This window comes from Stegostoma tigrinum, chromosome 19, assembly GCF_030684315.1.
Source record: "Stegostoma tigrinum isolate sSteTig4 chromosome 19, sSteTig4.hap1, whole genome shotgun sequence".
Classification (NCBI taxonomy): Eukaryota; Metazoa; Chordata; class Chondrichthyes; order Orectolobiformes; family Stegostomatidae; genus Stegostoma; species Stegostoma tigrinum.
Genome location: NC_081372.1, coordinates 58,688,446 through 58,832,624, shown reverse-complemented (window position 1 = coordinate 58,832,624; position 144,179 = coordinate 58,688,446). Strand labels below are relative to the sequence as shown.

The following is a 144,179-nucleotide window of genomic DNA, read 5'->3' as shown; positions in this document are numbered from 1 at the left end:
TTAAACTTTGGTTAGGCCACAGATGGAAAGCTGGGTGCAGTTCTGGTCACCACACTTCGGAAGGATGTGGTTGCACTGGGGAGGGAGCAGAGGAGATTCACCGGGATGTTGCCTGGAATAGAAACTCTCAGCTGTCAGAGGAATTGAGGTGGCCAATGTCATGTTGACAGTTCTTGGTGTGGCCAAGTGCAGGTACCTGGCCAGAGAGAGGGCTCCAGGAAAAGGGAGAGTGTTGGACATGGGTGAAGGGGTCTGTGGGACAGGCAGAGGACTCTGCTCCAAAGAAATGGGCACAGAACCAAAGGAAATGGAAGAAGAGTCCTAGGTATAAAGGCCAGCATTCCATTAGCCTTCTTGTAAATGCATATATTTTTATTAATGCTGTTCAGATAAAATATGGCAAATCCCTAGAGTGGCTGGGATGTAAATGCAGACCTTCTGGTTCAGAGATAGGGACACTCTCAATGCATCACAAGATTCCAGCCATTGGTCCACTGAGTCGGAGTCAGAGAGAAGGCGTGTTTTCAGGCTGACTGAGCTGGGCTGAGACTATTCCTGTACCTGTTCTTATTTAATTTGTACAGCTGGCTGTCAATTTTCTGGCTGTTGGATTTTACATTCCTCCAGTATTCAGGTTGTTTTTTATTTGGTAGATCCTTGTCATAAAACGCTGTCTTTTCTTTTTAACAGCTCAGATTTCCCCAACTCCATGAAAGCTAAAATGTAGGAGCAAACCTTAACCTGGATTAACGGTAGGGCTGAACACAGAGTGAACACCTCCACTCACCTCACAATCTTGGAATGCATCATCTATTCCCTTTAGATAACTGAGCACTGAAGCGAAGTTTAGATGTGAGTTGACCATCTATGACCGCACGTCTTTATGTAACAGTGTGGCTTTGAGAACCTTGGATGTGGGACATAGCTCTCCCTATGGTGGCTCAGTGGCCAGTGACCCGGGTTTGATTCCCATTCTTGGATAACTGTCTGTGTGGAGTTTGCACATTCTCCCCGTGTCTGCGTGGCTTTTCTCCGGGTGCTCTGGTTTCCTCCCACAGTCCAAAGATGTGCAGGTCAGGGTGGAGTGGCCCTGCTAAATTGTCCATAGTGCCCAGGGATGTGTAGGCTGGTTGGATTAACCGTAGAAAATGCAGGGTTGTAGGATACATGGATGGGTCTGGGTGAGATGCTCTTCGAAGGATCGGTGTGGATTTGATGGGCTGAGTGGCCTACTTCCAGGTTGTCAGGATTCTATGATTCCTTGAGCCTGCATTGTACCATCTGTGCAAATGAGACAAGCAATCAGACATCTGAGGTCCTGTTCCCTCCTGGCCGAACCATCAATGTCCTTAGTATCAGCTGTACTGCCCTGACTGCAAATATCCAACTCAAAGGCATGTGGCTCTCACCCAGCGGGAGTGATCTTGCTGATTCTCAGGGAGGTACTTCGGCGTAATGATTGAAACATTTTGCATCCCGAATGGAGCAGTCAGACTAACAGCAGTACGCGTGAAGACATACTACAAACCTACAATGACTGAACACAACAAACCCCAAAGCACTGTACTTGCTGGAAAACTGAAACACAAACAGAAATTGCTGGAGAATCTCAGCAGGTCTGGCTGCAATGATTGAACAGCCTTCCTCCCAAAGTGGCCTCAGGGTGGTCTTGTTTCCCACTTCCGCCTCCCAGTGTAGACCTCAGTGTAGTCCTGGCTCTGCTGCTGAAGTGGATGGGGGCCACTACTGACCTGTACACCCTGCTGAGGTTGTTAACTTCAGCAGAATTCCCATGGGGATTTTTTTCCAATAGGGTCATGCCAATCTCGTGTCTCTTCCATGGGTACTGTCTCACCTCCTTCAGTGTGACTGGTTAAAAGCACTGGGATCACAGCAGCAGCTCGGTGCTGGCCACCCATGCACTGAGGAGAACCTGCCCAGGGGCCTGTCTGACATTCTTCCTCCACTTGGGCACTGGCTGGTACCACTCTGCCTCCTCAAAGGAGACCTGGAAGGTAGTCACAGGCTTAGATACAGCATAAAGCTCACTCTACTCTTCTAAACTGGAGGTAAATCTTCTTCGGCCCTGTCACTATCAAACACTCCTGGGGCAAGAACAGCATGGGTTAGATGCAGAGTAAAGCACCTACTACAGTGCCCTAATCAAACACTCCAAGGACACATACTGCATGGGGTTAGATACTGTGTTAAACTCCCTGTACACCTTCAAACTAAGGGTAAATCTCCCTTGAGAAAATAGGAACTGCAGATGCTGGAGAATCTAAGATAACAAAGTGTGAAGCTGGATGAACACAACAGGCCAAGCGGCATTTTAGGAGCACAAAAGCTGACGTTTCGGGCCTAGACCCTTCATCAGAAAAGGGGGTTGGGGAGAGGGTTCTGAAATAAATAGGGAGAGAGGGGGAGGCGGATTGAAGATGGATAGAGGAGAAGATAGGTGGAGTGAAGACAGACAAGTTGAAGAGGCGGGGATGGAGCCAGTAGAGGTGAGTGTAGGTGGGGAGGTAGGGAGGGGATAGGTCAGTACAGGGAGGATGGACAGGTAAGGGGGCGGGATGAGGTTAGTAGGTAGGAAATTGGGGTGCGGCTTGAGGTGGGAAAAGGGCATAGGTGAGAGGAAGAACAGGTTAGGGAGGCAGGGACGAGCTGGGCTGGTTTTGGGATGCAGTAGGGGGAGGGGAGACAAGCCCACCGACTCCCACAGCTACCTAGAATACACCTCTTCTCACCCACCTCCTGAAAAAATTCCATCCCCTATTCCCAATTGCTTTGCCTCTGCTGCATCTGCTCCCAGGATGAGGCATTCCACTCCCTACATCTCAGATGTCCTCGTTTTTCAAGGACCACAATTTCCCCCCTGCAGTGGTCGAGAACACCCTCGACCGTGTCTACCGCATTTCCTGCACCTCATCCTTCACACCCCACCCCCGCAATAACAACCAAAACAGAACCCCATCGTCCTCACATACCACCCCACCCACCTTCGGATACAACGCATCATCCTCCGACATTCCCGCCATCTGCAATCTGACCCCAACACCAAAGATATTTTTCCAACCCCAACCTTGTGTGCTTTCTGGAGGGACGACTCTCTCCATGACTCCCTTGTCCGCCCCACACTCCCCTCCAACCCCACCACACCCGGCACTTTCCCCTGCAACCACAGGAAGTGCTACACTTGCCCCCACACGTCCTCCTTCACTCCCATCCCAGGCCCCAAGATGATTTTCCATATCAAGCAGATGTTCACCTGCACATCTGCTAATGTGGTATACTGCATCCGCTGTACCCATTGTGGCTTCCTCTACATTGGGGAAACCAAGTGGAGGCTTGGGGACTGCTTTGCAGAAAACCTACGCTCGGTTCGCAATAAACAACTGCACCTCCCAGTCGTGAACCATTTCAACTCCCCCTCCCATTCCTTGGACGACATGTCCATCCTGGGCCTCCTACACTACCACGACGATGCCACCTGAAGGTTGCAGGAACAGCAACTCATATTCCGCTTGGAAACCCTGCAGCCCAATGGTATCAATATGGGGATTTCACCAGCTTCAAAATCTTCCTCCCCCCCTACTGCATCCCAAAACCAGCCCAGCTCGTTCCCGCCTTCCTGACCTGTTCTTTCTCTTACCTATCCCCTCCTCCTATCTTAAGCCACACCTCTACTGTCTCCCTCCTAACCTCATCCCACCCCTTTGACCTGTCCGTCCTCCCTGGACTGACCTATCCCCTCGCTACCTCCCCACCTACACACTCCTTTACTGGCTCCACCCCCGCCCCTTTGACCTCTCCGTCTCCTCTCCACCTATCTTCTCCTCTATCCATCTTCTATCTGCCTCTCCCTCTCTCCCTATTTATTTCAGAGCCTCCTCCCCCTCCCCCATTTCTGATGAAGGGTCTCGGCCCAAAACACCAGCTTTCCTGCTCCTCTGATGCTGCTTGGCCTGGTGCGTTCATCCAGCTTCACACCGTGTTATCTCAGATTCTCCAGCATCGGCAGTTCCTACTATCTCTGAATCAATGTAAACCAGGTTGGGATTGAAGTCCCTCTCTATCATATCTGAAGTTTGCTGCTTTAGGAGGACACCTGGTGAGACAGGTTCCTCAGATTAAGCTGGTTTTCTGGATCTTGAGGCCAATAAAGTCAGTGATAACTTCACTATTGAATCCGTTAGTACAAATTGCCCAACTATCACAGGCCCTTTGGGCTGCGCTGCTGTGGCCTGGAGGATTTCATTAAAACTTCATTATTTTCCTGCCTTAAAGTATCTCCTGACACATTTCCCTTTGCTGTTTTCTGTTGCATTTTTGTGTTTCCCTCAACTCCTATTGCTTCCACAGACCTGCAGACAGCTGCTACCTTGTTTGCAGGCACCACAGGAGCTGCTCCCAGCATTCCCACACCAAAGTGGGGATTAGGAAGAGGGAAAAACAATGCCCACAGAGGGAGAAAAGGCAGGTGCAAACGCTCCTCCAACATCTGGCCGAGGAGCAGCAAGCTCAGACTCACCTGCGTCAGCGTGTAAAGCTTCTTCATTATTGGCATTATGCAAAGGAGGAGACTGCTAAGTTATGGCATTGCTCTGAAAGTGAGCTGTGGGTGCCTCTCTTCACAATGCCAACTCTGACCTTGTTGTTACAATGACCAGGGCGTCGTGCCATCAGATCCTTCACTGAGAAAACTTGTCAAATCAGTGACATGCTTGATCCAAGATCTGGTTTGTCACTTTGAGAACTTTCTATTTGCAGGTGAATTCCTTCATTATAACAGACGATGTGAACGCTGTAGGGGATTTGATCAATAAAACCCTCCTAGGCCCCCCTCTAGTGTCCAGATGAACACATTACCAGCCACACATTGATTGACCACCACTGTGTTAAACCAAAAACAGTCTAACTGATGTTTCTCATCCATGTCAAATTTTTAACCATTTTTCACATTTATTGGTTAATGAAAAGATCAAGAGCAGAGTGTCTCTGTATCACTCCATCTCTCTGTGTCATTAACTCTGTATCAGTCCATCCCTCTGTGTCTCTAACTCTGTATCAGTCCATCTCTCTGTGTCTCTAACTCTGTGTCACTCTGTCTCTCTGTGTCTCTAACTCTGTGTCACTCCATCCCTCTGTGTCTCTAACTCTGTATCAGTCCATCTCTCTGTGTCTCTAACTCTGTTTCACTCTGTCTCTCTGTGTCTCTAACTCTGTGTCACTCCATCCCTCTGTGTCTCTAACTCTGTGTCACTTTGTCTCTCTCTCTCTGTCCCAACTGTGTCTCTCTAACTCTTGTACTGCCTGTGTCTGTCTTTCCCTCTATGTGTCTCTAACTCTGTACTGCCTCCATGTCTCTCCCTCTCTGTGTATGCTTCTGGTGTTGTCTGTCTATCCGTACTTATGTATATCTTTTTTTCTTTCCTCTTTTTTCTGATTGCTCTGTCACCCGTTTTCTGTCTTGCTTACCCTTCATTAGTGCATGTGTGTCTTTTAATTTCCCTGACTTTGTCTCTTTTTCTGTCTCTTTCATATTTTCCACCCACTTCTATGTCTGTCTCTTTTTAATCCATGTGTCTGTGTGTGTGTGTGCGTGTGTGTGTTTGTGTGTGCATGTGTGTCTGTACATGCATGTGAGTGTGAGTATGTGTGTGTATATATGTGTCTATGTGTGTGTGTGTGTATCTGAGTGTGTGTGTGTGTGTGGCGGTGTGTGTGTGTGTGTGTGTGTGTGTGTGAGTGTGTGTGTGGCGGTGTGTGTGTGTCTGTGTGTGTGTGTGGCAGTGTGTGTGTGTGTGTGTGTGAGGCGGTGTGTGTGTATGTGTGTGTGTGTGTGTGTGTGTGTGGGGCGGTGTGTGTGTATGTGTGTGTGTGTGTGTGTGTGGGGCGGTGTGTGTGTGTGTGTGTGTGTGTGTGTGTGTGTGTGTGTGTGTGTGTGTGTGTGTGTGTGTGTGTGTGTCACTATGAGTTTCTGTCATGGTCTCTGTCTATACTGTGTGTGCATCTGTCCTTCTCTGGTGTTGCTTGTTTCTGCATCTTCCTCAACCTCACTGTCTCTCTCTCTCCCCGTCTTATCTTTCTTTGCATTTGGTGTGCTTCTATCATTGTCTCTTTCTGCTCGTGTGAGTGCCTCACTCTTACTCTTTTTCTCTCGTATTTCTGGCTGTGTCCTACTTGTGTCAGATTTTCTCTTTGACTCCCTTTGTCTTTCTCTCTTTGTCCCTTTCCTGTCACTCTGTCTGCCCACTATGTTTGCTAAGCATCCCTTACATTGCCCACTGTCTGCTTGTGGTATAACATAATTGGTATTCCCTGTTTTTCTACTTCTCTCCACATGTTTGCCAAATTAGCCATGCTGGAAATTGTGCACATTGACAGTGATTCCTGCCAAGTGGATTTTCTGGCCAAGAATGCTTGATGCCTGCAGTGATAAGACTGCTTGTTTCCTTTGCTCCAAATATCCGTCATCAGAGCTGGGAATTCCCAGCGATGGCTAAAAATGGAGTGAGAACCCCCAGGCTGATTAAAGCTGCTGCTCCAATGCTGTGTCGTTGAGGAGGTTCAATCCTGGATGCAACTTTCCCTACCATCAGTGTCACCCTCAGAGAGCCTGCAGCCTGAGCCAAGGCTGGCCAGAGCAGAATGAAGGTATTGTGTCAGCGTTCAGTGGGAGAAATGTTGACCAGCAAATCTGTAGGACCTCAGGAGTGTGGGGCACAGTCTAATCCCGTCTGATTCCCACTGGGTAGCCCATAAGAGCTAAGTTACAACAGCTACAATACATCATGGGTCAAGAAGTGAAAATGCTGATTGGATTGTCAATTCTGCCAACATCTTCCTCCTTAAGGCTGTAGTAAGAAAATATAAAATAAGCAACAATTGATAAAGCGATGGTATGTCCCACTATGGGAAATACAAAGGTTGGATAGGTCCTGAACAAGCATGTGGACCACATGAAAACTGCAAACTTGCAAATGGCGCAGGAGCAAAATAAACTGGGCCCCCTCAGAACATCTGGAGAGGCTGTGGGACCCATGGGTGCTGCCGAGTATCGTAGATGTCTGACTCTTTCTCAGTGTGAGTTGTTGGAGTCTGAGGTGGACAGAGCGGACAGAGCAGGCTCGATACCTTGGTCACCTGAAGAAGAGGATGAATTTCTCAAACTCAGTACGCACTGCCCATATCCGAGGCTGAGTCAGAGGGGCGAAAATTCCCCAGGAGAGGCTACAGGAGAAAGAACAGGCCTGCATTCCCAGACTCAGAGGGGAAGGGATATATTGATTATAATAATGTCAGCCAAGTGGACCTCATAAAGTTTGAATTCCCAGTGGGGACTGGAGAGGTACTGAGATTCAAATGCATTTTGGTGGAGAAAACCTCCTTTTGCTTTTGAGCCTGCAAAAAGATAACTTATCCCCGCAGGTAGACAAGTCTGCACTCTATATGGATGATGACAGAATAGTGTAGGTGAGATGAGCTTTAGATTGGTTTCATGGGTCGGCGCAACATCGAGGGCCAAAGGGCCTGTACCGCGCTGTAATGTTCTATGTTCTATGTTCTGTGCTCCCTTTACTCAGCACAGGGAAAAATCCACACAAAATGACACTCCAAGTGCCAGGTGATTATTGGAAATATTTGGTGCGTCAGGGCTGTAAACAGGAGCTGGGATCACTTGCACTTGTTCTGAAAGTAAGTTGTGAATGTTAATGATTCTTTTCATGACCCAAAGCCTGGGCCAAATGACTGTACAACAACTGGGCCACTTTTAGAAGCATTGCTATGTGATGGGGGCTGACAGTTTGGAATTTGAATTAGCTTCATCGTCACACGTGCTCACACAAATACAGTGAAAAATCTACAAGTTGTCACTTATGGTGCCATTTTAGGTACAAAAGTACAGAATCTTGAGTACAAATTCTTGGGGAAAAAGACAGAAAAGTAAAGAAATAAAAAGGTGCAGACTGATAAAATCATTATAATAAATTAGATAAATGATGAAGTAAAAATTTCGACACTAGAGCTTTGTAGCTTGGGAGTTCCACTGTGACCCACCTTCGACCTGACAATTTGCCATCGAAGGGTGCAGCAAAAATATGACCTTCCTCCACCCTAGAATGGTAGAGAGATTTCAGTAGGGAGTTAAAAATCGATGAACAAAAGTGAATTAAAGCACAGGGCACATTTTCACCCTGAGGGCAGTGACCTGCCCACTGTAGATCCTGTTGGTTCTCTGAGAGGCTTGTCCTGTTAGCTCTGAAAATTACCCCTTTGTGATTTTGTTTGCCGAGCCAACTGGAATGACATAGACAAGAACAGGCAGAGTCTGGATAGATGGGAGAGGACTGGATTAAACCTGCCTCAAACAACGGCTGTGCTTGGGTCTAACATTGAAGAGCGATGAAATTCTTCCAAAGAAATACGAAAGTACAGCTCTGTGCCAAAATGTCATCAAAGATCCTGTCAACACGACTCATTTCTTTGAGCCAGTCTTTTGAGTATTTTTGTTAAATCACTCACTGCTTCTGATTTGGTTGGAACACGCAGTTTACATATCCTTCTTCAGGAGTTAACAGCAATAATACATAGACGCAGGTCCTTCAGCCCTAACCAATCCATGTCTGTGCTCTCACCCCAATAACAAAGAAAAATCACACTTACAATCCCTTATCCCATTTATTTTCAATTATTTGTAATCGATCTGTTTGAATATGTTATGAAAGATTTGGAAGGATGTGGGTCAGGAACAGGCAGGCGGCATGGGGTGGTTGAACTGAAGGGCCTGTTTCCATACTGTATGACTCTATATTATGTCTCAGAGGTAGGTGGGACTTGGAGCGTGACCTACGGGCTCACAGGTAGGGGCACTACCACTGTGCCACATATGAGCCTCCTTCATCCAGGTATCCAGTTTCATTGCTCCCAACCAGTAGCCATCAGCTACCCAGGGTTTAAACTCGGGGTAGTCTCCCAGCATCAAACCTCTTGGCCTCTCTGCTCGTCTACATTCAAATCTTTGAATGCCAGTATGAATGTTTGCTTCTGTCATTCTTTGTCAAATTTCATTTCATTTCTTTCTCTTAGAAGCGTTACGAAATTCCTAATCGTTATTAATTTTGCTTCTACCTTGCTGACCCTAGAATTGAATTTGAAAGCCTCATAATTCTTCCAGAAGAGGCTTCTTCTGCCCTCTGTTCTAAAGCTTGAACATTTAATTTTAGAATCTCCGGCCCCTCAATCCTAACTCAAAACTATTGATCACTAAACACTGGCAGATGAAACCAGAACTAGGGGACATAGCCTCAAAATAAGGGGAGCAGATTTCGCACTGAGTTGAGGAAGAACCTCTTCACCCAAAGGGTTGTGAACCTGCGGAATTCTCTGCCCAGTGAAGCAGCTCAGGCTACCATGTTGAGTGTTTTTAAGGCCGAGGTTTTTGAACAGTGAAGGAATTAGGGGTTCTGGTGAACGGGCGGGTAAGTGGAGCTAAGCCCATGAGAGGATCAGCCATGATGTTATTAAATGGTGGAGCAGGCTCAAGGGGCCAGATGGCCTACTCCTGCTGCTATTTCTTATGTTCTTATGGGAGGGGAATTTCTATTGATCGCATTCCCTCCTTCGATAACTTTAAATAATTCTTTGGCATCACCTCATAATCTGAAATATTTTAACACAGACAGGGACCTGATAACTGAAGTCTAGGTCTGAAATGCCAGCTTTCCTGTTCCTATGATGCTGCTTGGCCTGCTGTGTTCATCCAGCTACACACCTTGTTATGCCTTTTTTTGTATTTCCTGCTTTAGGCAAAATTCCCATGATCTGCGTTTAAAAGCCTCAATGTCCTTCCGATATTGTGGAATCCAATCTTTCTCCCAGTGCTTGAATTAAAGTTTTACTGAAGTTATATACATGTGCAATGTGACTTTTCCATTCCACGTCTCTTATGGTGCAATATAGGATTTCATTAGGTTTTCTGTGGGACTTCATCTGCTTAAGGTACAGTTAAAATAAAGGTAAAACTGCCACAGTCTTGCTCGCTCATTAGAGAGAAAGAGAGAGAGAGAGAGAGGGAGATAGAGAGAGAGAGAGACAGACAGAGAGAGAAGGAGAGAGAGAAAACTGTTCGTGGATAATCTGAGGGTCATCCTGCCTCAGATGAGGTGAGAGGTTGAGAAGGAGAGATTTTCATTTTTAAAATTATTGTTTACACACTTAAAATTATTAAAGGATGGGGCGTGATCGATGGAAATTTCCCTCTCCAATAGTTTTGAGTGAGATTGAGGGGCCAGGAATACCAAAATTAAATGTACGTTCTTTAGAATAGAGGGCAGAAGAAACCTCTTCCTGATGAATGATGAGGTTTCGAAACTCAAAATCCAGGCCAGCAAGTTAGAAGCAAAATCAACAACAATTAAGAATTTCATAATGCCTTTAACGTGAGGAAAGAAAATGAAATTTCACAGAATCAAGTATTTGTACTGGTGTTCAAAGATTTGGATACAGAGAGGCTAAGAGCTTGGTGCTGAGGGAATACCCCAAATTTGAAACTTGGAAGGTGATGGCTATTGGCTGACAGCAATGCAACTGGATTCCGAGATGGACGAGGTTCATACGGCATGATGATAGTGTCCCTGCGTCTGAGCCAGTTGATCAGGATCCAGTTCCCTGAGATTCATTAGCCCTTGTACAGGAATTGAACCCACATTGTTGACATTACTCTGTATCATAAACCAGCTATCCAGCCAACTGGGCTAAACTAAGAATCTTACCTACTTCAAGAAAGGTGACCTCTCATTCTTCCACTATTCTAGTGAGTGCTGACACATGCTACCCAACTTCTCCTCAAAATGACATTCCCTCCATACTCAGGACCAGTTCAGTGAACCTCTTCTGGACTGCCTCCAATGTCAGTGCACCTTTTCTCAGGTAAGGAGCCGAAAACCATTCAGTACTCTATGTGTGGTCTAAGTAGTGCCTTGTATGGTTTTATTAAAACCTCCCTTATTTTATAATCCATTCCCTTTGAAGTAAAGGCCAACATTCCATTTGCCTTCCCTATTATCCTCAGAACTCATCCATAACTGCCTCGGCATTGACAAGTCTAAAATAAGAGTCATTTGGTCAAAGAGATGGGTTTAGCTGGGGGTGGGGGCATGTTGCTGATGCAAAGTGACAATAAGTTGACCATTCTGAGCAGACTTCATTGCTTCTCTCAGTCACTGGGCTTGCATTATTATTTATTAGAATGAAAGGGTATTTTTTTCTCTCCCGCCCCCAATGGTCGTGGATTGTTTCGTCACAAGGGAGAACATGCTGAGTTCTGCCTGAGACTAAGATAGTAAACACATTCTGTTCTAGCATCTGCAGTGACTATGTTGGAGCGATGCCTTTCTGGCAGCTGGCCAGTTCTGAATTAAGCTGTTTGCTTTTTTCTTTCGTTCCACAAACATCGCTTATTCTCCACAGGGAGAATAATAAAACAACGTGACATGCACATACGTGTGCTGCCCACCTCATCCCCCTGCAACCCCAACATAGAGACAAGGAGGAACACTCGGTGTACAGAGTGGTTTTCCTATGTGCCTTTCCATGTAGTACATTACAAAAGATTCTCAACATCTGTTGGGTTTCCTTGAAGAGAATTAGCTACACTTTGAGGTTACAGCACTCCTCCCTGCTGCTGGTGGTCCTTGTGAAATCATAAATCGAGCTTATTTTTCATAGAATGCCTACAGTGTGGAAGCAGGCTATTCTGCCCATCATGAGCACACAGGCCCTCTGACAGTATTCCACCCAGACCCACCACATTCCTGTAACCCTGCATTTCTCATGGCTAACCTACCTAGCTTGCGCATCCCTGGACACTATGGGACAGTTTAGCATGGTCTATCCACCTAACCTGCACATCTTTGGACTGTGGGAGGAAACTAGAGCACCCAGAAGAAACCCATGTGGGCAGTGGGGAAGCGTGCAAACAGACAATTGCTGGAGGGTGGAAGCGAGCGCAGACCCTTGGTCTCTGAGTCGGCAGTGCTAATCACTGCTATATTCCTTCGTGAGGGTCACAGAAATCTAGCAGGAATTTTCATGGCAACATCCATTGTCCAAAGAGTGATGAGAGAATGAAGGCTTTACAATCAGGGTTAAGGGCATCTCCTCAGGGCTGGGTGAGATCTTTGAGGGGAAGGGGCAGGATTCTGTTGTCACCATCTACATAGCTACCAAAGACATAAATAGGACTGGAAAGGAGGTTCAGATGAAAGATTTTGAACTGTCAGGAGCTAAGTTAAAAAGCAGAACTACCAAAGTGATAACTTCAGGATTGTTACCTGAGCCACAGGGAAACTGGCAATGGGGCAAATAAAAGCAAGAAGTTTATACTAGGGTCAAAGATTGGTATGTGAGGAATGGGCTTCAGTGTGTGGGATACTGACAACAAAACTGGGTTAGAGAGGAGCTGCCCTGGTGGCGTAGGCTTCATTTGCTGATTCTGTGCTGGGAACAGCATCCTGGTGAATCAGTAAGATAGGGCTGCAGGGAGGGGAGGGTTCAAGAAAGAGAAACATTGGCTTACAAATCAAGATAAGGTATTGGCGAGGTCACACTTGGAGTACTGCGTGCAGTGCTGGTCACCCTACCAGAGTAAGGATATTATTAAACTAGAAAGAGAACAGAAAAGATTTGCCAGGAGGTTACCTAGACTAGAAGTTTTGAATTATAAGGAGAGGCTAGATCAGCTGGGACTTTTTCCCTCTGGAGCGTAGGAGACTGAGGGGTGACCTTATAGAGGTGTATCGAATCATGAGAGGCATAGGTAAGGTAGATAGCCAACAGCTGGTCCCTAAAGTAGAGGGCTTCGGTTTAAGGTGAGAGGGGAAAGATACCAAAGGGCACCAAAGGGCAGTTTTTTCACACAGAAGGTGGTCAGCGTCTGGAACAGGCTTGAAGAGGTAGTGGTGGAAGCGAGTACAATTTTGTCACTTAAGAAACACTTAGACAGACACATGTATGAGATAGGTGTGGAGGGATATGGGCCATGCAGGCAAATGGGACCAGTTTAATTGTGAAAACTGGGCAGCATCGACAGGTTGGGCTGAACGGCCGGTTTCCTGCTGTAGACCTTTGTTATTCTATACGCTCTATCCTTGGGCAACTATTTGGATAATGATACTCAGAGTGGGACAGGAAGGGGCAGATGTACAAACATTAAAAAAAACGCAGCAAATGGGGCCAAAAGGGGAGTCAATAGTACAAAAAAGTAAAATGAAATTCTCTTCACTTGACTGTGTGTAATGTTTGAAGCAAAATAAATGAATGAATGGCACAAATGCAGGTTATTGGGTATAATCTTGTAGCGGTTATGGAGACATGGTTACAATCAGATCAAAGCTGGAAACTAAATCTTCAGGGGTATGTGATTTATCGAAAGGCAGGAAGGAAGGAAAGGCTGCTGGGGTTGTTGTGCAGAAAGGGATGAGCTTGATAGCAAGAAATGATTTTGGGTCGAAAGATGGAGAATCCATAAGGGCGGACGAAAGTAATAGCAAATGGAAGAAGATGCTGGTGCCAGTAGTCTTTAGACCCCCTAATAATATCTATATGTTGGGGTAAAAAACATATCAGGGGATAATGAGGGTAATTAGCAAAGACAGTGTGTTAATCATGGGGGACCTTAACATTCTTAATGATTGGGAGATTCAGATTCGCAGAGGAAACCATGGGCTAGATTTCACAGAGTGCATTCTGGACAGTTCCCTAGGAAAATGTGCTCTGGATCCAATTAGAGTTCAGGTTGTTTTGGATCTGGTGACACCAATAAGTTGAATAAATGATGTCAGAATAAAAGATCTTCTTGGAAACAGTAACCATAACGTGACAGAATTAAGCGTTTAGCTTGAGAGAGAGGAAAGAAATATTTGTGCTAAGTTTAAATAAGGACATTTACAAAGGAAGGAGGGCAAATCTAACTGGACTGGGCTGGTAAATGGGATTAACAGTAAAGATGGGTGAGGAATAATGACCAATATTTAAGAAAATGACAAAGATATTTCCCAGTGAAGATGAATAATTCTGGAAAGGTGATATGCCAATCATGACAATGCAGAGAAGTAAGTCTAACATCAAATTGAAGTACAATGTGGCAGCGATCAATGGTAAGCAAGAGATTTAGAAAAGTTTTAAAGCCAACAAAATGACATAAAAAATAATAAAGACAGAGAGCATAAACTTTGAGGGCAGACTTGCAAGTATCTTTAAGGTGTACAGTAAGAGCTTCTTTAAATATATAAAAACAAAGAGATAAGCTAAAGTAAGCATAGGCCCCTTAGAGAATGAAGCTGGGAAATAATATAGGCAAACAAGTAAATGACAAAGGATTTGACTAAATATTTTACATCAGTCTTTCAGTAGAAGACACTAATAGCATTTCAAAATGACTGAGTATTCAAGTACAGATGGAGGAGAGGAAATAAATGCAGTGATTAATTTTAGAGAAATAGTGCTATGGAAACTGAATGGATGCTAAAGACTGATAAGTCCCAGGGACCTGATGGGATGCACCCAAGAATATTGAAGGAAATAGCTATGGAGATAGTTGATAAATTGGTACAAGCTTCCACAAACCCTTCAATTCTGTAGATTTCCCAAAGGATTAAAAAAAACTGCCAATGTAACACTTTTATTTAGAAAGGCGAGAAAATTTAAAAAAAGATAACAATAATTATAAGCTTAATGTTGGCTCCAGAGAATGTTAATCCATTATAAAGGATGTGCATAAGAACATAAAGCGTAGGTCATTTGGCCCTTAGAGCCAGCGCTGCCGTTTAATAAGATCATGGCTGATCTTTATTGTAGACTCAGCTCTGCACACCTGCCTGCTCACCATTATCCTTAATTCCTTCACTGTTCAAAAATCCATCTTTGCATTAAAAATATTTAACAAGGAAGCCTCAACTGTTTCATTGAGCAGGGAATTCCACAGATTCACAGCCCTTTGGGTGAAGAGCTTATCTAGTCTTAAATCTGCTGCCCCTTATTTTGAAACTGTGCCCCCTAGTTCTAGTTTCACCCTCCAGTAGAAACTACCTCCCTTTTTCTATCTTATCTATTCCCTTCATAATTTTATATATTTCTATAAGATCCTCCCTCATTCTTCAAAATCCCAACGAGTATAGCCCCAATCTACGCAATTGCTCCACATAAGCCAATACTCTCAACTCCGGAATCAGTCTAGTGAACCTCCTCTACAGCTTCTCCAGTGCCAATACATCCTATCTCAAGTAAGGAGACCAAACTGTACATAGTACTCCAGGTATGGCCTGTAACAACAGACCATTTAGAAACACATAATATGATCAAGCAAAGTCAGCAAGATTTCATGAAGGGGAGGTCAAGATTGACAAATTTATTAAAATCCTTTGAGGAAGTAATGAGTAATATAAATAAAGGGAAAGATATATTTGGATTTTCAGAAGATTTTGGTAAGGTACCAGACATTAAGCTACTTAATAAATAACAGCCCATGGAGTTGGAAGTCGGATATTAGCACGATAGAGGATTGGCTAACCATTGGACAATAGAGATTTGGCATACAGAAGGCATTTTTCAGGATAATAACTCCTAACTTGTGGAATGCCACAGGGATCAATGCTGGGACATCAAATATTTGCAAGATATATATTCATGATATGGATAAGAAAGGGAATTGCAAAGTTTGCTGATGACACATAAATTGATGGGAAGTGGTGAGGACGGCACAGTGAGGCTGCAGAGGGATAAAGACAGGTGAAGGGAGTGGCAAAACCTTGGTAAATGGAACACAAAACGTTGGGGAAATATGAGACGGTCTACTTGTTTCAGAAAGAGTAGAGGAGTTGAACATTAGTAACATCAAGGAAGCCTTCAGAAAGCTGCAGCATGGAGTAATTTGGAACGCTTCACGCATAAATCTCAAAAGAACTAGCATCCAAGTTCAGCATGGGATAAAAAAGATCTGAATTGAATGGAATGTAAAAATCAGGAGGTTTTGCTGAAACTGTGTTAGACACTATGCCCTGAGCTGAAACATTGCAAACAGTTTTTGGCCCCTTATCTGAGGAAAGATCAACATGACATTACAGACAGCCCAGAGGAGGTTCACTAGGCTGATACCAGGAATGGAGTGTCTGTCTTATGAGGTGAGGTTGACCAGATTGGGCCTGCAATCACTGGGGTGTAAAAGGATGAGAAGTAACCTTATTGAAACATGGAAGATTCTTAAGGGACTTGGTTCTGGTCAGTACAGAAAGATTGATGCCCCTTGTGGGACATTCTAGGACTAGACAGTATTGTCCCAGAGTAAGGAGTTGCCCACTTAAGTCAGAGGTGAGGGGAAATTCCATCTCTCAGAGGGTTGTGAATTATTTACTACATCAAGTGGTGGAGACTGGACAATTATGTATATTCATGTTCATACTTAATTGCTTTGTGTGGCTCCTTCCTTGAGTACGTGGCATTGAGAGCAGGAAGTAGTCACTGAGCACTATTTTAAGTTTGGCCTCGTGAGGCTTCAGGTTTCACTGCTGGATGGGATAGCTCAGCAATCCCAAACCAAGTTGATCATTGGCAAAATGACCACCAATGGCACTGAAAACATAAGAGAGAGCTGGGTGCTGGGACTGAGATGGGAGTAGCGGGATGCTGGATGGAAACTACAGGTCATTTGTTCCAGGGAATCAATGAGGTCTAAAACTCGCTTTGGACATTCGTGTGGAAAAGGGAGCGATAGTGAACAGAGCTCATTGCACAGGATGCCTGAGTGCTCCTTTGACTGATTCCAAATGATGTTAAATGCTGATTTATTAATCCCCACTTCAATTCAAAATCATTTTCACTTCACTGCCTATTGTCTGGATACTGAATCAGTCACCTCACTTTGTTATGACTTTGATTCTTTCCCTTTCGCAGTTCTAGTTTCTCCTCCTTTACCAACACGGTGGCTCAGTGGTTAGCACTGCTGCCTCACAGCATGAGGGACCTGGGTTCAGTTTCACCTTCAGGTGACTGTCTGTGTGGAGTTTATATATTCTCCCCATGTCAGCACAAGTTTCCTCCAGGTGCTTCAGGTTCTTCCCACAATCCAAAGATTTGCAGGTTAGGTGGATTGTCCATTCTAAATTGCCTCACAGTGCACGGGGATCTGCAGGCTGAGTGGATTAGCCCTGGGAAATGCAGGGTTATAAGGTAAGGGGATGGATCTGGGTGGGATGCTCCTTGTGGGTTGATGTGGACTCGATGGGCTGAATGGCCTTCTTCCACGCTGTAGGCATTCTATGTGACCATCCAACACTCTGGGATTTTGACTATTCTGCATTCTTCAAGGTAAATGTTCCCCTGATCACCATTTGTGTCCAACTTTCACTACGATGCCTCTGCTCAATGCCCCAGTTGTTAGTTGGCAAACTGTGACAATACAAATGCTCAGTGGGTACAGGCCCATGTTAGGGCAAGTCATTGAAATTGAGGGCCTCTATGGTCATGGGATGGACACCTGATCTCAGCTGGGGTGGTAAAGATAATGCCACATCAGAGACTCAACATGCATCAGCCAGAGACAGGATCCTGGGGCAGTAAAGAATTAGACTTGACTGTGTGGAGCCCACCTATAGCCTCAGGCTGGATTCACACACGAGGCAGGCTCTTGAGCTATAGCTGTGGCATTGTACATCAGAAAATCAAAACACCTTCAGATGAGGGAAGAAGAAGCAAAAACACAGCGAAGAAACAATTCATTTGTTACTGTAGTCATTCTCGTTGTTAGGAGATTTCAGCCCAGCAGCTATGTCCTTTGGGAACTGACCTGTTCGATCAGTAGCACAGCTGCTGAGCCACTCTTGGTGGCGGATATTGAAATCCCCAACCCAGAGTACATTTTGTGCCCTTGCCATCCTCAGTGCTTCCTTTAAATGTTGTTCAACATTGAGGAGTATTGATTCATCAGCTGAGGGAGGACGGTATGTGGTAATCAGTAAGGGGTTTCCTTGCCCATGTTTAACCTGAAGCCATGAGACTTCATAAGGTCTGGAGTGAAGGTTCAGGGCTCCCGGGGCAACTCTCTTCCAACTCAATTCCACTGTGCTGTCACCTCTGCTGGGTCTGTCCTGTGAGTAGGACAGGGCATATCCAGGCTTGGTGATGGTGGTGTCTAGAATATTGCCTGTTAGATATGATTCCATAAATGTGACTATGTCAAGGCTGTTGCTTGACTAGTTTGTGACACAGTTCTCCTAATTCTGGCACTAGACCCCAAATGTTAGTAAGGATGACTTTGCAGGGTCAACAGAGCTGTTGTCTGTTCCAGTGCCAAGGTTAATGCCAGATTAACCATCTAGTTTCATTTCTTTGAGACTTTGTAGTGATTGAAACAACTGAATGGACTGCTAGGCCACCTCAGAGGTCAACTGAGAGTCAACCAGATTGCTGTGGGTCTGGAGTCCCATTTAAGCCAGACCAAGTGAGGATGGTGGATTACCTTCCATGAAAGGCATTAGTGAGCCAAATGGGTTTTTCCAATGATTAGCAATGGTTTCATGGTCATCATTAGGTTCCTAATTCCATCTTTATTTTGTTGTTGAATTCAAATGCCACCATTTGAGGAAGGGTCATCAGACCCAAAATGTTAACTCTGTTTTTTCCTTCACGGATGCTGCCAGACCTGCTGAGTTTCTCCAGCAACTTCTGTTTTTGTCCCCAGAACATTAGCTGGATTTTCTGGATTAACAGTCTATTGACCATACAACTAGGCCGTCACCTGCCTCTGGAAAGTTGGCAAGTTGACCCAAGAAAGGGCAGGTAGAGTTTAATCCAAGTACAAGTGTGAAGTGATGCATCTTGGCAGGTCAAATGTGAGAAGGAAATATCAGCAAATGGCTGGACCCTGAGGAGCATTGATGTGCAGAAGGAAGTTGGGGCTCAAGTCCACAGTTTCCTGAAAGTGGCAACACAAGTGGCTATGGTGGTCTAAAATGTGTACCACATGCTTGCCCTCATCAGTTGGGCATTGAGTATATTGGCAAGTCATAAATGCAGCTGTGTAAAACTTTAGCTGTTCCTTATTTGAAATACCACATTCAGTTCTAGTTACCACACTGTAGGAAGGAAGTGGAGGCTTTGGAGAGGGTGCAAAAGAGGTTTACCAGGATGTCACCTGGATTGGATCATATTAGCTGTAAGGAGAGGTTGAACAAACTTGAATTGTTTTTGCTAGAGCAATGGAGGCTGAGGGGGTGACTTGATAGTAGCATATAAACTTATAAGTGGTATGGATGAGGTGGATAGTCAGCATCTTCTTTCCGAGTGTTGAAGTGTCAAATACTAAGTGGCAGAGATTTAAGGTGAGAGGAGGACAGGTTAAGGGAGATACAGGAGGAAAGTTTTTCTTACACAGGAGGTGCCTGGATTACATTGCCAGGGGAGATGGTAGAAGCAGATACAATAGCAATATTTAAGAGGAATTTAGACAGACAGATGAACAGGCAGGGAATGGGGGATATGGACCATGAGCAGGCAGATGGCATTAGTTTAGAATGGCATCATGGTTGTTGTGCTGTACGGTTCTGTGTTCTGTGTTCTGTGTTCTATGTTCCATGTGCTGCGTTCTGTGCTCTATGTTCTGTGCTCTATATTCTATGATCTGTGCCCTATGTTCTGTGTTCTATGTTCTACGCTCTATGTTCTGTGTGCAATGTTCTATGTTCTGTGTTCTGTGCTCTATGTTCTGTGTTCTACAGGAACAAAGAGAGATCATAATCTGAATTAATCATTAAATGTACAGGACAGAAGGAGTAAGGCTGAATAAAGTATATGGGTAAGCTTCGTTTACATGGACATGGAGGTGATTTTAAGCTTGTAACACACTAACTCACTCAGCTGGAGTACTGCATCCTTTAGGAAGGATATGAGGGCACTGGAGAGAGTACAAGAAAAATTCATGAGTGTAGTTCAGAAAGGAAGAATTCCATGTACATAGCTGGATTGGAGAAGTTGGGACTGTTTCTTTTGGAAAAGAGATGGTTGTGTGGATCAAGATCAAAGTGATCAAGGTATTCATGAGAAGGTCCGAGCAGAGTCCAGATGGAAGAATTATTCCTATTGGTGGAATATTGGAAGTCGGAGTGGGGGAACAGGAAAATAAGCAATGCAAGATATAAGGAGAAAACGACAAGCGGACTGGACTGTGCTGCCTGAGAGACTGGGGCAAACAGGCTCATTCAACATTGGAAATTGCATTCTTATCTGTAAAGAAGAATGTGCAGGGATATGGGGAGAAGTCAGGGGTCTGACTCCTTCAAAGAGCCATCATAGACATGAGAGGCCAAATGACTTCTGTCTGAGCTGTAACAACCCTATGATTCTGTTAGATTTCATTACAGATTCTGTCTGCACTGACTGGGAGAAATGCAGCTTGAATTTGAGCATTGATAAAGAAGTTGGTGAGAATCCAGATATAGTTTCATCTGATTTCCTAACCCGGAAGGGGTGAGGCTGAATATTTCATACACATTCACTGCACTGAGATTTGCAGATTCTTGTGCAATAAAGAAACCATTGTGTGCAATCTGGACTCATCACTGAACTGCTATTTTCAGCTTTGATGTAGTGATCAGGGTTTAATATTGATATGTGACAGTGTTTGAGAATATGGCTCGCACAGCCAATGAGTAACATAGAAAGTTAGGGTCCAAAGTGATATAAAACATCTCCAGAAATGAGCTGTGATTTTCTGATAGTTTGCACGGGTAGCTTCAGCTCAGATCAGCCATCTCTCAGCTCAAGTTGAGAAATAGAAATGCAAATCAGTGATTGTTTGCAGCTCCTATGAATGCCGACTGACTAGTTATGCATTTCAATCATTTTCTGATTTAATTTGAATGACTGGCAATTTCATTGTTGGCCTTTTTTAGCTGAATGCAGTTGTTGTTTCATTGTGTTACACAACATCATACCTATAACTAAATGTAACTCTAATCCTATTGTATTCTGCATCATGGGATTATATCTATAGGATACTGACTCCACGCACAATTGCTAGCTTGTCTGAAGAGCAGGGCAAAGGTGTACCCTGGACTGCCCTGTTCGACTAAAACCCAGTGTCTTCAAAATTCTGGCACTTGGCATTGGGTAGACTGGGTACTGGCCATTGGAAATGACATGTGGGTTAATTGGATCTTTACTGTAATTGATTAGGGGGGTGTTGGGTACTTATTGCAATTGATGAGGATTTTTTTCAGTTATTTATTGTAACTAATGAAGGGATGAGTTGGGTAGTTATTGTAACTGATGACGGACATGTTGGGCAGTTACTGTAACTAATGAGAGAAGGTGTGGTAGACATTTATTGTAACAGACGAGGGATGTGTTGGGTATTTACTGTAACTGGCGAGAAATGTGTTACACAATTGATGAGAGGGTGTTGGATAGCTAATGTAATTGACACTGAAATTCAGAACCAACTGTGACAGGCTACAATACAACACATCTCACTGACCAACAGTAAGAGCAGGATTTGTTCCTAATCAGCTGTATGATGGAGCAAATCCGGACCCTCCCCAACACTATAGATAGCTCCACACTTCAACATGTGTATTGCTGTCATTGCAAATCAGATTGTTTGGGGGAGCATTGTCTGGGAAGCAGGTGTGGGTCAGGTAGTCTATTGCTGCGTGAGGTTCAATCACTATCCTGGGTGTGATACAATGAGGACCTGCCACCCTTCCCCGTCTGTGGTCAAATACAGGCTTCAACCTACATCAAGCAGAGAACTGAAAAACATATGACTGGTACTCTGACACCAGAATTATTGCAAAAGGAAAACCATTGCTCGTTTTATTTGGTTGCATCAGTAACGATATTTTAACAGTGGTTCATTGCTGTGAAGTATTTTAGAAGGTTCTCAGGATGTGGAAGGTGCAATCTCATTTCAACTCTAGGTGCATTTCTGCAAAATGGGCATCATGGGAGTGCAACTGAACCAATAACTCTGATGCCTGTGCAATGCCTGGGGAAATGGGCTCAAAACGTCCCAATGGCAAAATGAATTGAATTTCAATTAAATCAAGAAGACTTGAAATTGAAAGCTGGTCTTTGTTGACAGCAACATTAAACTATTGCCAGTTACTGTAAAAACCCTTTTTGGTTCATTGATGCCTATCAATATAACCTGGTAAAGTCTCCATGTGACCCCAGACCCACGCTTGACTTCAAAGTGGCTAAGAAAGCCGCTCACTTCTGGGCAACTAGGGATTAGCAAAACCTACAGCTTACTGAAGAAATTTGAAACTATATAAGACAAGGGAAAAGATTTTAAAGGGGCCTAAGAGGCAACATTTTCACGCAGAGGGTGGTGCATGTATGGGATGGGCTGCCAAAGAAAATAGTGGAGGCTTGTACAATTACAATATTTAAAAGGCATCTGAATGGGTAAATGAATAGGAAGGATTTAGAGGGATATGGGCCAAAGAGGAATCGATTTATTTAGGATACCTGGGTGGAATGGACGAGCTGGACTGAAAGGCCTGTTTTGGTGCTGTACAGATCTATGACTCTGTTACATGCAGGGAAAGAGGGAGGTTGTTGGGGTCATTTGTGTTTTAGCATAACTTCCCTTTGCCTCAGTTCCATAATGATTAATACCTCTGTTGAACAAAAATTGATTGGTTTTGTTTTGAAATTTTAACTTGACATCACAAGGCTCTCCTGTTGTGGGACAGACATTTTCACATTTCCATCACCCTTCGTGGGATGGAATATTTCTGAATTCAGCTCTCGACAGTCTGGCTTTATTTTGATGTTGTGCCCTATTAACTTTGTATTCTCTCCAACGTGAAAGATTTCTCTCCATCTACCTTATTAACTCCTATAGTCACCATAGGCACCTCACTTTAATTGCCAACGCTGAATGAATTAGCCTTATCTAATGGAAACTATCATCACAAGGCTACCTTTTGTTTTTGCACTTGTATTATTATGGTGAATCTGAAGTGCGCTTCTAAGGTATAGTGTCCAGACATGGAAACAGTGCTCTGAATATGCCCAAACAGATCTTTGTGCAACTGTGACATTTCTACACACATTTAAGAAGCACTAACCAAAATGGGATGTAAAGCTTTCATGGGAAAGTGAGCAGTAAGTGAGAATATGTTGGCGCAGGAAGGCAATTCATAGTTATAATGTTTGTTGGCTTCTTTCCAATGGGTGTGAACCTGGCTGAAGATCAACCAATTGTGTCAAAATGTTTTAATTTTCATATCCGATGCCAATTCTCCTGTGATTGCCAAATACTTCAAAACTCAATCATCATCACCAATATGGATACTTGCACAGAAATTGCACAATGATAATGTTAACTCTTTTATTACCTGGTTAGCATTGACATGCGAATCATCAAAACTCTTGTTGTCCTATACCAATCCCTAATAATGTCTTTTGCACCTCATGACTTGCCTGTTTCTGAATTTTGAAATGCCATGAGGATTGGATAAGGCTACCAGCTTGAGATTCACAAAACACACAGCACAGAAGGAGGCCACTTGTCCCAACTGGTCCATGAGCAAGTTAGACTCTACCTGAGCCAAAAGTGAAAGAGATAAGAGCAAAACCAGTCTTGAACGAGATTCAATATTAATACATGCCCCCACCCTCCCACTAACTAGTGAAAACGCGGACCTACTCCTATACTTAAAAAAAAGATTGGATTTACTTGTTACTATTAACCTTGGAAGAAGCTTTCAGAAAGCTTTTATCAACCTGGGCCAAAGAATTTCAGAAGTTGAATTGATCACACTATGAAGCTGCAACAAACCCAACAAGCTACAATGTCAGAGCTATTAAAACAACTCAAGATTTGTACTTACAACAGCATTGATATCATTGATATCTTTGACATCGGGGGGAGGCAATGGCCTAGTGGTATTATCACCGGACTGTTATTCCAGAGACCCAGATAATTTTCTGGGGGACCAGGTTTGAATCCAGCCACAGTAGGTGGTGGAATTTGAATTCAATTAAAAATATCTGGAATTAGGAATCTAATGGCAACCATGAACCCATTGTCAATTGTCAGGAAAAATCCATCTGGTTCACTTATGTCCTTCGGGGAAAGGAACTGCCATCTTACCTGGCCTGGCCTGCATGTGACTCCAGACCCACAGCAATGTGGTTGACCCTGGGTAATTAGGGATGGGCAATAAATGCTGCCTAGCTAGTGATGCCTTCATCCCATTAATGAATAAAATAAAAACTAGGAATTTGAATCAAAGTGTTTTATCCCTTTCTCCATCCCCCCAAGGAGTACCGTAGCTCTCAAGAACAGCAAATTGTAAGCTTCTAAAAAGGATAAAAGCTTATTACTTGGCCCATTGAATACATAAAGATTGGAGCTTTTTGGAGATGACTGATTGGGATCCAAGAAGCTTTGGCAAATCGGATCCAAAATTGGCTTTGCAGCAAAAAGCAGAGGGTAATGTTTGAGGGGTGTTTTTGTGATTGGAAGTTTATGTACAGTGGGGTTCTGCAGGGATCAGTGTTGGGGCACTTGCTGTTTGTGGCTTATACAAATTATTTAGGGTTGAATGGAAGAGGGTTAATCATCGATCAAGTAAATTCATGGATGATATGAAAATTGTTGGGGCAGCAAATGGTGAGAAAGACAGCCTCCAGCTATCGGAAGTTGTAAAGTGGGCTGGTTGGATGGGCTGGTCAATCTGGATAAATGTGAGATGATGCACTTGGGTGGGACAATCCAGGCCAGAGGATACATGACAAGCAATAGGATCCTGGGAAGCCCTGAGACCAGAGGGATCTTGAGTGTGCATGTAAAACTTGCCAGCAATGGTGATCAAATCGAATTCAACATACAGCCATGCAACTCAGCCAAGAGTAAAAGACATAAGAGCAAATTTAGTCTTGAAGAATCCTTGATTTAATAACTGCCCCAGCCTCCCACTTATTATTGGAAATGTGGGCATTCTCCCAGATGGGATAGAAGTACTGGTTACACTGTCTATGCCCCTCATATGTTTTTACATCTCAATCATGTCCCCTTTCAATCTCCTTTGCTCGAAGGAACATAACCCCGGTATGTTTAGAGGGATAAGAGCATTAAAAAGCACTCAGACAACCTAAAGATTGGTATGTTTTGAGTAAGTGTAAAAGGTGAAGATGCATAGTATCAAGAGGATTGGAGAAGCAAAGATATAGATCTCTGTGGTTTGTGTGCTGAAATACATTACAAGGATAGGGAGGTCCTAGATCATTAAGGGATTTAAATTTATCTAGGTTTGGGCTGTAAATTCTCTTCCTCAACAGACATCAGATCCAGCAGCTTTTATATGGCTATTTTTCCTGGCAGTATGGGAACAGGCCACATTGCCCATCAAACCCACACTGACCCTCCAAACAACAGCTCACCCAGAACCACCCTATCCCTGCATTTTCCATGGCTAATCCACCTAGTCTGCACATCCCTGGACACTATGGGTAATTTATAGAACATAGAATATAGAACATAGAACATAGAACGATACAGGGCAGAACAGGCCCTTTGGCCCTCGATGTTGCGCCGACCTGTGAACTCATCTAAGCCCATCACTCTACATTATCCTATCATCATCCATCTGCTTATCCAAGGACTGTTTAAATGCCCCTAATGTGGCTGAGTTAACTACATTGGCAGGCAGGCTGTTCCACGCCTTTACCACTCTCTGAGTAAAGAACCTGCCTCTGACATCTGTCCTAAATCTATCACCCCTCAATTTGTAGCTATGCCCCCTTGTACAAGCTGAAGTCATCATCCTCGGAAAAAGACTCTCACTGTCCACCCTATCTAATCCTCTGATCATCTTGTATGCCTCTATTAAATCCTCTCTTAGCCTTCTTCTCTCCAATGAGAACAGACCCAAGTTCCTCAGCCTCTGTTCATAGGGCCTTCGCTCCAGACCAGGCAACATCCTGGTAAATTTCCTCTGCACCTTTTCCAATGCTTCCACATCCTTCCTGTAATGGGGCGACTAGAACTGCACGCAATATTCCAAGTGAGGCCACACTAGCATTTTGTACAGTTGCAGCATGACATCACAGCTCCGGAACTCAATCCCTCTACCAATAACACCTAACACACCGTAAACCTTCTTAACAGTCATGGCCAATCTACCTAGCCTACACATCTTTTGGACTGGGAGGAAACCAGGGCACACACATACAGAGAATGTGCAAACTCCACACAGACAGTTGCCTGAGGGTGGAATTGAACTTGGGTACCTGGTGCTGGGAGGCAGCAGTGCTAACCGCTGAGCTAGTATGCTGCCCCAGGTTAAGCTGACAGATTTATTGCATTCAGTTTCACAACATTGAGCTCAAGGTCTCTGAGGTGTTAGATCAGTGTCATAACTGCTAAGCGAAATTTGTGAAAGGAATTACAGGGGGGATTGGAAGGATATGAAAGGAATTTTATGCCTATCTGTGCAGTAGAAACTTTTCTACATACAAAAGGCTTGAATATTAACTATATTCTATTCCAGTAATTGGAATTTGGAACTAATTAAACAACTCTTTGCATTGTTATGGAAGCAAAATATAGTCTCAAAATCCACATGGTTTGTTTAAAATCCAAAATGATATCAACAATAGAGAAATCAAGTAAAATTCAGTCTAAAACATTTTCTTCAGCCAGAATAAGGCCGTAGCCCTAAAGTAATTCAGTTTGAAATCTTGAAATTATATTATCAAGATCCACTGAACTTTATGAAGATAAAGAAGCCAGATATCAGACGTTGCAGCTAAGTGGTAAGCGGTATCAAATGAACAAATCAGTGGTGAGGATTTGGTTGTAGAGATAATCCTTGTGTGATAACAGAAGGGATTGGGTGGAATTCCACATTTGTTGCTTACATCATTTGGTGACATCGAAATAAAATGCCAGGCCTCTCACAGACTAAGACTTCACAACCTCACACAGTTAGTGCCATTACAAAGGAATCAGGGTCTGGATAATTGTTTTGAGTCACACTGTCTATGCATGAACACTTACTGATTTATTACCAAAGGTTGCCTGTAAATCAAAGCAGCCACATTCCTTTATCTTAGTCTTTCAAAAGCAGCTTAATATGATTGCTCACTTTCAGTGCAAGTCTTTAATTAAGTCCTTCCCAACTTCCCAGGTTGTGCAGATACAGTGGGTGAGCTGCACAGGTTAAAAAATTAATTTATATATGGATTCTCATTCATGGGATGTTTGCATCATTGGCAAAACCAGCATTTGTTGCTCATCCCTACTTGCCCTTGAAATGAGTAGCTTGCTAGACCAGAGGGCAGTAAGAGTTAACCACATTGCTGCGAGCATGGAGTCACATGTAGGCCAGACCAGGTGAGCATGGTAGATTTCCTTCCCTGAAGGACATTAGTGAACCTAATGGGATTTTGTGATAATTGCCAGTGTGTTACCTCAAACTGAACTCGAGTGTCACCATCCTGCATCATATTCAAGCCCACGTCCCCAGAACATTAGCCTTGGAGATCTGGAGTCCTAGTCATTACTAGACATTACCTCCACACAGCCAGGCCAACCAGGATTATCTAACTGAATGGGTGGTAGAGGCAGAAATCCTAGTAACACTTAAGAAGCACTTAGCCATATGTTTCTGATGTCAAGCCAGATAAAGCTATCAGCTAAGTGTTGGAAAATGGGATTAAGATACTGAGGTGGCTGTTTCCGACTGGCACAGACTCAATGGGCTGAAAGACTGCAGTGGAGACCTCCAAGACTCTAGGATGCTAACTGTCTTCCTTTCTCATCTGCCTGTTCTGTTCATACACTTCCTTTGGTTTTATATTGCAACTTGAAAACTTTGCACCATTTTGGAGCATCTGGAAATCCGAGAGATCAGGGAGATAGGACAAAAGATTTCTTTACTGAGCCCTCTCACTTCCAAACACAACTGGGCCCTTCACACAATCTGCCTGCTCACAAGTTTAACCTAAATTCATTAAAATGGCAACCAGTGGTTACAAATTTTTTGGACTGGGGGGGTTTGTGATTGGGATGATGCAAAATTGGAGACAGACAGCTATTTGCAAAATTTCTACAGGGCTTGGGCCTGTGATAGGATGGGACAAAGAAGGGCGGCACAGTGGCTCAGTGATTAGCACTGCAGCCTCACAGCACCAGGGACCTGGGTTCGATTCTCGCCTTGGGCGACTGTCTGTGTGGAGTTTGCACGTTCTCCCTGCGTCTGTGTGGGTTTGCTCCGGGTGCTCTGGTTTCCTCCCCCAGTCCAAAGACATGCAGGCTAGGTGGATTGGCCATGCTAAATTGTCCGTAGTGTTCAGGGGTGAGTGGGTTATAGGGGGATGGGTCTGGGTGGGATGCTTCAAGGGTCAGTGTGGGCTTGTTGGGCCGAAGGGCCTGTTTCCACACTGTAGGGAATCTAATCTAATCTAATCTAAAGAAGCAGAAATAGTTGCTGGGGCTTGGGAGAGGTGTATAAGATTAAGAGGGTGAGTAGCGTGCAGCTATTCCCATAATTCCCTTCGTACAGGGGCACGGTGGCTCAGTGGTTAGCACTACACCCTGAAAGCACCAGGGACCTGGGTTCAGTTCCAACTTCAGGTGATTGTCTGTGTGGAGTTTGCACATTCTCTCTGTGTCTGCGTGGGTTTCCTCCCACAGTTCAAAGATGCGCAGGCTAGGTGGATCGGCTGTGCTAAATTACCCGTAGTGTTCAGGGGTGTGTGGGTTACAGGGGGATGGATCTGGGTGGGATGCACCAAGGGGCGGTGTGGACTTGCTGGGTCAAAGGCCCTGTTTCCACACTGTAGGGAATCTAATCTGATCTTAAACAAAGCAGCACGCTTTTAAAGTGAAAGGCAGGAAGTTTAGAGGGGATTTGAGGAAATGATTCTTCAGTGTGTGAGAAGCCTATGGAATCCACTGCTTGGGAGGGTAATTGAGGCAAGAAACTAAACAACCTTTAAAAAGTGAGGAGCTGGATGAACACAGCAGGCCAAGCAGCATCACTGGCCCGCTGTGTTCATCCAGCTCTACACTGTGTTATCTCAGATTGCCCAGCATTGGTAGTTCCTACTATCTCTGTAACAACATTTAAAGGGTATTTGGATGAGCACTTAAAGTGAAATGTATTGGATTAGCTTTACTGCCACATGTGCTGAAATGAGTACAGTGAAGAGTTTATAATTTGCCACTTACAGTGCCATGTTAGGTAAAAATGTACCGAGTCCAGCTTCTTCAGTTACTCGTTAGTTATAGTGTAACAATGTCACCAACACATGGTGCTATCGTAGGTACAGAGTATCCGGGTACAATCCTTAGTTACAGAATAGAGACATGAGGAAGAAAGGTTACATTCAATCTATACACAGTATAGTGACTGGAACCAGGTTGACCTCATTGAGTATGAGGTCATTGATTGGTGTTATTAATCTGAGCCAATCATGAAAGCCCTGGCTGACTAATATAACCAGGAAATGAGAATCATCTCAGTTCAGGTGACTGACTCTGAGCTGGCTGGCACGAGTAAATAAAGGTAACTTAGTGATGGGATGCTGGCCTCTGTGCAATTATTTCAGTGGCAATGAGAGAATACAGGACATGCCTGACAAACATCTGTATTCTACAGTCATCGTGGAGTTGGGATAAACATTTCTGGCATTGTGCCTTTATTTGGGAAGCTTGACTCATTTGGTTCTGCCATTAAAGACTGGGCCAAGTATGTGGAAAGAATGTGATATTTTTCCTGGACAACTGACATTGGGGCAGATGAAAAGCAATGGGTAACCCTTCAGAGTGCTTGCAGATCCAGAATACTCTCAGTTGTAAGGGGCTTAACTTTCCCAGAGGTACCAGACACTAAAGTCTTTCAAGTGCTGATGGAGTTGATTGAGGAATATTATGACCCCCCCCCCCCCCCCAAACCACCTCTAATTTTGAGACTATATTGGTTTTACTTGGCTGTCTGAGAACCAGGGTAATCCTTATCAGGATTTTTCACCATGTTAAGATGACTGATAGCTTTTTTGGGTTAACACTGAATGAGATGCTGAGAGACTTTGTTTGATATGTGGGATTAATGGCAATAACCATGCAGAAGCACCTACCAACTGCCCTTCAGAAAAGACACTATAATTGGCTTTTTCATTAGAAAATGCAGCAAGTGGAGCATGGGAACTACAAGGCATCCCAATGAAGTGGATACCCTCACTCCTCTGGCTGAGCTTTGGGGAACACTACTAGTGGGCAGGCCCTCGCAGAGCTTTATGCAGGGCATATCCTGAGCAGAGGGACCCGAGGGCAGCCCACAGCAGAATCCCACAAAGCTGTGCAATGGCTAAGTGGCGAGGAGTTCTTCAGGCCTATATATGGACTGGAGACAGCAAAGGAGTCACATGACTTCACCTGACCTGAGTAAGAAAAGTCATTGGCTGGTACTCAGAAGAGTGCACACACTGAAGTTCCCCAACATGTGGGTTGGAACAATTAGATTGCTTAGCAACATCTAAATTGGAGCCAATTAAAATTAAGCTTGTTTAAATGGTTACCCAGTTCCCATGGAGGTTGATACCAATGCAGCTGTATTTGTGGTTGCACAACCTGTCTTTAACAAGATGCACGCCATCTCCAACCCTTACGTTTGTGTAAGGCCTCAGCCAGGCTGAGAATGTACACTGGGGATCCGTTGCAGATTAAGAGTATGATTTTGGTTTCAGTCTCCTATAAGAAGCAGTTGGTGCAGTTACCACCGATGATAGCAAAAGGTTTGAGCCCAAGCCTACTGAGGCAGAACTGGTTCAGAAAGATTAATCTAGACTGGTTCCACATTTTGCGATTAGAAAGTGACTGCCTCGGTGAAGTCTTATTGAAGTACCCAGGACTTTTTCAGGAAGAGCCTGAGGCTATCAAAGGGACCAAAGCCACTTTATAAATTGGCCACGAAGCAATTCTACAATTTTGCAAGGCCCACCTGGTGCCGTGTGCCTTGTGGGGAAAGTAGAGTCAGAATTCAGGAGGTTGGAGAGCGAAAGAATCATCAAACCAATGCAGTTTGCAGAATGGGCAGCACTGGTTGTAGAGATTAAGAAGCCCAACAGCTTAGTTTGCCTTTGTGGGTGTTTTAAGCAAACAGGAAATCGCTTCTCACAGCTGGATAAATACCCAATCCCTCTCAGAGGATTTGTACACAAAGTTGGCGGGCGGGGTGCTGTCCTTTTATGAAGCTGGACGTGCTACACCTACCTGTAATTGCGACTGATATGAGCAGTCCCAGCAGTACGTCACAACTAATACCCATAAAGGTGTCTATCAATATACAAGGTTGCCATTTGCGGTATCATCAGCCTGCGCCCTTCTACATTTATCATGTCCAATCCTAACTTGAATATATTTGGGCTGTTAGAGAAAACTAGAGCACACAGCAGAAACCCACACAGACACAGGGAGAGCATGCAAACTCCACTCAGACAGTTGCCTGAGGGTGGAATTGAACCTGGGTCCCTGGCATGTGAGGCAGCAGTGCTAACCACTGAGCCACCAGGCTGCACCAAGCCTTTTACAAGTGGTATAGTGAGAGTTCAGGGCCAGCGTCTTCCCTTAAGAATGAAAGGTTAGGACAGCAAGCCCATGGAATCCTGGATGTAAAAGGATGTTGTGAGTTTGATAAAGAAAAAGAAGGATGTATATGTTGAGGTACGGTGTTAAAAACAGGAGATGTCCTTTAGGAGTATAGAGAGTATGGGGGGAGGGTACATAAAAATGAAAGCAGGGGGACGGAGAAGGGCCAGGAAATATCAACCAAATAAAAACCCGAGGAAGGGTCACCAGATCCGAAACGTTCACAGATGGTGCCAGACCTGCTGAACTCTTCCAGTAACTTTGTTTTTGTTGACCAGGAACTATCATTGGCAGATAGCATTCAGGAAAACCACAAGGCATTTTGTAAGTGTATTAAGAGTTAGAAGATTACTAGAGAAAAGAGTGGGGCTATCTGAGATCAAAGGATCATCTGATACATACAGCCATTAGATGTGGACGAGGTCATCAATGAATATTTCTCTTCTATATTCATAGAGGAGGAAGGCATTGTAGCTGGGAGTGTCATTTAGAGAGGGAGATCCTGTCTGATTAATTTAATGGAATGTTTTGAAATTATGATATATATTCATAAAGGGAGTGCAGTTGATGTGGTATCCATAGACTTCTGTAAGGCTTTTGACCAGGTCCCACATGGAAGGCTGGACCAAAAGGTAAGAGCCCATGGGATCCAAGACAAGTTGTCAAACTGAATCTGAAATTGGCTTACAGACAGGAGACAAAGGGCAATGGTGGAGCGTTGTTTTTGTGATTGGAAGCCTGTGAGCAGTGGTGTATTACAGGGACTGGTGCTGGGACCCTTGCTTTTATTATGTACATTAATGACTTGGATGTAAATGTAGAAGGTTTATTGAGTAAGTTTGCAGATGACACAGAAATTGATGGTGTTGTTGACAAGGAGGAGGATGTTATCAGGCTACAGTCTGATATTGATTGTAAATTGGGCAGAGCAATGGTAGTTGAAATTTAATCCTGATAAGTGTGAGGTAGTACATTTTGCAAGGTCTAATTAAGGCAAGGATGGGTGGGGTATTGAGTACAAGAGTTGGCAGGTCATGTTGCAGTTGTATAGGACTTTGGTTCGGCCACATTTGGAGTACTGTGTGCAGTTCTGGTCATCACATTACCAAAAGGATGTGGATGCTTTGGAGATGGTGCAGAGGAGGCTCACCAGGATGTTGCCTGGTATGGAGGGTGCTAGCTATGAAGAGAGGTTGAGTAGATTAGGATTATTTTCATTAGAAAAACGGAGATTGGGGTCTACAAAATCATGAGGGGTATATACAGGGTGGATTGCAAGAAGCTTTTTCCCAGAGTGGGGGACTCAGTTACTAGGGGTCATGAGTTCAAAGTGAGAGGAGGAAAGTTTAAGGGAGATATGCGTGGAAAGTTCTTTACACAGAGGGTGTTGGGTGCCAGGAATGCGTTGCCAGCGGAGGTGGTAGACGCAGACACGTTAGTGTCTTTTAAGATGTTTTTGGACAGGTAAATGGATGGGCAGGGAGTAAATGGACACAGACCATTAGAAAATGAATGACAGGTTAGACAGAGACTTGATCGGCGCAGGCTTGGAGGGCCGAAGGGCCTGTTCCTGTGCTGTAGGTTTCTTTGTTCTTAGTTCTTGTTCTTTGTACACAATGAATGGTTGATCCCTCGACCATACTTAGGAACAAAGGGACCGTGGTGTACAAGTGCATAGATCCCTGAACGTGTCAGCACAGGCAGACAGGGTGGGGAAGATGCTTGCAGGATGCTTGCCTTCATTAGCCAGTGCATAGAATAGAGGAGCAAGGAAGTCTTGATGCAACTTAATAAAACATTGGTTAGGCATAGATGGAAAGCTGGGTGCAGTTCTGGTCACCACACTATCGGAAGGATGTGATTGTACTGGGGAGGGTGTTGAGGAGATTCATCAGGATGTTGCCTGGGATAGAAACTCTGTTATGAGGAGAGACTGGATAGACTGGGATAGTTTAGTTTGGAGCAGAGGAGGCGGAGGGGTATCTGACTGAGGCGTGCAGAATTATGACGGGCTTAGGCAGGAGATACTATCGCAACATTTATAAAGAATCTGGATAAGCACTTAAAACATTAGGGCCGAGCAGGTTATGGACCAAATGATGGCGAATGAGTCTGGTGTAGTTTGGTGTTTGTCAATTGCCATAGACACGGTGGGCTGAAGGGCCTGTTTCTGTGCTGTATGACTCTCTGTGGTGGAGGGCTTTGAAAATAAAGGTGAGAATTTTAGAAATGAGGCATTCCTTAACAGAAAGCTAATGTAACTTCATTGGGCACAGCAGTGATATGCAAACAGTGTTCAGTGCCATACGTAAAGTTCGAGAGCAATCCAGCTTGGAAAGAAGTCCTTTGGCCCATCATGTCTGTGCTAGTCTTCAAGCATCTATTTCATCTCATCCCATTTCCCAGTTTATGACCTTGTATGTCATTTGAAGTATTAATCAAAATGCTACTTACTGGTTCCTGCCTTCCAGGCAGTCAGTTCCACCCACCGTTCTCCCGTCCCTTACTTTATATCTGTCTCCCGGTAATACATCCCTCTATTAAGGGGAATGCTAGTTCCTACTCCCTCTATCAATGTCCCTTATCACTTTGTAGACTTAAATCCCTTCCCCTAGCCTTCTCTGCTGTATGGGAGCCTGATTGATTGATTGATTGGTTGATTGATTTTATTGCCACATGTACCAAAATGCAGTGAAAACCTTTGTTTATGAGCAATACAGGCAGAGCACAGCAAGCAAAGCATGTACAGATCAAAAAGACTTAGAGGCGTACAGGTTACACTGCAGATTACATTATTTGAGGCAAGAGTCCATTCACCAGTTTGATAATGGCCGGAAAGTACCTGTTCCTGAACCTGCTTGTGTGTGTGTTCAGGCTTCTGTATCTTCTCCCTGATGGAAGAGGTTATAGGAGATCATTCTGGGGTGGGAGGGGGTTCTTTGATGATGGTAGCCTTTCCGCGGCAGTGGGCCCTGTAAATACAATCCATGGATGGGATGTTGGCTTTCATGATGGTCTGGGCTGTGCCTACCACCTTCTGTAGTTTCTTATGGTCCTGGGCAGAGCAGCTGCTGTACCAGGCTGTAATGCACCCGGGCAGTTTGCTTTCAATGGTGCATCTGTAGAGGTTGGTGAGGGGCCTTATGGACATGCCAAATTTCCTGAGCCACCTGAGGAAGAGAGGCGTGCTGTGCATTCCTGACTGTCACGTCCATGTGGGAAGCCCAGGACGGGTGGTCGGTTATCATCAATCTGAGAAACTTGATGCTCCCCACCCTCTCAACCTCAGTTCTATTAATGTAGATGGGGGTGTGTTCTCCTCCTTTCTTTCTGAAGTTGATGATCAGTTCTTTAGTTTTACCGACGTTGAGAAATTGCTTTCATTGTTTCACTTTCCCGAGCCCTCTATCTCCATTCTGTATTTTGAATCATTGTTGTTAGATGTCCGTCCCACAACACTGGTGTCATTGGCGAAATTACAGCTTGATGAATAGTAGAGAAACAATGCTTATCTTTTACCAACCTGTTGCGTGATACAATCACAAAGGAGTGATCAATAAATTATAATAGCTACTTTGAATTTGTTAGTCTGGGATAGAGCCAGATAGAGGAGTAGGGACGTCTTGCTGCAATTATATAAGGCCGTGGTGAGGCCACACTTTGTGTATTCAGTGCAGTTCTGGTCCACGAGTGTGAGGAAGGACATTCTTGTTATTGAGGGAGTCTAGCAAAGATTCACCAGACTGATTCCCAGGATGGCAGGACTGAGATATGGGGAAAGACTGGATTGACTCATCTGGAATTCATTGGAATTGAGAAGAATGAAGGGAATCTTACAGAAGCATATAAAATCCTGATGCATTTGGACAGGCTAGATGTGGGAAGCATGCTCCCGATGTTGGGGAAATCCAGAACTAGGGGATCTTTTCCCTCAGTTGTGATCCTGTGGAATTCTCCCCCACAGGAAACTGTTGGGGCCAGTTCATTAGGTATATTCAAGAGGGAACTGGATGTGGCCGTGGTGGCTAACGGGAACAAGGTGCATGGGGAGAAAGCAGCATTAGATTAGATTCCCTACAGTGAGGAAACAGGCCCTTCGGCCCAACAAGCCCACACCGACCCTTGAAGCATCCCACCCAGACCCATCCCCCTATAACGCACACACCCCTGCACGCTACCGGCAATTTCGCATGGCCAATCCACGTAGTGTGCACATCTTTGGACTGTGGGGGGAAACCGGAGCAAGCCTACGCAGACACGGGGAGAATGTGCAAACTCCACACAGACAGTTACCCAAGGCTGGAATCGAACCCAGATCCCTGCTGCTGTGAGGCTGCAGTGCTAACCGCTGAGCCACAGAGCCACCCATTGGGATGCAGAAATTGCATGATCATATTGAACGCTGGTGTAGGCTCGAAGGGCTGAATGGCCTGCTCCTGTACCTATAGAGTATGTTTTGACAGTGTGTGCAACTCCTGTGATAAGGGAACTTTGGAAACCATTGGTCCTGATCCTGCTGTACCCGCCACACATCATGTTTCAAATTATATCCCAGAATGGATTTCTCTGAAAGAAATCCACTTTGTCCTATCTGGATTAATCATTATTTTGCCCTGGAAACAGTGGTTATAATACCCTCACAACCTTCTGTGTTCCATTGAGAACATCTCCAAGATATAGAACCATTCCTCATGAGTCAATCCCTCAACATGGTTGCTTCACCCAAACAAACACATCCGTGATTTGAGATCACACACCCGGTGATGGTGTTTAATTTGAAATTTTCTGATTGGAAATGCAATTACTGAGATGGGTATTTTAAAATACTGAGTGAACAATGTGTTGGGCAGCATTGAATTATTAGAAAGAGGAATACTTGATGTCAGAAAGGGGAAAAAAAAACCCCTTGTCCAAAAAGCTAACATCTATCAACTTGCTTCGAATCGTTGCACTCTTAAACTGAAGGCAAATATTTTTAATGCACTTCGGATATAATCCAACTTCCAGCAGCCTGGGACCATCTGAAGAGAAGAAAATTTAAGGTTGTCCGCATGGAATGTTGTTAACTCATTTGTGCTGAGAAAAGTCCAAATTTCAACATTGCCATTGGAATGGTAATGATTGCGCCAAAACAACAGTTTAGTCTGATGCCGGGCGAGAAATGCTTTCATCCTGAAATACCATTTTCTTTGTCTTTGTTCACATCTTATTGAAATGCTTGAATTAAATGTATCAGAGCTGCTGAACCGTTCTAATCTGCTGTTAATGTTTGTTCAAATGCTCTGAATAACTGAATTCTTTAGTAACCTTGCTCCACCAGATTTCTTTCAATGCTGATTTTACCCTTTCTGCCTCTCATAAGGATCTGAGCTTAATCAAGTTGCTTTTATCTCAACTGCTTCTCAACTTTAAAAAAGCTGTTTAATTCACTGTAAGTGAGTTGGGACAGCACAGTGGTTCAATGGTTAGCTCTGCTACCTCATAGTGCTTGGGACAAGGGTTCAATTCCAACATTGGGCAATTGTCTGTATAGGTCTCCTCCCACAGTCCAAAGGTGTGCAGGCTAGGTGGGTTAGCCAGGGGATGATGCAGTGTTAGAGTAGGGAGGTGTATCTTGTTGGAATACTCTTTGGTGGGTTGGTATGGCCTGCTGTCACACTGATTCAATGAAGTGTTTTTCTAAACTGATTTCTTGTACTTCGCTCCGTCGCTATTGAGATGCTAACAGTTGATTCTCAACCCATTTATTTTTCTTTGCAATACTTGGGTAATCATTTCCCTGTTTGCTGTAGATAAGTACAATATCCATGAACACGGGGTCAGTAGCTCACTGCCAATGATTGTCTCTGTTAACTTACGGCTCTGGGTGTAGCATTGGATAATATGGTATCAGATATGGCTTCGGATTTCACCAGGTTAGGGCTGAAGTTCTGAATTGATTTGTTACATGTGAGTTGGCATCTATCAAAATGTGCGAGTCATCAGGATGTGATTGTCTCTTTGCAGGCCCAATGAGAGCCTGAGTCAGTTGTCACCTCTCTTGGCAATTTGAAATGAGCGTTAGGCATTCTCAGAATTACATAAAAAGCCTCACATTGGCGCTTGGTTTGGTGTTATTTCAAAGCCCTAACTCCATGCCTTGTCTAAAATAAAAAGATAGTACTTCTAATGAGTTAGATGATGCATTTAGAGATAATGAGTTGTCAAGCAACAAATGAAATTTCACATATGGTTGCGATAATGCTTTGAGATTTGGGATTGAATTTTATATTTGATCCAAATTAACTGCTTAAATCAACTAATGCTTTTAGTGCTGGTTTCACAGCACTGCTGCAACCAGGATAACAATGAAGAGAAAGTTCAAAGGCACTAGAGAGAGAATTTGCTTTTCTGCAAAACCATGCTGCATAGCATTTTCTATTTGACCTGTTAAAGTGTTTCTCCACAACAGGAAAATATGGGTTGGTGGGCAACTGACGTTCTTAATAGAGTTCATTGTGATATCACAGCTCAGGTGTCATGTTTTAAGGAAAGAACGATTCACATTTATAAGACCATAGGACATAGACATAGAAGCAGGCCATTCAGCCCATCAAGAGTGCTTTTTCATTCTCATAGCACTGAACTCCACTTAGGTGTCTTTTCCTCTCAATTCTCATTCCTTCTCTATCTCAGCCTTGAGTATACTTAATGGTCCAGCCTCAACAGCCTGTTGTGATAAAGAATTCCACAGATTCATGGCCCTCTGAGAGAAGAAATTCCTCATGGCTATCTTAATTGTGTTAGCCCTGATTCTGAGATGAAGCCCTTAGACTCTTCCACAAGGTGAAACAACCTCTCAACATCTATCCTGTCAAGTCACTTAAGAATCTTATATGTTTCTGTAAGATTACCTCACTATGTATAACACCATGTCAGTGCAGTTTTCAACATCAGAATCACATTGCAAGTTGGATTTGAGTAGACTACTGTAAAAAGTTCTTACCACTCAGTGCTATCCAGCAATATCCTTACCTTAAAGTCATTCTGTACATCTTCAGAAAATATAAATCTCCTACGGAAAAAGATTCATAGAATTGCAAATTGAAATGTAGGATGACGTCACAACAGGCTGAACTCTCTCGCTCACACATTCACTGACTCAGGCACACACACACACACACACACACACACACACACACACACACACACACAGAGATCTTTGGAGAGGGTGGAGAAATGGTTTTTCACCTTGATGGCCTATAAAGAAAAACTAGGATTGCTTTCTCTGGTGTCGTGGGGGCTGAAGGGAGGCTTGATGTAAGCTCTCAGAATTGAGTTGAATAGAGTGGGTTGAAGGTCAGAATGTTTTCCCAGAGTTGAAATGTCTAACACTAGGGTCATGTATTTAAGGTGAGGAGGGGAGAGTCCAAAGGAGGTGTGACAGGCAGGTTTTTTACACGGGGAGTGGTGGGAGTCTGGCACACGCAGATATAATAGGGACATTTAAAAGACTTTTAGATTAGCACATGCATATGCAAGAAATGGAGGGATATTGACCGAGAGCAGGCAGAAGGGATTCGTTTAATTTGGCATCATGTTTGGCACAACATCATGGGCCAAAGGACCTGTTCCTGTGTTGTACTGTTAACCTATTAAAAGTCTTTGAAATCCTATGTAATAAAGAAGTTAATTAACTTAGCTGCATTTGAGACTTTAATCCCGGTTATATCGGCCTTTATAGAGGTCAATCTTGAAGATGTGCCCAGCTTCTTGCTGTTGCTTGGACGTTTGGTGAGCTTAACTGAGTGTAGTGGTTTGCTACATGTACAACACAGCAGGGTATCTCCTTTGATAATAAAATGTGAGGCTGGATGAACACAGCAGGCCAAGCAGCATCTCAGGAGCACAAAAGCTGACGTTTCGGGCCTAGACCCTTCATCATCTCCTTTGTCTCCTTTGTAATAGATGCAATGGAGCTGATTTGCATTTTTACTGGTCGCTGACTAAATCCTCCTGGAAGTTTGGTCACATCCTATCTATGATTACCCATAAAATATTCAATGGCCTTTAGACTAGGGCAAAGCTCACTTTCATGACGAGGTGTCAAAAATTACTCTCCAAGTACCCCCAGAGAGATTATTGTTTGTTGCTTAATCATTGGAAACCCAAAGCCTTTGCAATTAAGCAAATTTCTTAAAATGGAGAGATACTCACTTCACTGGCAGAAGGGGAATTTCCTTTATTCTCTACTGAACATGGATGTTTTCTGTGAAAACAGGGAGTAGCCACCAATGATTGCCATTCGATCCCTCAGTTATTGGATGAGAAACCACTGAGGCTTAGGAATGCATAGATACCAGAGCCTGCAATTAATGGTTGAGGAAAATCCCTTCAAAATGACACATCAAACATTGCTCCTCCCTCACTCAAATGGTAGTTCTCAACAAATGTAGTTGATGATAATTGACAAACCTTGTTGGTCTGCCAGAGTTCTTCAGAATTATTCAAAATTCTTCAAAAGTACCTCCCTTCCATTCACATTGTTATCTCGGATTCTCCAGCATCTGCAGTTCCCATTATCTCTGACCATAGATTTGAATAGATACAGGAAAACAAATGGAAGGGAGATAATAAAGTGTGAAGCTGGATGAACATAGCAGGCCAAGCAGCGTCTCAGGAGCAGAAAAGCTGTCAAAAGTTGCCAATGATGCTCAGCTTCCATGAATGAATAAAGAGAAAAGTTTACACTAGGAACCACCTGCCAATGTGAATTTTCAGATTTTCTATTGGTCTGGTTTCAGTCGATTTTCAGGGGAGAGTTCTAGAGTTCTATGATCTTTTGTGGCAAGATGTATTTTCTAAAATCACTCTGGTGCTAACCTAACTCTTATGAAAAGGTTATGCTCATTTTTCTACACCCTTGCACAAGAGGAAACTGCTTTTTCCGACTAATTTTTGAATTTAGCTTCAGATATTCAATTATTTTCTTTGTGATATTTTTATATTTTTCAGCATTGTTATGCAGTTGCATGTGGGAGTATCTGGGATGCCGCATCGTTCACAATCGCATGCTGGTCTGTGTACTGAGTTACAGGCCACCACCCACACGGACAGAGAAAAATATCACCTCAATGAAAGCTCCAGAATCTGTTCTGAAAATTAGATTAGATTCCCTACAGTGTGGAAACAGGCCCTTCGGCCCAACAAGTCCACACCGCTCCTTGGAGCATCCCACCCAGACCCATCCTCCTATAACCCACACACCCCTGAACACTACGGGCAATTTAATAGGGCCGATCCACCTAGTCTGCACATCTTTGGACTGTGGGAGGAAACTGGAGCACCTGGAGGAAACCCATGCAGACACGGGGAGAATGTGCAAACTCTGCACAGACTGGAATCGAACCCGGGTCCCTGGCGCTGTGAGGCTGCAGTGCTAACCACTGAGCCACCGTGAAATCACCGGAGAATTCAGGGATGACAAAACATAGAATGATTGCAGCGGTTGTATGTGAGTAAAACAGGAATGTTTCAAATATGCTGAATTGGACTGGGACAAATCAGCCCTAATTGGCATCAAAGACAGAGAGAAAGTCATTGAATAGTATTGTACAAAAATGAGATAGGTACTGCTGTAGTAATGAAAACACAGTTTCAACCTGTAATACAGTCATACAGCATGGAAACAGACTCTTCAGTCCAACCAGCCCATGCTGACTACATTCCCAAACTAAACTAGTTCTAGCGGCCTGTGTTTGACCCATATCCCTCCAAACCTTTCCTATTCATGTACTTATCCTGAATCCACTACTTTTCTGGAATTTCATTCCACTTGTGAACCACGCTCTGAGTACGCATTTTGGCCCTCAGGTCCCTTTTAAATCTTTCTCCTCTCACTTAAACATATGTCCCCTAGTTTTGGACTCACCCACCTTAGGGAAAAGATTTTTGCTATTCATGTTATCAATGCCTCTCATGACTTTACAAGCCTCCATAAGGTCACCCCTCAACCTGCTACACCCCAGTGAATAAAGTCCCAGCCTCTCCTTATAACTCAAACCCTTCCAGGTAACATGCTGGCAAATCTTTTCTGAACCCTCTCCAGCTTAATAATATACTTCCTGTAACTGGGTGACCAAGACTGGCCACAATACTCCAGAATATACCTCACCTACGTCCTATACAAACTCAATATGACGCTCCCAACTCCTATATGGAAAAGTCTGAGTAATGAAAGCAAGTGAGTGAAAAGCCTTCTTAACCAAACTGTCTACCTGTGATGCAAATTTCAAAGAATTATGTACTGGAGCCCTTAGGAGATCTTTAAATAGAGACGCATGCAGCTTTTTGAGAAGTTCAAACAAAAGTGCAGATTGGCACTTAGTCGCTTTTGAAGAGGCCCTAGTGAAGAGGAAAGAGTTGTCTACATCCTCCTGCTGCTTCGAAGAGGAAGCATTCGATCATTTCAAACTGGGAGGTCAGTGATGACAACAATAAAAGCACAGACAAAAGTTTTTCAATTGAGTACACAGCTTCAGACACCATTACTAGATCTAGCGATGTAAATGTTAAAGTCTGAGAGAGGAACCAGTTCACAATTTCATAGCAATGCTGAGAAATGTTAGTTCGAAGATGTAGATAATATGCTGCTAGATCAGTTCGTTTATGCTCTGTATTCCCTGAAGTACAAAAGAAATTGATTGAAAATCAATTACCCAATATCACAGGTTGTACATTCTGTCCAGAGCATGTGAAAACACAAGTAGACAGGTGAAGATGCTTTCAGTTAAGGCAGGGAAAAGGCAGCAGGATTGATTCAGTGAAACAGCAGTAAAAGAATGCTCTCTGAACAGAAAGAGATGCAAGAGCTGTGGGCTCCTGTTCGAGTTCACAGACTGAAGGAAATGTCTCACATTTGGAACAAACTGCATAGTTTGTGGAAAGCCCCATCAATGAGAAATTATAAATAGAATTAAGAAAGAAGACTGTAAATGAGTTACTAGAGACAGACTAACAGATCAAAAAAGAAGAAGAAAACTGCATATCCTGGGAGATCAGGATGTGTTTGAGAAGTTAATAATCACAGGAATGAGGCAATTATATTAAATGTCTGGATTGGACCCTCAGAAAGAAAGGAAATTCACACAACGATTCAGATCAGGAAGAGGGTGAGAAATAATTCCACACCATAAATCTGAAACTGAAGCTCAATGTTGCAGCTCAAAGTAACATCATACAACTCACACCAGGATGTGGAAGTGCTGCTGTTGGACTTAGTTGGTCCAGGTCAAAAATCACGTGACACCCGGTTATATTCCGGCAGGTTTATTTGAAAACACAAGCTTTCGGACTGTAGCCCCTTTACCAGGTGAAGTGAGAAAGAAGCACACAGAACACAGACTTTATAAGTAAAAGATCAAAATGTCACACAACTGATGACAACGTATTAAACAAACCTGAGATGCTGTTAAATCTCTAATCAGTTAGAAGGTTTCAATTATTAATATGTATACATAAATCCCCAAATTTCTTTGAAGTCGCAGTCAAGAGAGAACTAAAGGTTTTATCCGTATAAAGAAGAGGTGACAATTTAGGTCAGACAATACATGTTAGGTGTGAGACCTTGTAAAGAATCTGTTTGTTTTGGTTTGGAGTCAGACTGGTTTTATTTCAGTGTATGAATTTACAAAACACCAAATTGACTGTCTATAAATTATATGCCTTTTAAACAAAATAGAATGTATCTGCAAATACAAATTCACCCCGTGTGTGTGTGTGTGTGTGTGTGTGTGTGTGTGTGTGTGTGTGTGTGTGTGTGTGTGTGTGGTTATCTGTGTGCAACATGAACCCAAGATCCCAGTTGAGGCCATCCTCATGGGAACCAAACTTGGCTCTTAGCCTTTGCTCGGTGACTCTGTTGTTGTGTATCCCACAGAGCACTTTGGACGACGTTTACCTGAAGATCTGACGCCGAATGCCCTTGACTGCTGAAGTGTTCCCCCACTGGGAGGGGACATCCCTGTTTTGGTGATTGCTGTGAGGTGTCCATTCATCTGTTGTCATGGTGTCATCGTTTGCATAGAGTCATCAATATACCACGGGGTATCCTTGCCTGCAGTGTATGAGATAGGCAACACTGGCAGAGTCACATGAGTATCTGCCAAGCACATGGTGGGTGGTGTCCATGTCGAAGATCTGACATGTCTTGCACATGTTGCCATGGCAGGGTTGTATGGTGTAGTGGTCGATGTCATCCTGAAGGCTGGGCAGTTTACCGTGAACATTGGTCTGTTTAAGGTTTGGCAGATGTTTGAAGGCAAGAAGTAGAGACATGGGGAAGATCTTGGTGAGGTGCTCATCGTTGCCGTTAACTACTGTGAGGAACATGGCGTAGTTTCTCCACTCCCATGAAGTACTGGAAGGGACCCTATTGGATGTATCCCATGTCTGTCTTCTGAGGAGGTCGCCGCGGATTTTCACTGTGGCATGTTGGAGCTGGTGATCAACGAATTGAGCATCGTATCCCGTTCCTATGAGGTCATCCTTCAAAACGTTCAGGTGTCCGTCACATTCCTCCTCACCCAAACAGGTCCTGTGCATGTGTAGTGCTTGTTGGTAGGGAGTGGCTGTTTTAATATGTTTAGGATGGAAGTTATAGAAATGCAGCATCGTGAGGTTATGTGTGAGCTTGGCGGAGAGTGAGGTACTGAGGTGTCAGTCCTTGAAGGAGATGCATGTGTCCAAGAATGAGACTGATTGTGCAGAGTAGTCCATGGTAAGTCTGAAGTTGGGATGAAACTAGTTGATATCACTGTATAGTTGTTTCAGTGATTCTTCACCATTAGTCCAAAGGAAGAAAATGTCATCAATGTATCTGGTGTAGAGTGCCGATTGGAGGTTTGGTGCTGCAAAGGAGTCTTGTTCGAGCCTGTGCTCGAAAAAACCCGCTCAGAAAATTTCTCCCGGAAGGTTGGGAGAACATTGCTGTGCAAGAAAATAAGCCCTGAAATCAAAAGACGCCACGGTCTGCACAAATAGAGGAACTGAGATTTGATAGCGGGGACCTAAATTAGAGGGGCATGCACAGGAGAAACTAAGCTAGTTGTAGGATCCCTGTCACTGAAACAGATGGTTCTGTCCTCCCCAGGGTTGAATAGTTGTAAAAAGCTGCTGCTAATTGTGGTAAATCCCAAGATGATGAAAGTTACACAGAAGGTCAATGATTGTGCATCCATGGAAAAGTGTTCTCTGAACAGAAGTGTGAAATATCAGGACTGAATATATCTGTTGAGATAGTTTTGAAGGTTTTTGAGTGTCACATCACCACTGATGAAACTAATGATTCATCCCCATATAAAATACCAATAGAACTGACCAGGCCACAGCTGGTGTTTTGTGTGTAGTTCTGGTCACATTATAACAGGAAGGATGTGATTACTCTGGAGACAGTGCAGAGAAGATTGACTAGAAAGTTGGCAGGGCTGGAGAAATGTAGCTACGAGGGAGATTGGAGAGTTTGGGATTGTTTTCCTTGGAACAGAGAAGGCTGAGGGGTGACATGATTAAGGTATACAAAATTGTGAGGGGCAGAGATAGAGTAGACGGGAGGAACCTGCTTCCCTTGGTAGAGAGTTCAAGACCAGGGTCACAGATTCAAGCGAATTGGCAGAAAGGTTAGAGGGGAGGTGAGGAGAAACTTTTTTTACGCAGGGGGTGGTGCGTGCCTGGAAATTGTTAGAAGAGGCAGAGACCCTACACTCTTTCAAAAACTCTATGGATCTGCACCTTAAATGCTGTTAACCACAGGGTGATAGGCCATGTGCAGGAAGATGGGATTAGAAAGGGAATCAGGTTCTTTGCGTCAGCATGGACAAAATGGGCCAAATAGCCCCTTTCTGCGCTGCATCATTCCTCTGGCTCTAAGTTCTAATGAAAGGGAACTTTGAAAGAGAGCTTCAAGAGGTGGAAGAAAAGAAAGTGACTCAGAGCCAGAGTCTCTACCCTGTATATTGGCTAAATCCCATCACGGTGAGAGAGGAAATAATCGAACGATTAATAATTTGTCTGGGTCGTAAAGATTTTAATTGCACCAAGAAGATTTGCTACCCTATCACAGTACTGGAGGAGCCATCACAGCACTGACAGGGGTAGAAGCTTTCAGCAAGTTTTCATTCTGCCTATTCCTTGGCGAGTACAAATTCCTGCATTTACCTTTCGGCCTCAAAAGTGAACCAGGAGGTGTTCCAGTAGAGACGATGCAAGGATAGTTATCACAGCTGATAATATCCAGATCTATGGTGTGGATGAAATTGATCATTGAAATTCACGCCCTGTACAATGGCACGGAGATTACCAGGAAAGATATGATTCAGCTCAATGCCGGCAAATCTATAATGAAAGTGACGGAATGCTGATGAATGAAGGAGGAGATGCTAGTGAGTGACATGCCACCCTGGCATACATAGGAGCTAGTTTATTCACACACAATCAGAAGTTGGATTTTATTGTTGCAGTTTCAATGTCCACCTTGTTCTGAAGAAAGTCACTCAACCCGAAACATTGACTCTGATTTCTCTCCACAGATGCTGCCAGACCTGCTGAGCTTTGCCAGCAATTTCTGTTTTTGTTTCAAAGTTCAACTTCACTGGAATGATGGAAGATCTGAGAGGTACAGCAAACATCTTGGCTGTAAGAGTTCTGATCACTGAGCAAGGGATTCCTGAAAAATACAGTTACCATAGCCTTACCAGGCCACAGACTGCTCTCTCATTAGAGGGAGAGGAAGGGTAGTGGTTTAATCTAAGGATCACCATCCCATTAATGAATGGTGGTGCTGGCTCGAAGGGCCAAATGGCCTACTCCAGCACCTATTGTCTATTGGGTACACATTGCGGGGAGAGAAGGTAGTAACTCAGCCAATGTGGAAATGGACCCTTTTCTGCTGGCATCACTCCACATTGCAAACCAGCCAGCTGCGCTTACCAACCCCAATTCCTGAAAGAATGACATGTGTCGACGAAACATGATTCATCTGCAGAGAATTTAAGGAATTTGTAGGAGAGCATGGATTTAACATTATCACTGCTTGACCCATTAGGGAAACTGACTTATAATAAGATACATTTCAGGTGGTCAAGGGAACACTTATCGAACGCTGAAAGAAAGTGGAAAGCCTAAACCTGGCCTATCATCACTCTGATCCACCTCTTTCAAGGGTGGTGTGAGATCAGCTGTAGAGCTCCTCAATAGCAGACAATGCAAGATAACTTTATCAAGCAAAATAAATCCATCAAATGACTGGAGGAGCTACAGCAACAAGTAACTGGCGTACAGGAAGGAGGAGGTCAGCATTTTAATGAACATATTAAAAAACTGCTTGACCTGTAGAAAGGGTGAAATATATATGTACTGAATCCAGTCATGAAAATCTCAAACCCAGTGAAACTTAGAGGAGGCTCCAAGACCATACGTCACTGAAACTGAAATATAAGGGAGCAAAGCCCATGTTAAACCTGAGCTGAGCTGGAAAAGCAGAACCATTAATAACCAGTGAAATGTCAACAGCATCATCCTCCAAATGTCACGACATCAGCAACATCATGGAAACCTACTGCAGCACCAGGAGCGAGACATATAACACCATCAGCCCCATGTGTCAACTCATCACTGACAGCAGTGGATACTATATCTATAAGATGGAAACACATGGCCCTACCACACTGCTGTGCAGCTCAGAATAGTGCTTACAAGGAAAGAAAACATTGTTTAAAGGTTATCGGTATAATTATAAAAGTCAATCGTTAATCTTAAACAAAATGTAGGGAAAAGTTAGTGATTTTTTAAAAAATTCATTCATGGATGAAGGTGTTAGTGGCCAGGCCAGAACTTTAATGCCTATCTTGCCCAGTTCAGAGTCAACCACATTGCCTTTGGTCTGGAGTCACATGAAGACCAGAATAGACAAGGATGGCAGTTTCAATCTCTAAAGGACGTTCATGAACTGAATGGATTTTTCCGACAATCAACAATGGATTTGTGATCATCATTAGACTCCTAATTCCAGGTTTCTTTCTCTGAATTCAAATTCTACCATCAGCTGTGGCGGGATTCGAACCTGTTTGGAACAGTAAGAAAAAGAACAAAGCAAATTTCAGCACAGGGACAGGGCCTTCGGTCCTCCAAGCCTGCACCAATCCAGATCCTCTAGCTAAGCCTGTCGCCTGTAATGTTGACATTTATGTGTACTATGCCTGAACGCAGGCCTCTGACTCATTTGTCTCCTGAATGGTTTTCTTGGCAATGCTTTTGTCAGTGTTGGTTTGCCTTTAGTCTCCATTCTCAGAGGGAAGCTAAAGAGGCAGGTCCCAATTCTTGCTAATGGAACCCACACTGCAGGAATTATTCAGTAGATGCTGGGTCGATTGAGCTAACTGGATCATTGTTAGATGAGTCCGTTAGCGGACTGTACATGGATGTGTTTCTATGTGTTTGTTAGTGGCATCCCCTGTTGACAACCAAGCCTCACAGAAATTCCCTCACATGTCTATTGTTTGTGTGTCCCAGTAAAGTCACGTATACAGACTGCTGCTTAAAAACAGAACCGGAAGCGACTAGACCCACGACACCAGAGGATCATATAAATTCAGAACGGAGCAGAGCACCTACCCTTTGATTAGAGGTTGCACTGATGATGTTGCCTAAAATGGTAACGAAATGTCTGCAGACCACAAACTGGCTCAGCAAGCTAACGGACAACCACATCCACAACAAGCCGCTAAGACCTTAATAATCTTGGTGTTAAAGAGCTTTTGGGGATGAGTGACCAAAGCATGATAGAATTTTACATTTTGTTGGAGATCAAGGGACATTATGAATGCACGAGGTGCTGATTGGTTGAGTTGGATTGGGACAATATATGGAAAGGGTATGGCAGGAACAGGGTACTGATTGTGGATGATCAGCCATGGTCAAAATGAATGGTGGTGCTGGCTCGAAGGGCTGAATGGCCTACTTCAGAACCTATTGTCTGTTGTCTATTGGACGCACATTGGCAATGGACATTCTTTAAAGAACTTGTATGTCATGGGGCTCAGAGGGACTGGAGGTCTGGAGTGCATTTACTTCAATGCAAGAAGTATAACAGGTAAGTCAGATGAACTTAGAGCATGGATTACTGCATGGAATTGTGATGTTACTGTCATTACAGAGACATGGTTAAAGGAGGGACAGGACTGGCAGCTTAACATTCCAGGATATCACTGTCTTAGATGGGACAGAGAGGGAAATAAAAAAGGGGTCAGGGAGTTGCACTGCTGATTAGGGATCACATCACGGACGTGTTGAGGGAGGAGATATTGGAGGAATCTTGCAGTGAAGATTATGGGTGGAGCTCAGGAGTAGGAAGGGTGAAATTGCAATGCTGGGAGTTTTCTATAGAACTCCCAACTGCCCACTTGAGACAGAGGAATAGATTTGTAGTCAGATACTGGAAAGGTGGAAAAAATCAGGGTAGTTGTGGTGGGTGATTTCAACTTTCCTCTTATTGACTGAGTCTCCCTTAGACCCAGGGGCTAGGATGGTGAGTAATGTGTCCAGGAGGGCTTTTTGAGACAGTGTGATAACAACCCAACCAGAGAGGAGGCCATACCAGACTCAGTGTAATGGAATGAGCCAGGAAAGGTGATCAACATTTCAGTAGGAGAGCAATTTGGGCTTAGTGGCCATAACTCCATAAAGATTTCGAGTAGTTATGGGCAAGAGTGAGCCTTGGGTGAGAACGTTTAATTGGGCAAGGGTCAATTACAGCCAAATTAGACAAGAATGGGTGAATGTGGATTGGGAGCAGTTATTTGAGGACAAATCCACATCTGGCATGTGGGAGGCTTTTAAAGACCAGTTGATTAAAGTGCAGGGCATTCATGTCCCTGAAAAACTGAAGGGTAGGAATGGCAGGATCAGGAACCATGGATAACAAGGGGAATTGTAAACTTAGTCAAAAAGATAAAGGAAGCACACAATAGGTCTAGGCAGCTACAAACTAACAAAGCCCTTGAGGAGTTTAGAGAAAGTAGGAAGGAATTAGGAAGGCTAAAAGTGGCCATGAAATGTCTTTAGCAAAACAGGGTCAATGAGAATCCCAAGGCTTTCTTAAGTATATATTAGAGGAAAGAGGGTAGCAAGGGGCAGAATAACCCCCACCCTCCCGCAAGGACAAAGGAGAAAATTTATAGGTGGAGCCCCACTGGAAGTGGTAGAGACCTTTAGTAAGAACTTTGTATTGGTATTCACTGAGGAGAAGGACATGACTGATGTTGAGGTCAGGGATGAGGGTGTAAATACTCTAGAGAAAATTAGTCTATTAAAGGAGGAGGTTTTGGGTATCCCAAATTGTATTATGGCAGAAAAGTCCCCAGGGCAAGACGGGGTCTATCCCAGCTTACTGTGAGAGGCAAGGGAAGAAATAGCTGGGGCAGATATCTTCACATCTTCCTTGACCACAGGTGAGGTTCCAAAGGACTGGAGATTAGCCAATGTTGTTCCCTTGTTTAAGAAAGGAAGCAGGGATAATCCAGGAAATTATAGGACGATGAGTCTGACATCTGTAGTGGGGAAGCTCTTGGAGAAGATATATGCGTATTTGGAAGAAAATGGACTAGTTATCGACTGGATGCATGGTTTTGTACGGGGAAGGTCATGTCTCAACAACCTGGTTGAGGTTTTTGAAGAGGTGACAAAGATAATTGATGAGGTAAGCGCTGCAGATGTAGTTTATATGGCCTTTAGTAAGGCATTTGATGCAGTCCCAAATGACGGATTGGTACAAAAACTAAAATCAGATGGGATTTGGGTGGGCTGGTTTGATGGATACAAAACTGACTTGTTCAGATACATCTTAAAAGACACTAATGTGTCTGTGTCTACCACCTCCGCTGACAACACGTTCCAGGCACCCACCACCCTCTGAGTAAAGAACCTTCCACGCATATCTCCCATAAACTTTCCTCTTACTTTGAACTCATGGGCCCTAGTAATTGAATCCCCCACTCTGGGGTAAAAGCTTCTTGCTATCCATCTTGTCTATACCCCTCATAATTTTGTAGAACTCAATCAGGCCTCCCCCTCAATCTCCATCTTTCTAATGAAAATAATCCTAATCTACTCAACCTCTCTTCATAGCTAGCACCCTCCATACCAGGCAACATCCTGGTGAACCTCCTCTGCACCCTCTCCAGAGCATCCACATCCTTTTGGTAATGTGGTGACCAGAACTGTATGCAGTACTCTAAATGTCTCCAAACCAAAGTCCTATACAACTGTAATATGACCTGCCAACTCTTGTACTCAATACCCCCTCTGATGAAGGAAAGCATACCGTATGCTTTCTTGACCACTATCAATCTGCATTACCACCTTCAGGGAACAATGGACCTGAACACCCAGATCTCTCTGTACATCAATTTTCCCCAGGGATTTTCCATTTACTGTATAGTTCGCTCTTTGTCTAAACAAACTTGGGTCTATTACAGATGCTGTCTGGGTAATTTATAACAGGCAATAGAGCAATAACAGAGAAGCTAAATGAATACTTTGCACCTGTTTACCCTGAGGAAATGAAAACTGAAGATCCGTGTGCCCGGGGAGAATGAGGAGTTTATGGAAATTAGTGTTCTTGAGCATATTGTACAATAGACAATTAATGGGGTGGAAAATTGATAAATCCCCAAATCCTGATGGTCTACATCTCAAAGTGTTAAAGGAGGTGGCTATAGAGATAGTTGATGCATTGGTGATTATTGGGTTAGCACAGCTGTCTCACAGCACCAGGGACCTGCATTCAATTCCAGCTTCGGGCGACTGTGTGGAGTTTGCACTCTCTCTCTGCATCTGCGTGTGTTTCCTTTGGGTGCTCCGGTTTCCTCCCACAGTTCAAAGATGTGCAGGCTAGGTGGATTGGCCATACTAAATTTCCCATAGTGTTCAGGGTGGGAAATGTAGGGGTAGGATAAGGGGTGAGTCTGGATGGGATGAACTTCAGAGGGTCAGTGCAGTTACTGAAGAGCCAAATGGCCTGCTTCCACACTGTGAGGATCCCATGAGTCTATTTTCTGAAAGTCCATAGTTCCTGGAAGGGACAGGTGGTAATGGACTAATAATTCAGACCCTGGGCTAATGTTCGGGGCCATGGTATTCATTTTAGGGTTTTTGTGATTTCATTTACATCAAATACACAGTTGATAGTTTATAACATTTTTCTTGAGAAGCAGCAGTTTAGTATGGATCATAAGTTAGCCAGGTAAAAAAATGCATGGCTTGTGATGGATGGACCTCCTAGCCAGACATAAGATCACTAGCACTGGAACACGGAACTCCCGGGTTAACAGAGAATTGAAAGCACATAGCCAGCGTAGGGTATAGACTTGGATAATGTTGAGTGCAGTGGTCCATTTGAAAGGCCCTTATTCCATCGCTATGTACCCTGGCTGTTTGATAAACAAATGGGACTTACTCCTCCCACTTGGCAAATGGTTTGTACCAGATTCACACTTTGTTGTGCAGTGTTGATTTTCAGATCAATATGATGAGGATTTGCCCTTACATTCAGCATAGCTGACTTTCTGTTTCCACTTGTGACCCACAATTTGTGCACCCCCCTCATTTTTATGTATCTTTCCCTGTTACCAATCCTTTCCTCCCCAACCCAATGGCACCAGGGATCCTTCCCTCTCTCCCAGTTTAAGTTGAGGCCCTTTACATTGCACCTGATGTGTCCTTTTACCCACAGAGGCAATGACACTTGGGATTCCCATGTCCTTTTAGACACTGCGCTATCCCAATATTGAGGCTAGGGTGACCATGACTAGCCTTAATCTTTCCCTCCAGGCCATGTAATTCCCTCAATGCACCGCCAGCTGCCACCCGACTACTTTCAATTGACCCTGATCACTGAGGACATCTTCAGTTTTCATGCATTTGTGGGATGTGTGCATCGCTGGATGAGCCAGCATTTATTACAATCATAGAGGGTCCAACCCATCCATGCTGATCAGATATCCTAAATTATTCTAGCCCCATTATCCAGCATTTGGCCCATATCTCGCTAAACCGTTCCTATTCATGTGCCCATCCAGGTGCCCTTTAAATGTAATTGTAAGTGAGTCTTTCCCAGTGAGGAATTGAATCTATGTCCCCCACTTGGCAGGTGGTGATACTAGCCATATACTACCAAGGACTTATTGCCCATCCCTACTTGCCCTTGAGAAGGTGGTGGTGAGCTGCCTTTCTGAATTGCTGCAGTCTATGTGCTGTTGGTAGGCCCACAATGCCCTTAGGGAGGGAATTCCAGGACTTTGGCCCAGGAACAGTGAAGGTACAGTGATACACTTCCAAGTCAGGGAAGTGATTGTCTTGGAAGGGAACTTGCAAGGGATGGTGCTCTCATGTATCTACTGCCCTTGTCCTTCTACATGGCAGAGATAATGAATCAGAAGCTGCTTCTAAGGAGTCTTGGTGAGCTCCTGCAGTGCATCTTGTAGGTGGAGGGAGCGCCTGTTTGTGGATATGGTGCCAATTAAGTGAGCTGCTTTGTCCTGGGTGATGTCAACCTATATTTCACAACATTGCCTCTGCTGCTGATGGCTGATAGTACCTCATGAATGCCCAGTGTTGTGTTGCTGGATCTATTTGAAGTCCATTTTGCACAGTGCTTGTACCACACAACACAATCGCAGGTATCCTCACCGAACATCTTACACAAAATCTCAGACCCATAAATGCCACTGAAGGTTCTAGTTTATTATTATCTCTGGTTCTGATTGAAGATCCCTCGTTTTTTTTCTGATGCAGATCTGTCGTTCCTTGGATGGATCTAGTTTTAAAGTTAAAGTGAATGTCTTACAAAGCGAAAGATTCTCAACCAGCTATGTAAAGTTGAATGACTAGGCGGTTTAGTTTCTCAAGTGAACCTGCAGTTGGAACAGGCTCAGAGGGAGACCTGCTCCCTGTTTACAAGATATTCCCTTTAATTACCTTGGCTGTTCATCAAATCGGACCTAGTTTAATGGCATTGATGGAAACGCTCAATTTAGACTTTCTTAAAGTGTAGACAGAAAACATGGCTGAGTCACCATGTGACTTTTCACCAGTTCAAAGCCCTTTACAAAGGTGTTTATGTTGATTCCCCACACCCTGTGTTGTGGTTTAATACACTCAGGTTCACCTCATCTAGTTTGATGGGGAAAAACCATCAGGATCCAAATGGAGAGCTGATAGAAGCCATTCACTTCCATTTACCACAAACTAACTTTTGATCCCACCACCTCCACTATGTTCAGTATGAAATCTGGGGAGAGACAGTCAGGTGATCCATCCTTAAACAGAAAGATGTGTGAGAGTGTGACTATCTATGTTGAGTTAGATACTTGCTAGAGACTTGTTGCTGCCTGGAGCTCAAATGTGAAAGGTCACATGATTTACAGCAACCACTTTAACAGTTTGCTTGTGTCCAGCTTTTCAAAGTATTGACTGAAAGTTTTCCAAAAGTTCTGAACTGACACACAAGCCCAAACCTTTCCATGCTGTAAGTTTCCATGTTTCTATACAGTGCCATCATTCAGTTTAGCACTAAATACAGCCAGGCAGCATGGAAACAGACCCTACATTCCAACCAGCCCATGCTGGCCATAATCCCAAACTAAACTAGTCCCACCTACCCACTCCTGGCCCATACTATTCCAAACATTTCTTATTCATGTACTTATCCAAATGTCTTTTAAGTGTTGTAACTGTACCCACATCCAGCACTTCCTCTGGAATTTCATTCCACACACAAACCACCCTCTTAAAAAAAAGATACCCCTTATGTCTTTTAAAATCTTTCTGCTCTCGCCTTGGCAATGTGTCTGCGAGGCTTGAAATTCCCCATCCTAGGGAAAAGACACCCGCTTTTCATTATATCCATACCCCTCATGATTTTATAAACTTCTATAAGGTTACCCTTCAACCTCCTACGCATCAGTGAAAAAAGGTCCCAGCCTATCCCGCCCCAAACCCTCCATTCCCGGCTACACCCTGGTAAATCTTTTCTGTACCCTCTCCAGCTTAATAGTATCCTTCCGATAATGGGACGACCGGAATAGCACACAACACTCGTGCAGTACTCTTGGAGGAGCACGTTACAATCGACGTCCCACCTGCCCACGTAGGTGGCTATCATAGCTCCTATCACACCAGCTCAGAATAGAGTAAGGGAATTTCCCAATGTTTTGACTGATATTTATCTGTTGCTGCTAGCACAGATTATCTGATCATTTGAGTAGATAAGCATGACGTTGTGAATGAAATGTATTTGGATTTTCAAGATGCTTGTTGATAAAGTATCAACATGTTTAAGGGTAGAATATGTGGAGTTTGGCACAATCAAAATGGATACCAAGTTGGCTCCAAAAAAACAAGATAGTCACTAATGATTAACAAGAGATTGGAAGCGGTGTTCCATAAGTATTGGAATGGGGCCTACTTTTTGCTGTTTACATGAACCATGTGGAAATGAGAAGTATGATTTCAAAATTTGTAGACAGCATCTAATTTTTGGTATTGATATAGTTTATACAGTAAAACACTGACTAAATGTAGGAAGGTATTATTAAACATAGAGGATGGGTGGATAACTGTCAAATAATCTCCCAAACAAATAATTGTAAGGTAATAAATTTTGAGAAGACTTAGACCCTTTGGTCAGATCACACTCAAAGTCCTCTGCACAGTTCGGTCTCCATATTATAGACAAAAGGATTTACAGACACCGGAGAAAGTTCAAGAGAATTTGGAAGATGCTACAAGAATGACAGAGGTACACTTAGTTACTAAGAAATTCCACAGCAGATTCCAGAAGAATTCCTTTATCCAAAGTAGTTAGCATGTGAAAGTATGCTGACCCTAATGGACCGTAACTTGTGGCGAAACCATAACAACACTGAGCTGTACTGTTGTGACACAAAACCACGGGTGTAGCTAGCAAGGAATTGGCAAGGTACCAGCTGACAAGATTATAACGGGTGATGATTGAAAATACGGAATGGCCAAGGTGAATAGCATAGCTGCATTTAAAGAGAAGCAGGTTAAACACATGATGGAGAAAGGAAGAGATAGCAAAGTGTGGAGCTGGATGAACACAGCATGCCAAGCAGCATCTTAGGAGCAGGAAAGGTGATGTTTCGGGCCTAACCCTTCATCAGAAAAAGGAATATGAGTTGAGTCACCACAATCTTACCAGTCCATAGGGTTGATCTCTCATTAGAGAGAGATGACTGGCAATGATTTAATCTGAGGGTCACCATACCTCTTGTAAGGGGAGAGGTTGAGAAGGAGTGTAGGGCTCAAGCTCGAAACATCAGCTTTTGTGCTCCTGAGATGGGGCTTGGCCTGCTGTGTTCATCCAGCTGCACACTTTGTTATCTCGGATTCTCCGGTTCCCATTATTTCTGATACAATTTTAAGCTCTGCCGGTGACACGAATTGAATCTATGTTGTTAGCATCACATGGGCTTTGCAAAGCAACTGCCTAGCCAACTGAGTTAAACTAACCCCCAGAGAAAGGGCGTAGAAGAATATCAGTCTACATGGTTAAGAGAAGAATAGGAACAAGAACAAATGGCCTATCAACAGAATGGCCTGCTTGTGTGCAACGTAATTGTCACACTGGAATTTGTGGGATCTTGCTGTGCTGTGCTCCAATGAGTGATTCAGACTTGCCTAACATTGGTCACACTTCACCTGTTGTATTGTGAGGCACAGAGGTGGTAAAAGTATGGGGTAATTACAAACCTTCCTTTCAGTTGAGTTTTCACGGTGAGTGAGCACAGGTCAGCGATACATTCCCTACAGAGTGACCCAGCTTCCACTTTGTCTGTAAACAAAGCTATCGGGGTGCTGATGGAGCGGAGGGAGGGTTGGATGTGGAGCAGATCAGGAGCACTGGAAATGGAGTGTGAGAGTCCATGTAAGGACAGCAACTGAACTGCAATTCTCAGTGTCTGGGCCTTCACTGCTTTATTAGTGATTGTGGAATCTACTTGAACCATATTCACCTGAAGTCAGTTTGTAACTTCATTGAAGGTGATGATCAGCTTCAAACAATGTGCTTGGATGTGTCTTCCCAGACTGTAAGTTACAAGCTGACATTTTGGGGACTCAGACCAAGTGTAGACAGCTGCAAGGCCCCCTTTTAGTTGGGTATTGTGTGCTGCCTAGCTGCCTGATCTCTGGCCTGAACCCTGTCATAAATAACTTAAAAGTTGGTGCTTTTTCCTTTCGCACTTTGTGGACTAAACAACTTTCTTCCCCCAATGTCACGGGTCTGTCATCCCCTCATCACAACCTCCACCCCTTCGCCCCACGTGTCTGGGATCTCAGCAACAACCGAGCACCAAAATAGCATGGAAAATAGGTACAGGATAACAAAGTGTGTGGCTGGATGAACACAGCAGGCCAAGCAGCATCTCAGGAGCACAAAAGCTGACATTTCGGGCCTAGACCCTTCATCAAAGGCTGTATTCATCCAGCGACACACTTTGTTATCTCGGATTCTCCAAGATCTGCAGTTCCCATTATCTCTGGAAAATAGGTGCTGGCTGGATCCTGGTGGGGCAGTATCCCAGTGTGGCGGTCTTGTCCAGGAGGTATAGTCTTTACCTGGATTGATGGTCTCAAGCCTGGTGTGGTGGTCTTGATCGGGTATGAAAGCCTCATCCCAGCACGGCAGTCTCACCCTGGCCTTGCGAGGTGGCTTTGGCCTGGTTTCACAGTGTATCCTATAATCAGGAGCTGTTAATTGAACTGTGATGAACTTTCACACTTATTTACGGCTTTTGTCATTAGCTTAGGTATGGTGACTTGTAAAACTTTTCACCGTGCTTCTTTTGTAAAAATACAAGTGACAATAAATTGATATTCTATTCTAGGAATAGGCCATTCGGCCCTTTGAGCCTACTCTGCCATTCATGGCTGATCATCAAATTCAGTCCCCTGTTCCCACTTTGTCCCCATAGCACTTTAGCCTTATTTTACTCTTTCTTGAAAGCATTTAAGACAATGAGAAAAGATTTGGGAAACTTTGTGCTAGCATTTCTTTTGCAGTCTCTAACTGCAGAGGGACTGCAAATGGAATTTGTTCTTTGCAGTGCCATGAAGTTATCCAGAGCATTTCTTTTTAATACATGTTACTTCTAATCACACGTGCAAATACCGATCCCTGCCAAACGTCAAGTAGCAGTCATCAAGGATAAAATCCGATTTCGTTTGCAAGGATGCCTTCTTACCCAACATGTTTGGGGAGTGAAGACAGATTTGTGAAGTATTCACACAGAAGACTGGGGCAAAAAATAGATGCTGTCTAATGGATTTCTTCTTTGTGAGGCTAAATGCTAACTTGTGGCGAAACCATAGCAACACTGAGCTCTACTGTTGTGACACAAACCCACGGGCGTAGCTAGCAAGGAATTGGCAAGGCACCAGCTGACAAGATTATAACAGGTGATGATTGAAAATAAATAGTAAAAGAAGTGACTGCTGGCATTAACTTTGTCCCCCACTGATCTCTTCAAACAACAAGCGAAAACATGGCTAATCCTCAAATGCAAGGAAAAACACACACACACACACACACACACACACACACACACACACACACAGCAGAATCAGCAGAGAAACCTGTTGAACAAGGAACTGTAATAAGTGTGACCAGGCCCTTAATGAACCTGCACAAGGAACCTAGGTCTGACTGGATTCTGGGCACCAACCCTCACCACAGCCACCCCATTGCGTTATTCTTACAAAGCAATGATGTGGAGCATTCTACAACATGAGGTCAACAGAGTAGAGCGTTAAAACATTCAAGACAGTGCTGATGCTTCCATGAAGCAGAAGAAAGCAGAAGGAATGGAGAGAAAGGTTGGTAATTGGACAGAGAAATCATTCACATGCAGAATGAAGACTATAAAGATCAGCTAAATGTTTTCATGCCCGAGACTCCATGTCGATCAGTTTCAGTGCACTGCACACAAGAGGATCCATTCCTTGCTGTAAGCAACATGAGAAGAAGAACATAATTCAAGTGGGGGTTGCCTGTGCTGATGGAGATGCTTCACATGCAGTCAGGGTCTTTTGGATGGAAAGAAGTTTGTCTGGGATATAAAGTCAAGCATGGAGATCTTGGGCCAAATGTCCTGTTTGCTTATGAAGTAATTCGACATTTCCTCATCCATTCTTGGTATCTGATCCAGATGGTGATGAGCGGGTGTACCTGATTCTAATCCTGTTGGAAGATTCAATCAGGACAGGTCAGACTTCAGGATGAGGTGTTAATTTTTATAAAAATATCATTCATAGGATGTGAGCGTCACTGGCTGGACCAGCATGTATTGCCCAGCCCTAATTGCCCAGAGGGCAGTTAAGAATCAACCACATTGCTGTGGGTCTGGAGTCACATGTAGGCCAGACAAGATAAGGACAGCATTCTCTTTCCCTAAAGAACTTTGGTGAACAAAAGCCTTTTCTCCTGACAATCAACATTCATGGTCATCATGAGGCTTGTAGTTGAATTCAAATTCTATTATCTGATGTGGTGGGATTCAAACCCAGGCCAGAACAATACCCGGGTCTCTCAGTTAACAGTCGAGTGAGAATATCACTAGACCATCACCTGCCCGTATGCTGGCTTTGGTACTGTAATCCCAGACTATATCCTGGGGCATAGGTTCAAATCCCACCATTACCAATGGTCAAATTTGAACTCAATAGAAATCTGAAATAAAAACTATCTGATGGCAACTGTGTTGTCACTGTTAGTCGTCATAAAAACCTATTGGATTCATTCATGTCCTTTAGGGAAAGAAATCTGCTGTGCTTACCTGGTCTGGCCTACATGTGACTACAGACCCTCAGCAGTGTGGTTGGTTCCTAACTGAGATGGCTGACTCAAGGACAGATGAAATTAAGCAATAAATGCCTGATCCAGCCAGTGGCACTCACATCCCAGGAATGAATTAAAACGTGAATTTTGCCTTGGAAGAGGGGGCACACTGGCGAACCCGCTTTATTTTTTTATTTCCCTCACCTAATCAATTTTCTTCTTCCTGAAGGGCGTTTGGAAAAATGTTGGGTTTTTGTGATAAGTCAACAGGCTTCATTATTACTGTTATTTTCATGTAGTACAAAAAAAGTCTGACTGAATTCAAATGTAAAACTTACTGAATCCAAACCTAAAATATGGTGAATTAAAATATTAAACCTACTGAATTCAAATATAAAACTTGGTGAATTAAAATGTAAAATTTACTGAATTCAAGTATGCATTTTGGTGAATTAAACTGCAAAGCTTGCTGAATTCAAATATATAACTTGGTGAATTCAACTGTAAAACCTGAGCTTTGAACTCATGACTTCTCAGGTGGTGGTCAAGGACAAGAAATATTTGGTGATTGAATCAGAGAAAAGAGGAAATAAAGGAAGACAAAATTAGGATTTTCACATCGGGACCAGAAATCTATAAATGCAGATGAATTCCACACTCCTCCGTATCAGTCTTACAATGCATGATTCAAATACTAAAATCCTAGTTCAGGGGAGGGGAGTGAGACATTCAATTAGTGTTAGTGACTGTCTTCAGAAGGTGGGAGCTGCCTATCTGGTGACAATGGTAAAGCCAGAGGCAGCCATCTGGTCCAGTCAGAGAGCCAGAGAGAAAAGCCAAACTAAAAATCCTATAAACCCGTGAAATGAGCTTATCTTATCCATTGGAGACAAGCTTATAGATTCTTCATCAACAAATGAACTGCCAGGCACTAGTACACACTAGACTATAAGAATTCATCAAACTGACAGCAGAGAACCTCATTGATTTCCACATCACCCACCACCCACTGCACACTCCAGACTTTTAACAAGCTCCTAAAGGAGTTAAGGGTCTATTAATTGAGGATGAGTACATTCCTTATTAATCCTGCCTAATAGCACTTTAAATATTGATGACTGTAGTCCTGGGGGTGCACAGGCGAGCTCAAGCACTGAGATTTTTAAATCACACTCACCCTGGATCCCTACTGTATTTAAAGATCTGGCCAAAGATGTCCCACATTGCTTTATGACCGACGCAGCAAATGAAATTTGAAATGTAGTTATTGTTATGATGCAAGGAATGTGGCAACCAGCTTGCGCTGTAAATTTCCATAACCAGCAATGAGATGAATAATCAGTTAATCTATTTCTGAGATGTTGATTAAAATCCAAAAAGAAAATCTCACATTTTTGTCGCACCTTTCACAATCTCAGGACATCCCAATAACTTTTCCAGGGAATGAAGTAATTCTGGAAGTGCAATCATTGTGTAAATGTGGAAATATTGCTATGAAGTTGTGTAGAATAGTCATGAATTGGATGGCAGGAAGCTAGAATGTGTTTATCAAAATAATAAGGGACAAAGAGTGTATGGTCCCTTTAAGAGGTGAGTTTTTTTTCTGTGAATAGATGTTCTTAAAATGTATGCCCATGCGCAGCTGTTGGAGGTTGCTAAGTAACATTTATTTTAACCAAATCAACAGTTTTCAAATTTTAGCCATTTAATTTAAACCAAGCCCTTAGATACTAAAAACCTATCAAATTTAAATCTGATGGCGTTGACAACATTCAAACCAATCCTACATAAGAAATACTGTTACATCATCAGAGGTATAAAGAAAGGGGCATTTGGACACAGACCTCAGAACGAACCGCCATTTGCCCAGGTTAAGAATCCTTAAGTTTCCAGCTCTCACAGTCGTCTATGTGTTAGAGAAAGCGCCATCTATCCTAAAACAGAACCATGGCATTTCGAGCTAAAAGTCCTCACAGTAGCAATTACATAGGAAAACATCCCTGACAGCAGAATCAGCAGAAGAAAGGCATTTGTGGAGTAATGGAGAAGGCAGAGTGTTCCAGAAGGCACAGTCTGTGGGATCTTGGAGAAATTACATTTCTATTTATTGCAGTCTTATTAATTAGTTTTATATTAGTGGGAATTGTGGTTATTTGTTCAGCATTTCTGCAGAATTTAGTTCAGTTCAGGAATAGTTAGTATTAGGTGGGAATTGTTCAGTTTGTTAGCAATTCTGTTAATTTGTTCATTGTTAGGGTTAAATAATTAAATAAATTGTTACTTGTTATTTTTAAATGAGTCAGTTTTTTTTCTTTTAGCTAAACTTTTAACAGATTGTGAGGTGGAAGGCGAGCTTCTGCTAGTGTTTCAGGGCTAATTAATTAGAAGGGAGCCTCTAATCCTGTCAAAACAGACTGGGGTTCGTGTTTTGGTTTAATTATCAGAGGATTTCGACCATGTCCCCTTCTGTAACAAAATAGAAGAAAGATTGCATACAGCAATAATGACAATAAGCTGTTTCTGTCATTTTGATCGAGAAATTAAGATTGGCTAGTGCATAGAGAGGAGATTCCTGTAAAATATATCATAGAATCATAGAATCCCTACAGTGTGGAAACAGGCCCTTCAGCGCAACAATTCCACACTGAACCTAAGAGAATCCCACCCAGAACCATCCCCTGATAACCCCCCTAATCTACACACCCCTGAACACTACGGGCAATTTAGCATGGCCGATCCACCTAGCCTGCACATCTTTGGACTATGGGAGGAAACCGGAGCAGCCGGAGGAAACCCACGCAGACACGGGGAGAATGTGCAAACTCCACACAGATAGTCACCCAAGGATGGAATTGAACCTGGGTCCGTGGCACTGTGAGGCAGCAGTGCTAACCACTGTGCCACCCAAAACTGAGTGTTGTAACCTAATACGGTAGTAAGCCCCTGAATTACATGGAATCCCTACTGTGTGAAAACAGGCCCTTGGGCCCAACAATTCCACGTGGACCATCCCACCCAGACCCATCCTGTTAGAACCCACCTCAGCTACACATCCCTAATAACTGTGGACAATTTAGTATGGCCAATTCACACACTTTGGACTGTGGGAGGAAACCAGAGCACCCAGAGGAAACTCACATGGCGAGAATGTGCAAACTCTGCACAGACGGTTTCCTGAGGGTGTAATCGAACCCAGGCCCCTAGCACTGTGAGGCAGCAGTGCTAACCACTGAGCCACCGTGCCAATTAACATGATGGGATCTTTTACGCATTCCTATGAGAGGATGAATTACCCTCAGTAGAGTCATAGAGATGTACAGTATACAAACAGAGCCTTCAGTCCAACTTGTCCATGCCAACACAACCTATTCTAAATTAATCCAGGCCCATCTGCCAGCATTTGACTGACATTCCTTTAAACTCACCCTATTCATGTACCCATCCAGATGCCTTTTAAATGTTGTAATTGTATCAGCCTCCACCACTTCCTCTGGCAGCTCATTCTATACATGCTCCACCCTCTGTGTGAAAAAGTTGCCCCTTAGGTCCCTTTTAAATCTTTCCTCTCTCACCTCAAACCCATGCCCTGTAGTTCTGGACTCCCCTACCCTGGGGAAAAGACCTTGGCCATTCACCCTATCCATGTCCCTCATGGTTTTATAAGGTCACCCCTCAACCTCCGACGTTCCGTGGAAAATAGTCAGCCTCTCCCTATAGGTCAAACCCTTCAGCTTTGGAACATCCTTGTAAATCTTTTCCGAACCCTTCCAAAGTTTAGCAACTGCTTTCCTGTAATACTGCACAGGATCAATGAATCTTGATTAGCTTCCATGAGGATAATTACAAATAGCGAGCAAAATTAACACGCGACATTCCCAAAGTGCTGGACTGGATAGACACTGAGAAATGGTTTCCCCTGGTTGGACCATCTAGAATGTAATCTCAGGCCAAGAGTTGGTTTTTGTTTTCAGAGTGACATGACTAATTCTTCACCTAGAATTGTGGAATTCTTTGCCATGAAGGCTGTAGATTTCCTTTAAGTATGTTTCATTAAGTATGCTTCTGGACTGGATCATACTGCTCCCTCCCCATTAGGAGTGTTATTGGCCGAGATCGGGGCAGGTAAGATATGATGAGATGCTAGTCTGCCCTGTTACCCTCCCAGCCTGGCCCACTGCCTGTGATACAGGAGCCCATCTGGCATTTCAAACATAAAAAAAGTTCTAGCACAGAGTCGAGCTGGTACCTGATGCAGGCCGAATGGCCTGTACTTCAGTTAAGAGCCACTTGACCTCGACATTATGCTGCCCGTACCCATAAAATGGTTGGCTCAGGCAGATGGGAAAGGGATTGAAGAAGACAAAGATGACTTTATGGACCCAATTTATAAGACCTGCAAATCTCCGTCCAACAACCCCCGTAAAATCCAACCCCACATAGTATCAAGGGATGTGAGGATGGGGCAGGAAAGTGAAATTCACGTTAAGGATCAACAACGTTCTAAGTTTACAGCGGAACAGGCATGGTAGATTAGCTATATTGCCTACTCCTGCTTTTATTTCTCACACCTGAGTGACTGTAACAGCTAACTCTGCAAACTCTGAATCCAAGCTGGGATCTATTGTCCATGTGGCTCAGTAACATTCCTAGAATTGTCTTTATTCATAAAGCATAATGAGATCATTGTGAGCAAAGAGAATTTAGAGTACCTTAACAATAACCTTCCCCACCTGGAACCAAGGAAACAGACTTAAGCCATAACCAGGTCGTCACAAAGTCTGACAATGGAGTCTTTTTTTGTTATTATTACTACACTCGAGAATAAGCTTTAGAAACACATTCCACAAATACACACTCCTCATATCATATGTAAAATGCTGAAATCTGCCACGTAATTTTTCTCAGTGAGTTATGGGCTGTCCCTTTTGAGTTGGTCTAGTTCCTAACCACGCACTTACACCCCATGGACTGTAGCGGTTCAAGAACGCCGCTCAGCACCACCTTCTCAAGGACAATTAGTGCTGAGCAGTAAATAGTTTCCAAGAATAATTGTACAAGAAATATGCTAGCCTTGGTGCACCTCCCAACACCCAGTTAGATTTCATTTGTCCAGCGGGAATCCCATCAGATCAACTGGGTCTGGGCTATAGGCTCTTCATCCGCCTGAGTGGGCTTTCCAGACTCTGGCTCATTGGAAAGTATTGGAGTTGTTCCTTTTATAAAAACCAAAAGAACTGCAGATGCTGTAGATCAGGAACAAAAACAAAAGTTGCTGGAAAAGCTCAGCAGGTCTAGCAGCAGCTGCGAAGGAGAAAACAGAGTTAACGTTTCGGGTCCGGTGACCGTTCTGAGTTTTTCTAGAAACTTTGTTTTTGTTCCTTTTCTAGTTTAACTATTGCCTGGCCATCTACATCAGATGGCTTAAGGGCAGGAAATTAACATAATGATATAGAATGGCCTCAAGCCTAGGGAAGCCCAGGAAAATAGTTTGACTCTTTTTTTTCAAACAAAAATGTCAAATTGTTAATCTATGGATCAATTCCTAACGGGTAGGACCTGATTGGGGCCATTAATGTTGTTTACTCAGATTCTAAGGAGGTAGATTCCATTCTTAAAAGTAACATTTTGGGACACAGCGCAGGAGTAATTTGAGACAGGTCATGTGTTGACCGTGATGTGATTGGTTAGAGTATATGGTCATGGTTCCTAAAGCTATCCTACACTGGTGTATCCCTCATCTCCTGTTCTAGGCTCACTGATAGCATGTTATAAATAGTCAAATGCTCCCTTGCCATTTGAACATGTAGGAGAGGCAATGGTGCAGTGGTAATGTCACTAGGCTAGCACTCCATAAGCCCAGGCCAATGTCCTGAGGACAGACATTTAAACCCCACTAAAGCAGCTGGTGAAGTTTGAATTTAACCCGGAGCTGAAGGTAGGATCTGATTGATGTATCCAAAATTATGGGACTTAGACACGGTAGCTCATCAGAACCTTTCCCCCGTTGCAGATCTGTCTAAGACTAGAGGGCATAAGTTGAAGGTGAGGGGTAAGTGGTTTAGAGGGCACCCGAGGAAAATGTTTTTCACCCAGAAAGTTGTAAAAACACGGAACATGCTGATGGCAGGTTGGTGGAGGCAGGTATTCTTGCAACATTTATGAAATACTCGGACGAGTACGTAAAATGCCAGGCTCTGGATCAAATGCAGGTAAATGGGATTAGGAGTTCGGGGTCTGTCAGTTGGTATGGGCAGGTTGGGCCAAAGGGCCTCTTTCTATGCTCTATGATCCTATGTAAGGAAGAAGATGGTTGAAGATGGACTTGATGGCTCTCAGTCTCTTTTTGCCAACAGTTCCCATGTTTCCCTTCAACTCCTTCAAGATTGGGTGAAGATCCTGGAGCACTCTCTTGATTGGTCTGTGTCTTCACCTACATGATGTAGACTGTAGCTCTCCAAGGGAATAGTAAATATTGGTCTTCCCAGTGACACCCACATCCTAGGATTGAACTGGAGAACAATTCCACTGCTCTTTTTTTGTCTGGCACAGTGCTGGATGGCCTCTACTCATCTCCAAATCCTGTTGCCTTAGCTTCGTGTTACTGTGCAATGGGGATGCTCTTGTGAGCTAAGGCTTTAATGGCAGGGAATGCCTCGGTGTCAGATCTCTGTTATCTCTCTACTGTTTGGACAGATTCTCCCAGTCCCAATGGAGAACTGAAACAGTGCACTGCCCAGGCATGTTTTCTTGTAATCAGGGCTTTAAGAGACCAAGGGACCAGGAGTGTACCAGAGAGCCACAGTTAACTGGAGATTGATGGGTAGTTTGTATGATCTCCTGTAGGTCTGTCAATGGGGAAGCCCTGATGTGAGAAGTAGCATGGTTCGAATTGTACATAAGAAGGAATTGGACTGGTGCTCCCTAGAATCACCAGCCTTGGGTCACAGTAGGTAGTGACTGCTTAGTTCTGAAGGAATGGGAGCACATAGTGGACATGGTATCCAATCTATTAATCCAATGCAGTACCAAGGGACTGTTGGAAGAGCCAGCTTTCAAATAAGACATTAAAAATAGACCTGGCCCATTTTCTGAGCTTGATGTAAAATATTCCTTGCCTCTATTCTGTAGAAGTAGAGATGTCCATGGTCTTCTGATATTATCTCATTCAGCTAACGCTGCCCTTCATGAGAGCTTGTGCCAAAATTGGCTGCTGCAAATCTTAATATATAACAGCATCTGCATTTCAAAATATACTTCATTAGCAAGTGATTTGGGAGGCACTATAGCAATACAAGAATGAAGAAAATCTTTCTTCATTTCAAACTCCAGTGTAGAGGAAGCTTTACCCTATACCAAGTGCCATACTGTATCTAGCACTACAGAATTCCTCTAACACGTCAGATTGTTCCTCAGCAGTAAACAACATATTTAGGATTTCTCTACCTTCACGTTCAGGATAACTTCTAGCTGGAAAAATACAGATTTGGAATCTGGGTGAGCAGGATCAGGAGTGATCCGCTCAGGAATTGTAAGCTTGCATTTTTGGGGGCCATTCAGCCAAAGAGGGGCAGACAGCATTGAGATTATAACCGCTCCTGCATCATTAACCCAATACTCCCACAGAATGGATGGCAAATCGTTACATATACAGCAGAGTTTCCTCTACATAATCCCCATCAAGTAGTACACCATTAGTTACAGAATAAAGCTCCCTCTACTCTTTTGAGCAAAAGGTAAATTTCCTTTTACTGTTTTACCAAGAGTAAAGTAAACCAAGAGTAAAGCTTCCTCTACACTATCCCCATCAAACACTCCCAGGTTAGGGATAGCACGGTGTTAGATACAGAATAGACCAGCTTCTACTCTCTCCCTAGAATGTGACTCCTCACTATAAAAATTATAATCTCTTTCCCTCGATCCTTTAAGCGATATTACCAATAAGTTTTCAGTTGGGGTCCAGTGGGATGCTCTTTGCATGGTCAGTGTGGACTCAACGGGCCGAATGACCTGCTTCCATTCTTCAGTGATCTTATGATTCCTACCTTCTCAGAGATGAGGATGGAAACCTGAATTTTATAGACTGGAGCACCCCAGCACATCCCAGTACAGACCAATCTGTCCCAGAACCACAAATCAGTGATTATCGCACTGAGCAATGTGGGCTAAAGGCATAAGGCAGCGTACACTCCCTCACTCCCCACTAGTTGCATGTTGTCATATTTTGATTCGAACTGAATATTACATAAAGAGGAGGGAAGATAACAGAAACCTCTCGCTCAGATGCTGCCAACTCACCTGCTGGAACATGTTCATTTCAGATCAGTATCCAGACCACCTCAAAGAAAACAACATGTCATTGCCAGTGAGCTCCTTATGTGTTTCCTCCAGTCATCTCAGAAAAAGGTTATTACTCCCAGTTTCCTTTCTGTCAGGAGCTCTTCAAAAGTTAAAGCTGGCATCTTGCATTTCTTCATTTGCAGATTAATCCAAAGGTAGGACCACAGTTGGTGGTATCATTCCAACTGCATGTTTCTGAGTTAACCCTTTCCAACCCCTCTACTTGCTTGTTTTTCTGGGACCTGAGTTGAGCTCAGGATCGCTGTTTGTTAGTACATTCCCTCCTTTAGAGAATTGGCCTATGGTTTTATGGCTACCTGTGCACACCAACTGCAAAATCCACCACGGTAGTGAAGTTTCATGGTTATGGATAGACTCAGGATCCAGAGAATGTGTATTCAGGCCCGTCACGACCATTAAGAAATGCCGATCCAGTTTTTTAAATTTGGAAATAAATAGCTGGTGTTGGTGAAACTGATAGATTATCGAAAATCCCAAGTGGCTTGTCATGTCCATCAGGAAAGGAAATCTTCCCTCTTCCTTGGCCAGGCCATGTGTTGATTCCGGACTCTTGGAAATGACCAAGTTGTGTGTATTGTGAACAATCACTTTAAGAATGGTGTTGTTTTAAGAACTCAGCATACAGATGCATGAAGGCCAGCATATTATCACATGACCAGAGGCCATGGTCACTCTGCACTGTTGCATCCTATTTGTGTGTGTCTCGAGATCCCTCCGTACTTTATATATTGGCTTTAATTATAACATCATACGATACAGGAGCAGAATTCAGCCCATCGGGTTTTCGCTTGATCATGGCTGGTATGTTTCTTAACCCCATTCTTCTACCTTCTGCCCTTAACCCTTGATTCCCTTACCAATAAAGAACCTTTCCTAAAGAGTCTTAAAGACACTCATTAACGGCACGGTGGCTCAGTGGTTAGCACTGCAGCCTCACAGCACCAGGGACTCGGGTTCGATTCCTGCCTCGGGCGACTGTCTGTGTGGAGTTTGCACATTCTCCCTGTGTCTGTGTGGGTTTTCTCCGAGTGCTCCGGTTTCCTCCCACAGTCCAAAGATGTGCAGGTTAGGTCGATTGCCCATGCTAAATTGTTCGTAGCGTTCAGGGATGTGTGGGTTATGGGGGGATGGGTCTGGGTGGCTTGCTTCAAGTGGCGGTGTGGGCTTGTTGGGCCGATGGGCCTGTTTCCACACTGTAGGGAATCTAATCTAACTTGGTCTCCACAGCCCTCTGCAGAATTAAGTCTCACAGATTCACCGCCCTCAGGCTGAAAAAAGTTCCTTCTCATTCTCAGTTCTAAAGGGTCTTTAACCCCTTCACTCTGAGGCTGTGCCCTCAGGCCCAAGTCTTTCCCAGTCGTGGAAGCACCTTCTCCACGTCTACTTTATCCGAGCTTCACAGTATTCTCTAAGTTTCAGACAGGAATGACCCCTCCCAGATATCTTCAAATAAATAGTGTCCAACGACCTCAGTTGTGCAACATAAAAATAACACAAGGGATCATTATATCATTCAAGATTGAGTGATATACATATCAAACATCTTAAAGGGGGCCCTTTATCAGGTTCTCAGGAGCGTATTCAAAGACAGTCGCCAATAAGGCTGTCAAATGTATACACTGCCTGTGATCTGGAAGAATGGATTTTTGGCAGGCAGTCACTGAGATGGGAAACATTTTCCTGGTGTATTGCTCTCAGCTTGTAACTCCCGGTCACACCCAGCAGCTTTTCCCAGCTCTGGGACAGATCTTACAAGCCCTCCACTACTCTGACAAAACCCCAAGCCCTCCCACACTCTGAAATACCCAACATCCCCTCCCCACCTTGACAACACCTACCCATTCCAAAAACCCCACCCACACTCTGCTATCCCATACCCCACTCTGACGCCTCCTTCCCACTCCGACGCCCCCTCCCCACTCCAACACCTCCTCCCCAATGTGACACGCCCTCCCCAAATCTGAAATCTCCTCCCTCAATCTGACATCCCATGCCCCACTCTGATGCCCCCTTCCCACTCTGACATCCCTCCCACTCAGACAAACCCTCCCCATCTCTGACACCCCTCCCCACCCTGACAACTCCTCCCCATTCCAAAAACCCCTCCCCCACTCTGATGCTCCCTTCCTACTCTGACACCCCCTCCTGCTCAGACACCCCCTCCCCAACTCTAGCACCCGCTTCCCACTCTGGCACCCCCTCCTGCACAGACACCCCCTCCCCAACTCCAACACCCTCTCCACTCTCTGACACCCCCTCCACACTTTAACAACCCCTCCCCAACTCTGAAGCCTCCTCCCACACTCTGACACCCCTCTCCACTCTGACAACCCCTCCACACTCCAACACCCTCTCCCCACTCCAACACCCCCTCCCCAATTTGACACCCCTTCCCCACTCTGAAACCTCCTCCCACACTCTGACACCCCCTCCCCAATCTGACACCCTTTCCCCACTCTGACAACCCCTCCCCACTCTGACAACCCCTCCCCAAATCTGAAATCTCCTCCCCAAATCTGACACCACCTCCCCACTCTGACACCCCCTCCCCAAATCTGAAATCTCCTCCCCAAATCTGACACCCCCTCCCCACTCCAACACCCTCTCCCCACTCTGGCACCCCCTCCCCAAATCTGAAATCTTCTCCCCCAATCTGACAACCGCATCTCCCACTCTGACACCCCCAACATATAAATATGTATTGCGAATATATTAGTTCACACAAATTCTCAGTTTATTCTCAAGAGACAATTAAGATAAAGTATATCTGTCCACACTTGCAAACCTCTTTTGAAATTGTTGCTTGTGTAATTGTAATTCTATGCAAACAAAGATGCAGATACGACACGATAAACATGCTGATCAGACACATTATTCTTGAGAGAACATATCCAATCCTGAGACAGTAGACAATTAAAGTTCAGGAAGCTGACGTGGGATGGGTACAGTCTGGAGAGTCAAATGAATTGGACTGGTGCCAAATCCACAAGGGGCAACCCTGATTGGGTTTCTGCTGAGCTCAGTTGCATTGCCAGTAAATTAAGCAGCTCCAGCTGAGACCGGTTCTAAGCTAACGAATACCAGTTAAGACCAGTTGAATCCTGGAGTTGTCCGAAATTCTTTTCCATTTTACTGTCCTAATATAAGGCCTTGATGCATTGAGCAGTTTCTCAAATGTGTCATTACTCTGTAGGTTTTATAATGGAGCCAGTGGCTTTGAACACCTCTCTCAGTGAAGGGAGATGGTCATCATTAGCATTTTTACATTTCCACATGAGGTGAGCTCCTCACATTATCTGAGCTGGCCCAGCTTCAGGAAGGTTCCAGGCTGCTCTGCAAGAGGGCTGTACCTCCTCGCCCTCAGGTCCTCCGTTCTCAGCATCTCACCCAAAGTTCAATCATACCATGAGAGGTCAAGTCTCTTTCCTGAGCAAAGATACCTCCTCAGCTCCCTTTCCCTGCTCCCTGTCCTTCCTCTTTCTCTTTCTCGTCTTTGAGAAGATGGTGGTGAGCTGCCTTTGTGAAATGCAATGTAGAGGTGCCGGTGTTGGACTAGGGTGGGCAAGGTTAAAAATCATACTACACCAGGTCATAGTCCAAAAGGTTTATTTGAAAATACAAGCTTTCGGAGTCTTGCTCCTTCTTCAGGTGTTAGTGTGAGAGGTTGCATCAGGCACAGAATTTATAGGCAAAAGATCAAAGGGTCTGATACGAATGTATTGAACAAACCTAAGACGGCTGTTAATCTTTAATCATTTAGACAGGAGATACAGGTTTAAATTGATTAATGTGCAAATCCCAGAATTTCTTTCAAACTGTATCAAGAGAACTAAAGGTTTTATCAGTGTGACATCTCAGGTGACACAAAGCATTTTAGGTGTAAGGCCTTGTTTAGAATTTATCTGTGTTTTAATTTGGAGTCAGACTGTTTTATTGCCAAAATAGAAACATATAAAATGCCACTTCGGTTGTCTACAAATTCTGTGCTTTTTGAACAAAATAGGATGTATCTGCAATTACAAATCTGCAATTGCAAATTCACCCCATAGATTGAAGTGTGTGTGTGTGTGTGTGCGTGTGTGCGCGTGTGTGTGTGCGTGTGTGTGTGTGTGTCGTGTGGTGAGTGACTTAGAGGGGAACTTATAGATGGCAGTGATCCTATGTAAGTGCTTCCTTGTCCTTCTAGATCTCCAGTTTTGGCACTAGCTCCCGGATGTCAGTAAGGAGTGGTAGGACTGTGTTTGCTGTTGTTGTTTTTGATGCCTATGTGCTATGCCCGTTTCGTTCTGTTTTTGAGACCTTGTAATGATTGTTATACTTGTTAAATTTCAAGAGGCAGTTGAGATTTAACTACATTGCTGTGAATCTGAAGTCACATGTAGGATAGTAGTGCCCTTCCCTAAAGGATATTAGGTGTGTATGACAATCCAACATTGTTTCACGGTCATCATTAGGCTTTTTGTTCTTGATTTTTACTAAATATATATTCCACCATTTGCAACCATGTGATTTCAATCCATCTATCACACACTTCTTCTCCTTCTTTCCCCCTTTCCTACATTTTAACTTCTTTCGCTTTTTCTATTTCTAACCTTTGATTATCACTTTGTTGCTCCCCATACCTTCCCCATCCCCTTGCCCCACTCCTTCTTTTCAAACAGCGGACTTTCTAACCCGCTCTGCACATTTTCTACTTTTGCGAATGGTTTTGATCAATCAAAAATAGGATTGAATTAAATGGGAAATTTGCAGCAGTTCACCAAGTGGGACTTTGTGAATATCAAGGCTGCCAGGCAAGTATTCACTTCCATTTCTTCATGGTCTGCTGGACATATCCCCTTGAATAGGCCGTGTCCAAGAGAATTACACAAACAATGGATCATTAAACCCACACAATCACAACTTGCCTAGAAACAAGGCATGGAGATGTTTCGTTGAAGGCCAACGAAGGATGAGGCAGTGATTGCATTGCACTGCTAAAAGCCTCGGAGTTATGCTAGCAGTCACATTTGTGAACTGGACAGATTGAGAGCCCTTGCAGCTGAGATTATGTTAACTTTCAGTAGCTAGCAACACTCTGCAGAGTCCTACAATCTGCCTTGTTTGCAGTGTGCTATCCAGTTAACGCTATCACTGAGGCATTGTCTCGACATGAGCCTGCTTGATATCAGTGCGCTTTCAGGATGACGAGGTCAACTTCCAGCCACATTTAATGGAGCCAACTTAACTCTTATGGAAAACAGTTTGACCAGAATTGCTGAGTTTGCAACTACTGGTGAGCATGTGTCCGCTGCATGTAGGAGCTCACACAGATATATTCTTAAAGAAAATATAGCATTTCTATTGCACCTTTCAGGACTTTAGTCTGAAGACATAATGGTGACTCTGGGAGGAAGCTTCTTAACATGGTCTATAAAGAGAATGGTGAGTCTAGGCTGTGAGTGAGATCATCAAGATATTCAATGTGTTGCAAACTGCTTTATGTTGTCGAACACAAAACTGTCTCAATGTAGAGTCGAGAGATAGAATGGCACAGCACAGAGATAGGCCCTTCAGTCCATGGTGTTACGCTGAACACAATGCCAAATTAAATTGATCCCTTCTGCCTGCCCATGGTTCATAGCCCTTCATTCCTTCCATTTTCATGTGCCTACCTAAATACCCCTATCATATCTGCCTCCACCGCCACCGCTGGCAGCACTTTCCTCACTCTTACCATTTTCTCCCTTAAAATACTTGCCCCTCTCATCTCCTTTGCACTCTCACCCCCTCACCTTAAATGCATGCCCTCTGGGATGAGACATTTCAACTCTGGGAGAAAAACTCTGACTGTCAACCCTATCTGTGCATCTCATAATTTTGTAAACTTCTATCAAGTCTCCCCTCAGCCTCTCCAGAGAAAACAGTCCTAGTTTTTCCAGCCCCTCCTTATAGCTCATACCCTCTAATCCAGGCAGTATCCTGGTAAACCTCTCAAACCTGGTAAACTACTATCGTAAGATCTCTTAGCTCACCGCTGATGTAAGGTGCCCATTTACGTGTTTAACATAATAACATAATAAAGTGTGAGGCTGGATGAACACAGCAGGCCCAGCAGCATCTCAGGAGCACAAAAGCTGACGTTTCGGGCCTAGACCCTTCATCAGAGAGTCTAGGCCCGAAATGTCAGCTTTTGTGCTCCTGAGATGCTGCTGGGCCTGCTGTGTTCATCCAGCTTCACATTTTATTATCTTGGATTCTCCAGCATCTGCAGTTCCCATTATCTCTGATACGTGTTTAACATTGCCATTTTACTCTGTGCTTAAGACGTTGGTTTGCAACCATAAAGGTGCTTTTTTGGAACATAGCCACTATGAATGACAGCAGCCAATTTACCTGCAATTCCCACAAACAACAGCGTGATACTGTTCTGTTGATTTGCGCTTGTCCAGGACAATTCTTTGGGATTACAAAAGCTACATAAGGGAGTTTAAGGGCTTGACTGAGCTTTGTAGCAGCTGTTCACTTGCAGTGTGTGTAAGTAGCAGTCGATAGCGGTGGGAGTGACAGAGCACTCACTTCAAAAGAGGAATATGCCTGGTTCCTTTCTTGGTGTAACACTTTCCACAAAGTGCTGGTTTGAAAGGAATCCAAAGTCACATGATTCAAATGCTTACAACATACAGGTCACTATTCATTCTTCAGTGCAGGTGAAGGTGTCTTTGTTATTGGTCAGCTGTTCCCAAGGGTTTTCCAACAAAGATTGTCCTTGAGGGAACTTTCCATTCCTGACCTGAATGTATCGCTGACCCTGGTATCTTGTTTACAAGTCAACAATTATGGATTCATACAACGCGGAAACTGACCCTTCCATCCAACTTGTCCACACTGACCAGGCATCCCAATCTGACCTAGTCCCATTTGCCAGCATTTGGCCCATATCGTCTAAACCCTTCCTATTGGTATACCCAATCAGATGCCTCTTAAATGTTGTAATTATAACCCCCTCTACCACCTCCTCTGGCAGTTCATTCCATACACACATCGTCCTGTGCATGAAAATGTTACCCCTCGGGCCCTGTTTAAATCTTTCCCCTCAGTTTTAAAGCTATGCCCTCTAGCTTTGGGATCTCCCACCTCCAGAAAAAAGACAAATAGACATAAGCTGTGGGGGGTGGGATAAAAAAGGAAGGGTGTTATGGATGGAAGAAAAACTGGGAAAGGAATTCAGTAATAATGGGAACTGCAGATGCTGGAGAATCCAAGATAATAAAATGTGAGGCTGGATGAACACAGCAGGCCCAGCACCATCTCAGGAGACAAAAGCTGACGTTTCGGGCCTCGACCCTTCATCAGAGAGGGGGATGGGGTGAGGGTTCTGGAATAAATAGGGAGAGAGGGGGAGGCGGACCGAAGATGGAGAGAAAAGAAGATAGGTGGAGAGGAGAGTATAGGTGGGGAGGTGGGGAGGGGATAGGTCAGTCCAGGGAAGGCGGACAGGTCAAGGAGGTGGGATGAGGTTAGTAGGTAGGAGATGGAGGTGCGACTTGGGGTGGGAGGAAGGGATGGGTGAGAGGAAGAACAGGTTAGCGAGGCGGAGACAGGTTGGACTGGTTTTGGGATGCAGTGGGTGGAGGGGAAGAGATGGGCTGGTTGTGTGGTGCAGTGCGGGGAGGGGACGAACTGGGCTGGTTTTGGGATGCGGAGGGGGAAGAGGAGATTTTGAAGCTGGTGAAGTCTACATTGATACCATTGGGCTGCAGGGTTCCCAAGCGGAATATGAGATGCTGTTCCTGCAACCTTCGGGTGGCATCATTGTGACACTGCAGGAGGCCCATGATGGATATGTCATCTAAAGATTGGGAGGGGGAGTGGAAATGGTTTGCGACTGGGAAGTGCAGTTGTTTATTGCGAACCGAGCGGCGGTGTTCTGCAAAGCCTCCGCTTGGTTTCCCCAATGTAGAGGATGCCACACCGGGTACAGTGGATGCAGTATACCACATTGGCAGATGTGCAGGTGAACCTCTGCTTAATGTGGAAAGTCATCTTGGGGCCTGGGATAGGGGTGAGGGAGGAGGTGTGGGGGCAAATGTAGCATTTCCTGCGGTTGCAGGGGAAGGTGCCGGGTGTGGTGGGGTTGGAGGGCAGTGTGAACAAGGGAGTCATGGAGAGAGTGGTCTCTCCGGAAAGCAGACATGACTGTATCGGCGCCGCCTCTTGCTCCCCAGAGGAGCTCGAACAGTTCATCCACTTCACCAACACCTTCCACCCCAACCTTCAGTTCACCTGGGCCATCTCCAGCACATCCCTCACCTTCCTGGATCTCTCAGTCTCCATCTCAGGCAACCAGCTTGTAACTGATGTCCATTTCAAGCCCACCGACTCCCACAGCTACCTAGAATACACCTCCTCCCACCCACCCTCCTGCAAAAATTCCATCCCTTATTCCCAATTCCTCCACCTCCACCACATCTGCTCCCACGATGAGGCATTCCATTCCCGCACATCCCAGATGTCCAAGTTCTTCAAGGACCGCAACTTTCCCCCCACAGTGGTCGAGAACACCCTTGACCGCGTCTCCGACATTTCCCGCAACACATCCCTCACACCCTGCCCCCGCCACAACCGCCCAAAGAGGATCCCCCTCGTTCTCACACACCACGCCAACAACCTCCGGATACAATGCATCATCCTCCGACACTTCCGCCATCTACAATCCGACCCCACCACCCAAGACATTTTTCCATCCCCACCCCTGTCTGCTTTCCGGAGAGACCACTCTCTCCGTGACTCCCTTGTTCGCTCCACACTGCCCTCCAACCCCACCACACCCGGCACCTTCCCCTGCAACCGCAGGAAATGCTACACTTGCTCCTACACCTCCTCCCTCACCCCTATCCCAGGCCCCAAGATGACATTCCACATTAAGCAGAGGTTCACCTGCACATCTGCCAATGTGGTATACTGCATCCACTGTACCCGGTGTGGCTTCTTCTACATTGGGGAAACCAAGCGCAGGCTTGGGGACCGCTTTGCAGAACACCTCCGCTCAGTTCGCAATAAACAACTGCACCTCCCAGTCGCAAACCATTTCCTCTCCCACTCCCATTCTTTACATGACATGTCCATCATGGGCCTCCTGCAGTGTCACAATGATGCCACCCGAAGGTTGCAGGAACAGCAACTCATATTCCGCTTGGGAACCCTGCAGCCCAATGATATCAATGTGGACTTCACCAGCTTCAAAATCTCCCCTTCCCCCACCGCATCCCAAAACCAGCCCAGTTCGTCCCCTCCCCCAACTGCACCACACAACCAGCCCAGCTCTTCCCCTCCACCCACTGCATCCCAAAACCAGTCCAACCTGTCTCTGCCTCCCTAACCTGTTCTTCCTCTCACCCATCCCTTCCTCCCACCCCAAGTCGCACCTCCATCTCCTACCTACTAACTTCATCCCACCTCCTTGACCTGTCTGCCTTCCCTGGACTGACCTATCCCCTCCCTACCTCCCCACCTATACTCTCCTCTCCACCTATCTTCTTTTCTCTCCATCTTCGGTCCGCCTTCCTCTCTCTCCCTATTTATTCCAGAACCCTCACCCCATCCCCCTCTCTGATGAAGGGTCTAGGCCCGAAACGTCAGCTTTTGTGCTCCTGAGATGGTGCTGGGCCTGCTGTGTTCATCCAGCCTCACATTTTATTATCAAATGAATTCAGTAATCTCTGTTCACAGGGTTTGCTGAGGTAACGCTTGTTCTGATCACAATATTGCTTCTTGGCCTTCTTTCTCCTAATGTTTTTGCTGGTTTGCAGAAGGCAGAGGGTGACTGGTTCACACTTATAAAAGACTCTGGAAAGTAACTAATTGGGTGAAAGCCCGATATTAGCTTATAAGGCATAGCCTGAGGAAGGAAATGCATATCAAAAAATTAATAAACAACTCCCTACTGCAACTGCATAAGGAAGTTTTACCACCTGCTCCAGAAGAGATGCCTGGAGAACTATCAATGGGTTGACCACCTGAGACAGATCCTCGCCTGTGGGAACTCTAAGCAGCTGGTGTCATTGTGAATCTGTCCTATTATTTATCAGTGTAAATAATGTGTGCCATATTAAGTGGGATGATGTCCATGTCATTCTGTGTCAGTGATTTGTCGGTCAAATAAACAGGTTTTACAGTAACATTAACAAAATAAAATGCCTCAGGATACTTCAAGGACGAATTAGTAACTAAAACGTGATCTGAGCGATGTCAGGAGATATTAGGTCAAATGTCCAAAAGCTTGGAGGTAGAGATAGATTTAGAGAAGTCTGTTTAAACGGGAGAACTGTAGGGAAGGTATTCCCAAGTTTAGGGCCAAGGTAACTAGAGGCAATTGCTTCAAATTAGTGATGCTGAAAAGGCCAGAGTGGGAGAAGCATGGAGATCTTGCAGGCTGAGGTGTTAGATGAGGTTACAGAGAAGGGCTGGCTGTGGCCAGGGAAATAAAAATGACAATTTTAAACTCAGAGTGTTACTCAACTGGGAACAAATTCGGTTAATCAACACAAGGGAACGATACATGAACAGTACCTGTCACATGTTAGGGCAAGGATAGCAGAGTTATAGATGATCTTAGGTTTATGGAATGCAAAATGTGGGTGACCAGGCAGAAGTGGTATTGGAATAGCCTGGTCTAGATAGAAAAAAGGCATGGTAGATGATTAGAGCTGCTGCTAAGCAGAGAGAGGGGTGAAGTCAGATTCTGCTACAGAGATGGAAATAGGTGGGGAAGTGGAGGGGCAGTGGTCCAGTAGTATTATCGCTAGATGGTTAATCCAAAAATCCAGATAATGTTCTGGGGATCTGGGTTCGAATCCTGACTTGGTAGATGGTGAAATTGATATTTGATTAAAAATCTAGAATTAACAGTTTAGTGAATCTGTTGTTGATTGTCAGGAAAACCTCACCTAGTTCACTAATGTCCTTTAGGGAAGGAGACTGCCATCCTTACCTGGTCTACCAACAAATGACTCCAGACCAATCAGTAATGTGGTTGACTCTGAGAAATTAGGAATGGGCAATAACTGCTGGCTTAGCCAGTGATGCTCACATCCTATAAATAAATAGTCCCTTTCAAAATCTAACTCTTCTAGCTGCTATCTTGGAGAGATTCAGTATCAGACATCCCCCTTGTCTCTCAGAGCGTTATAGGTTTGAGTTACATTCCAGACAGCCTCAGGGAGCAGAGACAGGAATTGCAACTAACAAATAGCTGGCTAATACCCAATCCAGGGCTCATACACACCCACCCAGCTTACACTAGCTCCCACCTGCCATGAGGGTGCAGGGGCCTGAGTCAGGTCCAGGATCAACGCCAGTCTTCCTGCTGGAAGCAATTGAGAGGTGTACTTGCTAGACTGGGAACCAGTGAAACCTGCAGGGCTGCATGGCATGGAGGAGGGAAAAGAGCAATCTGATCGGTGAACATAAAGCTTCGCCTGTGCCAGGCCCTCTGTTTCATATCTAATGAAGAGTTGTTAAAATGTAGTCCACAATTATAATGAAGGAGCAGCCAACTCACATTGCCTGGTCAGGCAATGTGTTTCCATGATGTTGGTTAAAGGATAGATATTAGTAAGACTATGAGGGAGAACTGGCCTGCTCTTCCTTAAATATTGCTGTGAGATCCTGTCTGCCGCACTTGAACGAGAAAACGGCCTAGAATTAATTTCTTACATGAAAGGTGGCACCATCTGGCCTTGCAGCATTCTTACAAGTACTGCACTGGAACATTGGCCTGGATTATACATACAGGTATACACACAAGCCTTTAACTCAGAGACACAGCAATTTTATAGGGCCTGAGTGCACAGGAGGCCATTTGGCCAATGGAGTTTGTGCTGGCTCTTTAAACATACCATTCAATTAGTCCCGCTCCCCAGGTCTTTCCTCATAATCTGGCTATTTTGATCTCATCATCCTGCATTGCTGCCGACTGCAGTTAATGTGTCTCGCATATGTGGCAGCTTTCAGGGAGGAGCTGGAGGAGTTATAGTCATAGTCATACAGCATGGAAACAGACCCTTCACTCCAACTAATCCATGTCATCCAAGTTTCCCATACTAAACCAGTGCCTTGTGCCTGATTTAGCCAATATCCCTAAAAACCTTTCCATTCCATGCACATGTTCGAAGGTCTTTTAAAGCTTGTATCTATACTTACATCTACTACTTCCTCTGGCAGTTCATTTCACATACAGATCACCCTCTGTTAGAAAATATTGCCCCTCAGTCCATTTTAAATCTTTCTTCTCTCATCTTGTAAATATGTCCCCTCGTTTTGAATTCGCCCACTCTCGGTCAAAGATCTTTGCTATTCACCTTATCAATACCCCTCCTGATTTTGTAACCTCTTCGTTGAGAATTAATGCCATTTTCCAGTTCAACCAGAGTCTCCATTCACCCCATTTCTCAAAACCAAGTGGAAGATATTGTGTCTTGATCTTTAGAGTCAGAGAGAGATGACTCTCAGCATGTTCTGTATGACAGCCAATGAGAATGACATTACCAATACTTCAAAACTCCCCAGCCTGGTGCCTCCTATGACCTGTTAGAATCTTGTTGGCTGCACCCACAAGCTTGATGACCAGTTACAGGTCAGTAAAGAGTCAACAGACTCACCAAAAGTCTGTATACAACATGATTTCCCCTTGTGAAATTAAAAGGCTTTAGTCCAAATGAAATCATCAGATATCACAAATGTCTATTCATTGATTTATTTCTTAGAGTTCAGTTGTGCCAGAGTTGTGTGAAACTAATGCAAGGTATGCAGAGTAGTTTGATCTTAGTTGGATAATAGGCCAGCACAACATTGTGGGCCGAAGGGCCTGTACTGTGCTGTACTGTTCTACATTCCATGTATGTTCTCCATGGTGAGGTGCAATACATCTCTTTGGTACAGTTCATGCACACTTCCAATCCAGGGGCACTCAACACTTCTGCCTGATATCCCTGAGGGTTTCCTCTTGAATACTGAAGACAGCATAAAGGGGGCTCAACAAGCTGTCCACAAACAGATGTCCGGCAATTACTACAGGGGCTCTGATCTTTTGAAAGTCCCACCTGTTTGCCCTCTTATCTGGCAATGTCTTCAAACTTTTGCCAGCAGTGCTCTATAATCCAGTGTGGAGTCAGTGGTTATCTGGCTGTAAGGAAGAAATGCTGCCTTGAATTTACAAAACACTCGCACAACCTCGAAAGCTTGAGCTGCAATGAGACAATTTTGAATGTTCATTGTAGTTTTAAGGTCGGAAATGCAACACACAGCAAGATCCCATAAACAGCAACATGGTTATGACTGAGCGATCTATTTTTTTGAAGTAGGCTGAAGGATAAATATTTATCAAGGCGCTAGGATAACTCCTCCACTCCCTCAGTTAAATATCTAACTCAGAAGACAGTACCTCTGAAAGTGCAGCACCTGCTCAGTAACACACTGAAGTTTCCATTTCGATTAGCTATTGGAGTGTGACTTTAACTCCGTGATTCCCTGGGACAGAGAGAATGGAGCTGCCACATTATAGTTAAAGATGAGGTAGGGTTATTTCAGCTCCAAAGTAATTCCAACTCAGATTCACACAAGAGGGAAAAAAAGGATGCTTGACTGGTATAATTTGATTGGAGCCTCTCTCACCTTCTGAATTCCTCCCTTTTCCCTAAACTCCAATCACCGTGACGACAACATGTGGGAGGATGTTTATTCGTTCTGGAATATTGGTCTCCTGTTCCCTTTACTCACGAAAATGATGCTTGTCCAGACAGGAAATGTCACTTAGAATTAGTCCAGTATTTTGGGAGTGAGCTATTGGTATTTCATCGATGCTGTGAACCCAGAAGGGAAGTATCAAACAAGAATGAACCAGTGAGCAAGTCAATTAGTCAGAGAGGACTGGGCAAAGCCATTCAGGATATGACAAGATGTCTGTAAATTTGAATGGCATCCAGACTGAATCAGCAGAGAGAGTGAATGAATCTTTGATGCTGATGACTCATAGATTCTGACAACATCAAACCATTGATCAGTAGTCGCCAGATTGGATTAATTGTAGGTGAGCTGGCGATTTTGGCTTTCATGTTGTTTTTAACCTGTTCAGGTATGCGCTTCTGTTTGCTGAACTTCAAGTGAGATTAATGCATATTTTACAGAAAGTGGACATTGGTGGCTGGGCCAGCATTTCTCGCCCATCCCTAGTTGTCCTTGAGAAGGTGGCGGTGTGCTGCCATCTTGGACCACTGCAGTTCATTTGTTGCAGGTAGTCACACAATGCAGTTAGGGACAGAGATATGGAAAATGTGATGCTAAATGAACTGTCAATTCTTTCAATGAATCAATTTACTGCTAATGGTTAACTGAACTTGAGCCCAAGGCATCAAGCACTTTATCCTGCCTACAGTCCTTCCCTTCAGTAATAAAAGACAGCAGTCAGGCAACAGGGACTTGATGTCAAGGTTCGTAGATCTTGACCCAGTCTGTAATGTGTGAGCAGCGATGTATCAATATGCGTTCTCTCTTTCTCAGTAATTAACTCTCAAATGAACAGCTAGGCTCCAGGTGAAGGATTGCAGGAACTGAAATCTCCTCACTTGCATCGCGGCCTCTATACTGTGATGCTTTTGAAGCCTAATGTTTGCATGTTTCAAGCACTTAATGGGAAGGTTGGCTTTGGGCCCACATTTGAATCTGAGAGATTTCTCAGCCCTGCCCAGAACCGATAACCATCTATCAGTCACTTACATTCCAACACCACACTTTGACAACAGAGAAACGTTTCAGAAACACAATGGCACAGATTGCAGGGAGTGCAATTCCTGGTTCATTCTTGTAGTGACAAATGGAGAAGCTCCTGTGCGGGGATTTATTGCTTCACTTTGTTTTTAACAAACTAGTGACTCAATACACTAGCCTTTATGTTAACCTTTCATTCACAATAAACCTTCCGGACCGGATCACGACTCACTCCTGTCAAGCAACGAAATGAAACCTTTCTATTCCCAGAATCATCACAAATGAGAAAATTTGATTATGCTGTTGAATTATCCCATGTTACCTCATTGTCTAATTTAGGTGACTCAGCAGTTAGCACTGCAGCCTCACAGCAGCAGGGACCCAGGTTTGATTCCACCCTTGGGCAATTGCCTGTGTGGAGTTCGCACATTCTCTCTGTGTCTGCGTGGGCTTCCTTTCACAGTCCAAAGACGTGCAGGTTAGATGGATTGGTCACGCTAAATTGCCCATAGTGCCCAGGGATTTGCAGGTCGAGTGGGTTAGCCATGGAAAATGCAAGATGATTGAATAGAGGGTAAGGTCTTGGGGGGGATGCTCTTTGGAGGGTAGGCGTGGTCTCGATAGGTCGAATGGCCTGCTTCCACACTATAGGGCTTCTATGATCATCTACTCTAGGTTTACATTAACAAAAAACACTATATGTTGCAACCAAGCTGATTTTAGCCAATAGCAAGAAGTAAATATGGATTGTTAATCTATAACTGTATAATTTAAACTCTATTCCACACAGAGAGACAAGACATAGATATCAAGGTGGGAAAACAGTCAGGGAGAAGTAATTTGATAGCATCAGTCCAAGCTCTGAAGTTAATGAGTTGTTTTCTCCTGATTATAGAAACATAGAACCTCGGTGCAGGCGTCGTCCACTCGGCCCTTCTTGCCTGCACCCTCATTCAACAAGATCATGGCTGGTCGTTTCGGTATCGCACTCGCAATTTCCGCCTCCCCCTGCTCCTTGATCCCTTTCCCTATCTGAGTTTTCCAGTAGCTGACATTTTAGTTCATATCTCTGATATTTCTAGGCAATTCTAAAGTACTCCCATCAGCTCTCGCACATTCTATCTTCTGGAAACTTAAGATCATTTAAAACATTGCTGCCCTCGCTTCAACTCACGTCCATGCTCTGTTCACCAATCACCTCTGTGTTCCCTGGCTCTTGGTTGTAAACAAACCATTGGTTGTAAGATATTAAAATTCTCAACATTGTTTACAAGCCTCTTCCTGGTTCTGCCCCTCCCTAAATTGGTAATCTCTCCCCAGTCCTAAAATCTTCTGGGATACCTCTGCTTTTCAAATACAAGCATCTTGACCGGATCCAGTTTTAAATATTCCATAATTTGTATGGGTGTTTTCAGTTGCCCAGACCTCCAGCTCTGGAATTCTCTTGCAGCATCTCTCTAGCCTCCCCCCACTCTGGTGATCGAAAATGCCCTCAACCACATCTCTTGCTTTTCCCGCACTTCTATCCTCACGTCCTCTCCCTAACAAAAACAAAGACAGAATCCCCCCGTCCTCACAAATCACCCCGCTAACCTTTGGATCCAACGTAACATTCTCTGCCACTTCCACCATTTACAATCTGACCCCACAACCAAGGATACTTTTCCCTCCCCACCCCCACCTACCTTCCATAGGGACTGCTCCCTCCATGACTCCCACATCCGCTCCACACCCCCCACCTGCCCCACCACACCCGGCACCTGTACCCTCAACCGCAGGAAGTGCTACACCTACCCCGACACCTCCCCCCTCGTCTCCATCCAAGGCACCAAACAAACCTTTCACATCAGACAGATGTTCACCTGCACATCCATCAACATGGTCTAATGCATCCACTGTTCCCCATGAGGCCTCCTCTACATCAGTGAGACCAAGTGGAGGCTGGGAGACCACTTTGTAGAGCACCGTTTTCATGACAAACGACAACACCTTCCGGTTGCAAACCATTTTAACTCCCCCTCCCACTCTCTGGGTGACGTGTCCATCCTGGGCCTCCTCCAGCGTCACAATGATGACACCCGGAAACTGGAGGAGCAGAGCCTCATATTCCACCTCAGGAGCCTGCAGTCCAATGACCTAAATGTGGATTTTACCAGTTTCAATATGTCCCCACCCCCAGTTTCATTCCATGACCAACCCTCCCTCTTGTTCCCGCCTCCTTGACCTGACACAACCTGGCCATCTTCTCTCCCAGCTATCCTCTCCTCACACCTCACTGACGAATCCCCACCACTCCCTACCTTCACTCACCTATCACCATCCCACCTACCTTCCCCAGCCCCACCCCTCCTCCCTCTATTTATTTCAGAGCTCCCTTCCCCCTTCCCATTTCTGAAGAAGGGTCCCGACCCAAAACGTCAGCCTTCCTGCTCCTCTGATGCTGCCTGGCCTGCTGTGATCCTCCAGCTCCGCACCGTGTTATCTCTTGACTCCAATCAACAATCTTTAATCCTACCATTTGATCAAGTTTTCAGTTCTCTGATGAGATTGTTTCTGTGGCTCATTGTTATACCTTGTTTACTCCTGTGGAGTGATTTGGAACACTTCTAATGTAAAAGAAACTAATTGAATATAAGTTCTTTTTGTTGTTTAATGCTGAGTGGAGGGCCATGCCATCAAAATAAAACTTATATACATTGTCTACAAAAATTGACCTCACCATGAGCTCAGTGATTAGCACTGCAGACTCACAGTGTCAGGGACCCAGGTTCGATTCCACCCTCGGGTGACTGTCTGTGTGGAGTTTGCACATTCTCACCGTGTCTGCGTGGGCTTCCTCCGGGTGCTCCAGTTTCCTCCCACAGTCTGAAGCTGTGCAGGTTAGGTGGGTTAGCCATGGAAAATTTGCCCATAGGGTCCGGGGATGTGCAGGCTAGGTGGATTAGCCATGGGAAATGTAGGGTTGCTGAGATGAGATAGGTCTGAATGGGATGCTTAAGGGGTTGAATGGCCTGCTTCCACACTGCAAGGATTCTATTTTTGTTTAAATTACTGCATGACTGATGTGAGTCAATGGATTCTCAATCTCACAACTTCTTGAGTTTTCAGTGTAATCACCATATGGCAGGGAGTTTTGTTGGGTGTCCTGGCCAACCTCTATCCCTCAAGGCACATTGCTAAGCCAGCTATTATTCACATTGGTTTTTGTATGACCTTGCTGTGCTCAAATTGGTTATATTGAAATAATTTCTCTAATTAAAACATACTTTGTCGCATTGCCAAAGCTAATCTTCTTCACCAAAGCTCAACTCGTTGAGAAGGGGACAAAGGAAGCATTTCAAAGACACCCTGAATGCTTCCTTCAAAAATACAGCTCAGGTGTCAATGCACATGGAGCTGACTTGGAGGAACCCCCTGTCTGAGGGACACTTTTCCTTCAGAAGTCCTGGCGACAAGAGGAAGTGTGGAGAAGGAACCGGAGAAAGGAATGTGAATGATCTCAAGGCCAAGGACGCAATTCCACCCAGAACCTCCTGCTGAATGTGTGGTGGGAGATGCATCCAGGACTGGATTGGGAAGGAGTTTGGGAAGTTTTGAAAACTGTGGGAAAACTGAGTTTGTTTCCTGTCAATGTGAAGGATGGTGGGATATTTTTAAGAGATATAGCAAAGTGCTATGTAAATTCACTTCTTTTAACCAAAGTGTTATCTCTCCCAAGGAAGATTCCTCCCGATCCTCACATCAAGGTTTGGATTATAATCTATGCGTCCATCAGCTATCCTCTTCATAGCCTCACCCTGACTTGGCTGCCAGTATGTTCCATGCAGCAGATCATTTCTCGACCTGTATCATTAACACCTTCAATCTTACCATCTTCAGTCATGCTTTGGAACATAGCTTGTCTTCTTAATGTTAGCAATGATCCAGGCCCTCATCTCCTCCGGGCCCCTTGCCAGGATGTTGCAATAAATTTGTTTAGCAATCTGGTAAACTGGAACTTTAAACTCTTAAAGAGAAAGCTGGCTTTTAGTCTCAGCTTCTCAGTCATACAATCATAGAATCATCAAAGTTTACAGTACAGGAGGAAGCCATTCTGGCCATCATCTTCTGGATTGTTTTATTCGGTTTGACCATTGTGAACATCTGATGGATGTTTCAGTCCCTGAACCTGACATTTTCCTTGAAATGTGTGGTTGCAAAACTTTTCCTTGTTATTTCTTGCACCCAATCATTATAAATCAATTTGTCTTCAATTTAACTGGGTCATAAAAGTGTCTTTCAATACTTCAAATTCCTTCGTTGTTACCCAAAAAGGAAACTTCTAGGAGGTTCTGTTAACTCTCATATTACAAAGAAACATAGATATGCATTTACATAGTACCTTTCTTTCTTTTTTTAAATTAGATTAGATTCCCTACAGTGTGGAAACAGGCCCTTCAGCCCAACAAGTCCACACTGCCCTTTGGAGCATCCCACCCAGACCCATCCCTGTATAACCCATACACCTCTGAACACTGCAGGCAATTTAGCACAGCCGATGCACCTAGCCTGCACATCTTTGGACTGTGGGAAGAACCCGGAGCAAACCCACGCAGGCACAGGGAGAATGTGCAAACTCCGCACAGACACGAGCCTGAGGCTGGAATTGAACATGGGTCCCTGATGCTGTGAGGCTGCAGTGCTAACCACTGAGCCACCGTGCCGACCCAGAGTGCTGCCCAGATGTCTTGAAGCAGCTGCCTGACTTTGTATTAATTTGAGTGTCCTTGCCCAGTCTCTGCTTGCCCGGTTGGATCTGAGTGAGCTATTTCAACCAAGTGATCAAGTTCCTTGTGTTATGCACCTCTAAAACTCTGCTTGTGAACCTGTTGGTTCACCTTCTAAATGCCCCAAACTGAACCTGACATTATGGTCTCCAGTGAAATGTATCTCTTATGCAAAAACTGGAACCCATAGGCAAACTGGCAGAGCTGGAAAGACCCTGCGTTCCCATGTAAAGAAAGAAAACAAGTTTAAAGGCACTGAGCTGTTCTCTGCCCTGTCGAGTAATGCCCACATTTTCTGCTATGGTTTCCTATCTACAGCATTATTTGGCTTCTATTTGAGTTATCCCATCCATAATGAAACAGATTGTTTACCCCAAATCATCTTTCATTAACTTGGAGCTTGACCTGTCTCCCACTTTGATTTTCCTTCTCTAGTTTCATTGCACATAAGCTGAAGTCCAGTCACTGATCTTTAAAATCTCACTCCCCTTAAATCCTTCAATGGGACAATGTGAATCTTGCTTCAGGTCATAATTTTCTTCATGACTGTGTCATCTGATCCGGAGGAAGTGTGGATCAGTAATACTCTCTCAGTTTAGGCTTACTTGTTTTTAACCAAATAATATGGATGAGTAGGGCAAAAAGTTATGAGGCAATGGCCTAGTGATATTATCAACAGGCTAATAAGCAAGAGACTGAAGCAACATTCTGGGTTCAAATTCAGCTCTGAGAGATAGAATTGAAATTCAAATGATTTTTAAAAAAATAGAACCCCTACAGTGTGGAAACAGGACCTTCAACCCAACATGTCCACACCAACCCTCAGAGCATCCCACCCAGACCCATCCCCCTATAAACCCACCCAATCTACACATCCCTGAACACTATGGGCAATTCAGCCTGGCCAATCCATTTACCATGCACATCTTTGGACTGTGGGAGGAAACCGGAGCACTAGGAGGCAACACACACAGACACAAGGAGAACATGCAAACACTAGTTGCCCGAAGGTGGAATTGAACCCGGGTCCCTGGTGCTGTGAGGCAGCAGGGACCATGCTGCCCACTGTTTAATGATCATTATTAAATTGTTCCAAAAATCCCACCTGGTTCACTAATGTCCTTTAGGGAAGGAAACTTCCATCCTTACCTGGTCTACACTTGATTTCAGACACCAGGAATGTTGCTGGACCTTAACTGTCCACTGGGCAATTACAAATGTGCAGTGAATGTTGGGCCAGCCAGCGACGCCCACATCCCACAAATGAATAATAAAAAAAATCAGGAAGTTGCAGAAAGCTAAAAGCTGTAATCATGGGAGATTTAAATTGTCCTACTATTGAGTAGGATAGTAACAGTGAAAGGACAAAACATGGGAGAAATTCCTGATGTGTGGTCGGAGAGCTTTCCAGATTAGGTTCCAATCTCGTGGGAAAGGACACAGTATTGGACCTGGCTCTGGGAAGTGAAATCACAGAAATGAAACATGTTTCATTGGGTGTGCACTTGGGAAACAGTGATCAAATCATCATGTTTAGAATACTTTCGACTAGGTGGCCTGCAATCATTAATTTCATGTGAAAGTTATTGACTTGAGGAGCTCTTATGAAGCTGCTAAACACAGCATAATGGGACTGAACAAAACACATTCTTTAATCACATTCCTCACTATCACCAGACTGAAGCAGAATAAACTCTCAATTCCTAAGGCAGTACTGTCGCAGTGAGTTCTGGAAACCAGGTAATTGTATTTGCGCACTGGAAGGATTTTCCCTAACATAACAATACTATTGTATGACTGGGTAGTATCTCAGGTTATGAAGTTATTTTGCCTATTGTTTTTTGAAACCTTAGGGGATATCTACACTGAAGATTTTGCAACGATTATACTGGCACAAGATCTATTGCCGAACTGAAGAAGGGTCTAGGCCTGAAATGTCAGCCCTCCTGCTCCTCTGACACTGCTTGGCCTGCTGCGTTCATCCAGCTCTGCAACCTTGTGATAACCAGTTTGTGTGTAAATTAATTACTAAGCAAGGGAGTGAAGGTGGTATTAGTTCACACCAATAATCTATAAATGTTTTGACCTATTAGTCAGTGGTAACCCAGCATTCAGGATTCTGAATCAGATGGTTACACTAAGTGAAAACAAAGAACTGTGGGTGCCATAAATCAGGAACAAAAACAGAAGTTGCTGGAAAAGCTCAGCAGGTCTGACAGCATCTACGAAGGAGGAAACATCAGAGTTAACATTTTGAGTCTGGTGACCTCGCCTCAGAACTGAGTTCTGAGGAAAGGTCACCAGATCCGAAATATTAACTCTGAGGTTCTGAGGAAGGGTCACTGGACCCAAAGTGTTAACTCTGCCATTTTCTTCACAGATGCTGTCAGACCTTCTGAGCTTTTCCAGCAACTTCTGTTTTTGTTCTGGAAAGTTATACGTTCAATTGCCATCCTAAAGACTTGAGCAAATCTTCCTGGCTGACACTCTAGTTTGAGCAGATGGAGTGCAGCATTGTCAGAGGTACTCTATTTCAGGTGCAATCTAAAATTAAGATCGCCTTGCCACTCAAGGTGGAGCTAAAAGATCACTTCGCACTATTTTGATCAGCATCGGGGACTTCTGGCCAATCTCGAACATGGACAGCTGCTGATCAAATTGTTAATTTTATTGCTCATTGTAGATGCTGTTGTACACAGCTTGTCAAATGTTACCTGCACTCATGGCAAATGGTGTACCATTCTTCAGAAAAACAACATAACAAACAAACAATAGATACAAGAGGTAATTGTAAAGTGTGATGGTTTTCATAAGGCTGAAGTGGTCTGGTGCAGATGTGCATAAGCACCTTCCAGTCTAACATGAAGAGTTTTATTGAGTATTACTACAACTGTTTATAGATGACAAGAATGTGACCAACATTACTGGGGAGACTGTTGAGCTCTGTCTCCTTTCAGTTTCTTCTTTATTCTGACCAAGCTCTTGGAATGTAATCACAGTGGATGGTGTTTTCAGACTCTTGGACCCATACACAACAATAGCCAGATCATAGGGATTGGAGGAATGCCTGGATTTGGCAGATGTACAAGTCTTTTCCAGAAAATTGTCATCCCCATGGATCATTAGCCCCATCTACAATATTTGACTGCCCAGCTTTTCCATCATTTCCCCACCCCGAAGATATTGAGTGTTCTACCAACTGGTGTGTGATGATGTAAGAGTGTGGCCATCAATCTCCCTTTTGTGGTATTTTAATCAACCCAGCCAATTGTGTTGAGACACACCTCTGGAGTAGGTAGGGCTTAAAGCTGGTTGTTGTCACTCAACGGTAGTGACACAGCCACTGTGCCACAAGGGTGCTTATGGTGTTATGGTTAAGAGCCTCTTTGGTTACCAGTGATATGGGATAAATCATTCATAAACCTTAACATGGAGAGGTACTTGTTTTAGGAACATGATGTAGTTTCTTGCCTGACAGTAATAGGTACAAGATACATTAACTAGGTAGACACAAGCACTGAGACTAACAGGAGTCAGAGATAGTACAACTGACCTCATCAGGATCTGCAGCCAGACTCCACAGTTTTACACCCTACACTATGCGATATCATTAGATTGGGTGGAACTGAACACAATCTCCAATATTAACTTTTACAGGGCATTAGATTAGATTAGATTCCCTACAGTGTGGAAACAGGCCCTTCGGCCCAACAAGTCCACACGGCCCCTTGGAGCATCCCACCCATCCCCATCCCCCTATAACCCACACACCCCTGAACACTACAGGCAATTTAGCATGGCCAATCCACCTAACCCGCACATCTTTGGACTGTGGGAGGAAACCCACGCAGACACGGGGAGAACGTGCAAACTCCACATAGTCAGTCACTCAAGGCTGGAATCGAACCTGGGTCCCTGGTGCTGTGAGGCTGCAGTGCTAACTGCTGAGACACCGTGCCGCCCCAACCTTATACAACAGGGGGACCCAAATTTGATTCCACTCTCAGACGAATCAAGGGTTATGGGGATAAGGCAGGAACAAGATACTGGTTGTGGATGATCAGCCATGATCATAATGAATGATTATGGCCGAATGGCCTACTCCAGCACCTATTGTCTATTGTCTATTGTCTATTGACTGTCTGTGTGGAGTTTGAACATTCTCCCCGCGTCTGTGTGGGTTTCCTCTGGGTGCTCCGGTTTCCTCCCACGGTCCAAAGATGTGCAGGCTAGGTGGATTGGCCATGGGAAATGCAGGGTTACAGGGATAGGGTAAGGGGAGGGTGGGTCTGGGTTGCAAGCTCTTAGGAGGATTGGTGTGGACCTGATAGACTGAATGATCTGCTTCCACACTGTAGGGATTCTACAAGAAGCAGAAAGTAATTCTATGATCGTCAGCAGACCCCAGTGTCCTGAATCAAATCTGAATCAGCTATCCATACCAAATGAAGTGGAAATCTGGAGCTTGTAGCTCATGGCCAGAGAAAAGCATTGAGATTGGTGGTTCAATTGAAAATTACAAGATTAGCATGGATAATCTGTTGTTGGATAACAGAATTGATATATATTGAAGCAAGGCAAGTAGATGGAGCTAAGAGAAAGATTAACTATGAACTAATAGGCATAACGACTCATGGATTGAATGCTCTTCTCCTGTTCCAATACCCCTACGTATCTCTCAGTCTGGACAGTGACAGTGTGCGGGCACACCAGCTGAACTCAAATTTGCTGCTGTTATTTCAGAGAAAGAAAGACTGGTGTTAATGTAGTTCCCTCTCACAACCACAAGATGCCCATTCTCAAAAAATGGAGGCACTTTCAAAATGCATTCACTGTTGTAATGAAACAGGCAGCTAATTCATTCACAGCAAGATCCTGCAAACAGCAAAGTATTGTTGATCAGCTATTCTATAGAATTGTTGATTGAGATGTTAATATTGACTCTTGGGGCCAAATCAAATGCTTCGCCTTAGAGTGCCGAAGTCTTTAAACTCAATGTCTAGAGAACTCAGTTCCAAATGAAGTAAACCGAAAATTACTTTGAAAGAGCGATGTAGAGGAAGCTAAGTCAGCATGAGATGGGATGTTATTGCAGCTTAAGTGGGTGCTATGTTAATAAGGCACATCTATCTAAAAGTACATTATAATCATAGAATCCCTACAGTGTGGAAGAAAACCATTCAGCCCATCAGGTCCGTACCAATCCCTAAATGAGCAGATCCACCCCCCACCTTATCCCTGTAACCATGGCTAAACCACGAACATTCACATCCCTGGACACTGTGGGCAATTTAGCATGTCCTTTTTCTCTTACTCATTAATGGGATGAGGGCACCGCTGGCTAGGCAGCATTGCCCATCCCTAATTGCCCAGAGGGCACTTCAGATTCAACCACATTGCTGGGGGTCTGGAGTCACAATCAGACCAGACCAGGTAAGGATGGCAGTTTCCTTCCCTGAAGGACATCAGTGAACCAGATGGGTTCCACTTACCCTGCACATCTTTGGACTGTGGGAGGAAACCGGAGCACCCGTAGGAAACCCACGCAGACATGGGGACAACGTGCAAACTCCACACAGACAGTCGCCCGAGGCTGGAATCAAATCCGCGTCCCTGGCGCTGTGAGGCAGCAGTGCGAACCACTGAGCCACGTGGCGCCCATTCTCGGTAAACAGATTTGGCTGCCAGTTTAATTAATGTTGATTTGAGCCTGCCTGGAGATGGTAAGGCATACTCTGGCAGTTTTCACACTAACGTGCTGAATAGGCACAATCTCTGTGGAGTGGGCCCATGACTAATAGTTCCAATACACCCTCCCCTGAAACACTGTGATTTTCAGCAGGTGGGGGCAATGGCAGACGATTAGATCCAGCCCCAAATTTCTATAAATGAGCATTTCACAGGACTTGGGCTTATGGATCCAACCTCATTTACTTTGAAGTTTTGAAGACAAATCTTCCAATGACTTTGAAGAGCAGAAATCTGCAAACTCGGGGGATTGTGGGGTACTCTAGGATTTCCTTGCTTACTTTTCCCTGTGCCTATGCTTCTTAACAAATCCATGGCGATGTGAAAGCCTTTCCAGACGGTCCCGTACAGAATGGTTTGACAATCTCTGCAGCCATCGTATGCCTCACAGGAGATGCCTAGGGCGTTCCTCAATATTTACACTGAGTTAATTTTTACACGCAAACTAATCTCTGTTGCATCCTCCAGATCGACAAAGTAGAAAAGTATTAATGGTAACCTTTCCAACAATAAACCCTAGGGGAGGGAGTTACCATAGCAGGCAGGAGAGGATAATGAAACAATGTACTCTAATACAATGTGGTAGGACAATTAAGGATAAGGTCAGTGGCATTCCAGTGGATCCCCACCCAAACCTTAGACCTACTTTTTGCTGTGTCCTGCCAGAAGCTCTACTTTACACTGATTATTGGTATAAACCTCACACTGGCAGCCCCTCTATTGTTACAGCTTACCACAGTCAAACTGAGTGTCAACCAATAGACAGGAGAATATTACTTGCAACTGCGGATATGTGTGGGGCAACTAAGAAAAGAAGGGATTGTTAATCTTGGAGAGCTTAGTAGAAGTTTAATGTGGATGTTAAAAGTTCTGAGAAGTTTTGATAGGGAGAGTTGGAGAAATGGTCTCCACCAGGAGGACCATTGATAACCAGAGGACACAAACTTGAAATAACAATGTGTAGAGCTGGATGAAAACAGCAGGCCAAGCAGCATCAGAGGAACAGGAAGGCTGATGTTTCAGGCCTAGACCCTTCTTGAGAAAACTAGGCCTGAAACTTCAGCCTTTCTGCTCCTCTGATGCTGCTTGGCCTGCTGTGTTCATCCAGCTCTACACTGTGTTATCTCAGATTCCCCAGCATCTGCAGTTCCTACTACCTCTGACACAAACTTGAAAGTGGTTGCTCAAAGAAGCAGAGATGGCCTGCAGAGGCAACAGAAGTGGTGAAAACAGGTCCAGCAATATCTCTGGAGTGAAACTCAGAGTTAACTAGCTTGGAGGTTGATGACTGTCCATCAGAAGTGTTCTGCTCCCCCTCCAGGACACTCAGCATCTAGATTTGCTCCTCCGGTATTGCTGGGTCCAAATCCTGGAAATCCCCTCCCCGGCAGCGTTACGGGTGTCCCCACAATGCAAAGACTGGTGGAGTGGCAGATTGTGTTGACAAGCCTGCAGAAGGACTTGGACAGGCTGGGAGAGTGGACAAAGAAGTGGCAGACAGGATACAATTTGAGAAAGTGTGAAGTCATGCACTTTGGTGGGAAGAATAGGGGGACAGGCCATTTTCTAAGTGGGAATAGGCTTCAGAAATCTGAAGTACAAAGTGACTTGGGAGTTCAGAGATCTCTTAAGGTTAATATCCAGGTTCAGTTTGCAGTTAGGAAGGCAAATGCGATGTTAGCATTCGTTTTGAGAGGCCTAGAGTGCAAGAGCACAGATGTACTGCTGAGGCTATAGAAGGCTTTGGTCAGACAGCGTTTGGAATATTGTGAGCAGTTTGGACCCTGTATCCAAGGAAGAATGTGTTGGCCTTAAGGTGGTTCAAAGGCAGTTTGCAAGAATGATTCTGGGGATGAAGGGTTTGTCACCATAGCAGCCCATGTGTGCTGTGGGTTACCCACAATGCCCTTAGAGAGGGAATTCCAGGTTTTTGACCCAGTGGCAGTGAAGGAACGGTGATATATTTCCAAGTCGGGATGGTGAGTGGCTTGGAGGGGTAATTGCAGCTAGTGTTCTTCCCATGTGTCTGCTACCCCTGTCCTTCTAGATGGTCATGGATTTGGAAGGTGCTTGCTAAGAAGCCTCAATAAATTTCTGCAGTATAACTTGTAGATAGTACACACTGCTGCTACAGAGCATCGATGGTGGAGGGAGTGGATGTTTGTGGTGCCAGTCAAGAGGCTGCTTTGTCCTGGATGGTGTCAAGCTTCTCGAGTGTTGTTGGAGCTGCACTTATCCAGGCAAGTGGGGAGTGTTCCATCACACTCCTGCCTTGTCCCTTGTAGATGGTGGCAGGTTTTGGGGAGTCAGGAGGTGAGTTACTTGCTGCAGTATTCCTAGCTTCTGGCCTGCTCTTGTAGGCACTGTGTTTTTATGGCTAGTCTAATTCAGTTTCTTGCCAATGGTTCTTCCAAGTTGTTGATGATTGGGGGATTTACTGATAGCAACATCAGTGAATGCCAAGAGATGACTGTTAGATTGTCTTTTACTAGAGATGGCCTTTGGCTGGTATTTGTGTGGTGTGAATGTTACTTGCCACTTGTCAGCCCAAGCCTGGATGTTGTCCAGGTCCTGTTGTATTTGACCATGGACTGTTTCAGTATCTGAGGAGCCATGAATGGTGCTGACCGTAGTGTAATCGTTCGTGAACATTGCCAGTTTTGACCTTATGCTTGGAGGAATCTCTGTCTATCAATTGCTGCTTATGCTGTTTGGCATCTACATAGGCTTGTTTGGTAGCCTCACCAGCTTGACACCTCATTTTTAGGAATGCATCTTGCTGCTCCTGGCATGTCATCTTGCACTCCCCACTGAATCAGGATTGATCTCCTGCAATAGGATTAGGGTCAGTGTTAGGGTTAGGGTTAGGGTTAGGCTGGATGGTAATAGTAGGATGGCAATGTGCCAATGCCTTGAGATAGTAGATGGTGGTTGAGTATGATTCCGGTTCTGCTGATGCTGGCAGAAAACCTCGGATGCCAACTCTTGAGTTGGTCAATCTGTTTGAGGTCTATATCCCATTTGGCATAATGACAGTGTTGGACAATACGATGAAGGGTATTCTCAATGTGATGAATGGATTCTGTTTCCAGAAGGACTATGTACGGTCATTCTTACCAATACATTCAGTCACAGATGCATCTATGATTGGTAGCTCGATGACAATGAGGCCAAGTGCATTTTTCCCTCCCCTAGGTGCCTCATTATCTGCTGCAGACCCAGGTCAGCAGCTATGCCTTTCAGAAATGTTCCAGTTCAGTCAGTAGTGGGAATATTGAGTTACATGTGGGGATGGGCTTCGACGTTCCTCCCTTCAGAGTACATTCTGTCTCCCTCAACATATGCCACCAGACTTGCCAATTGCTTCCAGGGTTTTCTGATCTTACTCCAGATTCACAGCGTTGCAGTATTTTACTAGCATGTGAAAGGAGGAGGGTTTGTTGCCTGCAACAAGTTGTAATAATTTCCAATCCATTGCCCTGAAGTGCCGTGGAAGCAGATGCAATTACAGATACCAAAGCAGAATTGGATGTATGGCTCCAAGGGAAAGAGTGACTGCGGTTTGGGGAAAGAGTGAGTGAATGGGATTAATTAGAGAGATCGTTTAAAGAGAAAGCGCGGACATGATGGGGTGTTAGGTGTCCATGTATTTTGTGCCATTCTGCAAGCCTATGAACATCAGGGTTTGAGGACTGATCCTTGGAAGAACAACTTGCCTTCTTTAAATTGAGCTAGCACTTGGAACCACAGTGACAGATATCGGCAGTGGTTAAGCGGAATGAAACCTCATGGTGATAAAGAATGCAAACAATGTGCACTGAGGTGTTAGTGTACTGCCTTTCACTGCTTGGAGCTAGTCTCCATTCTTAAACCACCAGCTGCTGTTCATTGAGATACAGTGCTGAGAGAAATGAACACAGCGAGATTCCCAGATTCCATCCTGGCTTCAGAAATGCACTGTAAGTTATTTATTTTTGTCCTTTGCTCTGGTTTACAGAACAATTTCATTGCCTTAGGCTGGTGCAGCTGTTTGTAAATAGAATTAGTAAAGATGAGAGGATATTTTGACAAGTGTAGGGCCTTCATCTCCAAACTCCAGATGATGAAAAGTAATTCTCCCTTAAACCACTGTCAACTCTAGGAGAGGGTGCAGGAACAAGGGAGGGCTCAAAGCTGCTCCAAGATATCATCGAACCATTAACCCAGTCACAATCAAATGCAGACATTAGTTGAGGTAACACAGTGTTGAGCTGGAGGAACACAGCAGGCCGGACAGCATGAGAGGAGCAGGAAAGCAGACGTTTCAGGTCAGGACCCTTTTCAGAAAAGTGTGTTAAATTAAATGGGATTGGAACTCCCATTTGCCAGTGTCTGATTGGTGGATTGGGTGACCTTTTGCAATGCAGTGGCTTTCATTTTGACTATCAGTGATGATTCTTTTGGGGGGAGGGTGGTGGTGGGGGCAAGGTTCAGAAGCCGTCAGGTCCGGAGACCCATCACATTGATGTCTGACCCTGTTAATACCTGTAGCCGTGAGAGAAAGGGGAAGAATGGGGGACAATATCTCTGAAATGTCAGGCCTTTTGGTGAGATGCTGCAAGCAGTGCAAACCTTCCCAAATGTTGCCTTGCAAAACTTGTGAGGTAACTGTGTATAGAATCCCTACAGGTGGAAACAGGCCATTTGGCCCAACAAGTCCACACCGACCCTCCAAAGAGCATTCCACCTAGACTCATCCCTGTAATGCTGCATTCCCCATGGTTAACGCACCTAACCTACACATTCCTGAACACTATGGGTAATTTAGCATGACCAATTTATCCAACCTGCACATCTTTGGAGTGTGGGAGGAAACTGGAGCACCCAAAGGAGACGCGCGTAGATGCGGGAAGAACATGCAAACTCCACACAGACAGTCAAGCGAGGATGGGATTGAACTCAGGCCCCTGGTGCTGTGAGTCAGTGGTGCTAGCCACTGTGCCACCCATCTCCTTTCAATGATTCGAGTCGTGCTATTTGAAGCCTTAAAATGTTTAAAGAAATGTCAGTCAGCAACAGTTGGGCAACAAAAGATTTATCTTGCGTTGACTATGACAGTGTTTGAGCTCTCAATATAACATGACAGGAGCAATGAAAACAGGCAATCTGTATCAACACAATCACGTCATCATCAAGAGTGCAGTAAATCTCCTCACCTATTCCGAGAGCCCAATGTAATTCAAATTCACTATCTTCATGTCTAAGTGAGTGATGACAGATGGGTGGATGATAAGAATTTATTATTTGCTGTTACTCAGTGTTGATTCATCTTCATCGGAAGGAAAGGAGGGGCTCAATGCCTTGGATTCCATGTCATTCAACACCAGCTCTTAGCGTTTATATAACCATCGAGCACTTGCGCAACACATCGCTTGGATCCCTGGGCCATCTCGTTGTCTTGTGATAGAAGGGGATTGCTACGGCATCTCTTGCTGCATGGTTGAGTTGCAGTGAGTAAGTGCAACTTAACTTCACAGCGTTGGCTCAAACTGACAGCACCTGCTGAGCGCAGTAATATGACGGCTGACGTCCTTGACAAGCTATCCTGCTTCTCTAAGGAAAAGGCACTTCGTGGGTGGGGGAAAGAAACATTGAAAATAGTTTTGTTCAGCTGTACCGATGCCTTGTGCCAATGTTGTCTGAGCTGCTTTATTCTGCTGTGGGTTTAAGTGTAGTGTCAGCATTACAATGACAACTTGTGTTCAGCTGCTGTGACCATTTTTGCTTTAATTAGTTCCATTGCATTAGCCACTGAGTTGGTGTTAACCACAGTAGCCCCTTTAGCTGGTGTTAATTTAGCTGCACAGGCCCACAGTCACTTTAGTTTAAGAATAATGGCTCATTTATATATGATGCAGCAACAACATGTGTTAATGCCAGTTTCAACAGAATGGATCCTGTGTTGTGATGGTAGTTTAAATGTTCTAATCTATGTGCCTAGTGCCGTCATTACAGATCATAGAATCCTTAAAGTGTGGAAACTGGCCCTTTGGCCCAACACATCCACTCTAACCCTCAGAACATTCCACCCATTACCATCTCCCTAATCTACACATCCCTGAACACTACGGGCAATTTAGCATGGCCAATCCACATAGCCTGCACATCTTTGGACTGTGGGAGGAAACCAGAGCACCCGGAGGAAACCCACGCAGACACGGGGAGAATGTGCAAACTCCACACAGACAGTCACCCGAGGCTGGAATTGAACCTGGGTCCCTGGTGCTGTGAGGCAGCAGTGCTAACCACTGAGCCACTGTGCTGCCATGTACTGATAAACTCAGAAATAAAAAAAATAGAATCTCTACAGTGTGGAAGCAGGCCATTCAGCCCATCAAGTCCACACTGAGCCTCCAACCCAGACCCTCCTCCCTTCCCCTGCATTTCCCATGGCTAATTCACCTTCCCTGCACACTATGGGCAATTCCCCATGACCGATCCATCTAACCCACATACCTTTGTGGGAGGAAAACTATGCAGGCAGTCTCCCGAGGGTGGATTGAGCCCAGGTCCCTGATGTTGGGAGGCAGCAGTAATAACCGCTGAGCCAGCGTAGGCTATTTAATGCCTCAATCCTGTACTGTTATTGATGTGAAGTTAATTGATCTGAATGTGGTCCTAACTCCAGTTTCTTGACTGGCTTTGAATTCCTTATTCATCAAAAATCTGTTGGCTTCAGAGTAAAACAGGGCCCTGGTGAGACCACACTTGGATTATTATGTACAGCTTTGACCTCCTATCTAAGAAAAGATCTACAACAAACCTTCTACTAGCCAACACCTATGGGACCAGGAGTGTGCTCCTTGATCTAATATTCTGGATAATGAAGAGGTCCACATAATCAACATAAAGACACACAACAAGGGTAGTAGAAATGTAATGCAGGGGATGTACACATCACTGTTATACTTTATTTACAGCATAACTCACTTAAATAGTAATGCAACCTTGTCTTAAATAAAACTTACTGGTAGAGAACCCTCTCACTTACACCATCATTGTGGAGGTGCTTGTTTTGGGCTGGGGTGGTCAAGGTCAGAAATCACACACGACACCAGGTTATAGTCGAACTGGTTCATTTGAAAATACTAGTTTCAGAGCCTCAGTCCTCCTTCAGGTGTTAGTGAGAGAGGTGGTATCAGACACTCCATTTATAAGGAAAAGATCAAAGGCTCATGCCATTAATGAGGATGTACTAAACGAACCTAAGATGCAGTTACATCTTTAATCAGTTAGAAGGTTTTAATCGATTGATATGTATATATAAATCCCTAGATCCTTTTGAGTCCCTGTCCTGTGAGAACTGAAGGTTTTGACTGTGTAAAGAAGAGGTGGCATTCCAGTTCAGTCAATGCATGTTAGGTGTGAGACCTTGATTAGAATCTGGAGGAACACAGCAGGCCAGGCAGCATCAGAGGAGCAGGAAGGCTGAGATTCTGAAACTGGTAAAGTCCACATTGAGACCATTGGGTTGTGGGCTCCCAAGATGGAATATGAGGTGCTGCTCCTCCAGTTTCCGGGCGGTGTCATTGTGGCACTGGAGGAGGACTAGGATGGGCATGTCACCCAGGGAGTGGGAGGGGGAGTTGAGGTGGTTTGCAACTGGGAGATGCAGTCGTTTGTTGCGAACAGAGCACAGGCGCTCTACAAAGCAGTCTCCGAGCCTTTGCTTGGTCTCCCTGATGTAGAGGAGGCCACATCGCGACCAGCGGATACAATAGACCACTTTAATGGATGTGCAGGTGAAATCTGTCTCATGTGAAAGGTTTGTTTGGGGCCTGGGATGGGGGTGAGGGGGATGTGTAGATACAGGTGAAGCACTTCCTGCAGTTGCAGGGAAAGGTGACAGGAGGGGTGAGGCTAGTGGGAAGTGTGGAGCGGGCAAGGGAGTCACGGAGAGACCAGTCCCTACAGAAGGCAGATAAGGGTGGGGAGGGAAATATACTTTTGGTTGTGGGGTTGGACTGTAGGTGGCGGAAGTGGCAGAGAATGAATCCGGAGGTTAGTGGGACGGTACGTGAGGACAAGGGGGATTCTATCTTTGTTTTTGTTGCAGGGAGGGTGTGTGAGGGATAAGGTGTGGGAAACGCAACCAATGCGGTCGAGGGCGTTCTTGATCATTGAGTGGGGGTAAGTTGTGATCCTTGAAATAAGAGGACATCTGGGATGTTTGGGAGTGGAACGCCCCATCTTGGGGGCAGATGTGGCAGAGGTGGAGGAATTGGGATTAGGGGATCATATTCTTGCAGGAAAGTGTGTGAGAGGAGGTGTATTCTAGGTAGCTGTGGGAGTCGGTGGGCTTGAAATAGATATCCGTTTTCAGGTGGTTGCCAGAGATGGAGACAGAGAGGTCCAGGAAAGAGGGAGCGGTATCGGAGATGGTCCAGGTGAACTTGAGGTTGGGGTGGAAGTTGTTAGTGAAGTTGATGAACTGTTTGAGCTCCTCATGGGAGCACGAGGTGACACCGATACAGTCTTCAATATAATGGAGGACGCGGTGGGGGATAGTGCCAGTGTAGCTGTGGAAGAGGGATTGTTCCACTTAACCTACAAAGAGGTGAGGATGAGTTCAGCTAAGCAGATAAGGGTGTTTGTGGCGGGGGACTGGTTGGGCCTGCGAACAGGAAGAAGCGGACGGCTTCTAGGCTATCTGCATGGGGATTGCAAGTGTACAGGGACTGGACATCCATGGTGAAGTTGAGGTGTTGGGGCCAGGGAATTGGATGTCTTGGAGGAGGTAAAGGGCGTGGGTGGTGGGGAGTTCCTGGACCTAGGGGAGAAAATAGACTCAAGGTCAGTGGAAATAAGTTCACTGGGGCAGAAGGAGGCAGGGAGAGCCGGGTTTGCGGATTTTGGGAAGGAGATAGAAACGGGTGGTGCGGGGTTAGGGACCGATGAGGTTGGAGGCTTTGGGCGGGAGGTCACCTGAGATGATGAGGATGTGAGTGATTTGAGAGTTTACTAGTTTCAGAATCTCCCCCCCGACCCTGGCCTCATCACATGTCCAACCCTCCCCCTCATCCCCACCTCCTTGACCTGACACCATCTGTCCAACTTCTCTTCCACCTATCCGCTTCTCCCACCTCACTGACTGATGCCCACCACTCCTTACCTGTCACCATCCCACCTACCTTCCCCAGCCCACTCCTCCTCTCTCTATTTATTTCAGAGCTCCCTTCCCCTTCCGCATTTCTGAAGAAGGGTCCCAACCTGAAACATCAGATTTCCTGCTTCAATGATGCTGCCCGGCCTGCTGTGCTCCTCCAGCTCCACACTGTGCCCATACTGACTCCAGCATCGGCAGTTCTTGCTGTCTTTTGTTTGGAATCTGTTTGTTTTTTAGTTTGCAGTCAGATTCGTTTTATTTCTCAAGTAGGAATTTATAAAACACCATATTGACTAACTGTCCATGTGTGTGCGTGTGCATGTGTGTGTGTGTGTGAGGGAGAATGTGTGTGTATGTATGTGCGTGTGAGAGTGTGTGTGTGTGTGTGTGTGTGTTTGTGTGTGCGCGTGTGTGGTGTGTGTTTGTGTGTGAATGTATGCACATGTGTGTGAGAGAGAATGTGGGTGTGAATGTATGTGTGTGTGTGTGAGTGTGTGTGTGTGAGAATGTATGTATGTGAGTGTGTGTGTGTTTGCGTGTGTATGTATGTGAGTGTGTGTGTGTGAGTGTGTGTGTGTGAATGTATGTATGCATATGTGTGTGTGCGTGTGTGTGTGTGTGAATGCATGTATGCGTGTGTGTGTGAGTGAATGTATGTATGCGCGCGTGTGTGTGTGAGTGAATGTATGAATGTGTGTGTGTCTGTGTGTGTGAATGTATGTGTGTGAGTGTGTGTGTATGCATGTGTGTGAGGCAGTGTATCATATGGTGGGGTCACCTGTCATGCAACATGAAGCTAGCGGTCTCGGCCTGGTGTGGTGGTCTTGGCCTGGTTTAGCGATCTTGGCCTGGTGTGATGGTCTCAGCCTGGTGTGGCGGTCTCAACCTGGTGCGGCGGTCTCAACCTGGTGCGGCGGTCTCGGCCTGGTGTGATGGTCTCGGCCCGGTGTGGCTGTCTCGGCCTGGTGTGATGGTCTCGGCCTGGTGTGATGGTCTCGGCCTGGTGTGGTGGTCTCAGCCTGGTGTGACGGTCTCGGCCTGGCGTGGTGGTCTCGGCCTGGCGTGGTGGTCTCGGCCTGGTTTATTGGTCTCAGCCTGGTGTGACGGTCTCGGCCTGGTGTGGCGGTCTCGGCTTGGTGTGGCGGTCTCGGCCTGGTGCGGCGGTCTCGGCCTGGTGCGGAGGTCTCGGCCTGGTTTAGTGGTCTCGGCCTGATGCGGCGGACTCGGCCTGGTGCGGCAGTGTCGGCCTGGTGCGGCGGTCTCGGCCTGGTGTGGCGGTCTCGGCTTGGTGCGGCAGTCTTGGCCTGGTGTGGCGGTCTCGGCCTGGTGCAGCAGTCTTGGCCTGGTGTGGTGGTCTCGGCCTGGTGCAGCGGTCTTGGCCTGGTGTGATGGTCTCGGCCTGGTGCGGCGGTCTCGGCCTGGTGCCACGATATCGGCCTGGTATGACAGTCTTGGCCTGGTGTGGTGGTCTCGGCCTGGTGCTGCGGTCTCGGCCTGGTGCTGCGGTCTCGGCCTGGTGCGGCGGTCTCGGCCTGGTGCGACGGCCTCGGCCTGGTGTGGTGGTCTTGGCCTGGTGTGGTGGTCTCGGCCTGGTGCTGCGGTCTCGGTCTGGTGTGGCTTTCTGATCGGAGAGGAGGTCTTCTTGTGCTCCTGAGATGCTGCTTGGCCTGCTGTGTTCATCCAGCCTCACATTTTATTATCTTGGAATTCTCCAGCATCTGCAGTTCCCATTATCTCTGATACTATTTCTCCTTCAGCATCTTCTGGGTTTGTCACCTTAATCTACTTTCCCCAAATGAAATTAATCTGAGATGAATTTTGAATTAATTTTTACTTTTTTGCTTGTTCGGTATGACTTGTGTCATTAATACAGGTTCCGTGGTATGGTGTCTTATGAACCGTTTCACTGTACTTTTTATACAATACTAGTGGTGATAAACTCCTACTCTATTCACAAAGAACAAAGAAAATTACAGTACAGGAACAGGTCCTTTGGCCCTCCAAGCCTGCACCAACATGCTGCCCATCGCAACTAAAGCCCCCTACCTTTCTGGGGACTGTATCCCTCTATTCCCATCCTATTCATATATTTGTCAAGACACCCTTTAAAAGTCACTATCATATCTGCTTCCACTACCTCCCCCAGCAATGAGTTCCAGGCAGCCACCATCCTTGTGTAAAACCTCTTGCCTCGTATATTACCTTTAAACTTTGCGCCTCGCACCTTAAACCCATGGCCCCTGGTAACCGACTCTTCCACCCTGGGGAGAAGCTTCTGTCTGTCCACTCTGTTCATGCCCTTCATAATCTTGTGAACCTCTATCAGGTCACTCCTCAATCTCCATCGTTCCAGTGAGAACAACCCAAGTTTATCCAACCTCTCCTCACAGCTAATGCTCTCCATCCCAAGCAACATCCTGGTAAATCTTTTCCAAACCCATTCCAAAGCCACCATATCCTTCTGGTAGTGTGGCGACCAGGATTGAACACGATATTCCAAATGTGGCCTAACTAACGTTCCATAAAGCTGCAACATTACCTGCCAATTTTTAAACTTGGTGTCTTGGCCAATGATGAATATCATGGGAACAGTTGCAAGGACTTTCCATCAATTCCAAAAGCTGAGGAATTTCAAGCTTTTGTCATTCTATATTGAGATTCTTGTCTCAGTCACATTGATGAATTTTTCTCCAAAAATCACACTTGTACTTTCATTTTACCACACCTTGCAGCAAGAACTCCCTGCAAATGACAATCTGGAGTCCCTCGGGACTGCCCTGGGGCGGCACGGTGGCTCATTGCTTAGCACTGCAGCCTCACAGCGCCAGGGACCTGGGTTCGATTCCAGCCCCGGGCAACTGTCTGTGTGGAGTTTGCACATTCTCCATGTGTCTGCGTGGATTTCCTCCAGGTGCTCCAGTTTCCTCCCACAGCCCAAAGATGTGCAGGCTAGGTGGATTGGCCATGCTAAATTGCCCGTAGTGTTCAGGGGTGTATGAGTTATAGGGGGATGGGTCTGGGTGGGATGCTTCAAGGGGCGGTGTAGACTTGTTGGGCCAAAGGGCCTGTTTCCACACTGTAGGGAATCTAATCTAATCTATTAGAAAGTGCTGAGATCAAGGAAAACGTGGATTTACATATCTTTCTTCTTTCTACTCCCCTCAGATAAATGGAATGAGAACCCACAAGAGAAGCAAAGAAAAATGGTTTAAGCCACATTTAGCCCATCTGTGATCTCAGCTCAAAATGGGAAAGTGGGACAGAATTGTTCTGCAAATGGCAGACTAATAATTTGAAATTTTCATTTCGCCATTTCTCCCAACTTGAGTTGTTCTCACTGGAACAATGAAGGTTGAGGGGCAGCCTGATAGAGGTCTACAAGATTATGAAGGGCATGGACAGACTGGGTTTGGGTTTAATATATGCTCTGTTATGGAATACAAAAATAATTTCAGTTTAAAAAGAGATAATTATATGCACAGGTATGCACAATCACCTCAGAAATAGATTAAATCAGTTAGGTATAATACAACAGGGCAATAGTACTCCTGAATTCCAGATTGTTTTGGGGACAATGGAGAGACATTGAGAATGTTCCTCCTCCCCTTCTCCATGGTAACAGAAGCCACACAACACGCCCATTGTGTTAGCCTGAGAACCAAACTGTTTGAGCCCCCAAATTAATTAGACAAGTTGTTAACTTTATTCAATAGCTTGAAGGATCAATCTTCATCACATACAGTTCAGGCCGGTTTCATGGATCAGCCATCATCTCTCTACCTGTCAGACAATCCACGTGGGCGCAGGGACTGGCTAAACCCGGGACGTTGGCTGAAGTTTTATATCTTACCAAGCGGACCCTGGCGTTGTGTCTGAAAACAGGGGGTGACCCAAACCCAGGGTTCTCTAGGACCCATGGCCACAGGGGTTGATGGGACATGTACAGGGGGAACAGCCAACTCCATCGCTAGTATGGGGGGAAGCAGGTGAGCGAAGGGCTGTTATCCCATGAATGCACGCTAACCAGATGCCAATCAGAGGGCTGCTGGGGGGCTTCCGCACTCTCAGCAGCTCCACTGGGAGTAGAGGCCAGTGCTGGCACTGTGTCCAAAATAAGAGGATTCAATGGAAAGTTTTCGTCCTCCCAACTAGGCAAGTGAGGTCCAGGGACACAGGGACAGAGTGGTAGCGTTGGCAGGGACTGGCAACACCGGTATCACTAGGGTCATCTATGGTCTGAAGGGCAGGACTCTTACATTTAATGTATCACAGAATCCCTATAGAGTGAAAACGGGTCATTTGGCCCAACAAGTCCACACCGACCCTCAGAGCACCCACCCAAACCCATTCCCTATAACCCACCTAATCTACACATCCCTGAAAACAACAGGCAATTAATGGTCGGGTCCTGGGGAGGGTGGCCCAACAGAGACCTTGGGATGCTGGTTCATAGTTTCTTGAAGGTGGAGTCCCAGGCAGACAGGATAGTGAGGAAGGCATTTGGTACACACCTTTATTGGTCAGTACATTCGGTACAGGAGTTGGGAAGTCATGTTGTGGCTGTACAGGACTTTGGTTAGGCCACTTCTGGAATACCGTGTTAAATTCTGGCCTCCCTGCTACAGGAAAGATGTTGTTAAACTTGAAAGGGCTCAGAAAAGATTAACGAGGATGTTGCCAGGGTTGGAGGTTTGAACTACAGGGAGATACTACACAGGCTGGGGCTATTTTCCCTGGAACGTCAAGGGCTGAGGGGTGACGTTATAGAGATTTCTAAAGCCATGACAGGCATAGAAAGGATGGAGGGTCAGGGTCTTTTTCCCAGGGTAGGGGAGTCCAAAACCAGTGGGTATAGGTTTAAGATGAGAGGGGAAACATATCAAAGGGTTCTAAAGGGAAACTTTTTCACGCAGAGGGTGGTGCGTGTATGGAATGAGCTGCCAGAGGAAGTGGTGGAGGCTGGTACAGTTACAGCATTTAAAAGGCATCTGTGTGGGTATGTGAATAGGAAGGGTTTAGAGGGATATGGGCCAAATGGTGGCAAATGGGACTGGATTAATTTGGGGTATCTGGATGGCATGGAAGAGTTGAATCAAAGGGTCTGTTTGCATGCTGTACAGTGGTACGATTATGACTCAGTGACCCTCTTCCTTTCAGTTCTGAAGAAGAGTCATATCAGACTCAAAACATTAACTCTGTTTCTCTCTCCACAGATGCTGCAGACCTGGTGTGTTTGTTACTGATGTGCCTGTGACAATCAGATCTGTAGTTACCAAATAAATGACTATTGAATCTTTCAATGTTATGCTGCACTAACATAAGTGGTGCTGCATCGAATTCCCTGTTGAATGCCGGGTGCGCTGTAATTCAGTTTAAGGCTGTTGTCTTGGGCCAACTCAACAGTTTTTCTGAAGAAGGGTCCCGACCCGAAACGTCAAACTTTCCTGCTCCTCTGATGCTGTTTGGCCCGCTGTGTTCATCCAGATTCACACCGTGTTATCTCAATAGTTGTTAAGATTGCCACTTGTTCAGCTGTTTGAATGTAGAGCTGGAGGAATGTTGAGAGGCTGTTAAAGGAGCGCAGAGTGTAAATCCAATCCGATTTCCCAGCTTACTCTGCTTTACTGCCTAAAAGGATAGGATCCTTTAAGGATAGGATTCTTGGCACCGTGGAGGAACAGAGGGATCTTGGTGTGCAGATACATAGATCCCTTAAAATGGCCACCCAAGTGGACAGGGTTGTTAAGAAAGCATATGGTGTTTTGGCTTTCATTAACAGGGGGATTGAGTTTAAGAGTCGTGAGATCTTGTTGCAGCTCTATAAAACTTTGGTTAGACCGCACTTGGAATACTGCGTCCAGTTCTGGGCGCCCTATTATAGGAAAGATGTGGATGCTTTGGAGAGGGTTCAGAGGAGGTTTACCAGGATGCTGCCTGGACTGGAGGGCTTATCTTATGAAAAGAGGTTGACTGAGCTCGGTCTCTTTTCATTGGAGAAAAGGAGGAGGAGAGGGGACCTAATTGAGGTATACAAGATAATGAGAGGCATAGATAGAGTTGATAGCCAGAGACTATTTCCCAGGGCAGAAATGGCTAGCACGAGGGGTCATAGTTTCAAGCTGGTTGGTGGAAAGTATAGAGGGGATGTCAGAGGCAGGTTCTTTACGCAGAGAGTTGTGAGAGCATGGAATGCGTTGCCAGCTGCAGTTGTGGAAGCAAGGTCATTGGGGTCATTTAAGAGACTGCTGGACATGTATATGGTCACAGAAATTTGAGGGTGCATACATGAGGATCAATGGTCGGCACAACATTGTGGGCTGAAGGGCCTGTTCTGTGCTGTACTGTTCTATGTTCTATGTTCTATGTTCTAAAACATTTCCCCCCCAACCTCAGAAGGGGCCACTGAATATTTTAAGACAGAGGTAGAGAGATAGATTCTTGTTAGGTAAGGAATGAAAGGATTTCAGCAGTGGGTGTAAAATATGGAACTCCAACACAATCTTACTGAATGACAGAGCAGACGTAAGCAGCAGATATAACCTCCCAACTCATACATTTGCAACTGCATTTCTGAACAAACCCAGGGTAGGATATTCTCTGTCATTTTTAACTAGAATCAGGTTTCTGACAGACAATATATGTGAGAAACAGAGTAATTTCGTTCATAAGTTTCTTAAAAAGACCCACAGGCCCACATCCCATATACTGAGCATTAAAAAGGTACAGGGTCACTGTGACTTGGCCAAGTTGGATTAGATTCCCTACAGTGTGGAAACAGGTCCTTTGGCCCAACAAGTCCACACTGGACCTTGAAGCATCCCACCCAGACCCATCCCCTTATAACCCACACACCCCTGATCATGATGAGCAATTTAGCATGGCCGATCCACCTAGCCTGCACATCTTTGGACTGTAGGAGGAAACTAGAGCACCCTGAGGAATTCCATGCAGTCATGGAGAGAATGTGCAAACTTCACACAGACAGTTGCCTGAGGCTGGAATTGAACCCAGGTCCCTGGTGCAGTGAGGCTGCAGTGCTAACCACTGAGCCACCGTGCTGCCCCAAGTTAAGGGGGCCATTAGTTACCAACAGGAACTTCAGGGTTGTGATTGATGGGAAATAATCTCATTGAAGGCACAGAGGGACAGCGAGAGGGAGGGAGGGAGAGAGAGAGAGAGAGACAGATACTGGCAGAGAGAGAGAGAGAGAGACAGAGAGACAGAGACAAACAAAGAGAGAGACAGGTGGAGACAGAGACTGGCAGAGAGAGAGAGAGACAAAGGCAGACAAAGAGAGAGAGACAGGTGGAGACAGAGAGACAAACTGGCAAGGGAGACACACAGACAGAGACAGAGAGGGGGAGAGAGAGAAAGAAATAGAGACAGACAGAATGATAAACAAACTGGCAGACAGATACAGGGACAGAATGAAAGACAGGCAGAGAGAGACACGCAGGCAGTCGGCCAGAAACATACAGGCAGAGTGATAGAGACTGACAGTCAGTCAGAAAGAGACAGACACTGAGAAAGAGAGAGAGAGAGGGAGAATCAGACAGAAACAGTCAAAGTGACTGAGAAAATGAGAGAGAGAGAGAGAGTGACAGACAGTCAATCAGACAGAAAAAGACAGAGACAGACAGGGAAACTGACAGTGAGAGCGAGAGAGACAGAAAGACAGACAGGGAGAGAAAAGGAGCAGAGACATTAAGTAGGGAAGATGAATGTAGCAAATCAGAAAGAGAGTGATGATATAGCTGGGAATTAAAGCAGATTAATACAGTTCTCTAGATCACAGTGAAGGGAAAGAAAGAGATAAAACTGACTCACTGCAGAGGCAAGGAAGAAGCGAGAGAAAGGATGTTTTGAGCAGGATGCAGACTGAATATTGAACTGGGGCCAGGGAGCTGGCGGATTGCGACTGGGTAAAGCTCTCTCAGTCATTAGGAGATCTGAAAGCACTTGTTAATTATATCTCTGTTCGCACAGTGAAAGACTACAAACATGTATCTCCTAACTATACAACAAGTGTTACAAAGGACCTCTTTATCTTCTTCTGAGCAATCACACGAATAATTAATCAAACAAACAAATGAATTACCCCTTAAGGAATATTGTTAGGTTATTAGGACAAAAAAAATTTACAAAAGCAACTTGTCAAATTAAACTAAAGCAGCTTTTAGGAGCAGGGTAGTGGGTATGAGAAGTGACAAAGCACTCTGAACATATTTTTGTACACTGAATAAACAAAAATCATGTCAATAAGTTAACCCATTGGCAATATCTTAAAAGTCAAGTCAGCATAAGGAGGGAGGAAGTGTTGGGTATCCCAAAAGGCATTTGGGTGGACAATCCCCAGGTCCAGGTGGGATCTACCCCAGGTTATTGAGGGAGGTGAGAGAGGAAATAGCTGGGGCCTTAACAAATATCTTTGCAGCATCCTTGAGCACAGGTGAGGTCCCGGAGGACTGGAGAATTGTTAATGTTGTCCCCTTGTTTAAGAAGGGTAGCAAGGATAATCCAGGTAATTATAGACCGGTGAGCCTGACGTCAGTGGTGGGGAAGCTGCTGGAGAAGATACTGAGGGATAGGATCTATTTACATTTAGAAGAAAATGGGTTTTTTAGTGACGGGGAGCATGGTTTTGTGCAGGGAAGGTCATGTCTTACCAACTTGATACAATTCTTTGCGGAAGTGACAAAGTTGATTGATGAGGGAAAGGCTGTGGATGTCATAGACATGGACTTTGGTAAGGCGCTTGATAAGGTTCCCCATAGTAGGCTGATGGAGAAAGTGAAGTCACATGGGGTCCAGGGTGTGCTAGCTAGATGGAAAAAAACTGACTGGGCAACAGGAGACAAGAGAGTAGTAGTCGAAGGGGGTTTCTCAAATTGGAGACCTGTGACCAGTGGTGTTCCACAGGGATCTGTGCTGGGACCACTGTTGTTTGTGATATATGTAAATGATCTGGAGGAAGGTGTAGGTGGTCTGATCAGCAAGTTTGCAGATGACACGAAGATTGGTGGAGTAGCAGATAGTGAAGGGGACTGTTGGAGATTACAGTGGAATATAGATAGATTGGAGAGTTGGGCAGATAAATGGCAGATGGAGTTCAATCCAGGCAAATGCGAGGTGATGCATATTGGAAGATCTAGTTCAAGAGCGAAATATACAGTAAATGGAAAAGTCCTAGGGAAAATTCGTGAACAGAGAGATCTGGGTGTTCAGGTCCATTGTTCCCTGAAGGTGGCAACGCAGGTGGATAGAGTAGTCAAGAAGGCATACGGCATGCTTTCCTTCGTCAGACGGGGAATTGAATACAAGAGTTGGCAGGTCATGTTACAGTTATAAAAGACTTTGGTTCAGCCACATTTGGAGCACTGTGTACAGTTCTGGTCACCACATTACCAAAAGGATGTGGATGCTTTGGAGAGGGTGCAGAGGAGGTTCACCAGGATGGAGGGCGCTAGCTATGATGAGGTTGAGTAGATTAGGATTATTTTCATCAGAAAGATGGAGATTGAGGGGGGGCCTGATTGAGGCCTACAATATCATGAGGGGTATGGACAGGGTGGATAGCACAAAGCTTTTTCCCAGAGTGGGGGACTCAGTTACTTGGGGTCATGAGTTCAAAGTGAGAGGAGGAAAGTTTTATGGGAGATATGTGTGGAAAGTTCTTTACACAGAGGGTGGTGGGTGCCTGGAACGCGTTGCCAGATGCAGGCATGATAGTGTCTTTTAAGATGTATCTGGACAGGTACATGGATGGGCAGGGAGCAAATGGATACAGACCCTTAGAAAATAGATGATAGGCTTAGACAGAGGATCTCAATTGGCACAGGCTTGGAGGGCCAAAGGGCCTGTTCCCGTTCTGTAATTTTCTTTGTTCTTTTTTCTTGTCTAAAACAAAAACTGCAAAAAGAGAAATAATGTTCCTAGGGCTCCTCCTGGGCTCCAGCCCCTCTGCTTCCCAATGCCTGGAGGAAGACTCAGTGCACTGGCAGAGCTGGTATGGACATGCTCACTATGAGGTGCTTCATCTTATCCACACCGAGAAAGATTGGCCAAACGTCAGGGACACACAGATCAAGTACGGCCAAACTTTAAGGAGCAGTATCTTCAAACCGTGAGAAAAGGTCTGCCACAAACTTCCTAAATACGCAAAACAGATTCTTCAAGAACAACAGAATTGACTACTGCGTATCTATCAACACCCTTTCACCCCCAGTACCCCATCCCTGTCACTATAGCACAAATGTTGTCCCCTCCACACTTCATGTCAGCTATGATGAAGAGTCATTGAGAGTTGAAATGTTCGCTTGCTCTCCCTATATGGATGCTGCCTGACCCGCTTTGAATTACAGCATTTTTTTGTCCAGGCAGAATTGACCAGTTGCCTGGAAACTGGTGAAGAGGCTCTGCTGGACAGACACACTGATTGTAACACACTTTGTGCCAAATTCCTGCTGAAAAAGGGGACAACTCCGGAGTAGAAGAATACCTCCGTAGGGCCAGATGTATTTTTTATAGATACATAGGATTATGGACAGGAAGGATCTCTGATTTCTGATTTCTCTCCACAGATCTCAGCTTTTCTAACAATTTCTATTTCTGTTTCTGATTTCCAGAATCCACAGTTCTCCTGGTTTTGTTCAAGTTAGAGTTGCATGGGGAAGGTCTCTACAGCAAATGAGTTTGTTCCCAATATGAAATTAATTGTTCAGTGGTGTGGTATATTTTCCACAGACAATCAAAGTCAATGTCAGTAAATCCCAGAGGTGAGCTGAGAGTGGCTGCCCTGGATATCAAACCTGCATTTGACTGAGTGTGGAACCAATGGGAAGCAGGGGAATATGTTCCACGATCTGGAGCCATTCCTGACACACAGGAAGATAGTTGTGGTTGTTAGAGCTCGGACTTCACAGCTCCAGGACATCTCTGCAGGAGTTCCTCAGGATAGTGCCCTAGGCCCAACCATCTTCAGCTGCTTCATCATTGACCTTCCCTCCATCATAAGGTCAGAAGTGGGGATGTTCGTGATGATTGCACAATGTTCAGCACCATTCGTGACTCCTCAGATACTGAAGCAGTCCGGCATAAAACCAGAAAATGCTGATTGTAATCAGATGATCTAACAGAAGTTAAAGTCTAGAGCTGATGATCTTTGGGTAGAGCTGGAGTGGGAATGGGTGGCGTTGGGATGGGGTAGGGTATGATGGGGTGGGATGGAGTTGGGATAGGATAGGGCAGAGCTGGAGTGGGAATGGGTGGGGTTGGGATGGGGTAGGGTTTGATGGAGTGGGAGGGAGTTGGGATAGGATAGGGTAGATTGTAGTTTGGGAATAGGATAAGATTGGTGTGAGATCAGGTACAGCAGGATGGGGCTGAAGGATTAACTTAAGGTGAGGCTGGTTTTAGACAGTGACATTGGCAGGAATGGCATTAGATTTGGCGTAAGTGTTGGTACGGAACAGCCCAGTAGGGTAGTGTGGGTACATTAGCAGAGTCAAGTGGCACAGCAATAGGGATAAAACCCCAGGAACAATTGAGGAAGTAGCTTGTTGCATTCACTGGACGCATTGTCAGCGTTTATCTTGTTGGAGGAGTTCAATGTCCTTTCTAATTTGTATCATTCCAAGATTGGACTGGCATGGCGACAGCTTTGTGACATGCATGTAATCCTGGGACAGAGGTTGTGTGTGGTTACTATTGTCCAAGAATTTTAAAGGGAAACACATGATGGAAAGTCCCATATTAAACCCTAAGGCCTATCATTGGACAGCTGATGATTTCGAGCAGAGAGTAAGGCAGCATTAAGAAAATAAACGACAGGATTTCAATAGATTATGTCTTATTACTGAGAGACGTCATTGAGTAGGTTCTCTGCTTGCAGTCTCGCACATTAGGGACAGCTGACTGGATGTTAGGACACCGCGGATAGATTCGCAGCTCATTACAATTACAAAGCCCACACGCAGGCAATCCACAAAATGAGAAGTGACAGGATTCAAATCATAACAAGGACAGTGTAAATTGGAAGTGGCAGTGCATGAGGGGCACCAGTACATGGGAGTCAACCATGATCCACCTCCGGCCTTCACGCTCTGGTGCTCAGAGAGTGGGAGGGGGTAAGGGTATAAATGTATTATGACTGCTGCTTCATGCTGACCAAATCCCTCCTGACACCATTCACATTCTCTTAAATCTGCCACATGCGTGCTTGCCGCGGGCAACCAAGCAAAAGCAACAAGATGAACGGAGAGCAAAGCGCAAACTGCGTGTGTGACAACTTATGTTAGAGTGTGGGTCATATCAAAAACTGGAGCCACTGAGTGACCAGACCGAGAGCCGCCGAGAGACCAGACTGAGAGGCCAGGCAGAGAACCGCCGAGAGACTAGGCCGAGAGCTACCGAGAGACCAGGCCGAGAGCCACCTGGAGATCAGGCCGAGAGACCAGACCGAGAACCGCCGAGAGACTAGGCCGAGAGCCACCGAGAGACCAGGCCGAGAGCCACCTGGAGATCAGGCCGAGAGACCAGGCAGAGAACCGCCTGGAGACCAGGCAGGGAGCTACCGAGAGACCAGGCCGAGAGCTACCTGGAGATCAGGCCGAGAGACCAGGCAGGGAGCCACCGAGAGACCAGACCGAGAGCCGCCGAGAGACCAGGCAGAGAGACACCGGGAGACCAGGCCGAGAGCCGCCTGGAGACCAGGCCGAGAGCTGCTGAGAGACCAGTTTCCATTGACCAGTCAGAAATCACACACCACCAGGTTATAGTCCAATGGAATGCTTCAAAAGCTTGTGTTTTCAAATAAACCTGTTGGACTATAAACTGGTGTCATGTGATTTCTGACAGGTCAGTGGAAACGGCCTCTCCCTATCTGCTCAACCAATCATGGTAGCTCTTGGCCCAGTCTTTCATTGGTCCCAGCCTGGTGTCTCTGCAGCTCTCGGCCCGGTCTTTCAGAGGCTTGTGGCCTGATGCCTCAGTGCCTCTAGGTCTGTCTCTCAGCGACTCTCGGCCTGGTGTCTCTGCAGCTCTCGGCCTGGTGTCTCAGAGGTTCTAGGACTGGTGCCTCAGTGCATCTAGGCCTGTCTCCCAGCAGCTCTCAGGCCGGCCTCTCAGCAGCTCTCGGCCTGGTCTCTCAGCAGCTATCGGCCCGGTCTCTCAGAGGCTCTTGGCCTGGTGTCTCTGCAGCTCTAGGCCTGTCTCTCAGTGGCTCTCAGCCTGCTCTCTCAGCGGCTAATGGTGTTATTTTAGTTCGGTGTCCGCATGGGTCCTGCCCGGTCATGTTCCTGAGGCACCAGGGGAAACCAGGGAGGCAGCATTTGAGGTGATAGCAGATTTGAGGACAGGTTGAGGTCTCCTAGAGAGCAAGCCAAGCGGAGGACTCATCAAAGACAGTTGAACTTTTAACTTAGAAACAAGGTGTACAGTTGGATGAACACAGCAGGCCAAGTAGCATCAGAGGAGCACAAAAGCTGATGAAGGGTCTAGGCCCAAAACACCAGCTTTCCTGCTCCTCTGATGCTGCTTGGCCTGCTGTGTTCATCCAGCTCTACATCTTGTTACCTTGGATTTTCCAGCATCGGCTGTTCCTACTATCTCTGAACTTATAACTATTATTTTACTTCCCCAGTTTAAATGAAAGAAGACTTTAGTGTAGACATTTACCTTTTTTTCTACTTTTTGCATGAAGTAACATAACTTTTTGACTCTGTTTCTCTTGCTACCTTGTACCTAAGATTTTTGTACCTAAGATGGTGTGGTGTGTGGCGACATTATACACTTTTCACTGTACTCCTGTACCTGAGTATATGACAATAAAATCTAAATCTAAAAACTGCCATAATTTTAAAGACCCAAATGTCCATGTGCCTGATGTTTTCAGCAGCACAATTCCTGATTTCTGAGATCCTGCACAATAAGACAGAGCTTTCCCCCGTCTCTCCACAGTATTATTGTGGCAAACATCCATCTTTTCTTCCTTGAGTAGCATTGAAGATTCTAGGAAATATATAAGAGTGGTTTCTGAGCTGACTGTGACAGAGTGCGTACTCAGTCAGCCTGAGACCATCTCGCTCTCTCTCTCTCTCTCTCTCTCTCTCTCTTTCCACCAACAATACCTCAGAGATTCCCTGTCCCTGGCCATCCTGTCAGCCACTCTTTCTGAAATGCTTCCCTCTCATCAGCAGTCTGGCCCATCTTTAATTCCTCCCCCTTAATAATGTGGGAGTTTATGAGTATAATTTTACTGATGCAGGTTCGATTTGACTGTTTGGTGAACCATCAGGAAGTTACATCTCTCCTGTGGCATTCTGCTACGATGTTTTATTTATAGAGAGATTGAGAACCTTCCTGATCTTGCAACCGGTATTACATTGACAAGAGATGATTTGAAGCATTAATTTCACCTTGTGGCGTTGCCATGACTATTTGTGCTGTTGTGCCCATTGGCCATTCTCAGCAGTGTTTACAGCCACAAGGACCCCTATTGTCCAGTAGCACGTCAGATAATATTACTATACAGAAGGCACGATAACTTGAGGAGGAATGCTGTCAAAATGGTGCAATTGGCCAAGAATCACAGCTGGAAGATATTCTGATGTGTCCAGTTATGTGGCTAGAATTTTAGGTTGAAAGGCAAATGATTGATTGTCACTTCACTCTGATGGTTGTGGTTGGGTTGAATTGAATCGAGTTGAATTATTTAATGTATTTAATGAACAAATACAGTGATAATTTTAATATGTTGCCACACTCCAGCATGGGGAGTTGATGGCCTAGTGGTATTATCGCTGGACTGTTCATCCAGAGACCCAGATAACATCCTGGGGACCTGGCTTCGAATCCCACCATGGCAGATGGTGGAAACTGAATTCAATAAGATATCTAGAATTAAGAATCTAATGACTGTGAATCGATTGTCAGGAAAAACACATCTGGATCACTAATGTCCTTTAGGGAAGGGAACTGCTATCCTTACCCACAGTTCCAGACCCACAGCAATGTGGTTAGCTCTTAACTGCCCTCTGGACAATTAGGGATTGGCAATAACTTCTGCTCAGCCATCAACACCCGCATCCCTTGAATGAATAAAGGGAAAAAAAATACATTTTGACCTACAGGAGATAGTAAGGTATTAGACTGAAAGTAAGATGTAAGACATAAGTATAAGTAAAAACAGAGTTCATCTTTCTCCCTTCATATAATCCCTATAGTACGGAAACAGGCCCTTTGGCCCAACAAATCCACACCAACCCTTAGAGCATCTCACCCAGACTCATCCCCCTATAACCTACCTAAGCTACACATCCTTCGACACTATGGACAAGTTAGCATGGCCAGTCCACCTAACCTGCACATCTTTGGACCCTGGAAGGAAACCGGAGCACCTGGAGGAAACCCACGCGTCCCTCTGTGGTAGTGAGTTCCAAAGATTCACCACTCTCTAGCTGTTAGAATTTCTCTTCACCTCTGCTCGAAAGGGTTATCCCTTCACTCTGAGGCTGAGCCGAGTCTTTCTTACCAGCGGAAACATCTTCTCCAAGTCCACTCAATCCAGGTCTCTCAGTATTCTGTAAGTTTCATTCAGATCCTCCCTCATCCTTCTAAACTCCATTGAGTGCAGACCCAGAGTCACCATCCAGTCTGCATATGACAAGCCCTTCATCCTAGAATCATTTTAATGGACTGACTCTGGACCCCCTTCAAGAGAAACACATCCATCCTTGGAATACAGCCCCAAAACTACTCACAATATTTCAAATACGGTCTGACTAGAGCCTTATACAGCCTCAGCAGTACATCTCTGCTCTTGTATTCTATCCCTCCAGACAATGGTCATCAACAGTTGCTTTCTGGACAACTGGGAGCAGAGTTATAATCATAATTATAGAGTTGTACAACAAAGAAACAGACTCTTCGATCCAAATCGTCCATACCAACCAGATATGCTAAATAAATCTAGTCCCATTTGCCAGCATTTGGCCCATGTCCTTCCAGATGCCTTTCATATGTTGTAATTGTACCCACTTCCACCATATCCCCTGGCATTTCGTTCCATACATGTACCACCCTTTGTGTGGAAAAGACCCCTCAGGTCCCTTTTGAATCCTCCCCTCTCACCTTAAACCTATGCCCTCTAGTTTTGGACTCCCCTACCCTGGCAAAAAGAACTTGAATATTCACTCTACCCATGTCACTCATGATCTGAATGTGGAGCAATCATAGTGTCCCTACCCCTGGAAAGGGAGGCCTTGGTTCAGACCCAACTGCTCCATCTCTGGAAAGGTTTATTTGAAAAATATCTTTAGCCCCTGGTCAGGGACAGTGCCTCACATCACACAGGTGCCTATTCTCTGCCTTGACCAGCCAAATGTGGTGATAGTAACTGTGCCTGTTTTGTGAGTGAGCCCATTCCTCTACATTCCACAGCATCCTGTGACTACTGATCACAAATCCTCACCTCACTCCCAAACTTCAGCAGTCATTGTATTAAACCTCTCCCTCACATACTGTAATCACATGTGACTTGCAACTTAGGTCCCAAGCGAGCACGAGGTTTTTTTTAACTCTCCGTGTTAAAAGTTTAATAATTCATTTCTGGTTTGCCTCGGAATTCTCAACCAGTCATTAAAACAGTCAACAAATTCAGACACTTCAAGTGGCACGATGGCTCAGTGGTCAGCACTAATGCCTCACAGCACCAGGAACCCGGGTTTGATTCCAGCTTCAGGCAACTGTCTGTGTGGAGTTTGCACATTGTCCCCATATCAGTGTGGGTTTCCTCTGAGTGCTCCGATTTACTCCCACAGCCCAAAGATGAGCAGGCTAGGTGGATTGGCCATGCTGTCGCGCCCAGAGATGCGCAGGCTAAGTGGATTAGGGATTGGAAATGTGGGGATAAGGGCTGGGTGTCAGTGGATTGATCTTTGGAAGATTGGTACAGACTTGATGGGCTGAATGGTCTCTTTCTTCCCTGTAAGGATTCTATGATCAAGTCTTGGCGTTGAGCTGTCGCACTAAAGGAGCTTCTGAAGTTAATTATTCAAATAGGATGCAGGACTGCCAAAAATTTTGAACTTAATCCTGGCTTCAGATGCTGAGGGCAATGTTGAAGACAGCAATTCTCAACAGGGCCTGGGAGCCTCTGAATCGAAACAAACCATCATTCTTTCTGTGGAACCTCAGCATTGTTGCAATGTGAATTTATAGATAACACCAAATTTGCTAAGGAGGAGCGCAGATGGTCAATGAAGAGCAGGACTGCCATAACTTCATTTGTATAATGAGCAAGTAATTGACAAATCAACATAACTATGGATAAATGTGAGGCTGAACATTTTGGTTGAAAGACTAAGGGAGTTACATGTCAGTTGGAAGGTGCAAGTGTGGGTGGGGTTAGAGATGATAGGGGCTCCAAGAAAATTCATCAAGTTGCAACACAGATTAGTAAGGCCAGCAGAAACCAAACCAGCCATTATTTCTAGAGAAGGGGAAATGGAAAGTGGGGAAATTGTACAAAATCTGCATCGAACGTTTGTTCTGTCACATTTTAGATGAGTGCATGCCGTCTGGGTTCTCGTATCTATAGTCATAGGAACATGGAATCCCTACAATGTGGAAGCAGGCCATTTATCCATTGAGTCCACACTTATCCTCTGAACAACACCTCAACTAGACCCACCCTATCCCTGTAATCTCAGTGCTAACGACTGAGGCACTGTGCCTCCCTTATCAAGCTGAGTCAAAAGATGATTTCTTCATTTGTCTAGTTGGTCTAGAGAGGAGACACTCCTCAAAAATGTGCAGCATTGTGTCTTTCCATAGGTACGTAAGGGTTTGTACTCTGGAGCCAGTGTTGGAAGTGGCTCTACGGAGGTATTTCCTGGCCTGAATCTTCTTAACAAGGACCATCCTCACTGTGGTAGTTCAAAATTGGATCTTCAACAAACATGATTTGTCACAAGAACTTGTTAGTGCATTTCTGTGTTTTCCATCCTGTAGATCTCTGCAGATAGATCTGTCTCATGGTGTTGGCCCCATGTGTTGTTAATGGGAGTAACAAGTACTTGAAAGGGTGCAAAGAAGATTCGCAAGGAAGATACTGGAAATGTGATTTGTGACTTGGATTTATGAATCATTAAGAATGACAGGCCTCTTGAAAGAGAGGCATGACCTGATCAAGGTCTTCAGAATGATAAAGATCGTGATAGAATGAGAGTGCTCCTGTTGTGGGTAAGATCACTGTGAGAAGTCATCAATATCCAAGAAATCCAACCAGGATCTCAGAAGATCAGAGATAGTGGGAACTGCAGGTACTGGAGAATCCGAGATAACAAAGTGTGGGGCTGGATGAATACAGCAGGCCAAGCAGCACCTTAGGAGCACAAAAGCTGACGTTTCGGGCCTAGACCCACTGATGAAGGGTCTAGGTCCGAAATGTCAGCTTTTGTGCTCAGGAGCTCAGAAGGAACGTCTTTGTCCAGAGCATGATGAGAATGTGGAATTCACTATCAAAAGGAACGGGGGAGTAGTCGAATGGAACACATTGCTGTGCATTAGTTGAGCTAAATGGCCATTTCTGTGTATATATTTCATGTAATCTTCCAGTCAATGACCCTTCTTCGGGGATTAAGGGGGGATTTAATGGAAATGTTCAAATGTATCAGGAATCTTGGCACAGTAACTAGGAGAAACCATATCCAGGAAATTTGATAAACAAAGGGCCCAGATTTGAGATCATTTTGATCAGACCTGGCAAGGGGTGAGGAATGCTGAAGAGAACTTGTTTTAACATAGCGCAAATTCACTGATAACTTTCAAGGAAGAGCAGGACAAATACTCAAAAGGAAGAAGCTGCAGGTTATGGGGAATGAGCAGACATTGGGGCTACTTTTTAAACTTCTTTTATGGGATGTGGGTGCCACTGGCAAGGTCAGTATTTGTGAGCTGAGTGACTGGCTAGGGCCATTCCTGAGGATCATCAACCATTTTGCTGTGGGCCTGGAGTCACATGTAGGCCGGAGGAGCTGAGGGCAGCATCTCCCTTCCCAAAAGGAGATTTGTGGAGCACTGTGTCCAGTTCTGGTCGCCCTGTTATAGGAAGGATATTATTAAACTGGAGAGGGTTGCCACGAATGGAGGGTTTGAGTTACTAGGAGAGCGGCTGGATAGCCTGGAGCATAGGAGGTTGAGGGGTGACCTTACAGAAGTTTATAAAAGCACGAGGGGTATAGATAGGACGAATGGCAGGTGTCCTTTCCTCAGGGTGGGGGATTTCAAGACAAGGGGCATATTTTTAAGGTGAGAGGAGAAAGATTTAAACAAGACATGGGGACATTTTCTTTTTACAGAGAGAGAGCATGGAATGAGCTGCAAAGCAAGTGGTGGGTGTGGGTACAGTTACAACATTAAAAAGACATTTGGATGACTACGTGAACAGGAAAGGTTTGGAGAGATATGGGCCAGGAGCAGGCAGGTCTGACTAGTTTAGTTTGGGAGTTTGGTTGGCATGGACTAATTGGACTGAAGAGTTGTTTCTGAGCCGTATGACTCTGTAACTATTGAACTACATGGGCCTTTACAACAAATGGTGATAGACTCACGGTCACCATTATTATTTCCGCTCTGGATTTAATTCATTGAATATTTTCCACCAGCTGCCGTTATGATGTTTGAACCCACTTCCTCCTGAGCACTTGACTTGGTCTCTCATTTACTGGACGAGTGACATTACCACTGTGCTACTATCACAGGCCTAATGAATTAATGGCCTCCCGGTGTAAGTATGCTGTGCCATGATTTTAGTTTTTGAGTGCTGGTTGATAGGGTAGTCATGCTTCAATTATTTTGGACACTGGAGAGAACACAGCAGGAATGCTGCGTACAGTATCGGCCTCCTTATTTAATGAATGATGCAAATGTATTCGAGGCTGGTCAGAGTTTTACTCAACTAATATTTGGATTGGGCAAGTTACAGAGTCATGGGGTCAACCTGTCTATGATGACCATAATCCCAAGCTAAACAAGCCCTACCTGTCTGTGCTTGGCCTGTGTCCCTCCAAACATTGTTTTAGTCCTGTCCTTATCTAAGTGCCCTTTAAATGTTGTAACTGTTGCATCCACCACTTCCTCTGGAGGTTTATCACACGCACAAAACACTCTCTGTGTAAAGAAAAAATGCCACTCATGACGTTTTAAAATCCTTCTCCTCTCACCTTAAAAAATGTCCCCTGGTCTTGAAGTCCCACACACTAGGGAAAAAAAACCCTATCTATACCCCTCAAGATTTTATAAACCTCTATAAGTTCAGCACTCAATCTCTTACGTTCCAGTGGAAAAAGTCCCAGTCTATACAACCTCCCTTTATAACTGGGAGGCAATGGTCCAGTCGTATTATTGCTGGACTGTAAATCCAGAGACCCAGGTAATGTTCCGGGGACCCGGGTTTGAATCCCACCACGGCAGAGGGTGGAATTTGAATTCAATAAAATACCTGGAATTAAGAATCTAATGCGACGACTGTGAATCCTTTATAGATTGTTGGAAAAAATCCACCTGGTTCACTAATGTCCTTTAGGGAAGGAAACTGCCATCCTTACCTGGTCTGGCCTATATGTGACTCCAGACCCACAGCAATGTGGGCAGTTAGGGTTGGGCAATAAATGCTGCCCTAGCCAGTGATGTCCTTATCCTGCGAATGAATAAAGGAAGCCCTCCAGTCCCAGCAACATCCTGATAAATCTCTGCTGAACCCTCTCCAGCTTAGTAAGACCCTTCCTATACAGGATGGCCAGAATTGGACACAGTACTCCAGGAGAGGCCTCACCAGTGTTGTCCAACCTCAACATGATGTCCCAAATTCTGTATGCTTATGAGCAAAGGTTAAGATTTTATCATTAAATAGGAGGTGAGTTGATTGAAGCAAATCCTTAGCAAGGTGGATGTGGAAAGGATGTTTCCTCTTGTGGGGCAATTTGGAATTAGGGGGCTATTGTATAAAAATCAAAAGTCACCCATTTAAAAGAGAGAGGAAGTGAAACATTTCCCGTCAGAGGGTGGAATGTCTTTGGAATTGTTTTTGTGAAAGGTGACGGAAGCAGAGCCTGAGATATTTTTAAGGTAGGGGTAGACAGATTCTTCGGTAGCAAAAGGTGAAAGTTTATCAGGACGGTCAGTAATGTGAGGCTGAAAATCAGATCTACCGTGATCATACTTAATATCAGAGCAGATTTAAAGGGACTTGTCCTCTTTGTTTGTATGATCATATATCACATTTTGATTTTTAGTTATCAGTTTTGCGTAGTTTGAATGACAAGTTTTATTTGCCAAATTTGTTTGGGAGAATTTTGACTAAATCCAGTAAGCATTGCGTTTCTAACGTCGCACACTCTTAATATCACCTTTATTAAAAATTATCCTGGGATGGTCCTTTCGGTCTTCGTTCAATGCATTAATGCCAATTCTCTGCCAGTATTTATAGGCAAAAAAGAGCACCTATAAATTAATTGCATTGTGTATAAAACAGCACTAATGACTTTTTAGCAAAATTGCTACTTTATGCCATATGTCTAATGAACCAAATGAATTACGTTAGATTTGTGTAGTAGTGTCAATGGCCATCGGGGGAGCATTTGTATTTTCATTATTCCTGAGTAAAAATAGATGACATGACATTGCAAAAAGTTTTGATGAGATTAAGCCTGAATTCAGAGCCTTTTTGAGGGGAGTAGTAAGGGAATTCAAGGACACTTGTCTGAGGAATCTGCACAGCATTCATTACTATAGATAGGTCTACAGCATAGGGCTGGGGAGAAGCATTTTATCTGCGTTCATCACCTTCTCAAGTAACTAGGTATTGGTAATAAATGCAGGTTTTGCCACTTTCCAATGCAGTGTAACAAAAACAAACAGCTTTTACGAAAGGAAGGAGTTCTACCAACCATATTCAACGAATGTTGCCATTGTTCTGAGAAAGGGTCACCGGACTCGAAACGTTAACTCTGTTTTTTCCTTCGCTGGTGCTTCCAGGCCTGCTGAGCTTTTCCAGCAGTAGACAGTAGGCCCTGCAGATACTGGAGAATCCGAGATAACAAGATGTGTAGCTGGATGAACACAGCAGGCCAAGCAGCATCAGAGGAGCAGGAAGGCTGACGTTTCGGGCCTAGATTCTTCTTCAGAAATGGGGGATATTTCTGAAGAAGGAGCGAGACCCGAAACATCAGCCTTCCTGCTCCTCTGATGCTGCTTGGCCTGCTGTGTTCATCCAGCTCTACACCTTGTTATCTGAGGTTTTCCAGCAACTTTGTTTTTGTTGCCATTGTAAAAGATGGGAGATGGAACAAAAAAAACAAAGCTGGCATTATAGGTGTGAAGAATTAGTATAAAAGACAAAGCAGAACTATGAAAATGGAACTTAAGAAGAAGTGTGCAAGAGATATCAAGATTAACACAAAAGGGTTTTACAATTATATTGCAAGAAAATGTGTAGTGATGGGAAGTGGTGATGTCTTTAAAATCGAGTATAGATGAAAACAGGACACAACTTGTATCATTAATTTGTAGTCTTAACAGGAGACGAAGAAAATAACTTATGTGACAATCCAGAAAAACTAATAACTCAAGGACTGAAACTCACTAAAGTTAACATAAACTAAGAAGAATACAGTAAAATCCTGAACTGTCAAAATATAGGGGGTCCATCCATCTTTGCTTTTATTCATTTACAGGATGTCAAACTGACTAGCTAGACCAGCATTTACTGTCCATCCCTAATTGCCCAGAGGGCAGTTAAGAGTCAACTAAATTTCTGTGGGTCTGGAGTCACATCAGACCATGTAAGGATGGCAGTTTTACTTCCCGAAAGGGTATTAGTGAACCAGATGGGGTTTTCCCCAACAACTGCCAACAGTTTCACAGTCATCATTAGCTCCTTAATTCCAAATTTTTATTGAATTGTTCGGGTATTGAGTTAGGGCTTCACTCATTTCCTAATTGGAAGATGTTGAGCCAATCGAGATGAATCTTTCTCAATCGGTTTCACCCCATCAGGCTCGGGCCCGAACCTTTTACCACAATCAGTGGTAACTGAGCCAGCTGCTTCTCATAACAGACCGAAACCAAGTTATACCCTTAATCTGTAGGGGCTTCCTGGTATAGGTTCTCAGTCTAGCTGAGGTCTTACGCAAAGTTAACGGTTGGAGTCCAGAGTGAATTTTGTTAAAGTCTTGTTCTGCAATTGCTAACACAGCCATACCTCAGTACTGAATATATATTGGGGTATCTATATATAAATATATTCCCGACATATATGTATATAAATAATATATATATATATAAATGATGCTTCTAATATATCTAATCTCTGTGAATGTGTATGGATACAATCCATCCAGAACAGCAGTTTTATCCTGTCCAGGTTTGATTAGTTTATCAACTTTCTTACACCATTTAGTGTCTTTTTCCTTCTCCATTTGTAGGAGTTTGTTTCTCAGTCGTGACTGATATGGTGCCTTTCATTAGGATTCTCGATGAAGGAGTGAGAAACCACTGAAACTGGATGTAAATAAAGTTAATGAGGACGCTGTGTGAGTTTCATTGCTGGCGGTTTCGGCTGCCCTGGACTCAAAGGGATGCTTTCATCTCGATGTCTCCTTCAGTGAGGTGCCCTGTCTGCAAGGAATCTCACGGGGTGAGAGGCTCCCCTATGTTTCTAAGATTCTCCACTTCAGTGAAAGTTGCAGGTAGAGCTGGAGAGGGAAGACATCTCGAAGTGAAGCTCAAACTACCAGACAAACCACGGAGCTGTTCCCTCACAAGTCTGGGACTTATTACAGTCCTGACCAAAGGAGGGCACAGCAGGGCACATCCTGCCAGGCCTGCCACTCCTTTCCCAACTTGCTAACATGCTAATGTGATTAAAACAAGAGCAGAGATCAAAGTAGAGACAGCAGCCTTTAAACATCAAAGCCTAATGCTATAGATAGGTCAAGAAGAGCCAATGACACTTGGAAAATAATTTAACTCTTTCCTGCTTTTGATGGCAATCCAACAACTTTACAAAGTGTAAAAAAAACTTGCATTCATATTGCACTTTTCACAACCTCAGGGCACCCAAAGTGCTTTACCACTATTTATATATACATTGAGGTGAAGTTACCAATTGCAATCGGTTGTAATGCAGGAAATGCAATAATCTATTAACACTCAGCACATTGTCACTTCTCAAGGCTGTTGTCTGGGGTACAAATGGTAACTCCGACAGCTGGGAAAACTATCCTCCACAAACTGGATGCTTTACCTGGAGCTGAGATTCAGATAAACAGCTCATTCTAAAACGGCTCTTCCGACAGTGCAGCACTCCCTTGTTACTGCATTGCAGTGTAGTGTCACCCACCTCTGTGCCTCAACGCCTTGTTATGGTGTTCAGGCTGGTGTACTCCAAAGACCCCTTGAGCAAAGCCGTTGAGAACTTGTTGGGCTCATCATGGCAGAATGAGGGCAGGTGATGCTAGAAATAGCACCCTAAACAATCTGCAAAGAAAGGCCTTGCATCCCACTGCTGCAAATACAGACAGAATGCTGTAGTGGCAGAATATCTGTGGTCAGTGTAGAATCATAGAATCTCTACAGTGTGGAGGCAGGCCATTCAGACCATCAAGGCCATATCAACTCTCCAAGGAGCACCTTAGGCCTAACCTATCTCTGTAATCCTGCATTATCCCATGGTTAATCCACCTAGCCTGTACATTTCTGGACACTATAGGCAATTTAGCATGGCCAATCTACCTAACCTACGCATCTTTGGGCTGTGGGAGGAACACAGAGCACCCAGAGGAAACCCACGCAGACATGGGGAGAATATGCAAACTCTACACAGACAGTCGCCTGAGGCTGGAATTGAACCCGGGTCCCGCGCTGTGAGTCAGCAGTGCTAACCACTGAGCCACCGTACTGCCCAATTAGGAAATGTTTAGAGGGACATGGGCCAATTGTAAAATGATTATTTTTGGCAAACAATATAACTATGCCTGCCAGATGCAGGTATTTCTGCTATAACTGTTTTGTTAGCCAGGGAATTGCAGAATTGCATGGCTGGATTAGGTGGGGGTAGGTCTGGGTGGGGTGCAATTCAGAGGGTTGGTGTGTACTTGATGGGCCAAATTACCTGTTTCCACACTGTAGAGATTCTGTGAAAGAATCTGATCAAGTCATTCTGTTCTATTCTATGAAAACTATGTCAATGTTAGACTGAAAGCCTCAGACATAAGGGGAAGTACAAGCTAAGGAGTTGGGGAGTAAAGACAATCATTGTCCAGATACTATACAAAGAGAAAGCAGATACAGAAGGAAGCTTGGCTCAAAAGAGATGACCTCTCTTAGGAAAGTGCCAGCTTCTCTCTTTGGCAACAAGGTGAAGTAGTTTTTGGAGTTACTCTGTGAGCTGGCTCCTGGCAGACTGTGAGACTAGCTTGGAGGTGGTCAAAAGCTGGCCATATTCCCAGAAGTGGCTAAGTCATAGATAACATGTTATTGGTCGGTCAGTTGAAAAGGAGTGCAGGATTGTCATTATCTGAGGGAGAGACGGTTTGTAGATGATAACTGTACCTGTGAAGCTCAAAGGTTGGAATTTGTTGTGGATGGGAGTTTTGGCCTCCTCAGATGAATAAGAAACAGCATATAGTGTAAATGTGAAGCTACATGGTGCTACATTTATGTGGGGATGGGGTGTTTCATTAGATTCTTCGTAGCCATATTAACTCCAAGTGCAGCTTGTCATCCATCTGAAAAATCTTTGTACGCACAACTCAACTCTGAAACAGTGGGATTTTTGGGGCGGCATTGGCCGAGTGGCATTATCGTTGGACTATTAATCCAGAGACTCAGACAACATTCTAGGGACCTTGATTCAAATTCTGCCATGGCAGATGGTAGGATTTGAATTCGATTAATATCTGGAATTAAGAATTTAGTGATGACTGTGAATCTCTTGTCAGTCGTCAGGAAAAACCCATTTTACTCACTAATGTCCTTTAAGGAACAAAACTGCCATCTTTACCTGGTCTGGCCTACATGTGACCCACAGCAATGTGGTTTTTTCTTAACTGCCCTCTGGGCAATTAGGGATGAGTAATAAATACTGCCTAGCCATCAGTGCCCTAATCCCGTGAATGAATGCAGAAAGGAGAAAACAAATCAAATGATGTTGGACCCATGTCAATGACAATTGTCACCAGGAAAGGTTTGGTGAAAACAGTGATGAACTCTTAGAACACAGCCATTGTTTGTAAGAACAACTGAAAAGTTTCAGGTCAACAATGTAGCATTCCAACAACTCAAGGTTAACCATCAAAGCCAGATCCAAAGGACACCTGGTGGGAAGAGAAAACCCAGGAGTTCCAACAATATGCTGCTCTTTGATACATTACACTTTTGTGAAGCCATTGCAGCTATCAACAGACCAAGGTCAGACTGACATTATCATTCCCGGGATGGTATAACTCTCCTTCGGGAGACACTAACCCTGGAAAGAAGATACCTCAGTCCCTCCCCTCTGGTGTCATCCATGAGTTGACCATTGTATCCAGGAGTTGAGGCAACAAGACATAAAGCAGATAGAAAATGGCAAACCAATTACCCTGGTGGGGCTCTAGCTGGCCTCTGTAGTGGAGCTGCAAGATAATCCTCCGTCTTGGGGATTTCAAAGGTAGAAGAACACCCTCTGTTTTCAGAAATGCGACAACTGTAATTACCGTGAAGAAGGGAGATAAATCTTGTTGTGGAAGCTCTGTAGGTGTTTCCCCCTTGTCTACAGCAAGGAATATTCTTGACAACATTAGGAAAAACAGATTTTTTTATGTTTGAAGAATGAGGAGACTGGGGACTGAGCATTCTCTCAAATTTCAAATAATAAAAGGTGATCTCATTGATGCCAAATTCTAACTGTGCAAGATAGAGGAGATGTGGATGGGATGTGAGCCCTGATTGGTGCATCCAGAACCAGGGAGCAGAGTCTCAGAATAAGGGGTAAGCCGTTTAGTACTATGATGATAATGATATGAAAGGAATTTTATCACATAAAAGGTAATAAATGTCTGGTTAATCACACTTGTTAGGTTTGTTCATATCTTTATTTAAGGTTAAGAAGCAATAGACAATGCCAGTCAATTATCTGAGTAGCTATTAGGGAATATATGTAACACTGAGAGGTGGAAGCAGCAGTGAGACTGAATAGTCAATAAACTCTATTCACAAAGAAGATGTCCTGGCTTTCTGTCTCACCAACTTGTTGGATGTAAATTGGGGCGGGGGGTTTTTACTTAAGAGCAAGCTTTGAAATTACAAGCCTTCATCAGATGACAGATTATAAATTTGAGTTGCCTTAAGGAAGCATGGCTGAAACCAGGTGTAAAGTGTGACTGATAGTCTGTGAAGCCGGACCTGGTGATCCACGTAAAAATCAAGTAGATGCGGGGTTATGAATTTTAAAATAACCCCTTAGCTTTAGATGTCCCCTGTGCTGGAGTTTCCTGGACAGGAGTTATGCACCTGTTCGGGAATCCACAAACCCAGCGGCAGAGAGAATTGATGTGGAAATCGGGCCCTCTTTCTGTAGAAGTCACTTGTGTTTTCTGATATAAATATCCAGCAACTTAGAGAACAAATTTCACAATGCCAGGAAAGGGTGAAGATGTAAGGCATGTGAGGTGGTATTGAGACAGTTAGGAATGAAGTTAGGTTGCCAGAACATCTGTGTGGGATGCTCGGTTTGTCAGGTACATAGGGTGTCACGTAGGTGGGAGGTTGGAAGTGTGCCAAGTAGATATTGTAAGTAGATGGGTAGGGTACCACATCAGCACAACGTCAGGTGGTAGGATGTCTGGTAATTGACTGAATGCTTAGTGTAGGTCAGAGAGTTTTTTTTGGTGGATGGTTGTTGTTGGGTCTGGTGGAAAGAGAGGGTCAGGTTGTGGGGCTTATGTCAGAGATCTCAGGGAACATTACAATGTGTCAGACGAGATATAGCTTTGAGGTGGGGGGCGGGGGTGGTGTTGGTGTTGAGTCTGGCAGTTAGAGCTAGTTTTAAATCCTGTAACCGATCCTGGGTAGCTTTTTGCTAAACTGAGTTGGAGCACTCTGCGGTTTCGGAGGGTTCAGTAACTTTTGTGGAGTGCCCCAGGGCCAGGCGAGCTACACATTGGAAGCTTCAATTTCCCAGTTAATTTCCACAGAGTTACGTCTGGATTACTCAGTATCCTGATGCCTAATTCATGCCCGCCTTGCTCCAGAAACCCCCTACGCATCAGTATATCTGCGCAATGAAAATTTGCAGAAATTTTATTTAAAGATTCCAAACTCAGAGCCTGCCTGTAAATTGCTGAACGGTGGGTGGTCTGGTGTTGAGCATGGATTAAACCTCCAGTAATAACTGGAGTTAAACTGCAGAAAGAAACCCGCTTTGCGATCAGGTGTTAGAGACATTATAAATGATCCTGGCAAGGCATTGCCAGTGGGCTTCGTAGTTCAAATGAGACATCAGTTCCGCAAGGGTCAGTGACAAAAAGAAGTAACCACAGGCAATGTAACAGAAACAGGAGCAAAGTAACAATTCCAGAAGATTTAAAGCCCAGGAATGTTTGTGGTTTGGTCAATAAGTATATAAGTATGAAAATATATGCTGGATATCAGAGACAAGAACAGAAATAGCTGGAGAAACTCAGCAGGTCCAGCAGCATCTGTGGAGAGAGAAAGCAAAGTTTAACATTACAGGGCCAGTGGCCCTCCTTCAGAAATTATTGAAGCTGGGGAATTGTTGGTATGTATGCTGAAGATGGGGCAGGGGAAGGGGGGAGGAGTAAGTGATAGGTGGGGATGGAGCTCAGACAGAGAGAACTGCAGTTGGACAGACAAAGAATGAGTAATGATCAGCCTGGGAGAATCAAAAACTGCTAATGGGGACCGTTGGTGGCTGACACTGGGCTGCTTGTGGTTGCAATGACCAGGCCTATTGTGTGGGGGTTGGCGTAAAGTCATGGGAGAAGGTGCCTCGAGCCCTGAAGCTGTTGAACTCGATATTGAGTCCGAAGGGCTGCCGAGTTCTCAAGTGGAAACTGAGGCGTTGTTCTTCCAGCTTGCGCTGAGCTTCGCCGAAGCACGACAGCAAGCCTGAGACAGAGATGTTGGCCAGGGAATAGAGTGGTGCGTTGAAATGGCAGGCAATTGGGAGCTCAAGAAGAGCAATTAATAAACTTTCCAAATTCCAGAAGATAGATGGAAGCAGCACTGATGATGACATCAAGGTTTTCCAGGCTAAGCTTTGTCTCCCGAATGTAGAGGAGGCCGCAGTGTGAGTTGTGATTGCAGTAGGCTAGAATGAGTGAAGTGCAGGGAAAAAGCTGGTTCACCTGGAAGGTGTGCTTGGGGCCTTAGGTAATGAAGTGGGGGGAAATGAATGGGCAGGTGTTACACATTCTGTGGTTGAGGAGAAGGTGCCATGGGGCTGTGGCGGGGCGTTTGTGGGGGGGGGGGGGTGCAGTTGTGAGTGATGGGGGAATGGACCAGGTCGTCCTGCTGAGAACAGTCCCTGCAGAAGGCTGGCAAGGAAAGGGAGGGGAATATGTATCTGGTGGTGGCATCTTGATGGAGCTGGTGAAAATGGCGGCTAATGATCCTCTGAAGGTTGATTCTGGCATGGTGGATGGTGGAGATGAGGGAGAGCCTATGGCATTTGTGGGAGGGATGAGAGAGGGTGATGACCAAAGTGTAGGAATCTGGCCAGACCCGGTTGTCAACCTTGGTGTTGGGGAATCCTGAGTTGAGGAAGAAGATGGACATTTTGGAGGCTCCCTTACAGAAATTGTCATAATTGGAGCATATGCCATGAAGATGTAGGAACTGGGAGAATGGGATGGAGTCCTTACTGAAAGCAGGGTGTAAGGATGTATAGTCAAGGTAACTGGCGGGAATTTTTGGGTTTATAGTGGATATTAGTGGCCAGTCTATTCCAGAAATGGAGACAGAAATGTTGAGGAAGGGAAAGGATGGGTGGAGTCACAGATAGACCAGGTGAAAGTGAGGGCAGGGTGGAAATTGGAAATGAAATCGATAAACTTTTCCAATTCCAGATGAGAGACAGAGGCAACACTGATGATATCATCAATATATCAGAGAAAGAGTTGTGAGTGAGGACTGGGATAGGACTGAAACAATGAATGTTCCACGTACCTCATGAAGAGACAGGCATAACTGGGGTCCATGTTGGTAGCCATGGGCCCCCCTCTGACCTGAAGAAAGTGAGAGGAGTTAAAAGACAAGCTGTTCAGGGTGAGGACGAGCTCGGCCAAGCGGAGAAGGAAAGTGGTGGATGGGGATGGTTCAGGCCTGTTTTCCCACAAAGAATTGGAGAGCTCTGAGACTGTCATGACAGGGGACGGATGTGTAAGGGGATTGCACATTCGTGGTAAAGGAGAGGCAGCTGGACCCCGGCAAACTGGGAATTCTGAAACTGACGTAATGCATCTGGGGAGTTGCAGAAGTAAATGGGAAGGGATTGGGCAAGTAGAAAGAGACAAGTTCTGTGGGGCAGGAGGAGGCAGAAACAATGGGTCTTGCCAGACAATCTCATTTGTGAATTTTTGGAAAGAGGTAAAAGCGAGGTGTGCATTTTTTGGGCAACTACAAACTCGGAGGCCGTAGAGGGGAGATTACCAGATGAAATGAGACTGGTGACTGTTGTTGACACAACGGTCTGTTCCACAGTGGGGTCATTGTGCAGGGAGGGATAAGAGGAGGTATCTGAGAAATGGTGCTCAGCCCCTGCAAGGTAGAGGTCAGTACGCCAGACTACAACAATGCCATCCTCATCAGCAGGATTCATTACAGAGTCAGGGTTAGATCTGAGAGCAAGGAGTGCACTCAGTTCGGAGGGAGATAGTTTGGATTGGGTGAGGGGGTTTGGCAAAGAAATTGAGGTGACCAAAGTCATGTGGACAGTTCTCATTGAACACTTCGAGTGCAGGTAAAAGGTCAGAGAGAGGGGTTCAGGTGGAGAGAGAGAGTGCTGGAGTTCGGCAAAAGGGTCTGTGGGACAAGGAGAGGACTCTTGTCCAAAGAAATAGGCACGGAAGCGAATATGATGGAAGAATAGTTGAACGTCAAGTTGTGCCCAAAATTCGCTAAGGTGGGCATGTAGAGGGATAAAACCTTTGCAGAATACTGAACATTCAGCGTCAGAGCAGAAGGTCAGGAGGTCAGAAATACTCAACAGGAGATGGGTTGGGAGAAGGGATGGGGTCAGAGGGAGGGGAAGAAGTTTCCAGAGGGGAATGGCTATCCCTAAGTTGCTGCATCTTTGTTTAAATGTGGTTTGAAATACCATTGTGCAATGAATTTTCTGAAATAGAGGAAGAATGTTTTCAAAATTATGCCAGACTTTGAAAGCTCAGCTGGGAAGACAGTGATGCTGATCATTCCAAGGGACTCGTACAAGAATCTTCCGTTTTAGTTGCAGGCCCTTTCTACTGCATTGTGCTGGATTGTGGATTTACTTAAATGGCAGAGTGGACTTGATGGGCCAAATGGCCTTACTTCCACTCCTATGTCTTATGGCCTTATGGTCTTATGGTCTTAAAGGACTGAATTAAATTTAAAGGGCTGAAGTAAGGCTAAGGAGATTACTAGCTGTTTCAGGTTTGGGGATGAAGTCATGGAAAGGGCAGGTGATTCCCCTGTGTCACAGCTGCACTAAATCACTTTATCTGCACAGCCAAATGAAATGCCCACACTGTAGGCTATTGGCAAGCAAAGTCTTAAATAAAAACCAAAAGAGCCTCGGGTGTTGTAAATCAGGAACAAAAACAAAGTCACGTGAAAAGCTCAGCAGGTCTGGCAGCGTTCATGGAGGAGAAAACAGAGTTAACGTTTCGGGTCAAGTGACCCTTCCTCAGAACCAGAACAACGTCTTAAATGAGACTGGATATGGAGCATGACAAGGCCATTGATTTTGGGAAGTCGGTGGATTCATTGTTTGCACAATTATTGATTTCCCTGAGCAGACCTAACATCTTGAAGCAAAACAAAAAGCAGATGCCATTGACATTGGGAAAAATAATGCTAATCAACTGAAAGCTACATCAGTGATTTGCCAATCCATCTTCTCGCAGATTTAGAAATCCTACCAAAGGAAACAGGCATGAGGGGTAATAAATATGTGGAAGAGGTCAGTGATCAATGCGACTTATGCCAAATATTTAGGGGAGCATCATGGTCCTAAGTGAATCTGTCATCGTATTAGACGTTAACAACATTGAAGACATGAGATAAGGGAAAACAACTCACTTTGCACTTTGTAGACATGGTAACCAGACCTATTCAGTATACAATAAAATATAACGAAATGAAGACTAATAGTATAAATGGATAGGGATAAGATTGGCACACAGGTTAATTTTCTAATTGTTAGTGGTGGGTGAACCCCTGTCTAATATGGAAGGTTTGTGGGTTCACCTGCACATCCGTCAACTTGGTCTGCTGCTTCTGTTGCTCCTGATGAGGCCTCCCCTACATCGGTTAGACCAAGCAGAGGCTTGGAGACTGTTTTGTAGAGCATCTGCACTCGGTTTACAACAAACGACAACAGTTTCCGGTCGTGAATCATTTTAACTCCCCCTCCCACTCCCTGGGTGACATGTCCATCCTGGGCCTCCTCCTGTTTCACAATGACGCCATCCGCAAACTGGAGGAGCAGCATCTCATATTTGCCTTGGGAGCCTACAGCGCGATGGCCTAAATGTGGAATTCACCAGTTTCAAAATCTCCCCACCCCCAGTCTCATCCCATGACCAACCCTCCCTCTCATCCCTGCCTCCTTGACCTGACACAACCCGTCCACCTTCTCTCCCATTTATCCACTCCTCCCACCTCACTGACCAATCCCCAACACTACCCACCTGCATTCATCTATCACCATCCCAACTACCTTCCCCAGCCCCACACCTCCTCTATCTATTTATTTCTGAGCTCCCTTCACCCTCCCCATTTCTGAAGGAGGGTCCAGACCTGAAACGTCAACTTTCCTGCTCCGCTGACGCTGCCTGGTCTGCTGCGTACCTCCAGTTCCACACTGCGTTATTTCTGATTCCTGCATCTGTAGTTCTTATTATCTCTGACAGAACTAAGCTATATGCCTCAAGGCACAACAACCAAAAGTTGGCACCAAAGTGACATATATTCCAGAATGAATGGAAGTATGATACCATCATAGGCAGAGCAAAGTTAGCCAGCAACAAATACAAAAATTGGCTAAGTGTACAAGGTGAGAGACAGGAGTAACATCCATGGCTTAGCAAAATGAGGGTAAGATGTGGAAGGCCAGAAATTAGTAGTAAGAGTTCTGAAAGTGAACCTGCTAATGAATATGATAGAACATAGAACATAGAACATAGAACAATACAGCGCAGAACACGCCCTTCGGCCCTCGATGTTGCACCGACCTGTGAACTAATCTAAGCCCTTCCCCCTACACTATCCCATCATTATCATCTGCTTATTCAAGGACTGTTTAAATGCCCCTAACATGGCTGAGTTAACTACATTGGCAGGCAGGGCATTCCACGCCCTTACCACTCCAAGGAAAAGATCCTGAATTTGCTTAAGGAATATCTGATCATAGAATGATGTAGCGATTAGAAACAGGTTGACCTCATTAACAATGAGGTCCTTGGCTGAGGTTGTTAACCTGGGCCGATAAAGAAATCCCTGGCTAACCAATGTAACCAGGAGTTTAGATTCTCCTCAGTTGAGGACTGACTCCAAGCTGTTGGTCATAGCCAGTGTACAGTACATCTGTAAATAAAGGGTGACTTAGAGATGGGATACCAGCCTCTGTGCAGTGGCAATGAGAGAAAACGGAATGTGTCTGAAGACCATGTGCTTGCTACAGTCACCTTGGAGTTGGGGAAAGCATTTCTGGCATCATGCCTTTATTCGAGACGCTTGGCTCATTTGACCCTGCTGTCGAAGACTGGGCCAAGTATGTAGAAAGAATGTGTTTTTTTTCCAGGCAAATTACATTAGGGCAGATGAAAAGCAACAAATAATCCTTCCGGAACAAAAACAGAAGTTTCTGGAAAAGCTCAGCAGGTCTGGCAGCATCTGTGAAGAAAAATATCAGAGTTAACGTTTCGGGTCTGGTCACCCTTCCAATCTTTCTGACTGTGTGTGGAACCATGGCATTTTCGGTTTTAAGGGTCTTAACTTTCGCAGCGGCGCCAGACACTTCCAAGAGCTGATGGAGTTGATAAAGGAATATTACAGCAGCAAACCTCCTCTCATGCTGAGGCAGTATTGGTTTTATTCAGCTGTTAGAGAACCGGGGGAATCTTTATCAGGATTTTTGACGAGGTTGAGACAATTGACAGATGCATGTGATTTTGGGTTAACGCTGAATGAGATGCTGACAGGCTGTCTGTTTGATATGTGGGATTAATGGCATAACCATGCAGAAGCATCTACCAACTAGAGCCCAAGACACACAGACTCCCAGCAGTATTGGTCACGGACAATGGGATGTCATTTCCAGCAGGGAATTTGAGTATTTCCTGAAGTCGAATTGCATTCAGCAGATAAGGACAGCTCCATACTATCCATCGTCAATGGTTGGTGGAAAGGCAAGCTTAAAGAAGCAGCCTACAGTGTCACTCAATACCAAACTTTCCCGGTTCACATTCGATTGTAGGACGACCCCACATGCAACAACAGGGTTGGCTCCAGCAGAGTTGCTAATGGGGAGAAGACTCCACACCAGGTTAAACCTGATATTCTCAGGCCTGTGGAAGAGGGTGAAATGGCAGCAGGAATGCCAAAGCCAGCCACTAGCATCCTCTAAGTAAGAGAGACAATTTAATTCAGGAGACAAAGTTTGGAGCTGGAACCATGGAAATGGCTCTGTATAGGAATGAGGCGAGGTGGACGTGTGGTCAGGTCCCTTGACTTACAAAGTTCAGGGAGGTAAGTTGATCCTGAACAAACATGTGGATCACCTGAAAGCTCTTACCTCGCAAGCAGAGCAGAAGCAAAAGATACCTCACCCCTCAGAACAGCCATATGGTCTGTCAGAAACCACAGGTTCTCACCTTCCATCTCATACTGAAGAAGCCTCAGAGTCTGAAATGGATGTAGATGTAGACTCGATACTATTACCACCAGAAGAAGACTCATCCAAGATGTTCCAAACACAAGAGGTGGGCCACAGGCTGGTACATGCCACCTGTGTCTGAGGCAGAGGAACCAGATCTGTGGCAAGAATGTCACCAGAGAAGCTACAAGTGAAAGACCAGATCTACATCCCCAGACTTCTTGGTGGGAGAGATGCAGTGATTGGAACCAGGTTGACCGCACTAACTACAAGATCATTGATTTGGGTTGTTAGTCTTGGGCCAATCAGGAAAGCCATGGTTGACCAATATAACCAGGAGATTAGAATCCCCTCAGTTGAGGACTGACTCCAAGCTGGCTGGTCATAACCAGTGTACTGTTGTGTAAGTTAATAAAGGGTGACTTAGAGACGGGGCACTAGCCTCTGTCCTGTTATTCCCGATGACAAGATGTTGTGACCCATTATGAGATAGGTGAATGAGTAAAAGTTGTAGGACTGTGGAAGAGGCTGGGAATGCCATGATTGGTAGAAATCATTATGATCCTAGTGTTTTCGTGACCACACACAAACTAAAAGATGAAGGATGTGTTACTCATTTCTGAAGAGACAACAGTTGGTTGACAGAGATCAACAGAGCCACTCGGAGCTCTTGTAACACAGACAAATTAATTAACATACTCTGTTATGCTTGTAATACTGAGATATATTAACTGCTTCCCTCTGGATTCCTTGAACTTACAGCGCACTCGCATGGGAGAGTCTCTAGCTGGCCAGGCTTGTCAGTGTCTTCACCATGCCTCCTGATGTAGGGTTCCCTCACTTCTTTGCGAATGTTGGTCTCCAGAGTTATTGCTGAGATCGGGGATTTCCAGGGCTGTGTACACGGAGCTTTCTCTGTGCCAGTTGTCTGACCTCATCCATTTTCCTGACTTGGAATTGTCTGTGCATCCAGCAGGATTCACACTCCGACTGCACCAAATTCTATCTTGGTCAATCCCAAATGTTTTGTCCTTATTTAGGTACCAGGTCCTTGCAACCCTTGCAGCATCTGGAGGAAAGGGGCAGTCAACGTTTCGGGAATAACCTTACATCAGGTGTAACGTTCTTTGGGTATAATCCTTCTTCAGGGCTGGGAAAGGTTATACCTGAAACATTGACTGCTCCTTTCCTCCAGATGCTGCTTGGTTTGTTGTGCTCTTCCATCATCCTGTTTGCCTACCTTGGGTACTAGCATCTGCAGTTTTATTGTCTCTAATCTTGCAGCCCTTACCTGGTTAGTGATTATCCACAATACCACACTCCTTAGCTCTCAGCCGACCAGAATGATTTAGTTTACATAACAATTCATTGTAAAGTCTCTGAGATAACAAGGTGTAGAGCTGGATGAACACAGCAGGCCAAGCAGCATCAGAGGAGCAGGAAAGCCGATGTTTCGGGCCTAGGCCCTGGTCTAGGCCCGAAACGTCAGCCTTCCTGATCCTCTGGCGCTGCTTGGCCTGCTGTGTTTATTCAGCTCTACACTTTGTTATCTCAGATTCTCCAGCATCTGCAGTTCCTGCTATCATTGTAAAGTCTCTTATCAGTTTTTGTATCTTCAGCATTATCCTACAGAAGCAAAGTAAAAAGAGTTGGACAGCAGGAGTGAGGTACACTGAGATACCACATAGGGGACAAAAATATCATAATGATGGATTGCGCAAACATAGGCTCCTCAAAAACACACAAACCACTAAAACCATGCTCATGGCAGACAGAGTTTCATTTCAATATGTGTAAGGTGTGCACTTTGGTAAAGGCAGGACGTACAAGTTTATGGTAGTGCCCTGGGGACTGTTGCCGAACAAAGAGATGAAGGAGTGCAGGTTCATAGGTTCTCAAAGGTGGAGTTGCAGGTGGAGAGGGTGTTGAAGAAGGCATTTGGCATTCTTGCCTTCATTGGTCAGTGCATTGAATAGAAGAGTTGGGACACCAAGTTGTGGCTATAGGGCATGGGTGAGGGCACTCATTTTAGAATATCACTTTCAATTCTGGTCGCCCCGATCAGGAAAAGCCTTGTTGAACTTGAAAGGGTTCATAAGAGATTGGCGAGGATGTAGCGAGGGTTGGACGGTTTGAGCTATAGGGAGAGGGTGTATAGGCTGGAATGTTTTTTCCCTGGACTGTCGCAGACTGAGGGGTGACCTTATCGTGGTTTATACAATCGTGAGGGGCATAGAGAGGGTGAATAGCCAAGGTCTATTATCTAGGGTAAGAGACACAGGGCATTGGTTTAAAGTGAGAGGGAAAAGATTTAAAAGGGACACGAGGGGAAACTTTTTCACACAGAGGGTGCATGTATGGAATGAGCTTCCAGAGGAAATGGTGGAGGCTGGTACAATTACAGCATTTAAAAGGCATCTGGATGGGTACATGGATTGGAAAGTTTTAGATGAAAATGGGCCAAATGCTGGCAAATGGGACTAGATGAATTTAAGATATCTGGTCACATCGATGAATTGGTTCAAAGGGTCTGCTTTTGTGCAGTATGACTTTATAGTGGCTTGGGAGTTTTGAAGAAGTCAAGATGTCGATGGATTTCTCATCTGCAGGGACAGTGGCTTTGATGATTTTCTCCAATCTTTCGGCAATATATTCATAGTACAGTAATGCAAGTCCATTGCTCCAGTTTTGCAGGGAGATTAGTTTCAAACCTTTTTGAAGCTAACTAAAGATGCCGGGCCCACAGGAAGGAAGCGTGGAAATTAAACAAATATTTTGATGGGTTGATTGACATAATGAGGGAATAGTACATCTCAGTTCCATCAGTCATGCTGAAAGTAGGTTGCATTCAGCTTAGAGCAGACCCAGCAATGCTTTTCTGGCATAACAGAGAGAAGCTGGCATTGAATTTGTTGATAACAGTGAAATGTCTACACTAATTAAAATACTGGCACCATATGGAATTATTCAGTGTAGAATCTGGCAAGCTTTCCTAACAGTATTTCCTCATGTTTTCCATTGCATATTTATACCTCCTAGCTTTCTGGCTCCCTTTTTCTAGATAAATGTTTTGCAACTTCTGATGTTTCAACCTTCTTCTTTGAAAGAGCCAGGAGGAGACATGAGAAGTTGTTGGCGGATAGGATCAGGGTAAACCCTAAGGCTTTCTGTCAGTATTTAAGGAATAAAAGAATGACGAAAGTCAGATTAGGGCCAATCAAGGATAGTAGTGGTAAGTTGTGTGTGGAGTCAGAGGAGATAGGGGAAGCACTAAATGAATATTTTTCAACAGTATTCACTCTAGAAAACAACAATGTTGTGGAGGGGAATACTGAGATACAGGCTACTAGACTAGGTGGGATTGTGGTTCACAAGGAAGAGGTATTAGAAATCCTACAGAGGGTGGAGATAGATAAGTCCCTGGGCGGTATGGGATTTATGCTAGGATCCTCTGGGGAGCCAGGGAGGAGATTGCTGAGCCTGTGGCATTGATCTTCAACTCGTCATTGTCTGCAGGAATAGTGCCAGACGACTGGAGGATAGCAAATGTGGTTCCCCTGTTCAAGAAGGGGAGTAGAGACAACCCTGGTAATTATAGACCAGTGAGCCTTACCTCAGTTGTTAGTCAAGTGTTGGAAAAGGTTATAAGGGATAGGATTTATAATCATCTAGAAAAGAATAAATTGATTAGGGATAGTCAGCACGGTTTTATGAAGGGAAGGTCGTGCCTCACAAACCTTATTGAGTTCTTTGAGAAGGTGACCAAACAGGTCGATGAGAGTAAACTGGTTGATGTGCTGTATATGGATTTCAGCAAGGCGTTCGATAAGGTTCCCCACAATAGGCTATTGTACAAAATGCGGAGGAATGGGATTGTGGGAGATATAGCAGTTTGTGTCAGAAATTGGCTTGCTGAAAGAAGACAGAGGGTCGTAGTTGATGGGAAATGTTCATCCTGGAGACCAGTTACTAATGGTGTACCGCAAGGGTCGGTGTTGGGTCCACTGCTGTTTGTCATTTTTATAAATGACCTGGATAAGGGCGTAGAAGGATGGGTTAGTAAAAATTGCAGACGACACTAAGGTCGGTGGAGTTGTGGATAGTGACGAAGGATGCTGTAGGTTGCAGAGAGACATAGATAAGTTGCAGAGCTGGGCTGAGAGGTGGCAAATGGAGTTTAATACAGACAAGTGTGAGGCGATGCACTTTGGTAGGAGTAACCGGAAGGCAAAGTACTGGGCTAATGGTAAGATTCTTGGTAGTGTAGATCAGCAGAGAGATCTCGGTGTCCATGTACACAGATCCTTGAAAGTTGCCACCCACGTTGACAGGGCTTTTAAGAAGGCATACAGTGTTTTAGCTTTTATTAATAGAGGGATCGAGTTCCGGAACCAAAAGGTTATGCTGCAGCTGTACAAAACTCTGGTGCGGCCGCACTTGGAGTATTGCGTACAGTTCTGGTCACCACATTATAAGAAGGATGTGGAAGCTTTGGAAAGGGTGCAGAAGATGTTGCCTGGTATGGAGGGAAGGTCTTATGAGGAAAGGCTGAGGGACTTGAGGCTGTTTTCATTAGAGAGAAGAAGGTTGAGAGGTGACTTAATTGAAACATATAAAATAATCAGAGGGTTAGATAGGGTGGATAGGGAGAGCCTTTTTCCTAGGATGGTGACGGCGAGCACGAGGGGGCATAGATTTAAATTGAGGGGTGAAAGATATAGAACAGATGTCAGAGGTGGTTTCTTTACTCAGAGAGTAGTAAGGGAGTGGAACGCTTTGCCTGCAACGGTAGTAGATTCGCCAACTTTAGGTACATTTAAGTCATTGGATAAGCATGTGGACGTACATGGAATAGTGTAGGTTGGATGGGCTTGAGATCGGTATAACAGGTCGGCACAACATCGAGGGCCAAAGGGCCTGTACTGTGCTGTAATGTTCTATGTTCTAAATCTATGTCTGCTTTCTCTGTTGTGCTTATAGCTATTCATGACAGTGTGTCTTTTGTCATCTGATTCTTGCCCTGCAGTTGTTGAGCCAAGCTCAATTCTGAGCTGAATCGCTGAGGGCTGGATAGTGCCATAGCTGTTTCTTCTGTATTCTGAAAAGTAAACAATGGTTTATGATCTGTTTCTGTTTTAAACAATGGACTTATTTCCATAAATTGAAACTACTTGGCATGCCCAGGTTGCTAAATGCTTAGTGTTAATCACTGCATGGCACTATTCTGCCTTAGTTATTTGAGAAGCACAGAGGCTGGTCTACACTTTCCATCTTTCTGCTGTGGAAACAGTAGTGACCCCAATCCTTAGGATTCATCAGCTGATTCTATGGTCAATCGGTGCAAATCATAGTACATTAGGGTTTCTCGCAAGATAAGGACTTGCCGAATTTTATCAAACCCTCTTTCCTGGCTAACATTCCTCATGTAGTAGCTGTCTCAAGGGCCTACTTAATTCTGTCAAACCTGGTACAAACTTGAACATCCAGCCCACCAAAGCTTAGTGATGTTTCTTGACAGTGGAATTCTGTAATAGCATTGTTTCTTAATTTGTGCGGGGCGTTGATTTTGATGCCAGTTTAGAATCAAAAAATCCTTACAACGTGGAAGCAGGTCATTCAGCCAACTGAATGCACCCCCGCCCTCCGTAGAGGCTCTCCAAACCCCTACCGTATCCATATAACCCTACTTTTCCCATGGCAATCCTCCCAGCCTACACATCCATGGACACAATAGGCAACATTACTGGGCCAATCCACTTAATATTTGGATTGTGGGGGGAAACCGGATCACCTGGTGGAAACCCACGCGGACACTGGGAGAATGTGTAAACTGCACACAGTCGCCTGAGGGGGGGATCAAACCCACACTGTGAGGCAGCAGTGCTAACCAATAAGATACTGTACTGTCATCATTGGAGTTTGATTTATGTGCTGAAGAGATGTTATCTCGGCTGTACAAACACAATCTTCTCATTGAGCATTAGGTCCGTATTCTGAATCATTTCTACAACTGTTCTAATTATTTGGTCATACTTTTGTGACTTAATTTACTGTTGTGATGTTCATGTGACACACTGCCTCGTCAATGCCTTCCCATGTGTTTGATATTGTACTTTGAAAAAAGCTCTGTTCCAGGTGCCATCCCAAGGATAACGAGTTGAAGCAATACTGTCCAAACAGTTTAAGAAATATCATCAGCTTTCCAACCTCTTCATCCAGAGGTAATTTAACTGTCCTCAACTCATACACACAACTAACAGAGCAGGTCATTGGCTGGGAATCCTGCAGTGAATAACTCACCTCCTGACTCCCCAAAGCCTGCCCACCATCTACAAGGCACAAGTCAGGGGTGTGATGGAATACTCCCCACTTGCCTGGATGGATGCAGCTCTAACAACACTCGAGAAGCTTGGCAACAATCAGGACAAAGCAGCCCGCTTGATGGCACTACATCCATATCTTCCACCACCGTTGCTCAGTAGCAGCAGTGTGTGTGCCACAGAGAAAGTACACTGCAGAAATTCATCAAGGCTCCTTAGAAATCACTTGCCAAACCCATGACCACTTCCATCTAGAAGGGCAAGGGTGGCAGATACATGGGAACACCACCCCCCACAAGCTCCCCTCCAAGTCATTCACCATTCTGACTTGGAAATATATGTCTGTCTGGGGCAAGCTCCTGCAATTCCCTCCCTAAGGACATTGTGAGTATACATTAACCCCAGGGA

The 144,179-nt window shown here is 44.8% G+C and overlaps 1 protein-coding gene across 1 annotated transcript; it reads right to left on the bottom strand.

The window, feature by feature from the left end:
• Nucleotides 1-103,195: 103,195 nt before the first annotated feature.
• On the bottom strand, nucleotides 103,196-106,279 carry LOC132210738 (serine/arginine repetitive matrix protein 1-like). The gene is made up of 2 exons (XM_059652656.1): nucleotides 106,165-106,279; nucleotides 103,196-103,935 (listed from the first exon to the last, which is right to left on the bottom strand). The coding sequence occupies exons 1-2, from the start codon at nucleotides 106,277-106,279 to the stop codon at nucleotides 103,196-103,198; spliced, it is 855 nt and encodes a 284-aa protein (XP_059508639.1).
• Nucleotides 106,280-144,179: the final 37,900 nt, after the last annotated feature.

What these genes read in the sequence shown, in the direction of transcription:
- LOC132210738 (XM_059652656.1), bottom strand. Translation starts at nt 106,279, where the DNA reads ATGGAGTTGGCTGTTCCCCCTGTACATGTCCCATCAACCCCTGTGGCC. An exon ending in ACAACGCCAGGGTCCGCTTG is followed by an intron (nt 103,936 to 106,164) that starts GTAAGATATAAA and finishes CTCTCCGATCAG; the next exon opens with AAAGCCACACCAGACCGAGA.